The sequence below is a fragment of the Sebastes umbrosus genome, chromosome 6 (genome assembly GCF_015220745.1).
Source record: "Sebastes umbrosus isolate fSebUmb1 chromosome 6, fSebUmb1.pri, whole genome shotgun sequence".
Classification (NCBI taxonomy): domain Eukaryota; kingdom Metazoa; phylum Chordata; class Actinopteri; order Perciformes; family Sebastidae; genus Sebastes; species Sebastes umbrosus.
In genome coordinates, this window is record NC_051274.1 from 34,858,244 (window position 1) to 35,002,422 (window position 144,179).

General features: G+C 40.2%; 6 protein-coding genes and 2 non-coding genes across 31 annotated transcripts in view; 2 read left to right on the forward strand and 6 right to left on the reverse strand.

The window, feature by feature from the left end:
• Nucleotides 1–11,185: 11,185 nt before the first annotated feature.
• Nucleotides 11,186–17,184, reverse strand: ppdpfb (pancreatic progenitor cell differentiation and proliferation factor b). The gene is made up of 5 exons (XM_037773300.1): nt 16,981–17,184; nt 15,603–15,698; nt 15,143–15,220; nt 13,003–13,096; nt 11,186–11,688 (listed from the first exon to the last, which is right to left on the reverse strand). Exons 2-5 carry the CDS (start codon nt 15,655–15,657, stop codon nt 11,574–11,576), a joined length of 342 nt encoding a protein of 113 aa, XP_037629228.1. The 5' UTR covers nt 15,658–15,698; nt 16,981–17,184; the 3' UTR covers nt 11,186–11,573.
• Nucleotides 17,185–19,344: 2,160 nt separating this feature from the next.
• Nucleotides 19,345–19,426, reverse strand: trnas-aga. The gene has a single exon. It is a non-coding gene; the product is annotated as a tRNA-Ser (tRNA).
• A 2,785-nt stretch (nt 19,427–22,211) lies between these two features.
• On the forward strand, nt 22,212–22,283 carry trnae-cuc. The gene has a single exon. It is a non-coding gene; the product is annotated as a tRNA-Glu (tRNA).
• Nucleotides 22,284–23,147: 864 nt separating this feature from the next.
• Nucleotides 23,148–54,114, reverse strand: tpd52l2b (tpd52 like 2b). Of its 19 annotated transcripts, none has more exons than XM_037773257.1 (10): nt 53,896–54,114; nt 48,990–49,162; nt 47,257–47,405; nt 43,704–43,763; nt 35,503–35,550; nt 33,083–33,184; nt 30,790–30,816; nt 29,316–29,357; nt 28,751–28,814; nt 23,148–27,347 (listed from the first exon to the last, which is right to left on the reverse strand). In XM_037773257.1, the coding sequence occupies exons 1-10, from the start codon at nt 53,912–53,914 to the stop codon at nt 27,261–27,263; spliced, it is 771 nt and encodes a 256-aa protein (XP_037629185.1). In that variant the 5' UTR covers nt 53,915–54,114; the 3' UTR covers nt 23,148–27,260. The 19 variants fall into 19 exon arrangements, with proteins under 19 accessions (XP_037629185.1, XP_037629186.1, XP_037629184.1 ...); XM_037773258.1 differs by having other exon boundaries at nt 28,766–28,814; nt 29,316–29,360; XM_037773256.1 differs by having other exon boundaries at nt 29,316–29,360.
• A 1,042-nt stretch (nt 54,115–55,156) lies between these two features.
• LOC119490034 (tripartite motif-containing protein 54-like) lies at nt 55,157–74,926 on the reverse strand. 3 transcript variants are annotated; one of them, XM_037773200.1, is made up of 13 exons: nt 74,023–74,926; nt 72,262–72,471; nt 68,232–68,407; nt 67,964–68,141; nt 66,834–66,929; nt 65,771–65,848; nt 64,809–64,964; nt 63,378–63,400; nt 63,043–63,167; nt 61,936–62,522; nt 60,112–60,996; nt 58,244–58,373; nt 55,157–56,754 (listed from the first exon to the last, which is right to left on the reverse strand). In XM_037773200.1, the coding sequence occupies exons 1-12, from the start codon at nt 74,032–74,034 to the stop codon at nt 58,287–58,289; spliced, it is 2,613 nt and encodes an 870-aa protein (XP_037629128.1). In that variant the 5' UTR covers nt 74,035–74,926; the 3' UTR covers nt 55,157–56,754; nt 58,244–58,286. The 3 variants fall into 3 exon arrangements, with proteins under 3 accessions (XP_037629128.1, XP_037629129.1, XP_037629130.1); XM_037773201.1 differs by lacking the exon at nt 60,112–60,996 and having other exon boundaries at nt 61,906–62,522; nt 74,023–74,924; XM_037773202.1 differs by lacking the exon at nt 60,112–60,996 and having other exon boundaries at nt 74,023–74,923.
• Nucleotides 74,927–86,845: 11,919 nt separating this feature from the next.
• Nucleotides 86,846–109,716, reverse strand: LOC119490071 (dnaJ homolog subfamily C member 5-like). Its single transcript, XM_037773286.1, has 5 exons — nt 109,472–109,716; nt 90,379–90,564; nt 89,191–89,404; nt 88,845–89,016; nt 86,846–87,173 (listed from the first exon to the last, which is right to left on the reverse strand). The coding sequence occupies exons 2-5, from the start codon at nt 90,483–90,485 to the stop codon at nt 87,076–87,078; spliced, it is 591 nt and encodes a 196-aa protein (XP_037629214.1). The 5' UTR covers nt 90,486–90,564; nt 109,472–109,716; the 3' UTR covers nt 86,846–87,075.
• A 1,138-nt stretch (nt 109,717–110,854) lies between these two features.
• Nucleotides 110,855–119,268, forward strand: adrm1 (adhesion regulating molecule 1). 2 transcript variants are annotated; one of them, XM_037773230.1, is made up of 10 exons: nt 110,855–111,023; nt 113,275–113,515; nt 114,539–114,655; nt 115,118–115,328; nt 115,851–115,932; nt 116,010–116,146; nt 116,250–116,393; nt 117,569–117,726; nt 118,066–118,168; nt 119,013–119,268. In XM_037773230.1, the coding sequence occupies exons 2-10, from the start codon at nt 113,306–113,308 to the stop codon at nt 119,099–119,101; spliced, it is 1,251 nt and encodes a 416-aa protein (XP_037629158.1). In that variant the 5' UTR covers nt 110,855–111,023; nt 113,275–113,305; the 3' UTR covers nt 119,102–119,268. The 2 variants fall into 2 exon arrangements, with proteins under 2 accessions (XP_037629158.1, XP_037629159.1); XM_037773231.1 differs by having other exon boundaries at nt 115,854–115,932.
• A 99-nt stretch (nt 119,269–119,367) lies between these two features.
• lama5 (laminin, alpha 5) overlaps nt 119,368–144,179 on the reverse strand; it is a 115,362-nt gene continuing 90,550 nt past the window's right edge. For all 3 annotated transcript variants that reach the window (XM_037773185.1, XM_037773184.1, XM_037773183.1), the window contains exons 47-80: nt 143,865–144,048; nt 142,469–142,609; nt 140,765–140,916; nt 140,455–140,565; nt 139,282–139,393; nt 137,778–137,951; nt 137,160–137,356; nt 136,946–137,062; nt 135,602–135,756; nt 135,321–135,450; nt 135,120–135,222; nt 134,889–135,002; nt 133,148–133,330; nt 131,734–131,876; nt 131,451–131,630; nt 130,429–130,568; nt 129,928–130,087; nt 129,309–129,442; nt 128,975–129,140; nt 128,613–128,747; nt 128,330–128,481; nt 127,832–127,964; nt 126,778–126,921; nt 126,468–126,598; nt 126,145–126,315; nt 125,261–125,393; nt 124,820–124,974; nt 123,906–124,098; nt 123,671–123,808; nt 122,914–123,073; nt 122,694–122,824; nt 122,488–122,581; nt 121,683–121,802; nt 119,368–120,973 (exon numbers count right to left, since the gene is read on the reverse strand). In XM_037773185.1, the coding sequence (XP_037629113.1) occupies nt 120,825–120,973; nt 121,683–121,802; nt 122,488–122,581; nt 122,694–122,824; nt 122,914–123,073; nt 123,671–123,808; nt 123,906–124,098; nt 124,820–124,974; nt 125,261–125,393; nt 126,145–126,315; nt 126,468–126,598; nt 126,778–126,921; nt 127,832–127,964; nt 128,330–128,481; nt 128,613–128,747; nt 128,975–129,140; nt 129,309–129,442; nt 129,928–130,087; nt 130,429–130,568; nt 131,451–131,630; nt 131,734–131,876; nt 133,148–133,330; nt 134,889–135,002; nt 135,120–135,222; nt 135,321–135,450; nt 135,602–135,756; nt 136,946–137,062; nt 137,160–137,356; nt 137,778–137,951; nt 139,282–139,393; nt 140,455–140,565; nt 140,765–140,916; nt 142,469–142,609; nt 143,865–144,048 (4,935 nt within the window). In that variant the 3' untranslated portion in view covers nt 119,368–120,824. The remainder of the gene's footprint in view (nt 120,974–121,682; nt 121,803–122,487; nt 122,582–122,693; nt 122,825–122,913; nt 123,074–123,670; nt 123,809–123,905; nt 124,099–124,819; nt 124,975–125,260; nt 125,394–126,144; nt 126,316–126,467; nt 126,599–126,777; nt 126,922–127,831; nt 127,965–128,329; nt 128,482–128,612; nt 128,748–128,974; nt 129,141–129,308; nt 129,443–129,927; nt 130,088–130,428; nt 130,569–131,450; nt 131,631–131,733; nt 131,877–133,147; nt 133,331–134,888; nt 135,003–135,119; nt 135,223–135,320; nt 135,451–135,601; nt 135,757–136,945; nt 137,063–137,159; nt 137,357–137,777; nt 137,952–139,281; nt 139,394–140,454; nt 140,566–140,764; nt 140,917–142,468; nt 142,610–143,864; nt 144,049–144,179) is intronic.

Sequence of the window (144,179 nt, forward strand, 5' to 3'; positions counted from 1 at the left end):
CAAGGTGAGTATGGGGACCGTATGTAAGGCCCTGGTAGTGGTGTTATCTCTGCTGATTGTGGGGGGATTGTTCTTCGTTTTCGAGGGCTTACCACAGTTGCGTAGTACCCAGACAACTAATCATACAACTCCGACTTTGACACGTTCCACTCTAATATCACACCGAAGTAAAAGATGCACTGATGACGAATGTGACACAGGGTACGCCAACGGCCAAGGGCCTGACGTGGACGAAACAATCAACATTGTACTAAACTATACGTTAAACGCCAAAACAACGTTTCAATTTGATCTATGTGATGTCATAAAGTGCCCCCGACCCGAACCAAGTTGGCAGCATACATATAATTTGTACCTGTGTGGTCACGCTAGCGGATGTAGAAGTTGGGAGGATGTATTTTCATACTCTGGGTCATGGGTAAGAACTAGTGTATCAGGATATTATGACTCAGAGGCAGAAAAAATGAGTGTTGTTCAGGGATCAGTATCAAACTCCTATACACATGGGAAACAAACCCTTCTGCGGTATAATCCACTGTTGGTAACATTAAACGGGCTACGGTATAATCCGTTTCAATGGGGACAGGGAGAGAAACCAGAGAGAGGATATGTCACATTAGGAGTCGACATGCCTGGATTAGACCAATATGGTACTATAAAGATCTTATTTCAGAAACAAACAATCACTAAGAAACCCACCCCCGCTCCACGACTCCTTGACGACAAAGTACGGTCCTTAGATTTCACTGACTTATCCACTAATGATATCATACGCATAGCAACGAGGTATGGAGATAGAAATATGTGGTTAGATTGGATGACCTTTACAACTAAACAATATGATGCTGATAATTGTTTTGCCTGTTCCACTGCCAGACCGCAATTAATGATGGTACCAGGTCCTGTACACATGGACGATCCAGAAGGGCTTAGTTGTATGTTACAACTTATTACTGCAGGAGAGAGAATCACACAGAATTGTACCCATCTCGATTCATTTTATCCTATACTGAAAAAAGAAATACAGCCACCAACATTTACCATACGCAGAGGGGATTATTTGTGTTTTAAACGAACTGGGCAAATACAGGTGACCAGGGGAGCAGTCACGTGGTGTAACACCTCATATGACGTGACGCATAATACTACTTCAGGCAAATGGACCCAAGGGCGAGGTGACTTGTTTTGGTACTGTGGGGATCAGACTTTACGGGTGACTCTGCCAGCCAATTGGTCAGGTGTGTGTTCTCTTGTGCGGTTGGCAGTTCCGATGTCCATCATTGGGGTTGGCACAAAACAAGCGGGAAGAATGAAACGAAGCTTCGACGTCTCTTTAAATAATCCTACGTATATCGATGCTATTGGAGTACCTCGGGGGGTGCCCAATGAGTACAAATTAGCTGATCAAATAGCGGCTGGGTTCGAGAACCTGCCACTTGTCTCTGCCGTGTTTCCCATCACCCCCAGCAAAAACGTCGATCGTATTAATTACATCCACTATAATGTTCTCCGCCTCACTAATCTCACTCGGGATGCCATAGCTGGTTTAGCTGAACAACTAGCTCCTACATCCCTTATGGTGATCCAGAACCGAATGGCTCTGGACATGCTATTAGCTGAGAAGGGAGGGGTTTGTACCATGTTTCAGGATGCATGTTGTATTTTTATTCCCAATAATACTGCGCCAGATGGGACAGTGACTAAAGCCTTAGAAGGACTTAGGACTCTCTCAGACAAAATGCATGCAGATTCTGGTATAAACAACCCGCTTAATGATTGGTTAGACAGAACATTTGGTAAATGGAAGTCCATGATTGTGTCTCTGTTTTCATCCATTTTGGTGGTAATTGCATGCTTGGTCCTATGTGGCTGTTGTTGCATTCCATGTTTTCGCAGCCTGACGGAAAGACTAATCGTTACTGCAATAGAAAAACAACGTCCCAACAATCCCCCTCCGTATCAAATGAGCATGTGTAGCACCAGCATTGAACAGGGAACGTGGGGAGGGCCAGGGTTCCTCAACATGGAGTTTCTGTATCAAGAAACCGAGGGTTCCGCAGAAGGGATGGTGTGATTTCATTTTAATTATGTTACAGGAACAGATAATACAAGGATTGTACCGTTCTTTGATATTTCAGTGTGCCAAGGGTGAACTTTAATAAGTTCAAAAGAGGAAATGTTGGAAATATCTCAGGATGTATTTTAAGATATGTCTCTGCGTAAGTAGAAAATCTAGTGTTACGTATGAAGTAACTGGGTCTAATCTCACTAGCAGACTGGTAGACGCCTAGCTATCAGAAAACCGGTTGAAATTGGATAATGACTTGCAAGGAATGTATGTATTTATGAAACAAAGATAGTCTATCTTTCTCTTTGTTTGAGTCTATACACTAATACAATCAAGTAGAAGTAGAGGTAAATAACATAAGGGTGTAAGAACATAGAATTATAATTGATCATACTAATAAAGGGATAATGTATGTAGAATATCTGTTTTATATGTAATAGTAATTCAATTGTAGGACTGGGTAATAGCATGTATGGTATGTGTGTACAAGTGTCATCTTTATATCTTATCGAGCCTGGGACAGAGGGAGGAAGGGGGTAGGGAACAGGGTGTTCTTGCAGAATGGATAACGTAGAATGGAGTCAGAAGTAGCAGAAGTGAGAGGTCATCTAGGTCACAAGAAAAGTAACATAACAAAGCTATGGAAAAGTACTGGGTCTTGCCCATTAAGAACGCCCTGTCCCTCCTTCAGACCCTAAAGGTGCATAAATATCAAGTGTAAAGAACGACTATTCATTCATTCTCTGCGAACTGACCTCCGTGCTGCGTGACGTCAGAGACACATTGATGAATCCAGATCTGTTGTAATAACTCTGTGCAACTATTGATGAGTATATCTTCGGAATAAATTGTTTGACTTTAACTAACATAATATCTTGTGTATGATTTATCTTTGAGCTTGTAGCTGCTTAGAAGACAAACCAACACGCAGAAGGTGAGACATCCCTGAGGGGATTTCCCTTCAATGGTCAGCTCCATCGGGGCCGTTTCAATGCAGAGAACACAAATGTCAGTATCTGGGTGCTCTACAGTTGTAGCGTCGGCCCATTTGACCACGGAGACGAGAGCGACGGCCGGCTCCACCGCCACGTTACCGCCATACCATAACGTTTCCTGTCGGTGACAGAGTTAGCATGCAGCTTTAGCTCTGCTCTGTCTAGCTCTGCTTTTCCTGTCAATGTGTGAAACCCAAAGTGTTTCCATCCTTTACTGGATGTGTAGTGTTTACCACGCTGGATTTAACATGGGGGGGTGCAGGTCGTATCCACGCTGACCCTCCTACGGTTTAGACTCTCTGAGGTTTGTTTTGGTTGACGGATACGGAACGAATATGACGTCACGTTACTCAGACTACCACAATAAAAGCAGTAACTTCCTTCTACCTCCACAGAGACTCAGATGAGTAAATATATCAATTCTGGCATTAAAACATCTATTTATACATCGCGATACATAGATAAATCCATTTTTTTCCCACCTCTAGCTGGTACTGCACCTTAATCAATATTCTTAATACTACCATGATATTGATTTCAACCATCGCCCAGCACAACAACCACAGAGCTAAAGGAACAACAGATGTTGAGAAACAGATTGAGGAAGAGTCTGATGACTGAGAGAAGAGAGGAAACCTCCTTCGCTCCCACTCGATGACCCTCCGAGCACCCGCTGACCTGGAAAAACTGCAGCGTGGGAGGACGAGCGGCCGCAGAACAAACCCTCTTTTCAACCTTTCAACACGGCCGTGCAGAGCGGCCACTTTGCACCATTGTTTGTCTTTCCTCTGTTTCATAGAGACACACAGAGACCGAGGGGGCGGGGGGGTGAATAGAGGACGGCGCTGCTTACACAAACCCACTTTACAGTCAAATGGGAAAAAATCCGTGCGTCAGGATTTGTGCTGCGCTACAGTCAGCAGGCAGATGTTTCTCCACATGTCAGGAGAACTTGTATTAATCAGAAGATAAAGGGAGATGGTGGAATTGGACTTTTGTGTCGATGTTTGCTTCGTGCATCGTCGTCACCTCAACTGTGTGCACGGAGCAGGTGGGCCTTGATGTGACGGCCACCACTAGGAGGATCTGGATATACATTTGATCAGAAACTGTTTTCAGAATCAGAATCAGAAATACTTTATTAATTCTCAGGGAGAAATTAGCGTGTTACAGTTACTCTTTTGTAAACATAAATAAATGTAAGAAAATAGAAATAAAGAGTAAGGAACATGTAAATTATGTAAATAATGCTACAATATAAGTTAAGAGATGTAAGTACTAAAATTAAAAAATTAAAAAATAAGAATATGAGAATATAAGAAATATGTACAAATTTTTGCATTAAGACATCCAACAAAACAAATAACCATAGTGCAAATAAGTAAATACTAAATGCTGAGAAGTGGGATCTATAAAGTGTATTAGATATAAATGCCAGACTGGTATAAATAAGAAATGAATAAGAATATTTCTTGAATGTACAGTATTAATAAATAAAGTATTAATGACGGTTTACTTTTTTATTTATTGCCGTTAACTTAGCCGATGATCTTAAATAGAAGCATTGAGAGTTTATCGGTTGTTTTAATTCAATTGAACTCAGCTTTATTTACACCTGTAAATAAAATGACCATTGTAAAGGCAGCAGTTCACCATCCAGGTAAACACATACAGAAAAAAAAATGTTAATCACAAAGCTAATAAAAACAATAATCAAAGACTATACTCTTAAAAACTGCATGTGGAAATAATAAATAAATATTTTTTATTTACAGCAATGCAGCCAGAGTAGCTGCATCATAAAGAGTTATTAATACGATATAATAAAATACTATCACAATACGATATTAACAGTCTGCCACGATACGATTTTGTTTAGATTCAATTCAGGGCTCAACACTAACTTTTAAAAGTGGTTGCCAGGCTGCCAACCAGGCGTCAGCTTTTGGTTGCCCAAACTAAAAAATATGGTTGCCAGTAAAATATAACTAACGCAATAAATATTAAAAATGTATTTATGTCGGGGTGCATGTTTTGCTGTTTACTGTCCCTATTTTCTGTGTTAAAAAGTGGTTGCCACTGATGGCAACCAAAGGCCAAGAATTGGTTGCCAATTTCTCCCTGTAATTCAGGGCCCTGCGATCGATATGAGACGATATCATTCGCCCGTTTAATCACCTGATGATAAGAGTCGTTGTGTTTTCGTTAGCTTAAATAAGCCGTTTATATCTACATAGGGAGCCGGTCCTCTTCACGGAGTCCGCCATGTTGCACCATCATGTTTCTACAGTAGCCTAGAACGGACAAACCAAACTCTGTTAACTTTTCCTGCTTGTGACAGAGTCGATAACGTTACTCGTTCCCAACGCCGCCGCTCTCTCTCTCTCTCTTCACCACTCACTTCCCACGTACACACTGGCTCTGCTCCAGATGGCTCTAGAGAGGGACATTCGCATTTTTGCGTCGGCCACCGTAGCTCTCCAACACGCTCGGCACACGGGAGACGCTTCAGTTGGTTGCAATCTCCTCACCCTCACCGCTAGACCCTACACACTGGACCTTTAAATATAAACTCACAAAAAGAAAGTAAAATGTGATTTGACATTGTATTACTGGGCTCTGTAGGAAGGAGGTGCGTTTGGACGGAAATGGTGAAACAGACGAGATGTGCAATGGAAATTTCAAAATAAAGGCGTATCTTAAATATGATGATATGTATCGATGATTCACTGAACCGCTATCGTTACACCCCAATGAAATACAAGATTAGACCGAAGAGGACGGACTCTGAATCAGAACCAGCTCTGCCACCAAGGTGAGTCATGTTGAATGTGGTTTAGCAGCCTAGTCAGCTTTAAAAAGTGCAGCCATGAGCTCTTTGATATGTGACATTTCAGATTAGCGTGAGAAGACTGACCTCAACGAAGCAAGAAGTCATGCGTCTAAACTTTGTCACCTCCATGAAAGCACACAGCAAAGAAACACAATAACCTTCCCCCAAAAACTGAATTAGTGCATTTCAATTAGACGTGTTTGGTTGGTGTTTGTCAGTTGTTTGCATCTCCAGACATTACAGAGAGTTTACCATCAAGTGAAGTGAGATAAATGTAAACCCGGCAACACACAGCTGATGTATGTAGCAGGTAAGACATGTCAGCTAGGCAGCAGATCATCATTTATGCATATTTTACAAACAAATCAAAGCATCTAAAATGTTATGCAGCAGTTGACAATAAGTACAAGAATATGAGTTTAATGTTGGCAAAGCAGCAGCATAGAACAAAGGTTTACAGGATTGATGTCTCAAAGAATAGAGATGCAGCTGAAATACTTTTCTTGGGCTTGGAGTGATGAAGTATGTGGAGAAAATGTCAAGGTGATTTTACCTCGGATGTAACAAAAGTGTACTGAGTTTCCCACAAAGCCGATATGACAGAAAACTTGTTGAAAAACAACAACAACACCAAATGCAAATACTGCAGACAGATAAGAGGCAGCAGCATTTCAGCATCATGCACACAAAAACACACATGAAGCACCAGCAGGCAGACAGACAGGCAGACAGACAGCAGAGAGACAGACAGACAGACAGACAGACAGACAGACAGACAGACAGCAGAGAGACAGACAGACAGACAGACAGACAGCAGAGAGACAGACAGACAGCAGAGAGACAGCAGAGAGACAGACAGACAGCAGAGAGACAGACAGACAGACAGACAGCAGCAGACAGCAGCAGAGAGACAGACAGACAGACAGACAGCAGAGAGACAGACAGACAGACAGACAGCAGAGAGACAGACAGCAGACAGACAGACAGACAGACAGACAGCAGAGAGACAGACAGACAGACAGACAGACAGAGAGACAGACAGACAGACAGACAGCAGAGAGACAGACAGCAGACAGACAGACAGACAGCAGAGAGACAGACAGACAGACAGACAGACAGACAGACAGACAGCAGAGAGACAGACAGACAGACAGACAGACAGCAGAGACAGACAGACAGACAGACAGACAGACAGAGAGACAGACAGACAGACAGACAGACAGACAGAGAGACAGACAGACAGACAGACAGCAGAGAGACAGACAGACAGACAGACAGACAGACAGACAGAGAGACAGACAGACAGACAGACAGACAGAGAGACAGACAGACAGACAGACAGACAGACAGACAGAGAGACAGACAGACAGACAGACAGACAGACAGCAGAGAGACAGCAGAGAGACAGACAGACAGACAGACAGACAGACAGACAGAGAGACAGACAGACAGACAGACAGACAGAGAGACAGACAGACAGACAGACAGACAGACAGACAGAGAGACAGACAGACAGACAGACAGACAGAGAGACAGACAGACAGACAGAGAGACAGACAGACAGACAGACAGCAGAGAGACAGACAGACAGACAGCAGCAGACAGACAGACAGCAGCAGAGAGACAGACAGACAGACAGACAGACAGACAGACAGAGAGACAGACAGACAGACAGACAGAGAGACAGACAGACAGACAGACAGACAGACAGACAGACAGACAGACAGAGAGACAGACAGACAGACAGACAGACAGAGAGACAGACAGACAGACAGACAGACAGAGAGACAGACAGACAGACAGACAGACAGAGAGACAGACAGACAGACAGACAGAGAGACAGACAGACAGACAGACAGACAGAGAGACAGACAGACAGCAGACAGACAGACAGACAGAGCAGACAGACAGACAGAGAGACAGACAGACAGACAGACAGACAGAGAGACAGACAGACAGACAGACAGACAGAGAGACAGACAGCAGACAGACAGACAGACAGACAGACAGCAGAGAGACAGACAGACAGACAGACAGCAGAGAGACAGACAGACAGACAGACAGCAGAGAGACAGACAGACAGACAGCAGACAGACAGACAGACAGACAGCAGAGAGACAGACAGACAGACAGACAGCAGAGAGACAGACAGCAGACAGACAGACAGACAGCAGAGAGACAGACAGACAGACAGACAGCAGTGAAGGGAAATCCCCTCAGGGATGTCTCACCTTCTGCGTGTTGGTTTGTCTTCTAAGCAGCTACAAGCTCAAAGATAAATCATACACAAGATATTATGTTAGTTAAAGTCAAACAATTTATTCCGAAGATATACTCATCAATAGTTGCACAGAGTTATTACAACAGATCTGGATTCATCAATGTGTCTCTGACGTCACGCAGCACGGAGGTCAGTTCGCAGAGAATGAATGAATAGTCGTTCTTTACACTTGATATTTATGCACCTTTAGGGTCTGAAGGAGGGACAGGGCGTTCTTAATGGGCAAGACCCAGTACTTTTCCATAGCTTTGTTATGTTACTTTTCTTGTGACCTAGATGACCTCTCACTTCTGCTACTTCTGACTCCATTCTACGTTATCCATTCTGCAAGAACACCCTGTTCCCTACCCCCTTCCTCCCTCTGTCCCAGGCTCGATAAGATATAAAGATGACACTTGTACACACATACCATACATGCTATTACCCAGTCCTACAATTGAATTACTATTACATATAAAACAGATATTCTACATACATTATCCCTTTATTAGTATGATCAATTATAATTCTATGTTCTTACACCCTTATGTTATTTACCTCTACTTCTACTTGATTGTATTAGTGTATAGACTCAAACAAAGAGAAAGATAGACTATCTTTGTTTCATAAATACATACATTCTTTGCAAGTCATTATCCAATTTCAACCGGTTTTCTGATAGCTAGGCGTCTACCAGTCTGCTAGTGAGATTAGACCCAGTTACTTCATACGTAACACTAGATTTTCTACTTACGCAGAGACATATCTTAAAATACATCCTGAGATATTTCCAACAGCAGAGAGACAGACAGAGACAGACAGACAGCAGCAGACAGACAGACAGCAGCAGAGAGACAGACAGCAGACAGACAGACAGAGAGACAGCAGCAGACAGACAGACAGACAGCAGCAGACAGACAGCAGACAGACAGACAGACAGACAGACAGCAGACAGACAGACAGCAGACAGACAGACAGACAGACAGAGAGACAGACAGACAGACAGCAGACAGACAGACAGACAGACAGACAGCAGACAGACAGACAGACAGACAGACAGACAGCAGCAGACAGACAGCAGACAGACAGACAGACAGCAGACAGACAGACAGACAGACAGACAGCAGCAGACAGACAGCAGACAGACAGAGAGACAGACAGACAGACAGACAGACAGACAGCAGCAGAGCTTCTTGATTTAACTGAACCCAGAACAACATCACTAACATTACCTCCAGCAGCTCCTACCTGAGTCAGGTGAAGCTTCTCCAGGACATCTGGAACATCAGATTCATGGTGTCTCCAAGGCCTCCAACAGCAGCAAAGGAAACGACCACTTCCGGTGAAGGGATTAGCTCGTTAGCTAACTCTCAGTAGCCTAGCAACAGGCTGCTAGCTAACTCTCAGTAGCCTAGCAACAGGCTGCTAGCTCTCAGTAGCCTAGCAACAGGCTGCTAGCTCTCAGTAGCCTAGCAACAGGCTGCTAGCTCTCAGTAGCAGCAGCTAACAGCGACACTAACATGAATCCTTCATGAAGCTCCGTGTTGTTGTTGTTGTTGTTGTTGTTGTTGTTGTTGTTGTTGTTGTTGTTGTCGGTTAACTGGATGAGTATTTCAATGTTTCTGCTACTTTATAGAAACCTGATCTATCTTAATATATATAAAACAAACCAGACATTAAGACTCTTTCTCATCATGTACCTCTCAAAACTCTGTTTTTATACATTCTGTTACATTCATTAATTTGCTTAATTTCTTCATCTAAACAATTCCATAAACTCACCACACACAGAGATAGACATGCTCTTCCTAGTGGTACAAACACAATGGTTTTAATAATAATAGGCTAATAGTGCAAAATATAAATCAACAAATACAATGTGATCTATTATAAAATATTAATAATTATATAAAAATGTATAATTATAAGGGATGAAATAAGATAAGAAATTCACAATCTAGCATCATATAAAGTAGTTTATAAAGAGCTCCACCAGCTGCAGCATTAAAGTGATGATATGGAGATCATTCCTGAGGGCTATCAGACTTTACAACTCTTCTCTTTGCACATCAAGAACATTAAATAACACCTGAATCATTATTCTTCATATTGACCAACTTAATATTTAACTTCTATTTGTATTTTAATCTGTGTTTGTTTTATTGTATTTTAATGTGTCTGGCTGCTATGGCCATTTAATTTCTCCCCGGGGATTAATAAAGTCAACTAACTAACTATTTATCTATCCATCTATTTCTTACACCGCTACTGAGTAAAACGAGCAATACTTCCTATACTTTTACTTAATTAAAAGGTACTTTTACTTCTTCCACGACTGGAAAAATATTATGTCAAATATTATTAAACTCTTTCAACAAAAGGCCGACATCATTTGAGCTGTTTCTGCTTTTTAGACAGCGCACTCTGGAGAGAAGAGCTAATGAGCCAGAGTAATTCTTACAATATCAACATTCATTTATGTATTTTTCTAACCACAGAAAAAGTCCTCTAATTATGGAATTATTTTGAAAGTGCATCTAGTGTCAACGTTAACTCTTAAGTGTGAGTTTAGAAAAACAAAAACACATCTGAAGATGTAGGCATTTCAAATTGGATTGAAACTTCAGGAGGAAGAGAACAGAAGTTGGAACCCTCTGTAGGGGAAAGTTCAACCCAGCGTGTGCAGGAATGTTTTTTTAATCCATATAGACTGCTGGGCTCCAGATGTTTCCAGATGTGGTGGGTGTTTAGACACGGAGCCAACGGTTGCTCAACCCCAGACTCCGGGTTCACAGCAGCAGTGTGAGGACATGAAGTGCTGCTCTCAGTGTTTACTCTGTTCCTCTAATAGCCCAGTACAAAACCAGTGAACCACTCCCTGGCAAACAGTAACTCCTTCACCTCCGGGTCCTTATAGGGACACTTCAACCAACAGCTATGACCACACCGCTTATTTTCATAAAGCATAAACAGAGTTAAATCATGTTGTGTGTAAGAAGAGAACAGAGACGTGAACCCGACACAGAGCGTTAGGCTGCGAGAGTCTAACTTTATTGCATTTGCAATCACAGGGTGACAAAAGTGAAAAATGTTTAACAAAGGCATGTGGATGTGTGTGCACCACAGTATTACAAACACCGTACAAATGTTAGAAAACAAACACAAAAGGAGTTTCTCAGTTGCATCATCATCTTGTTGTTTTTTTTTAAATTTATTTATTTTTTTTTCTTGGTCAATAAAAAAAGGTTACAGGAACAAAAACAGGTAAGGCAGCCTATAACTACAATGAATAATATTATATAAAAAAACTACAAGGTGGTTAACGGGACATCGTCCCGTCACCTAGCGTTGGTCATTGGTTGTTGGTTTGATTCCCCCCCCTCGAGGTGCGGCGTGGATCAGAGTGAGACAGCGGGATCAGGAGGAGGTGGGACTTCCTGCGTCGCTGCTCTCACTCACCTGGCGCTTCATCACCATCTCCCTGGCAACGCAGGTGATCTGACCATTCGTCACTGCACCTTGAACCCCCGCCCTGAGACAGACAAAGAGACAGAGTGAGAATCCAGTCTTCATACTGTATAATAGAAAGGGTGAGTCAGGTGTGATGAATCTACACAGAGACAGGTCAGAGCCTGTCGCCACATCAGCTTTCACACAAAACCTTCCCACAGACTAGAAACGTGTTTTTAATCACATGACATGTCAGACACAAACATAATACCATGTTGTCATACTCCTAATTACTAATGCAATACAAATTGGATTTAGTGCTGTGACGCCGTCGGCACAGCTTGCTGATGAAGGTTAGTTTTTAATTTTCGAATGTGAAAACGTGTCATAAGGCGTTTTCAGACAAGAGGAACTTTGTCATAGTTCTAAGAACCCACAGCTAAACGAACCAACGCAGTAGCACCAAGGCTAACACGGTAGCACAAAGGCTAGGCCGGTCTCACAAAGGCTAACCCGGTAGCACAAAATCTAATCCGGTAGCACAAAGTCTAACCCAGTAGAAGAAACGCTAACCCAGTAGAAGAAAGGCTAACCCGGTAGCACAAAGTCTAATCCGGTAGCACAAAGTCTAACCCAGTAGAAGAAAGGCTAACCCGGTAGCACAAAGTCTAATCCGGTAGCACAAAGTCTAACCCAGTAGAAGAAACGCTAACCCAGTAGAAGAAACGCTAACCCGGTAGCACAAAGCCCACCCACCGAGCCAAAGAACGATTCAAACTGAAATCACAAACAGTACCTTGGTGACAGCTATTTTGCTTGAGTTTATATGATTGTGGCATGTTTATTATTATATTACTAAAATGGCTAAAAGAGCTCTCGGACCGTAGGAAGCTCATCAATCTCCCAGCTGGAGTTGTGTGCGAGCGGCGCCGGACGGTTTACGTCACTTCAGCGTTCCTATTGGCGATGCGAAAGCAAAGAGAGCCACCAGCCCCTGAAGGTGTTTAGTTCTCGGGGGAGTTCCCCAGCAGGCGGTTCCTCTCGGAACGGTTTCATCTAAAAACAACTAGATTGACAAATGCTGGTTCAGCTGGTTTGCATAAAGTCAAACTGGTTTAAGCTCGTAAACCGAACCGGACCAGACAAACCAAGAATGGACCCAGCTCTAGCCTATGTGCTAGGCGAGTCTTTGAGTCCGGTACCCAGTTCCTATAATAGATCTATGGTCTTTAACGAAATACACAAAGCTGGTCTGGATTCATCTGTAAGTAAAGACCAGAGGAGGAAGATGCAGCTCCAAACTGAATCATCGAGCAGCAACTAACCAGGACTAAAATAAGACTAAGGAGAAGCAGTGGCGGTATCGAGGGATGAGTCAGTGAGTGCTGATACTTACTTCTGCTGTGCCTCCTCAGTCAGCGGGGTCATCCCAGGCTGCTTCCCAAAGAAGAAACTGGACCACCAATGACCAGAGTCCTGCTTGGGGAGTCCTGTGGAGGCAGATCATGAAGGCATACGTTTATACAGGTAATAGGGGAGGGAAAAGAAATAGATTCATCAATGTAACGCGTTTTTTTGTTTTTTTTTAAGAAATTGAAATTAAATTTTTAAACACCAGAATCAATATATTTGCTTCATTTGAATCTATGTGGAGGTAGAAGGGAGTTACCGCTTTTAGACGCTGCATGTGAACGGCCCCTAACACTGCAGGACAGAGTGGATGATTAACATTCCCCACTGGAGCGAGACGGCAGACTGAACACTACAGTGACCAAATGTTAAGAGTGTGTGTGTTACAGTTGAGTGTGTGTTTCATCAGCTACACTCATGACTCAGGTTTCCCTCCCAGGACTCGACCTCGTGTTTGGCTCCTTAAGAAAATTAAATGAGGTTAAGAAGTATAAATCAATCAATCATTGCTTACTTGGTTGTAACACCAAGCAAACAATGTAAACCCTCTAATCAAGTAGTACGATGTAATACTATACAATACTAATACAGCTCTTTTCTCTGTGGATGTTCTGTTGTTTGTGGCTGTAAATAATGTCATCATTTTACCATTATAGTTTTCAATCAAACTGAATTTAGTAGAACGGACTAAATGAACAGTAGCGTAGGGTGTGTAGATTAGGCCGGTGAGTGAAGCAAATCTAGCAGCCACTTGCATCTTTTACCAGCATTTGGCTGGTTGCTGGTGCCAATTTCCAACCCTGGGCGTGTGCACTCCACTGTCTTATGTGCACACACACAAACCCCTATATCCCCTTTCACCTACTTTCATTTCCATCACTGTGTGTGTGTTCGTGCATGCGTGTGCGAAATATCAGCGCCCTGACACCATTAAAACGCTGACCCAGCGGTTGACGCGGGCCTGTAGACACCGACCCTGAGCCGGCAGTTATCTGTTGGCCCAGATGGTTTTCACATAGAGCTGCACGGAGACGCTGATCCAGGATTACTGGTGGAGTCAGCAGATATTAACTGGTGCTGAGGGTTATATCTGTGTACCGTTTTTTCTGTTAATACTGGCACCTGAATCCTAACCGGATCCAGAAGTGGAAGACAAAAACTTAATTTCAGTCCTGTGAGTCACGTGAGTGTTAGTCAGTGAAGTTGACGTCAACCACGACCGTTTCCTAACACTAGTGGTTGTGTTGCCTAAACCTAACTTCCTGATAACAGAAGTTTATTTTGAAAGGACACTATGCATGTAAAGACGCCGTCTGTCCAAAAGTAACGCTAAAGGGGAACCCCGTGCGTCTGTCTTCACATTGGCTTCACTTCTCAGACCCAGAGGTTTTCGCCTGGATTAGAAAGAGCGAGATCAGACCTGAGCTCGCTGTGTTTCAGGATGACTCAACCATAGAAGCTCTGACGAAACAGCTGACTCAACCACAGCAATCCTCAAGGTCACCGAAACTGAAGCTCTGCCTACAATATTACCAGATCCGTGAGCAGCGGTAGGATGTGGATTGAGCAACGCCACCTTCATATTTTGAAATAATTGCCAGAACAGGATGTGGACGGTTGTTTTTGACTCCTGTCATCTCTTGAGCAGAACACAATGTTCTATCCAAAACCAGTCAATTAAATGACTCACTTGTTTTCTTAAGGAATTCACGCGAGTCGTCTTGTATAATTTCCTGACCTGATTACTGCAAACTCAGAAATCCTCTGAGCAGCAGCTTTGAGTCAGTTAATGTGGAGTGTCAAAGTTTAACCTATAATAGTTTTATGTACGGTAGGACAGATGCATCCATTTTTAATCATTTTATGAATATTGTTCTATGAAAATATAAATAGTGTGTTTGTCAGCCCACCTGCCTTTTAGACTTCCATTAAAACGGGTTTAAAGGATGTAACTTCCTATGAGGGACTATATTCTGGTTTCCACACCGACGCAAATTTCATTGTGCAGGAAAACTGAATATTTTGAGTAAAAGTTGACGCGATAACAGAGTTTTCCTTTGAATAAAGACGTTCAATCTCGACAGATGTTTCTGTTTTTTTTCTGTTTCATGGATGCAAACACACACCTGGATGGTGAGGGATGACCTCTCCGCTGTACTCCGAACTGCCACAGGAGCTGCTACTGGATGTAGAGCCGATGCGCCCTGCAGGAGGAGAGAACGAGCAGAAAGAGAGCGGTCGGTTTAATCAGTCAACCAAAATGATTTAGTATTCCTGAGATTGAAGAGTATCATTTTTAAAAGTATGTACAGACAATGAATAGGTTACTTAATGCTTTAAGTATTAAGCAAATGACCCAAATTCTTTCACCCTGAGCAAAGTCTAAACATACTAGTCACCTTTTATTCAGAGAAACCCAGTGACTCATTACGTCTAAATTATAAGCACTTCAGTGATGCCTCATCTGATGAGAGTAAAGAGTAAATCAAACAGCAGAGTAACAGTAAGTCACCGACAGGAGGAAGGAGTCAGTCTGACCATGTCTGTACTGGTGTGATGAGGGAATAAAGAAGGAGAGAGACTCACTTCGGTAGTAGTCAGTGGTCGCCACGAGAGAACCGCCTGCTGGAATAGCTGCCATTCTACTGTAGTTGGTCGCTGAACGCTGTGCGTGATGGAAACCTGGAGAGCAAAACCAGTGTGATCAAAACCAGACTGGGAGAAATGACTCAACAAAGGACTGGAGACACTTATTTATACTCATCTCCAGACAAATACCCCCCCCCCCTCCTACACCCCCCACACAGAGAGCTGCAAGACAGAAATTATAATGATTTCATTACAGAGGCGTCAACTACTTATTATTATCTGTCATTATCTTGTCTAATGATATATAATTAACCAGTTATCGAAATTACACAACTCACTATTGTTTCACTATTGATATTGGTAAAACAAAATCTTCAAAATTAACAGGAATTACAATTCAAGTATATAATGTATATGAACATAGAGTTGAATTGAACAGATTGGCCCCGATATCCGATCCAGCTATTTGAAGATTATTACTATTAGATTAGCGTGAAGGAGCAACAACATTTCATTGTGCAACCCTTTGTTGCAAAATGGCAAATAAATTAACCTTATAATCACATACAGGACTACCACCAATGATGCCACTTTTTTCCTAAATCCATAAATGATGTACTCTATAACTTGTCAGAAAACACCAACAACAGGCTATATGTTTGGCTGTTTTGCTTGATAAATGTCCTCAACAGCTGCTTTAATCAACTAATCCTTTCAGCACTGAGTATATACAAGAAAGTGTGACAAAGAAACCAGAGAAAACCCATCCTGTAACGTTCCTACAGCTGATGCAGTAAAACAAACAAACCCAGAGGAAACCACCTGGTAGCACTTTCACATCCTCTAAATGATGACGTCAGCCCCCGTGTTGCAGGTCTTGTTTACATTGTGCTCACTGCACCAAACCCACATTATGACGTCATTCTGCTACAGGACAAATAAGAGAATAAAAGCTGAATCTTAGGAGACGGTGGACGCTAAATAAAGACTGTGTTGAAGGAGGTAAACGGACAACTCGTAAAGCAGGACCATGTCTCTTGTAACGGGGACATTTTGTCTACAACAAAGACAAAGACTAAATCTCAACAGTCTGTTGATATTAAACTTACCAGTTGATATTTATATGACACCGCCAATAATATGACCGTGTGAATAAAAAAAACAAAACATCGAGAAAAGACTACAAACATACAAACACAGCGTTTATTCTTCTGAGTTAATATAGAAAAACAAAACAAAGACTCTGCATCAGCTGCTGCCATTAGCACAACACAGCTAGCCTAGCACCGTTAGCTTGTTAGCTTGTTAGCTCACCCCCCTAAACCACTAAAACAACCATCTTGACCTCCATGTTGTTACCCGGAGTAACTCTCACCTCTATCGGGACCAGACGGGCTGGATGTCCGGAGCACCAGAGTGAACTCAGTGGGTGAGGCTGGGGGAGTGAGCGCTAGGCGACGGGGCCCATCTGAAGATCAGTTCTGGGTGAATAGAACCCTCCACGGTCCAGATGGACGGAGAACGGAGGACGGTGACGGAGACGCTGCTGCTGCTGCTAATGATGGACACAACGGTCAGCCAGCTTTTATACACAGAGAAGGGTGGTGACGTAGGCAGGGGGCGGGGCGTAAACAGAGAACGTCATCAATGTCAGCTTCTTCATAAGGTTTCATTACTGTCATTATACAGTACAGGATTCAGGATTCAGGATTCAGGACTCCAGATTCAAGAGTTTTATTTTCCATTTGCATCTATATATAAGTACTTTGTAATTCTGAGCAGTTTACAACGAGTCAGCTTTAAGAAAAGAAAAAAGGTAGAAAAGGCACAAGGTAATTACAGTACAGAATAAGTAGCACATTCAACTCAACACAATAAATAAATCAATTATTAAAATATAAAACGCCCTCAGTGTAGTCAATAAATAAACTAAACTACCCTCTGCATAGGAACGATGCCCCCACAATACAAATGTACAGTATATATGCTCCATGACCATGTTAAAAGAACTTGTAGCTCTCAAAAATATTTTAAAAAATAAATAATTAAAATATTTCAGAGAATTACACAGTGGAAGGCAGCATATTATGGAGGACCACAAGAGGTAATATTAATATATCCATATTAATATCTCTATTAATGTGGACATCTAATATAAATATACTACATAATATAATAAAGCAGTATAACATAATATAGTATGAGATATACAGTAGATATAGTAATAGTAGTAAGATATGGTAAAGTAAAATCTAATTAAAGGGAAGTTCATGAGAAGTTGTATAAATGAGGTTTAACTTTCAGGAACTTGTGCTTGCGAAGGTTGACTTTTTTTCCACCCGACAAAAATAATAGAAATCCAGTTTGTATTTCATGATGAATATTTGGGGAATAAATCAAATTTTAAAAAAAATATGACAAATATGAGATCTCAGAATTTGGAAGAACATGCTAACAAAATATCTCTATTTTTTTTTAGCATTTTGCAATTTAAAAGATTTGAGATTCCTTTATTGTTACATCTCAATATAAGAGAGTAAAATTCTTTGGTTTTGGCTCCTCGACATAGCAGCATAATAGCAATACAAATTAACAGTAAGACACATTAAAATGAAACAATACAGTAAAATAAAATACAATATAATAAAGTATTAATATAAATGTGCATATAGTGTGCAAAACACTCATATTGCATTGATATTACACATGTTGACTATGTCTTTTTTGTCTGTACACGTAACTGTACATATTAAATGTAAATATAATTTTGTTTTCCTTTTTATTTCTGTCTTTAGTGCTACTTGTATATAGTTTGTTGTATTGCCTATTTGATTGTATTGTAAGATACAATTTGTATTTTTTAATAAAATACATATTGTATTTTTTTTATATATTTTATTTAAATTTTTTATAATAAACATTTCTCAAAATGTATCTGGTTCAAACTTCTGTTATAGTTACTATATTTTCCCAGAAATTCAACACATTTCAGTGACTTTCATAGTGTCATGCTTTAAGACTCACTGACTCTATTACTGTACAGTTGACTGATAAACACAGAGACATGAACACTAACAGCACCGTACAGTGAGCTCACTCTGGTGGTGAAACATATGAATTGCATCTAACTTAAAATTCTTTAGATAATAGCTATAAAATAATCTTTTGCCATTATCAGTTAAGGTTTCAAGTTATTTGTTGTCATAATACACACAGAGAGGCAGTCGTTGGAAATGAAAATCTTGGATTTCAGGCTCCATCCAGCAATGCTCATACAAATAGGCTACAGATAAAAAGAAAATCAAGTAAAAATGAGGATATAAGTCATAAAATAGTGCAGAAGTTAAAATACCCGGCCTATATTTGTGGTTGACAGGTGTAAAGTAAAGCAAAATGAATAAACTGTAGCCGAAAAAGGAATGTAGGGACATAATGAGATGTAATACATATACAGAGATGCAAACAGGTAGTAAAACAGTGAGTAGAAAACATAAATATGACGATTATTTGACAGATGAGTATGATTGAATTTGCTCTATTAATATCCTGTATGAATCCTCAGCAGGAGCCTTTTTGCAGTTTTCAGTTAATTGTTCAGGTTCACCGTAACGTTTAATATGAAAACCACCTATCTGTTCCTACCTGTGTTTGTGTGTTATAGATATGAGTTTCAGTCTTTACAACAATCTTTAATTTGACTTTTATAGTAACAGTTGTGATAAAGATAAAAACATCGTCTCGTTGTCGGCAGGATTCGAACCTGCGCGGGGAGACCCCAATGGATTTCTAGTCCATCGCCTTAACCACTCGGCCACGACAACTCACAAACACGAAACTCACGTTCTGCGAAGACATCTCGCGATAGTGAGTGACAGGCATTAGTGTTGAGCCAAAGATGGTATATTAAGTGATATTAAGGTGAGCATCTCTTTGGTCTGATGTTCTGTGTTCTTTGTTTTTTTTAGATCAGTCGTAATTTGTTTGAAAACCACATCACTGGAGATAGTGACTTGTCTTCCATATTTTTGTTACAATTTTACATTTTATCATCCAATATAATTCTTGCTGCAATTTAGGCAGATTTTCTAGAAAAAAACAAACATACATCACTGCATTATAGTTCACATATATAATACATAATATATATATAATATATATATATACTGTATATACACATATACATACATATAGGATATATACATACATATATACATACATATGTATGTATATATGTATACATACATATATATATGTATGTGTACATATATATATGTATGTACGTATATATATACATACATGTATGTATATACTGTATATATATGCATATATATGTACATACATATACATACATATGTATGTACATATATATATACATATATATATGTACATACATATATGTATGTACATATATATATGTACATACATATGTATATATACGTATGTATATATCCTATATATATTCTCTTTGGTTGAGCTGCGTTTAACTTTCTCTTTGAATCCATTCTCTTTATGTATCCATGTTTATATACATACAGATTTTTATATACAGACTATGTTTGTAACAGACAATCGCGGTATGGAAAGTTAACGTTAACTTACATCTCAGAGCAGCTGTCAATCACAGCTGTCAATCATGACGTCACAACTCCTTTTTATAATAAGTAATTAAAACAAAATTTATCAGAAAAATTAAGACTTGAACAAACATCAACAACAACCTCAACACGTCAGAAACCATCTTTGGGATTAATGTAATTGATGTATGGTGTGTTTTATGCCATGTCCCTTCCACTAACATGGGTTTATGACCTGTATACTGCAGCCTATATATACTATATACAGACGTAGGCAAAGTTGTTGGTACCCTTCCGTTAAAGAGAGAAAAACCCACAATGGTCACTGAAATAACTTGAAACTGACAAAAGTAATAATAAATAAAAATTTACTGAAAATGAACTAATGAAAATCAGACATTGTTTTTGAATTGTGGTTCAACAGAATCATTTTAAAAAACTAACTAATGAAACTGACCTGGACAAAAAATGATGGTAGCCCTAGAAAAGATGTAAAATAATGTGACCATAGGGACATGTTAAACTAAGGTGTGTCCTGTAAATAGCATCACAGGTATCTTCAAACTTGTAATCAGTCAGTCTGCCTATTTAAAGGGTGAAAAGTAGTCACTGTGCTGTTTGGTGTCATGGTGTGTACCACACTGAACATGGACCACAGAAAGCTAAGGAGAGAGTTGTCTCAGGAGATCAGAAAGAACATTATAGACCTTCATGTTAAAGGTAAAGGCTATAAGACCATCTCCAAGCAGCTTGATGTTCCTGTGACTACAGCTGCACATATTATTCAGAAGTTTAAGGTCCATGGGACTGTAGCCAACCTCCCTGGACGTGGACGCAAGAGGAACATTGATGACATATTGAAGAGACGGATAATACGAATGGTAACCAAAGAGCCCAGAACAACTTCCAAAGAGATTAGAGGTGAACTCCAAGGTCACGGTACATCAGTGTCAGATCGCACCATCCGTCACTGTTTGAGCCAAAGTGGACTTAATGGAAGACAACCGAGGAGGACACCAAATCATAAAAAAGTGAGACTGGAATTTGCCAAAATGCATATTGACAAGCCACAAAGCTTCTGGGAGAATGTCCTTTGGACAGATGAGACAAAACTGGAGCTTTTTGGCAAGTCTCATCAGCTCTATGTTCACAGACGAAGAGATGAAGCATCCAAAGAAAAGAGCACTGTACCTAATGTGAAACATGGAGGAGGCTCGGTTATGTTATGGGGCTGCTTTGTTGCATCTGGCACAGGGTGTCTTGAATCTGTGCAGGGTGCAATGAAATCTCAAGACTATCAAGGCATTCTGGAGCGAAATGTGCTGCCCAGTGTCAGAAAGCTTGGTCTCAGTTGCAGGTCATGGGTCCTCAAACAGGATAATGACCCAAAACACAGCTAAAAACACCCAAGAATGGCTAAGAACAAAACATTGGACTATTCTGAAGTGGCCTTCTATGAGCCCTGATCTAAATCCTATTGAACATCTGTGGAAGGAGCTGAAACATGCAGTCTGGAGAAGGCACCCTTCAAACCTGAGACAGCTGGAGCAGTTTGCTCACGAGGAGTGGGCCAACATACCTGTCGACAGGTGCAGAAGTCTCATTGAGAGTTACAGAAGTCACTTGATTGCAGTGATTGCCTCAAAAGGTTGTGCAACAAAATATTAAGTTAAGGGTACCATCATTTTTGTCTAGGCCAGTTTCATTAGTTTGTTTTTTTAAATGATTCTGCTGAACCATAATTCAAAAACAATATCTGATTTTCATTAGTTAATTTTCAGTGAATTTTTATTTATTATTACTTTTGTCAGTTTCAAGTTATTTCAGTGACCATTGTTGGTTTTTCTTTCTTTAATGGAAGGGTACCAACGATTTTGCCTACGTCTGTATACCCTATATACTGTATACTGCAGCCAGCCACCAGGGGGCGATCCACATGTTTTGGCTTCTATGTGTTAAAACCTGAAAAATAACTCACGACATCACCGAGTTTTAAATATTTTAAAAAACACGGACACTTCGCCATTTGTCTTCCCTGGTGGTCTAGTGGTTAGGATTCGGCGCTCTCACCGCCGCGGCCCGGGTTCGATTCCCGGTCAGGGAACTACTGTTTTCATGGAGCTAACACTAATCACACTGTGTAGCTGTAACGGGTGAAGCGCAGTGTAACGTAACGTTACATGTGTACTTAATGACCGCCTAAATGTACATAACTCACATTTAACCGATCAGTTTGTCTTATAGTGTTACTCATTAAGCCCACATACAGTCTGTTAGATTATAGCACAGACCGAATGCAGACATTGTAATGAACAATCATTTTAGTATTATAAAAACTTACCACAGATAGTTACACACATTCAACATGTTTTAAGGAACTAAAAACATAATGGTGCTTTCTGTAATCATAACAGATGAAAACTAAACTTCATGGCTGGACATAAGTTATAGTTTATAGCAACTCAAGACGGCTGTTTGTCTTTAAAAAGTCCCCTAATTATTAAATGTTAAGCCTTCTTCATGCTAGTCATCAGATTAGTAGGAAAAGGAGTTTATAATTGGTCTCTTTCTGTGAAACAGAGCCCATCAACTTAAGATCATCCACCTAAAACTTTAACTTTCTTAAACAAAATATGAACTGATAAGAAACTAGTACATGTTTTCTGGTTGAGTTTTGGTTTTAGTGCCAAAAAAGGACACAATGAAGTGAGGAATATTTTATGGACCATCACATCCAGTTTCACATTCTAGCATCAGTCAAATTAATAAACTGACTAAATTCTAATTAATTTTAATTTAATTCTGTGTTTCCTTTAGCAGATCTCAGGACGGACAAATTTAACATACCGACCAAAACGTTTTGTTAACAAATCCAAATGTTTTGTAGTTGAACCCAAAGGTTTTATTGGCGATCCAAACATTGTTAACAAATCCAAAATCCAGATTTAACATACGGACCAAACACTCGTTCATTTAAAGGAATGCTTTATTGATATCCAAACATATACAACAAAACCAAATAATGTTTTTTTTATTATTCATTCACCATAATCTTCCAAATCGGATCCCTTTAGATATTGTACATCAGCGAGGCCCAGGACCTAAATAAAGCTAGAAGTACTCTACTGTCCTCCAGCCTCCGATCATCTGCTGCACTTCCCATCGGCACCCGAAACAAAAAGCACATCATCTTTTTCTATCATCAATCTCCCAAAAACCGACTGCAGCTTTAAAACAGGCGAAGGACGCACGGCGAGAAGAAGAGTCCATCTTAACAAGTCAGTTCATTCAGAGTAGTTTTCTTGTACAGAGTGAGATCGTTGTCCTACGAGAAGCATCAAGTAGGAGAGAACTTCTCCACTTTGTGTAAGAAAAATATGATTTCAGGAGTCTGAAGTAAACGACTTGAGATTTCTTGTAGTGTTCATCTGCGTTTTTCATCTTGGCAAAGCAGAAAGTCAGACGCCGCGAGGCAGAAAGAGAGATTTCTGTAACATATTTAAATATTGGCAACTTGTTTTTAAACTGATGGCAAATTATTTGTACAAATAAATCTCCACCTCTCCCTAACAGAAGGAAAACCAAAAGAAAACAGAACAATCCACCTAACAGGAATATATTAACTACCAAAAAATGATCAACACAAACAAGAAAACACACTTATGATACACTGGCAGCCGGTTCAGAAGCCGGGACGTTTCAGTTTATGAGCGTTGTGTATTCTCATTTAATGTTTGTTCACTGGAGCCTGAAGTGCTGCGGAGCTCCTGTTGTGTTTTTATTACGCAAACAAACAGAAAATGTTTGAGAGCAAACCTGTCGACATGCAAACAAATAATGTTTTGTTGCAAGTAAAATAAATTTGTGATGAAAAATGTATTAATGCAAATCCAAAAGTTTTGTTTTGCTGCTGAGCTGAGTTCATTTCACAACAATAACCGGCTCGTTGTACATCATCTCTTACTTGTTGATTTGCAGACGAAGCTTTTGGATTTTAATCACAATTGTATTTTACTAGCAATAAAACATTTTTGATTGCAGTGCAGTGTTCTGTCTGATTGGATAATAAAGACAACAGTAACTCCCTACAGGTCTGTCACAGAGAGAGATTTATGTTATCTTTATGTTTTTAATTATCTGGTCTACAAGCAAGTTTAATCCTTCCTGGGAAGTTTTGGCTTAAATCATTTAATGATTTAAAAACATATTTAAGGTATAGAACAACTCATATTTACCCTTTCCTACTGCCTCATTGACACGGGTCCACCCACATTGACATCTTGAGTTGAGTCAGGATACAAGAGCAACATTTCCTAAAGGCCTTCAGAGCTTTGAGGAAATCCACCGGGATCAACTCAAGATTGACGGAGACTATTTAGGCAATTTTTCCAAGAGTATTTTTTTTGTAAATTCTATGCAACATGTTGTCAAACCACCAGAGGCAATGTTGCTCTCGTATCAGCAACTTTAGCACAAAAAAAAGTATACAACCTTTTCATGTTCAGGGTCAAAGTGCCGGTGCTGCACATCTCTCGGGTTTACTGTCACCGTTTCTGTAGTTTGTAAGAGCTTCTGTGTTTTATCAATACAGGTGCACAACGATGAGAGCAACAGTGATTTGGTACAAAAAGGTGTGAGTTAGTTTGGCGTCATGCAGCGTTTAGAAGCATTTAGTGTGTGTTCACAGGAGTGCATTTGTTGTGTGTGCATTAAGGGGGTCGTTGGCAAAGTTTCTTCTTATGGCAGCGAGATGTTTTCATGACACATTTTGTGGCCCGTCGGACTCTAAATATCTGAATGCTAACTCCCCTTCCTTCAATCGAACCAGTCTGTACTAAAAAACAAACAAAAAAAAGGAACATAAAAAGGAAAATCGACTATTTCTTTTCTACCAGCTAAATTATAATAATAACAAGTGAACCATTTAAAGTGAGTAAGGCCGACAGAGAAGCGCTGACATTCACCGGGTAGTGTACAAAGCAAAGCATCGTCTCACATTGAGTTCTGTGTCTTAAAGGGATAGTTCAGGTGTTTCTCAGTGTGGTTGGATGAGGTTCGTCTCTAGAGTCAGTGTAGTGGAGTTTAGAGAAACAGACAGGAGTAGCAGCACGGGAGCAAAGCTATGTACTGCTGTGGATGGATTTTAGACACCTAAAAAGTGTTTGCTATATTTAGAATATTTTCACCGGTTTACTTCGCCGTCAGAAGTACTCTATGCTCTCTTCAAAAGCAACCAGACTCCATTCATAAAAAGTCATTTTACCTCTCAGATCATGGGAGTTGCTGGTCTACCGCTGCCTCCATCAGTTTGCTTGTGTTATTGTGTGACTTTGGTGTTTTAATGGGTTTTAATTCACCAAAGTCACACAATAACACAAACCAACCGATGGAGGCAGCTGTGGACCAGCGACTCCTGTGTTTTGCAAGGTAAAATAAAATGACTGTTTTTGTGAATGGAGTCTGGTGGCTTTAGAATACAGCGTAGATAACAGAAAGGTCCGTCTGACGGCGACGTAAAACGGTGAAAATATTCTAAATATAGCGAACACTTAAACTGATTTTTTAGGTGTCTAAAATGCGTTTGGCTGCTGCCCCCTGTCCACAGCAGTACATTGCTTTGCCCCTGTGCTGATACTGTGATCTACTGTCGGTAATACACCGACTATGGATTAGTACCTCATACAACCACACTGAGAAACACCCGAACTGTCCCTTTAACAACAGGAAGGGAACAGCGGTCAAACCGGGGTGAAAAGAAACACCGTCAACGAGGTTTCAAAACGTTTTCAACCATCGAGAGGTTTTAGTTTGACCTGAGATGAAACCATCCAGGTCCAGTTTGTCACATGAAACCAGTTTAACTACGTTCCCGTTCGTCCGGTTGGTCTTGCCCCCAGACGGGTTCATTAATGAGTCAGTTTCACAAACATTTCTTAGACCAATAAATGTACTTTAAACAGAAAACCCCTCCTGACAGACGATAAGTCACGTCTGTGAAACTGACCCACAGCGTTTATTTTATAGTTTGTTTAGCCCCCCCCCCCTGCTTTGTCTTAACCTCCCAACCTGACTACTACCGTACGGCAGCATCAGTGACAATATATTTATTCATATATATTTATACATATTGATAAAAGTTATGTAAAAACATTATGCAAAGCAGTGTAAAATAGTTTGTAATACAAAATGGTTTAAGGTTGTTTTTTTTCCTGTTTTTTTTTACATCTTGGGGTGTTTTTAAGGTGTTATAGGAGACCTCGAGGTCTTCTCCGCGTGGTTGGTAATGGTACAACTGAGATGAGATATGCACATGCACGTAGCAGTAGGAGGTCTACCCCCCCAGTCAAACCACTAACCTCTAACCAGCGTTCACACCGCGGGCATCCAGCAGAGCTGTGGAGATAACTCTGTACAAGTTAGAGAGAGAGAGACGGTGGGGTTACCATGGCGACGCTAGCAGGTGCTCACAGTGTGAATGCGTGATGATAGTAGTCAGAAACAAGAAGACAGAAATAGTAGAAGTAGAAACCACCATCTTTGCATATGCCCGTTAAATGCTCCTCCACCCTCGGTGCAGATCTCCTGGTTCCTAAACGAGTCACCTGTTGATGCATCGCTGCAGCGTTATCTTAACCAACCGACGAGAGCCTGACATCCTAATAATGCCTTTTCTTTAGACTAAGAGTGTCTGAAGAGTGCAGGAGACGACAGCGTGGACTTAACGAAGCGGTCTAACTGGGGAGGAAGTAGCGGCGGAGTGGGGGGGGGGGCGATGTAACAAAGCAAGGTCTGTAAATGATTCAGGTTTAGACATCAACAAAACATTTTCCTTTTCCTCAGCAGCAGCGAGGCAGAAGAGTGGAGGCCGTGGGGACCAGCAGCGACGGGACAAAGCTCATCCCACCTCAAACCCCACGAGGCCTTCACCTCCGCCCGTCTGCGTTTACAGACCCGGGGGGGGCGAAGTGTGAGCGGTGGAGGGTCAAAGGTCAGGTCTGCGATGTGAGGTGATTAACAGTACAGTCTCAGGTCGTGAAGGTGGCAGCGAGGAGGAGGAGGAAGAGGAGGAGGAGGGATGCGTTCAGAAAGTCGGGTTCTCCTGAGTGGGGGTGGTGTCGGTGGGAGAGCCGACGGCATCGCCGTTCCCTCTGGGGCCGACCACCTTATACTGAGAGAGGAAGCAGAGCGGAGAGAGCATTAATGAACTGACTCATCACAGCTTCTGTTTCCTGTCGGGACGAAGCCTCTATGACTGAATTTAAAATCCATCAGCCTGCACAAAATCCATCAAATATAATAAAATGTAGGTTTTAGGAAAGAACAAACACACAGAATGCACACTTTATAAACACTGTCGACTTCTGAGTGTGTTTTTGATGGATACTATTCTCCCACAATGCAATGCACAAAGGAAATGGAAACAGCATTTACGGTTTCTCCGGTTCCGTTTGGTGTACGAGCTCAAACTGGTTTGATTTGATGGAAACCAGCTGAAGACATTTGTGGTTATGAAAACATTCTGACAAAGTAAAAGTAGCTGACATCAGCAAACTGTGGCGACGGCGTCACGGCGGTAAATCCAGCTCGTATCGAGTTAGTAACAAACAACATGACAACGTGATTAACAGAATAATTAATTTCTTTAACGCATTAAAAACGTGTTTTTTCTAGGTTGTAGCGGCTCAGTTTTAAAGCTGGAGTGAAGATACTGGCATCATATGAAACCAGTAAACCTAAGAACAATATCTGTCATTGTTTTGTGTTAATTGATTTCGAATAATAAATATAAACATACATTTACATAAAGCAGCATATTTATCCACTCCCATGTTGATAGAGGATTAAATAATTGACTAATCTCCCTTTAAGTTACATTTAGAACAGATAAAAATCAATTAACTAATCACGATTAAATATCTTAATCGATTGACAGCCCTGGTTTGTTTGTGTTTTTTGGGGTGACGAGACGTCACAGAGTTACCATCGAAGAAAACTAAAACTATGGCAACATTTACGATTTGAAGCCGACGAAAAACAGACTCCTTATTTGGTGTTTATTGGTGGTTGGCAAACTTAGAGGTGTATTAAGCTCCACTCTCAGTCATGGACTCTCAGTCTCATCATGTTCCACTCAGCAGCAGCTGCTGCTGAGTCCAGTGCGACACCTAGTGGTAAAGTTTGGTACACTGGTCCGATCCAGTGTTTGTCTTCAACTCCCAGTTAAACAAAGACGGCCTATAGAATTAAGGCTGTCCTCAACAAAAGACATTTGTGTCGACTAATCGATAGTTGATTTAATGGACAGATCTGGTGTTTACCAAGTTTCTGAGAAATACAGTAAATCATTCAGCAAGAAAATAAAGCATAAAAAACAACAAGAGATCTGAGTCTGAGACCAAAAGGAGCGATTAGTCGACTCAGAGGGAGCAGCCCGTTACGTCACATCACGGATCACTGGGCTGCTGTTTGGTTCGTTCATCAAACCCAACAACCTTCACATTTATTACAACGCTTTATAAGATCTTTTAGTTTAATGTGATGTGACATGAGGTTATTATGAGTGTATCCTACCGTCTCACCGCTCACCTTCAGGTTCCCCACCTTATCCTCGAATGACTTGAAGGTTGCAGAGTTCCTGCAGAGCAGACACCAGGTTACATTCACAACAAACACACGTTAACATTAACATGTAATGCAACGATAGAATTAGAAGAGTGGGTGAACTGTAAACTCCAGCTGGGGTTGGCAAAAACAATAGATAGTTAATAAAACCATACAATATAATTAAAAAATAATAATTAAAGAAAACATTTAAATAAAAAAAAAATTACATTTATATTTCATTATCTTGTGTCAGGCTATATTTGTGTCTCTGCTTATAAAAACAGATTTGAACTGATTATGTAATGCTTTATGCTCCACTGCAGCCACACTGATCAACTGTAATAATGACAGCATGGTATTTAGAGAGTAGAATAGGATTTCATTAGAAAAATCATGTTAATGTCTCGTCAACCGAGGAACACACAGAAGCACTGAAAGAAAACATTTCTAAATGATAAAATCACACAGAAGACGACATGAAAGTTAATTCAACATGTTCACAGCAGTTCAACACAATAACGTGTTACTTTACCTCATGGCGGGCATACTTATCGAGTGGCGAATGGAATAGTTGCTACTTTGTGAGCGTTAAAGAGAGGAGACAGAAGTGCACGTGTTATAAAGCAAGCAAGCAGTCTCTCACACACACACACACACACACACACACACACACACACACACACACACACACACACACACACACACACACACACACACACACACACACACACACACACACACACACACACAAACACACACACACACACACACGCACACGCACACACTCATTATAATGCAGTTCATATGACAGTTAAAGGTTAAAGCTGTTGGAGGTTATCATAGACTGCATATAAAGATGGACGACATGTCCAAGTCCTCCAGAAAGAGCGCCCAAAGACTTTCCCCCGTAGACTTAGGCTGCGGTTGAAAAGTAAAAAAAATGACGTCCTAACGTCTTCTCCTAACATCTTCTCCTAACGACTTCTTCTAACGACTTCTCCTAACCACTTCTCCTAACCACTTCTCCTAACCACTTCTCCTAACGTCTTCTCCTAACGTCTTCTCCTAACGTCTTCTCCTAACCACTTCTCCTAACGTCTTCTCCTAACCACTTCTCCTAACCACTTCTCCTAACCACTTTTCCTAACCACTTCTCCTAACGTCTTCTCCTTGACCTCGATGGAAAACGTCATGAGGTCAAGGAAAGGTGAGAAGGAGGATTCAGAAGGACTCAGGAAAAGACAAGTGGCGTTGGGAGAATCCGACTGCTCTTTCTCTAGACTCTGTAATTATGATGCGACGGCAGCGGATGTTAGTGCCGTGGTGAAACTACAACCATCTGAAGATGGACTACAAATAGGGATGCTAATTTTGAAAAATGTTCTTAACCGATGACCGACCCTCGTTAACCGATTATTAACCGTTAACCGACAAGATTCGTGCCTCGCGTTAACTTAGCAGCTACGATGCTGCGTTCACTGTCTCCAGTTCATGATATATTGCCTAGTACAGCCCGTCTGTGTAATAGAACATGCTAGAATATAGGATATTTTGGCTTCACTTCTGTGCAGCGGGAGGAAGTGGAGACGCGTCGTCCATCTCTATATACAGTCTATGGTGTTATTAGTTCGCCCTTGACAGCGGCCTCTTCCTGTTTTGAGGCGCAATGTGAAACCCAGCAGGATTCACTCAAACTTAAAATGTAAGTGTTAATAATTAATGACATAACAATGGTATTAAAATGTCGTGTATAATGACAGGAAATTCCTTCAAAGATCTACAGTTTTGTTTAATAGCAGCAAAGGGCGACATGCTACAGTTAACATCTCTGAGCTGGAGACAAAAAGGAAACCTATAAAATAACAATAAGAATAAAATAATAGAGCCGTTTGGAAAAAGCAATAGTCAAAGTATCAATAGCAAAACTGGCAGAGCTTAACCTCTATGATGAGTTCATTTAGTGTGATTAAACTCTTGGTTGTTCTAACTAGATGTGTTATTCTTACCTAAAGGAATTAGAGAAAGGTAGAGCTCTGCAGGTCAAACCAAGGCAGCGATTCAAAACAAGGAGGAGAGAGAGCATGAGCCAAAAGCAGCAGCAGCATCATCAGGACACAAACACAAACCAGCAGCGTTATCAGCAGGGAAATCAGGAAGAAGAGGGGAAACAGAGCGGAGATGTGTTGGCTTTGTTACCATGGACACCAGTACAAATGATGACAAGTTAAGCGACTCTGCGTCATGTCTTCTTATCTTCATACTAAAGTGATATTTACTGAGACCCTGATGGATATGGAGGAAGGAACCCGCCAAAATCAAGAACAAATGAATAAATGCCTCCATAAATTAATAAATATGCCATTAATCAATAAATAAAATTGATATATTTCTATTACAATATTTATTTATCTTTTTTTTTTTATTCCCTTATTTATTTACTCTTCTGTTTAACTTTTTCTTTTATTAAGTTATATATATTTTTATTATTAATTTTTAAAATTATTAATTTATTTTTGCATTTTTTAGTTATTTATTGCACTTAATTTAATTATTTTTGCATTTTTTTAATCATGTATTTTATATTTATTTTTAAATGTATATATTTATTTATGTATTTATTTCTGCATGATTTTCCCTTTGCATTTCACTCCTTAAATTTATTTATGCATTTTTTATTTAATTTATTTTTTAATTTATTTATTTAATTTATTTTTTTATTCATTATTTATTTTTAAATGTATGTATTTATTTATGTATTCATGCATTTATTTATTTCTGCACAATTTTCCCTTTTCATTTCACCCCTTATTTATTTCCCCAAACTTATTTATTTCTGTATTCTTTTCTTTTTACATTTCATTTGCATTTCTGCCTCTTATTTTAAATCAGGGACTCACTGTCTCACTTTTATCAATTAATTAATGGCTAAAATTATTTTTAATATTATTTTTGCTACATTTAATGACATACTCGTATTTAATTATTTATCGAGTCATTTATTTATTTATTTTTTATTTTGGCAGGTTCCGTCCTCCATACATCTTATCCTTAATATTTCAGTACAGTTAGAGCTGAATGAATGTGCACTTCTAGTACTGTGTGTAAGTGTATTAATGTTTTAGCAACATGTTTCAGCAACACATCCTGGAACAAAACAGGGACATTAAAAACACAATGCATTAAATATGAGTAGAACTTTGCAGCTACAGAGGAAACACGGGATGAACGAATGAATGGAAAACGTGCAACATGCAGGGACCGACACATAAACAGCAAACTAGATAAAAACTGCAGAAATATGATGATGGTGGGACACGCCGTATGAGAAGCCAATAAATACATCAGTCAGCCGTCACGTCATCACACACACTCTCGCATGAAGAGCAAACATGAATGTGGATGGTGAAACGTTAATATAATTACAGACAAGTCAACAAGACGCCATCGGAGATGTGAGACGTGAAGGAGTCGGCGGTTACTGAGTCTAAATGTTTCCTCTCTCTCACCCGTCAATCACACTCGATCAAGTGTTGCTCTGTCGCTTAACTTCACCACGACAACAATCAGACCGACCCGACCTGACCTCGGGGATTCGGAGCAGTTTGAAGCCAAATAAAAACACTACAAAGTGTGATTTCAGGGTGAAAAAGTTAGTCTACATTCAAGGGATGGTCCAACGGTTTTAAAACAAACCAACAAAGATTAGTTTTATATTTAGGTGACTCAAATCTAAATTTAGCATCTGGGATTTTATTTCCAAGACAAACCAGTGGACCTTCACTTTACTGAAACAGTTCACGCGTTTACTTTGATCAGATATAAAACACGTTGAACCACCCCGTGAGTTAGTAGAATGATGTTTCAGGCTATAAAGCTGTTAGATAAAATTAAATAAATATAATGTTTACAGACACTAGGGGTCTCTGAGGTTAGAGACCAGAATAAGAAGCTGATCGCTGGTCAGCACGATGACACAAATTCAGTGCTACAAGAACAAAGAGAGCCGTGGACGGTGATCAGAGATCTGGATACGGTGTTTACATGCCACCGTATCTTTCTTTCTAGTGGAGGAACCCAGCTGGCAGATTATTAAAGCCGTGTTTGTTGAGGTTTCTGAAGTGAGGATATTGTGTTTACGTGCACTTATATTCCATCTCTATCAAAGCTCTACTCATCAGAATGAATGTGGATGTGTTGTCTAATATGCAGGGGTTTGGTATCTTTCTGTTTGTCCACTTTGCTTGTTTGTTCTTGCAGCCTTGCCAGAGTGTCGGCCACCACGGCTCTGCGGCATCGTACCTCATGTCGCCCAGTCTCTTGCTGATGACCGTGCCCACTGTGGTGAGAGCTGCACTGGTCTTCTGTCCCGCCACGGAAAGAGTCTCCTGAGTCTTCTTGTATCTGTACAAGAGAGGAAAGGGAAAGAGGGAGGGAAGGATGGATGGATGGTGGGAACAGAAGAATGGAACGAGAACAATGGAGAAAAGAAAGGAGGAATGAAGAGAGGAGGACAGACGGTTGGAGTGGAATGAAAAGAAGATGTGGGACGGTGAAAAAAGGAGGGAGAAGAGAAAGAAAAAGGACAGGAGAGGAGGGTAGAAAGAGGAAGGGAGGAGGATGGATAGAGGAAAGAAAAGACGACAGACAGCGAGCAGAAACAAAAAACAAAGCCGATGGACGAGAGAGGAGAGGAGAGGAGAGGAGAGGAGAGGAGGAGAGGAGAGGAGAGGAGAGGAGAGGAGGGGAGGGGAGAGGGGAGGGGAGGGGAGTGGAGAGGAGAGGAGAAGAGAGGAGAGGAGAGGAGAGGAGAGGAGAGGAGAGGAGAGGAGAGGAGAGGAGAGGAGAGGAGAGGAGAGGAGAGGAGTGGAGAGGAGAGGAGAGGAGAGGAGAGGAGAGGAGAGGAGAGGAGAGGAGAGGAGAGGAGAGAAGAGGAGAGGAGAGGAGAGGAGAGGAGAGGGACGGGAGGGTGAAAGAGACGGAGGTAAATTAGAACAAACCAATTGACGACAGAGAACAGGAACACTGAAACAGATTTAAGTTACTGCTTCATCCCACAAAGGAAGAAGTGAAACGTTTAGTACTCAGAAATACAGTCACAGGAATGTAGTTTACAGTTTACCCGTTCTGTTGGCTTTCTAAATGCTTTTAAAAATCTACCAACCTTAATGTGACTCTGACATATTTTAAAACCTTTGTTCATCATCTCCTGTATATGAGGAGAGTTGGTTAATGTCAGATGTTTTCTCCAGAAACACAGAACCCAGGTACAGAAGCACAGAGAGAAAGCCAGCAGTGTTAATGGCAGGTATGAGTCAGCAGGTTGGGATGGAGAGCGTCGGTTTATTTCAGTGCAATGGATGAGAGCGCATGATGGCAAAACCAAAACACTCATCTCTTTAGGGTGTGGTTAAATATCAAGCATCACACAACACACATCTTTCAGATGAAATGCGACTGTCATAATGCGTTGAACTATGTAAAGTAAGTAGAATTATCTATTATAACATAAGCTTTTATCTGAAACCTCCTTTAGACTCACTATGGCTCTCACTGCAAGTAAACAAGAAGAACTGCAGAGCAGCAGAGAGAGGAAGGTACTGTTGTAGGATAGAGTCTCCAGGAGAGTAACGTAGCGTTCAGGGTTTAGTGTGCTTTTAACAAAGTAGGTCTACAGGAGAAGGAGGTTTAAGACGCTGTGCGACGATCCCACAAGCAACTCGTTCTAAGCAAACCAACGCTTTTATTAGACTCACTTATGTCCTACACCTTAAAGGCGGGTGTGGCCACGTGCACATGTATGCATGAAGGTATGTGGAGGCTACATTATGAGATGTTGGGTGTCACTTTTCACCAAAAAGTATTGAGTTCATTTTGACTTGAGTCTTAATAAATGTGTTTTAATCCATGTGAAAAATGGCTGATTTTATAGAGTTCAAAGAAATAGTTCAAAACAATTCTTTGTTTTTTTCTAAGAGTAAGGTGATTGAAAGTTCAAAAACACTCCTTTAGGGGAGTGGCTAGCTGGGAAATTGGCCTGTTTGAGGAATCCAAGCTGGACAGGTCAAAGTAAACCTGAGACACACACAAACACCCCCATACAGACAAATAGGAAATAGTACCCACTCAAATACATCCAAACTACCAACAGGCTGAAATAAACACTCCCTCACTGGCTGTTTGCACACACAATACACACACACACACGTTGGGTGAAAGCCAACGTCGTGATCAGCTGATCCACCCAAACACACATCGAGTCTCACAGCATATGGTTCACAGACGCTGAGCAAATACAGTTTAGAAGATAAGCTGCTGTCTGTGGCTGAATACCAACGCACACAACTGTGTCCATCAACATGGCTGACCTTCCACACTAAAGGGACACTTACTCAACTATTTTATCTTTTTAGCATCATTAAAATATAATCCTGCACGAGCCCCTAAAAAATCTGTAAAACCTGGAGGATCCAGTACTTATGAAACTTGTCTTTAAAAGCAGATAAATGTTCCTGAATTCAACATCCACTAACACAACTAACTAACACCCCCAGCATCACAACAGCAAAAGGAAAACAGAAGGGAAAAGGATGGATGGATGGTAAACAAACAAACAAAAGGAAAAACTCCCCCAAAAACCAACCAAACTTAAAGAAACCTTAACGAAACCTTAACTCGTCTACGAAAAAACAAGAACACAAAAGAGAAAGGGGTCAACTCACGCTTCAGAGTGGGCAATGTCATCCAAAGTGGCTGAGGCAGACAGATATCTGAAGACACAACGGCAGGATAATGACACAGGGGAAGAGACACACACTCACATTACAGTACAGTAGAGCACAATAGAGTTCAGTAGAATCACAGAGGCAACACCGACTCCTCACATCCGGACTTTACCGGCTGGATTTGAAGGTTTCTGGTGGATCAGCAGTTGGATTTTAAAGGCTTTTAACTTTCAAACAAACAACACAACACAATGTAAAATCATAGGAGGTGCACAACCAAACATTTCTCTGTCTTTAGTCATCATTAGACATCTGATATTTTGCTACAGAATTGGAAGAACTAGATGAATTTAAACTTTAAGAGGAGAGTTAAACAATACGAATATGACATTTGATTTTGTGCTGCACGATACTGAAGATGACCAACACGAAACTAAATCAATGGGATGAGAAACTGTTCACACTCCACCAGAATAAAAGAGCATTTGTTAATCTAAACCGTAGAAGAATACTGATGGTTTATGTGTGTAATCACCCATCCATATGCCTTCACTATCTGGGGAACTGCTATGATGGAAGGAGACTTGGTACTAATAATTAGAGGTGCAGTGTTTGTTAAAAGGTGAAATGTGTGTCAAACTACCATTTTAAATTAAATATCGTCATGCTGCAGAGATGTCCTGGCCTACACATCATATTCTACAGACGTCGTCTTTGTTTGGTACAGATCGATGCAAAAATCATGCCATGTAATACAGTAATATAAATAAAGATAAAGTAAAAGAGTAGAGTCATTTTACCTGTATGAACGGAGGTTATTTCTGAAAAGGCGTTTTATCTGGACGGAGATGGTTTTTGTTTTAAAGCGTTGTGTTAGTGTGGACGTAGCCTTAGTGTGGAAAACAGTCCCAGAGTAACTATCAAACACCAACACCACATAGCACGACGTATTCATGATTAGTGACAAAGCAAACTTAATCACACACATGCACAGAGTCCTGCCTGTTCGGTATCTAGAGAAAGACAGGATGTGTGTTTGTGCCGACGGCTCCGTAACACAATAGCAGACGAGGAAACGCGGCCAGCCTATGAAAGACAGGAGATCTAACTTTACATCCATCTGGTGGAGGCTTTGAACGCTGGCGGTCATAAGACTCCTGATCCAAACACACTGGGAAAGTCTCTCTCAACACCGCCAGCAGAGTATACAGCTTAAATATTGTTTGTATATTCAAGTGACTGCACACACAGCTATATATATATATATAAATATAAAAAGATATCCTACTGAAGGAGAGTGGTTCAACCACATTCCAGAGATGGGAAAAGGCTTTTCAGCTCGCATACAGGCAGTTAGATAATGCAGGAGGCTTATTTTGACATAATGTGGACAACATGTTATCGGAATATAAGTTGTGAGTGCTAATATAAAAACAAAGAAGGATATGATTCACTCATTTGGATTCGCATCAGTATCAAAATTCCCCTTTAAACAGTTTAACACTTTAAACAGTGAACTCTGACCCGAGAGTCTCCTACAGTTCCAGCAGCAGCAACAGGTTGGTTTAGGATTTATGCCGCGATCAGACTACAGGATATTTGTGTCTTTGGCGATGGTCACCATGTCAGGTCTAACGATCACAGCGCCATAAACTCTTGCAGCGTCTCGGTCGGGTGACTGGCAAGACTACACGTATGACCACGACCAATCACGGCACATCGTATTCCACGATCATGCGCGAGTTCAGACGTCATCGGGGAGGCGGTTGAAGCAACCGTCGATCATGGCGACAGAAGTTTTGTGTGTGATGCTGGCGGTCTGGTGGATGTTCTCCTGGATGGCACAGAGAGGACGGGACGGGCTGTCCATACTTCACTCAGTTTGGTCGTCCCATCTGACAGCTCAAACTCACCATCCCTCCTCCTTTTCTCCATGTTTCTTTATTACCAAGTGACCTGACTGCAACTGTGCGCTGGAGAGAGTACCTGATTGGTCAACGCAAAGGAACACGTGGTTGGAGATGTCACACTAGGCGTGTCGAGACGAAACATTCTGACAGGCTAGACTTTTCCTCGGGGTGTCGTGGGGCGTCCCAGACGTGGCGTCGGTTGTCGTGTACTATGACACAGTACACCAGATAAGAGGATTGATTTTTGCACACGACACTCATTTATCGTTCCCGATCCCCTACGACGGCCGTGTCGGGCTATAATCGATCCCCTACGACAGCCGTATCGGGCTATAATCGATCCCCTACGACGGCCGTGTCGGGCTATAATCGATCCCCTACGACAGCCGTGTCGGGCTATAATCGATCCCCTACGACAGCCGTGTCGGGCTATAATCGATCCCCTACGACAGCCGTGTCGGGCTATAATCGATCCCCTACGACGGCCGTGTCGGGCTATAATCGATCCCCTACGACAGCCGTATCGGGCTATAATCGATCCCCTACGACGGCCGTGTTGGGCTATAATCGATCCCCTACGACAGCCGTGTCGGGCTATTATTCGATCCCCTACGACGGCCGTGTCAGGCTATAATCGATCCCCTACGACAGCCGTGTCGGGCTATAATCGATCCCCTACGACGGCCGTGTCGGGCTATAATCGATCCCCTACGACAGCCGTGTCGGGCTATAATCGATCCCCTACGACGGCCGTGTCGGGCTATAATCGATCCCCTACGACGGCCGTGTCGGGCTATAATCGATCCCCTACGACGGCCGTGTCGGGCTATAATCGATCCCCTACGACGGCCGTGTCGGGCTATTATTCGATCCCCTACGACGGCCGTGTCGGGCTATAATCGATCCCCTACGACAGCCGTGTCGGGCTATAATCGATCCCCTACGACGGCCGTGTCGGGCTATAATCGATCCCCTACGACGGCCGTGTCGGGCTATAATCGATCCCCTACGACGGCCGTGTCGGGCTATAATCGATCCCCTACGACGGCCGTGTCGGGCTATTATTCGATCCCCTACGACGGCCGTGTCGGGCTATAATCGGGCTGATATCGTGAAGTCTGAACCGGGCATAACAGAAAAAGAACTGGGCAGAAAAAAGAGACACTGACAGAAACTCAAACTTCACCAAAGGAAAAGACAAAAAACAAAGACACCACACTACCAATAACTGCTCAGCCTTTAACATGTCAAATACATACTACAATACTATTATTACATTAAGAGGAGACGGCTCCGCTCCAAACAAGACCAGTCTCTATATCCGGACTTACATCAGCACAATGCTGCTTACTGTACAGAGCAGTGACTTCATACACGCTGACCAGCGTCCGTCCGTCCATCCAGACAACACTTCACCCGTTAACTGCTGGATTTGTTTCACAGCAGAGAACAACACTCTGAATAAAAACAGGGTTTTTGTCTCTTTACAGTTGGATGTTTCTTTGTCAACAAGCTGATGCACTAACAAGAGCCCAACCATGTAGAAGGAGAAGTCAGAGTTAGAGATGTCATTTTGCATTATTTCTTTTTCCAGTTAGTTACCAGTTCATGGGTTCATCGGGCTATCAAAAGCAAAAATAACCAAAAATGACATCCCTTGTCAGAGTGCAATATTAGTGGGAGGGAACGACACCGTACGGCTGACCTGAATACCACATTTAGGCTCCAGAGCTTCAAAAGCAGAACTGGCTGACCACCGTTACCAGAGAGATCCCCGCTAGCGTCAGCCTCATGTGGACGGTGGACAGGCTCACTGCGGTGGTCGGTGTTACAGGTGTTACAGGTGTTACAGGTGTTACACGGTGTTACACGGTGTTACACGGTGGTGTACACGGTGGTGTACACGGTGGTGTACACGGGCAATTAATTGATCTTTAAGGGTACTATTATTCCACAGTAGGCATTGTTTGTATTATTAGGCCTATTTCTTCTTGCATAAAAAACATTTTCCAAAAGGTTTTTGTTTGCTTTAAGCATGTTTGTAAACCCACGGTGTTAAAACGCTACACAACGAGCGAATAGTCAGATATTGGGGTCCAGCGATGATGAGATTTACTTTCTCTTTCCTGTTTCAATCTGTGGCTTAAAATGCTGTCTCATTTTTACTGTCGTGCTAATAAAGCACAATTAACTGACTTGAAAATCGAGTACAACAGCTGACTCTCTCCACCCACTCCAGTTTTCATGGCAACCCACTCAGAGTCTTTGTGCCTCCAAAGTATTCATAATTCATAACCCATTTATTTCTTTGTTTAGCTCAGTACAGCGCTGTGAGCACCTCACAGCCCATCTCTCTCTTTCTCTCTCTCTCTCTCTGGACATCACATATCATGTGACGAAGCAAAACACCATCTCTTTCTCTTCCCTTTCCTCCCTCCCTCACATTCCTTTCCTCTCCGCCCACTTGTTCCTGCAGCAGCAAGTCTGAGCCGCCCGTCTGGTCGCCAGGCACGAGCAGGGCGCACACATGCACAGACTTCCCCTGTACTGTGCTGTTCTTGATGTGAAGGCCTGAACCCAGAATAATAGTGTGTTTCTGCTGTTCCACAGTTATTCTGGCGGCGTGAGCGAACACAGGACTGAAGATCCAACACAAGGAGAAATGTGTGAGCAGACATGATATTTCCGTGTGCAGATGTAGAACAAACACTACGAACCCAGACTAGTGCACCTGCTGCTGTTTGTGAAGGTGTGTTAGGTCTGTGTAAAAGTCAAGAACAGTGTCAGTCAGGTTAGTCTAACTAGCTGAGTGAGCTTGCCAATCCAGTTCATATCGGAAGCAGCCACATGGAAAATTCCATTAGCTTCAGACCTCACAGCAGCAGCAGCAGAAAACTCACTCATTTAAAGGGACTGTTTGTAACTTCTTCCAGGTATAAATCATTGCTGGTCGGTGTCTCATGGTCTCTCGTGTGTCTCCGCTGTTCAGACTCAGACTCCAACACAAACTCCAGTGAAGCACCAAAACCTCTTGGTTGTATCTAGTGAGGCCCGTCTGTTAAACAGTGTTGGCCGCGGTCGGAGGACGCGGGGGAGACCGTAGCTTTGGTCTCCAGGACCGGAGTCTCTGCTCCTCTGCTCCTCTGCTGCCTTCACTCACACACCACGCTCCTTCTCTCTCTCTCTCTCCACCTCTCACGTGCATGCTGCTCACTCCACACTGCAGAAGAGTTAGTTTAGCTCTGAGAATATCTAGTGAATGTTCAGTGGACGTTTGTGCAGAAATAACTGCTGCAGCTCCTCCAGACCAACAGAGGTTTCCCGTGTCTGGTGAAGTGACGGGGCTCCGCAGAGAGAAACGTTATCGTCTCCCACCAAAACTCCGGCGTCTCCCCCGTTCCCTCCGGCCGCGGTCGGGAGGCTGAGGCAGGAAAAGCCAACACTAGGATCAGCATTGATTCATGGAGAGACCTTGGTCTGGTCAGCTAACATTACTGCCAAGCAGCTGAAATATAGAGTGATATTGTGCTTTTAGCTGACGCGTGTCTCCTCACTGTGTTGAGCGATGCTCCTTCATGTCTATGTAGAGCGAGCACAAGTGCTGGGCAAAATGAATCCTCCTTCAGCTTCAGTCCGTCTCCGGTTATGAAGCTAATTTTCTTTGTTTACTTGGTGCAAACTGGTTCACTTGTAACCTGTAAAACTGCACCTATTACTAATGAGGAGGAGGTGTGAATGTTTCACAGTATTTTCTATATATATATATATCGTTTGGTTACATTAACATTAGGACCGGAACGATTCACCCATCTCCTGATTCGATACTATCATGATACTTGGGTGACGATTTGATATGTATTGCAATTCGATATTTACAATTATTGCGACTTCTTTAACACTAGACCATGAAGGGAAATCTCTAAATGAATCCAGTAAAATGTTTGATTTTCAGCATGTATGTAGTCAGAGATGTCCTGAAGTCATTTATAGATCACATGTCTGTACCCGGGAGCCCATAGTCTCATAATCCACCCAATCCAGCCAATTACTAATGGGCACCATCTGAACACTGGCTATTATATCATTACATCATTGCTGCCTTTCCATTGTGTGCCAATGGATTTTATTGTATTTAGCCAATCAGCCCTCCGGCTCGGATCATTATGTAACAGGCAACCATTACCGGAGCGGGGCTTAGTAACAGCCTGATTCTCTACACACACATACACGGTCAATTTGTGCCATCTAGGTAAACAAACACAACGGAATAAGGCTGCCAGACAAGCTAAATAACCATCAAGTGGCCTGATTACACGACAGCAAAGCCTCGACCTTTATCTCTAAACCTTCCTCTGCACAAAACTCCTCCTGACGGCTCCTACCGTCAACTAAGACAACATCCCTGTGAAGCAAACTCAAATGCAGAGTCAGACACAACAGTGTCAGTTTTCAGCCTGGTAATAAAAGTCAGGAGAGGAAGCGTCGGAGAAAACTTTAACTATGGAAGAGCGTGGATTTGGAAGGGAAATAGAGAGGAGGACGTGTGTCATCACTTCTGGATGGAGGAAGAGAGGACACCTGACCTCCGGGAGAGGAAGTAAAGACAGACGGGAGATACTGATAGGAGGGAGGCAGAGACAGAAAACTGAAGAGAAAGAAAGAATACAGATAATGATATATAAGTATATGATAACAGAAGGGATGATATGTATCGTGATCTGATATTACGTTTATCGTGATTTATGTTAACTTGTTTACCTCTAGACCATGAAGGGAACAAGCTGAATCAGACACTTCTAGGGACTTTTACTTTGGAAAATATCTAAATGAATCCAGTAGAAATGTTTGATTTTCAGCATGTATGTAGTCAGAGACGTCCTGAAGTCAAATATATCAGGATCATTGACAGGAATTATTGATTACATTTATTATCCAGCAACCCAGAAATCAAAGAATAAAGACATTTCCCTCACAGATTAGTGGGATTTTCTTTTTAATTTATAAGGGACATGTAATGTTTTATACTTCTGGTGAATATAATCCATCAGTCTGATTTCCATAGATGTATTTAGTATATACAGTTCCCTTTGTTAACATCTTATTTTGAAAAGCGGACGTAGTCCCACGTGTCTACTTCCTGTAACTTCTCCAAGGTGGTCTCTAGCTCTCCCGTCAGCTCCGTTCTCTTTATCCATCCATGGTCAGCTCCATCGGGGCCGTTTCAATGCAGAGAACACAAATGTCAGTATCTGGGTGCTCTACAGTCGTAGCGTCGGCCTATTTGACCACGGAGACGAGAGCGACGGCCGGCTCCACCGCCACGTTACCGCCATACCATAACGTTACCACCATACCATAACGTTTCCTGTCCGTGACAGAGTTAGCATGCAGCTTTAGCTCTGCTCTGTCTAGCTCTGCTTTTCCTGTCAATGTGTGAAACCCAAAGTGTTTCCATCCTTTACTGGATGTGTAGTGTTTACCACGCTGGATTTAACATGGGAGGGTGCAGGTCGTATCCACGACGACCCTCCAACGTTTTACACTCTCTGAGGTTTGTTTTGGTTGACGGATACGGAACGGATATGACGTCACGTTACTCAGACTACCACAATAAAAGCTGTAACTTCCTTCTTCCTCCACAGAGACTCAGATGAAGCAGATATATCCATTCTGGCATTAAAACATCTATTTAAAAACGCAACTCATCGGTGAATGGAGTTTTTCCCCCCATACTGACTTCCATTAAAGAAATCCTGCCACGTCTCGGCCTACAGCTCCACCTTAAAAATAAATCTGATTATCAAACACTGAAAGGTGAGTCACAGGCCGCAGTGGACAAACACAGATTCAGGGGAATCAGTTATGTAACTCAGCGGTTAAAACAGAGAGACACCAAATCCCACTTCAGTGCTACAAGTCGAGCCATACATGCAACATGCTGACCCCGGATCTAACAAAGTAGCTTCCTTAGACCCAGAAAAGACACTTGCTATTAAATCATCAATCCATTACCTGTCAAAAAGAAAACTATTCTCCAATAAAGTTCAGCAGATAAATGCACACTCATATGGAAGCATTCCTTTACATTCAACAAGAGCAAAGACAAGAATACATCCTCACAGACACAGAGTTAAACACCGACTGTTGAAATGTTAGTGTTCTCAAACATGGTTAGAAGGTGTGAACAGAGAAGGACGGGCGAGTGAGTAGAAGTCAGAGCGTGAGAGAGCAAACAGAAGCCCAGACACCACCGGCGGTGAGCGAGCAGCAAACAGTGCACGGACTCACAGTTCCAAGCTGGCAACTCTCTCATTCCACTCGCCCAGTTTCTCAGAGGTTCTCGCATAGCTAGAAACAGAGACATGAGGGGGGGGTTACGCTGCTGAGGTGAACCTCAACGACTCAAAGCAAAGCCGGCTCTAATGCTGCGTTCACACCAAACACCAAAGCACGATGACAGAAAAGTTAACGTCAAGACGTGACACAAATCCACGAAAATTAGCAAAATGGGTCTATTTGCACAAGTTCAAATATTTCTAATAGAGCAAAGAATTCATTTAGTCAGGTTTCTTATTTTGAATTTGATTACATCAGACGATTGATATGAGCTAAATAATGTAGGTGACAAAAAAACAGTTTAAATCTCCTCAAATGATTATCCTTAATGGATCTAAGAAGTCCAGTCATTTATATAATATACTGTATATCCTTCAGATGATATGAGAGGAGCTAATTCTGCCTGAGAAAATCACTATTCAAGAGTAGGGATGCTCATTTTGAAAAATGTTCTTAACCGATGATCGCATGCAGCGGTGCTGCGTTCACTGTCTCCAGTTCACCGCCCGGGAGCGTTAACCTAGCAGCTACGATGCTGCGTTCACTGTCTCCAGTTCACCGTCCGGGAGCGTTAACTTAGCAGCTACGATGCTGCGTTCACTGTCTCCAGTTCACCGCCCGGGAGCGTCAACTTAGCAGCTACGATGCTGCGTTCACTGTCTCCAGTTCACCGCCCGGGAGCGTTAACCTAGCAGCTACGATGCTGCGTTCACTGTCTCCAGTTCACCGCCCGGGAGCGTTAACTTAGCAGCTACGATGCTGCGTTCACTGTCTCCAGTTCACCGTCCGGGAGCGTTAACTTAGCAGCTACGATGCTGCGTTCACTGTCTCCAGTTCACCATCCGGGAGCGTTAACTTAGCAGCTACGATGCTGCGTTCACTGTCTCCAGTTCACCGTCCGGGAGCGTTAACTTAGCAGCTACGATGCTGCGTTCACTGTCTCCAGTTCACCTTCCGGGAGCGTTAACTTAGCAGCTACGATGCTGCGTTCACTGTCTCCAGTTCACCGTCCGGGAGCGTTGACTTAGCAGCTACGATGCTGCGTTCACTGTCTCCAGTTCACCGTCCGGGAGCGTTAACTTAGCAGCTCCGATGCTGCGTGTAGTGTCGCGGACATGCAGCCACTTTCCCAGTAAAAGTCTCCACTGCACATTTAGTTTAGTTTAGCGGGTTGTCAGCTGTGTGTCTGCCCGGAGGAACTTTAGCGAGTGTCCAACAGACAGTGTGTGTATTTGTGCTACGTTAGCAGCTCTAGCGTTGCCGGAGGCTTCGTGCTCATTTTATTAACATTTCTTTTAACCGTTTTAACCGATAGCGTTAATCGGTTAAAATGCTTGATGTGGGTTAACGGTTAAACGGTTAATTATTAACATCCCTATTCAAGAGAAACCTGGCTTTAATAAAATACAAGTAAAGTCTATCCAACTCTGAATACCCACCGAATAGTTTGCGTAACCACCAAATGAAATCTACAACATGCTGAATTATGTACTTGTTTCCTAACTGAAGATAAAATGAAGGGTTAAGAGACACTTTACTAATCCCTGTGAACAGGTTTCATCTTCATAATGAGTTAATCAGCAGCATCATTTAACAGAGAAGTTTGTTGTGAGCTCGTTAAGATGAACATCTCCTGCTGGGGTTAATTACCACGGCTGCTCAATTAATCCTGTGTAATCATCATATCGCACCATTTCAGAGACTAAATTAACGGGCAAAGTCTGACGATGTTAAAACATTAATTTAATGTCAAACTGAGCAGCTGCTGTGTATAAAACTCAATATTTGTTCTCCAGCTGTGACTAGCTTGATCAACACAGTATCAGTCATTTGTTAAAAAGGTTTACCGTCATCCTGTATAGTGTAAAACTCTACTAAAGTAATGTAAAGACCTCAGAAGCGCGGCTGCGTCTCCACAGGGTGAGTCATTTAGTGACCGGCTCTCCCTGATTATGATCAGAGAAAGTATGCAGGGAGTGCTGATTCATCTCGCCGGATGCTGCTCAGGCATTTCAGCTCAAATTTGTATTCTACTTTGTTTTCCATCTTGCTAAAATATATTTCTTCAATGCATGCATACGGTTTGATTCTCTTTAAATGTGACCCTTTTCAAAGGTAACCTCATTTTTCCCATAAATGTTTGTTTCCATTTGTCTTTCTAAAGATCCAAAACAATCATCTTTTCACCAAAATAAAACATCAAGTTGGTTTTTAACATTTAAAAACTAACAGCTCTAAGAAGGTTTTCATCGCACTGCTGTGGCTGAAGGCTGTTCACACCGACATTCAGACCAAAGACAACTCAAGGCCACAGAGGGATCCAGCAAAAAAAAAGATAGTATTATATATTTCCTTTTTTTTTTATCGTGATTATTATTATTTTAATAAAATTCAATTTATTTACCTTCCATTATTATTATTATTATTTTGTCTGTTTCTCCTTGATTTTATTTCATTAATATTTTTTATAATTATTTTTTTATTTATTATTATTTTTTTTTTCTCTCTTTTTTTCTTTTCCCCTCAAATAAAAATACTGCTTTTGGATTTACATATGATGTTATGCATGTTCTTTGTCTTATTAAATCTTTCTCTGAAAGACTCTGGAGGACCATTTTTGTGTCAAATTATTGATTTCTTCTGTAAGTAGCTGTGTAATAAGCGGGATAATGTTCAGCTAGCGCTGTCGGGGTTTATTTCACAACAACAAACAATTACATATCGTATGATGAAATGAGTTTGTATCTTAGAGAACAAAGTACATGAATGGATTAATTGAGTCAATAAATAAGTTAAAAACATTTAAAAAGATGAAGGGCTGTTGAACCGATGCTACGTCATCTGGCAACCCACAGTTTTGACCAATCAAATACGTGCAACGGCCCGTTACCGATGACAACGGGGTGTTTCTACTGTTCGCTTGAATGATGATACCTTTCCAGAGTCGTAAAATCCTTTTCCCCCAGTATTATAAACCACAGTGCAACGTTTGGGCGTCTGCTCCGCCTTCAAACTCATGAATGTATTACTGCAACATCTTCTGGTACCTGAAGCTACATGTCCAGACTAACGCCAGATACGGACTTACAGAAGCTAAAGAAATAATCATTTTATCTTGGTTAAAGTCGCAGGATGCTCACGACAGCAGCTTTTACAAAGAGTGTGCTGCTGCTACATCACCAGATGTACAAAATGCTTGTTTAGTATACAAGTAAATACCAATTTGATTATGTTTCAGATTTACAGAGAGAAAAGTTAGTGGAGCCGAAGCTAAGCCACAATCTGCACAGGTCAAAGGTCACCGACCCCATGTGACTGAACTATAGGAGCTGTGATTTAGGATAGGTTTGCTGTGTATAGATATATATAGTGTATATATTTTTATACTGAAGGACTGAGTGGGAACATAATATCTGAGGGACAACTTCAGGTGAAGTTCTGTCTCATCTGTTGTGTTTGAATGATCCGGTCTGATAAATACATATTAATACATATTAATACATACGCGTTGGAGGTCTGTACGTCTTGCCAGCTCTTGGTGATGTTCTGCCTGAATTCGGTGAGCGGGCTGAGGCCAAGTTTCCTCTTCAGCTCTGTGGCGTGTCTCTCTTTGGCTGACAGAACCTGACGCAGGGTGTTGATCTCCTCCTCCACCTAAAATCACAACAGAGCCACCAGAAAGAGTTACATCTGGAGTTTTCTTCTTCAATCATGCTGCTAGATTTATATTTGTATTCCACTGAGAAACACAAAAGGTACTTCCTATCATCCACTCCACCATCAAATTCAAATCATCCTCTCAACTCTGAGTTTGCAAACATCTCGTCTCCCAGGAAAAGCACAGGTTAAGTTAAAACCTTTAAGGATTGCTTTGTTCCATTAAGTATTCCAGTGCGAGCATGCACAACACCTGGAGGCTGTTATACACATATCTAACTGGAACGCAGCCATCGTTATAGTTAGTAATTACAGCTGTTGCTTTATCTATTAAGACATGCCAGAATGTTTGTGATGACATGGGCACGTTATGTACCTCCTACCTCGTCCATGAAATGTAAAATATGTGACATTTATCCACCACAAGAAGTCAAGTTAAAATACAATTATATAATTAAAACAAAAACAAATGGGTAAATATCTGTAACAAATAAAAACTATTGTATTGCTTTATAATTAAGGGGACTCAAAAACTCAATTGTGTAAAGGTTGGTCATAGGACGGGATTTAAAAGTTGCCTGCTGAGTCTATCGGGCCGCCCCACATATTGATTTCATAATGATTCAATAGGAGAAAATCTGTCAGAAAATCATGAACTAAATGCAGCACTGGGATTAAAACGATCACGCATGAAAGAAATCAAGTTGTGAGATTTGTGAAGTTCTAACTAGTAAATGTTCAGCACTTTTTTAAGGGCGTTTTCACGAGCCAGAGTCCGTTTGCTTCGTCCGAATCAGAGTGAAATTGATGCTTTCAGTTTGTTTTTATTTAGTCTGGTTCAGTTTCACATTGCACGGACCAAAAAAAAAAAAAAAAGTTGTTGAGGGGCGCGTACGGAGAGAATTTATCTTTTTCATCTTAAGAGCTGCCACTTCTACGCAGAGAATCACAGACTTTGATATATTGCTGTTGACTCGGCACTGATCAACGCACGGATCCCTTCTCCTCTAGTTTATTACGTTATAAACGTCACTATTTTGTGGACTTTATTTAGCCTATTCTTTGTGTTCTCTTCGGCCCAGATGTCAAGCAAACATCAGTCGGTCCGCTCCCACTCATGTTAACCTGTCCTTTTTCCTGTGTCCTTCTCAACAAATGCCCGCACAGGCGATCTTAGTTCGCTTGGAAACGGTCCGAGACCACCTCTCTCGCGCGAGCGGTCTCGGTTGGGTTGTTTTGGTCCGCACCAGAGCACGATTACTGCATACACAACCGCCCAAACAAACAGCACCAGAGTTTGATTAAAGCGGATTAAATGTTGGCTGGTGAAAGCGCCCTAAGTCACTCGTTATGAGTCAGGTAGTTACATGTTACACACATCAGAGCATCCTTAAGCTTTTATTGAACCCAACATACGTCTTCCTCAGCCCGGAGAAAACCCGTGTTGGGTCACTAATAAAAGCTCGAGGCCTTTTCCTGTGTGTGGGTATTTTCCCACAACATCCACAAAACACACAACTCTTCTGGCCTATAGTTAGTTACCTGTCAACACCTGGTGATTATGGAATATCTGGGCCCTACCTTGGTGAGCTCTGTGCGGAGCTCCTCGGCCTCTTCCTCCGTCAGGCCGGGAGGAAGAGGGTTGACTGCGTTCCCCGCCGCCGCCCCCTCCACCGCTCCCTCCACCGGCACGTCGGACAGGCTGTCGGAGTTATCCACAACAAGGCCCTTGTTAGGAGAGTTCAGGTTGATATCTGGAACCAGAGAGGGAGGGAGGGATAAAGGGAGGAAGAAGACAAGGTGAAGAATAGAAGACGTTAATGTAAGAGTGAAACGGAGAGGCAGCAGAGGGGTAAACAAATATACACTTAGATGAGCTGAAGTGCTAAAAGCCTAGAGTGGTTTACTAAGATGCTCCGTCTCTCAGTATCTATTTCACACAGAGAAACCGAGGCCAGGCGTGGCCAGCCAGGAGATATCCGACAGGAAGAGAAAGTGGCAATTAGTGGAGTCAGGAGTTGAACTGCACTCTGGGAGAGAAACTTAAAAGACCATAAAACCTTTTTGCTTTCTGCAAACAGGAACGGCGACGAAACCATTCCCAAAAACAACAAAACACTGCCATAACCTATTCTTGTGTGAAGTTATCCAGAGATACTAGACAGCACAAAACTGCCACTTTGAGCAGTGAAATCTGCCACTGTCAGCATTTCTATGACAATGAGTACATCTTTTGTCATTCATCTGAGGACGCCATCATAATTTTGGCAACTACAGGAGCTGGGCACAGTCAGGGCCGGCGTGGAGGACACAACAACGGGGAAGAAACAAACTAACTGGAGTCCCTGCCTGAAACACTGGGTAAAAATAGACTTTATGCAGTTATAGTCCAACATATAATTGGCTAAATAAGTCGTCAGCACTCACAAATACAAAGCGTGCAACACTTTTAATGATGCATTGGGAGTGCTGACGAATTAATTTGCCAATTTTGTGATTTTTGGGTCGGAACCCATCCGACTCCACGGACGACTGCGTTGAGAACACCACTCCAGCATTTAAACTAAAGGTGCTCCGATCGATCGGCCAACGATATTCATTTTAAATAGTTTGATCGATGGTTTCTTTAAAAGGCCGATCAGATGATGCCGTGCACACAAGATCATTTCTCTACGCACCGCTTAAATGGAGCGAAAATTCACTGGAGTTGTGTGCTGATTAAAGCTGCAGCGATTAATCGATTAGTTGTCATCTATTAAATCAATCGCCAATTATTCTCATAATCGATTAATCGGTTTGAGTAATTTTCTAAGAAAAAAAAGTATTGGAGCTTCTTAAATGTGAATATTTTCTGGTTTCTTTGCTCCTCTATGACAGTAAACTGAATATCTTTGACTTGTGGACAAAACAAAACATCTGAGGATGTCATCTTGGACTTCAGGAAAAAACTGATCAACATTTTTCACCAGTTTATAAACCAAAACAACTAATCGATTAATCGAAAAAATAATCGACAATGAAAGTAACTGTTAGCTGCAGACCTACTGCCAATGAATAAACCGTTGTAAATTAATTATACTTTCTCATAACTTCATTGTAATACTTAATATACAATGTTGTTAAGAATAGTTAAATAAAATAAATAAAATAAATAAAATAAATAAAATAAATAAAATAAATAAAATAAATAAATAAAGCTACACGATAAATAGAAGGCTTCAAAAAGGCCCCAAAAATACCAATCAGAGGACCCTTGGTGTATTTTTTCACTGGGTGCACCTCAAAGACACTCGGCTGCCGGGCCGAACAACTTCTGAGTCGGAAACCCTGATATCTGAACCGTTTTAAGCATGAAAGAGTTTGCTCTTATTCCTTGATTTTCGGTGCAGAATCCATGTCTACACGACTGATTGCACAACAAATCAGACAACACGAGACACGCAGCAGACAAAAACATAAAAGAGCAAGATTAGCTTTATCTGCAGGTAGCGCTGGTGACGCTGTGTAATCCAACAACATCCGCATACAAGCTGGAGAGAGAAACGACTGCTCCACCCTCAAGGTGTATTGATTCAGCCAGGAATGATTCAGACCGGCCCACAGAAACAACAGCAGCGAGGTTAAAGAGAGACAACAACACGGCTCATATGAGAAAAGGAAAGAGGATGACGACAACATTTCTTCCTGGTATTTAGAGTTCAATCTCAGATATCCTTTTGTGTTGTGGATATGCCTACAGATAGTGATGTCCTACACGTCCCAGAATGCCTTCTGACAACACCCAGAGTCAGGTTCTGTTGCATATGGAGGTCACAGTTTGCTTCATATCACTTTTCTTTACAAGCGGTCCAACTGGTCTGTAAACACCGAGTATGTGACCACACCCCTCACTTAGAAAACCTCGCTGCTGCATTGCATCCTGGTCTATTTCCTGCTGATATGGATGTAGAAAATTAGTCCCTGTGGTACTTTTATCACGGATCTCTCTTCGATTTAGACGGACACCAAATCTGACATCTATTGTTGGTGTTTTTGGATCGGAGGAAACTTTTTCTCTCTAAAATAGACTCCAAAAAAGCAAGTTAATGTTACTCTTTAAGGATGGGATTTAAAAAAAAAAAACGCTGACGGCAGCGTCATGTGAGAAGGCATCAGTCGGGAAAAGGCTCAACCAAAAAACTCCTATTCTCAGGTTTCCCAGCATCATTTAGGGAACAGTAGGAGCAGGACTGTATTCAGACAGACATGCCCTAATTCACTCCAGTTCGTCATACTTCAAGACAGACACATGTAGGAAACCTTAATCACTTCCTAAAAGCGCTCATCCTGAGGCACAGCAGGCCTGATACAACATGACATGTCACTATTACAAACCAACAGGATACAGGAAGGCTCATTTATCTACCTTTATTTTTACCAGGAAGTCCCACTGAGATCAAAATCTATTTGTGCAAGCGAGGCCTGGCCGAGGTAGCATCCGTACAAAATCACAACACATTCAAATACAACAACATGATTCACAATAAATCACATAAAACAGAAGAACAGCAGTTTAACTCAGTGGCCTCTCCGGAAAACAACCATGGCTACGTTCCAAATCGCATACTTTTTCTTTTTACTTCTAGTACGTACTGCAGCTGCCTTTACAAAGTACGTACTGTTTCATGCAGTACGCATATTACTTCCTCATAACATTGCACCTTGAACTTTGACCCTCTTGCTCATGTATCCCCTGCACAGAGGATTGTGGGTCAGAATAGCCAGAAAAGCATGCTGGCTTGCATACTGCAAAATGTGACCGGTGTAGTAGGACATCCTGGTATTTTTTGGCATACTGTATTTGACATACTAAATCTTTTTCTGGCATACTAAATAGTAGGGTGTTATGGGAATTGGAACGCACAGTACGTACTAAAGGCACAATGTTATGCATACTGCATGCAACACTACACAGCTGCAGTATGTACTAAAAGTAAAAAGAAAAAGTATGCGATTTGGAGCGCACCCCATATGTCTCTATCAACGCAGTCTTTGTGATGCCCTTGAATTCGTCATTGGATATAAATATTCTAATTCAAAAGTATTTTTGTGAATTATTCCATGCCCAAGGTGCGTAGTAGGAAAATGCAGTTTTCCCCAGATCTGTCAAAATCCAGGATACATTAAACAGCAACAACCTGGAAACTAGGACATCCCCAAGTCGCCATGACGACCTGGAGATACCGAATTACATTATATTTCCTCAATTTAAGGTTATTGTAATATCGTCATATAGATTCAAAGCTGTAATTATTTTTGGAAAATTCACTGGAGAGTTAAAACAAGTCTCTGATTGGAGTTTCTTAAATGTGAATATTTTCTGGTTTCTTTCCTCCTCTATGAAAACAAACTGAATATCTTTGAGCTGTGGACAAAACGAGACATTTGAGTTGTGTCATCTGACATTTTATAGACCAAAACAACTAATCGATTACTGGAGAGAATAATCTACAGATTAACATTGAATGGTGGGGTTATATGGGTTGTGTGATGATAAAGCAGATGATGATCTATCAGAAGGAGCTTTCTGGTCAGCTGAAAGATGGAAGTCAAGATCTGTCAATACAGTCAATGATGAAGCAGCAGCTGGCAGGCTAGCAGCAACAACAAGGCTCAGTTAGTCAGCACATCTGGATGTTGAGTCAGCACATCTGGCTGCTGTTGCCAAAGAATGATGTGATTATGATAAACCAAACTGAGCAACATGTACTGAGGTAAAGACGAGGTAAAGGGAAGAGAGAGTTGCTCTTTGGGAAGAAACCAAAACTAAACTGATGACCTGTTTTTAGCCAACATTCGTCCTTTTGTTTACAAAGATTGAAGCACACGATACTCCACTCCTCTCCTCTCTGTCTCCTCTCCTCTCCTCTCTGTCTCCTCTCCTGTCTCCTCTCTCCTCCTCTCCTCTCCTCTCCTCTCCTCTCCTCCTCTCCTCTCCTCTCCTCTCCTGTCTCCTCTCCTGTCTCCTCTCCTCACCTCCTCTCTCCTGTCTCCTCTCTGTCTCCTCTCCTCCTGTCTCCTCTCTCCTGTCTCCTCTCCTCTCCTCTCCTGTCCTCTCTCCTGTCTCTGTCATGTCCACCAGCGGGCCTGTCTCTGTCTCCTCTCCTCCTGTCTCCTCTCTCCTCTCTCCTGTCTCTGTCTCCTCTCCTGTCCTCTCTCCTGTCTCTGTCATGTCCACCAGCGGGCCTGTCCTGTCTCTGTCCTCCTCTCGGCTCCTCCTCTCCTTGTTATTAATTATCTTTAAACTTTCACCTGAACAAACCAGCAGAAACACAAAGTGACTATCTGACCATCAGAGGATTCATTTATTACATCCTGTCTGTCTTCTGTCTTCTGTCTTCTGTCTTCTGGACAAACACTTCACTGTGTTACTGAAGCTAAGCTACATGCTAACAGCTAACTAGCCCGCTAAGCTAACAGCTAAGCTAGCAGCTAGCTGTCTGGTTACCTTGGCTGGTTGGGTCCATGTCTTCTGTCTTCTGTCTTCTGTCTTCTCGGAGCTGTCCTCCTGGTTGTTAGAGGTTGACCTGTCAGGTGTGAATGATGACAGCAGACTGCTTCAGTGTGTAGAGGTCTTCCTGGTTCTAGGAGCTGCTAACACTCACAGATCAGAGATCAGAGAGAGAAAGTCGTCGACAGGAAGTGAGAGCAGCTCAGCTTAACGGCCACGTGTGAAGCTAACGGCTAGCACCGAGCTACATCCGGTGGGGGGATTTCAAAATAAGATCAGACTTTATTGATTTATACAGCATCTTTCATACAAACATGCAGTCCAAAGTGCTTCACAGAAAGAAAAACAAAACAATCAAATGTTAAAAAATCAACAAATACAAGTCAGTAATATAAAATAAAATAAACACCAGGTATACCAAAAATAATGTAAGAAGCAATAATGTAAAGCTCAAAAACTGAGGCCAAGACATTATTCCAAATTAAAAGCCAGATTATATTTATTTATTTTACACACATAAAAAAGACATTAAAATATAATTCACATGAAAGAAATATAAAGTATGTGTGATGATACCGAGAAACCTAAAATTGGTTTATATATAAACCACACCCAAAAGACATTCAACAGGAAAAATATTACCATTCAAAAATCACCAGTTCATTTTAAATATTAGTGTTAAATTAAATTAAATTAAATTTTAAATTAAATTTCACATATAAAAATAAGTGTAAGAGTGGTGTTCAAAAAGATAGGTGTTTAATTTCCTTTTAAAATATTCCGATTTATTAAAAAATAGTTTTTGCTACCTTGCATTTCTTTAAATAACCACATAATTAAATTATTTTTAATTATTATTATTATTTTATATTATATAATATTAATAATTGTTATTATTAATATTTAATAATTATAATAATATTATAATTATTGTTCTTATTATTACTATTATTATTAGTGGAAAGAGTGTTTTCAAAATACCTGAAATACAGTATTTTATATGTCTCATATGGAGTGACTATATAAACTGGATTTTGTTTTCATGCTTTTATTTTAAAGGCGTGTCCTCCAAACAGGAAGTCGTGTTCCTCACTAATGTTACAGATGTTGAATTCCTTTTCCAGTGTGGTCAAATGACGTCACAGAGACAGCTGTTGTCAACATATTTTGGTTTGAGACTTTTTCTTTTTCTGATGGACTTTTAAATAATGTGGTTTCTGTGTTAATGTGTGAGTGTTTAAATAAAACAAACCACATATCCCAGCAGCCACCTCGACATGTATATTTATTATATATATACATGTATCAAACAAAACCAACATCTCATCTGAACCACTCTGTCCTGCATTATGCACAGACACCAGCTTATAAAACACTCATAAAAAGTGCTCAGACACACAAATACACGTAAGAAAACACAGACTTTCAAAAATAATCATAAAATGTTTTCTAATACCAAAACAAAACACACAGAAACACGCGTGACATCCAAAAATCACCAGTTCAAAGTGGCTCAAAACGGATTAAGAACTCATGTTTTTCCACATTTATCACATCAAGCTACAACTATCAGCACACATCACCAGACAAACGCTGTTAAAAACTCTAATTTACTCTGACAAAAATACTTTAAGTGACATTACCTAACAGCAGGCTCGTATGTCTACATTAGTTATTTATTATTAAATGTTTAAGAGTTAACATGTAGTCAGAATTATTAGATTCTGTTCAAGTAAAACAGTAAAATGCAGTAAAAAGTATTGCACATAGTATCACTACTAGTACTACTACTAGTAGTAGTAGTTCTGCTGTAACTACTAAAACTTGTACTTCTACGTCCTCTACTGCTAGTGCTAAGTAGTAGTTCAAGTAGAAATACCATAGTCTAAAAACACAAGTAAAAGTCCTGCATTCAAAATGTTACTTAAGTAAAAGTATCTAAGTATTATCAGCAAAATGTACTCAAAGTATAAATTTAAAAGTACCCATTGTGCAGAATGGCTCCTTTCATAGTTTTATGTTATTATTGAATATTATATTATTCAGTTCAGTCAATGTGGAGCCAATCTTACTACTTTGTGTACCACTGGGTAGATTAGTAATATACTATTGCATCATGTAAGGAGTAAAAAGTACAATATTTCCCTCTGACTTGTCTTGGAGTAGAAGTATAAAGTAACGGGAAATTGAAATACTCAAGTAAAGTAAAGTATGTCAAACTTGTACTTGAGTAAATGTACTTAGTTAAATTCCACCACTAGTAGACTACTAGTTGTACCACAACTACAGCTACTACAATAATGACTACTACTATTATTCCAAATACTACTTCCTCTACTCTACAGCTGTACTACTCCTCTGCTAACATAAACTTTAACGTTGTGAAAATCTTCCTAAAGTTTAAAAAAGAAAAAAAACCTTCTCAATTCATTCTCAATAAGATTTCAAAATAAGAGCTTTTCTCTTCAGACACACAGATCCAGAGCAGATCTCATCCTGTTTTGTCGACATATTGTTACACAGAAGTGCTAATATGTTTTAAACTGGATGATTCTTTAGAACAAAACAGAGACTGTTGATAAAACAACTTTAACTCTGAAGTGTTATCCACCTACATGTACATGAACATGTACGTACACGTGAGTTTTCAGTCTCGAGTCAGAGAATCTGACTCTGGAGTCCATCTTCCTTTCTTTACGCTCCTCTCTCTCTCCTCTACTTCCTCTTGTGGACGGACTTCAGCCAGGAGAAGCAGAAACTGGGTCGACGAGGAGCCTCGCTGAGGGGGAGAGAGGAGGAAGACGATGAAGAGGAGGAAGAGGAGAGAGGAGAAGGACTCCTCGTCTCAGTCTCCATCTGGAGACAAGAGGGACAGCAGATATGAACGTCCAACACCCAAGAATCCTTGTTGTGTAGTATTCATTGCAGAAAAATGACCCCTATGAGTGTATATAGAATATCTAATGATGTATTATTATATAGTTTAGCACTAGATTTTTTTTTTTCCGAGGCAAAGGTCATCTTATCAAATGTAGAACAGAACTCAGTGTCCGTGACATGAAATAAAAACTAAAAAAGGACCACCCTAAAATAAATAAATAAATAAATGAATGAATGAATGAATAAATAAATAAATAAATAAATAAATAGAAAATAAAATTAAAAAAATAAAAGAGAGAAACAAATTCTATGAAATCAAATAATAGATTTAGCTTTAAAAAAAAGGAAATAAAGGGGGTTGTATGCTTTAATGTTTAAGTAGAATTATATTCCTGTAGTTGGCTGGTCGAGCAAATGTTTAACTATTTTGTACAATGATTATTTTCATTATGGATTAATCTGCTTATTATTTTCCTGATCAGTTTATTTATTGTTTGATTTGTAAAACGTAGGAAAATAGTGAGAAAATATGTCATCAATTAATGTCACCTTCAAATGTCTTTACTGTCGTTTAAGACGAAGAGAAACTGAAAATATTCACATTTGAGAGGCTGAAACCTTAAAACGTTTCAGGCATGTTTACGTAAAAATCATTTAAACTCAATTTTTATATTTTACAATGATTCATATTTTCAAAGTTCTCTGTTTGTTTTGTACATAAGATCTTAATTTGTAAAGTAACTAAAGCTGTCAGATAAATATAGTGGAGTAGAAGTTTAAAACAGCATGAATTGGTAATACTCAAGTAAAGTACAGATACTTCAAAATTGTATTTAAGTACAATACTTTGAGTATTGAGAATTAACTTTATGAGAAGGTTTTGCTCCAAACTTTGGAAAAAAAAACAAACAGCAAGAATAAATATATATTATAAATAAAATACGATATTAATTATTAATAGATTAAAGTCATAGAGTTAATCTGTTATTATGATTTTTAGTTGATTATATTTTTTAATTTAATTTATTTGATTGAAATAAACTTTCTTTACTGACTAACTGTAGTTACACGGTTCTACCACAAGGTGTCAGCAGAGGCAAGAGATAGATAGATAGATAGATAGATAGATAGATAGATAGATAGATAGATAGATAGATAGATAGATAGATAGATAGATAGATAGATAGATAGATCTGCAGCTGTAACCATCAACTCTCCTGCTTTCCAAAATAAAAGCTTTCCTGTTGGAGGCAACAGGTGAGTGTGTTCCTGAGCTGAGCAGCAGATGAGAGTGTACCTGAGCTGTGCAGCAGGTGAGTGTGTACCTGAGCTGTGCAGCAGGTGAGTGTGTACCTGAGCTAAGCCGCAGGTGAGTGTGTACCTGAGCTGTGCAGCAGGTGAGTGTGTACCTGAGCTGAGCAGCAAGTGAGTGTGTACCTGAGCTGAGCAGCAGGTGAGTGTGTACCTGAGCTGAGCAGCAGTGAGGGTGGACGTGTCTCCTGCTGCTGTTATGTGCAAATGAAGCAGCCGATGTAAGCCCAAACCCTCTGCAGGATGACCAGGAAGGCCAGCAGGTAGAAGAGCAGCGTGACAGCCTGCAGGAAGATGGAGGGATGGAGGGATGGAGAGAGACAGAGAGAGAGAGAGAGAAAGAGGTGGATGAAGGAGGAGGAAATGATGAGATACATACGAGACACGTGGTCAAAGTGAGGAGACGAGAAGATCTGAGGTGGAGGAGAGAGAGGATGGAGAGATGATGCTGCAACAAAAAGACTGTAACGTGGAGAAGGAAGGAGGAAGGAGGAAGGAAAGAAGACTCAGAACTGTATCCGGTGGTCGTATGTAACTTTACTTAAGTACAAATTTGAGGTACTTCTTCTTTACTTGAGTATTTTCTTCTAATACCACTTTATACTTTTACTCCACTATAATTCAGAGGGAGATATTCTACTTTTTACTGCACTACAAATATTTTGCAAGGTTAGTTACTTTACAAATTGGGATTTTTGCACAGAAAATATATTAAAATATACAAGTGCAGCTGATTAATTGATTTACATGGCAACTATTTTGATAACATTTTCAATGCAAAAACCTTTCATAGCTCAAGCTTCACAAATGTGAAGAGTTGCTGCTTTTCCTTTGAATTATTAATACTCTTAAAGTTAGTTTATCTAAAACAAATTAAAATCTTCACCACAGAGTGAACTGATTTTATTATCATTATTAATATTATTATCTTTTTTTTATATATAATAATTTTATATTTATTATGAATTTATAATATAAATATAAATTTATTATTATTTTTTATTACATAATTTTTCTTCAGTGCGTTTTATTTTCCGTCTTATGTTATGCATTGTATGTATTCTATTTCATCTTATTTTGCATCTTATTTAATCTTTTATATGTTTCTTTTGCACATTGTCTCGATGCTTTTAATGTTTTATGTAAAGTGCTTTGAATTTCCTTGTTGCTGAAATGTGCTTTATAAATAAACCTGCCTTCCTTAATAATTTTAATTAATTCAATTTTTTTTTTTTTTGGGCCGTTAGTTAGACAAAAAAAACATTGTGAAGGTGAGTTTAAAAAAAACAACAACAAAAAAACGAAATTAATCATGAATATAATTAGCAGATTAATCCATAATCTAATCCATAATAATCATTAGTGGCAGTTTTATGCAAAATAATTAAAAATTAATTAGCTCCACCTCAACAAACTACAACAATAAAATCCTGTTATTACATTAATGCTTGAGTAATAATGTCATAATAATAATAAAATAAAAATAATGTAATGATTATGATGGTGATTATTATTAATATGATTATTTATCATTATTATTATTATTATTATTATTATTATTGGGGGCAGTTTTCTGCAGAAAAATATATTTTTACATTGTTGTTTTGGTACTTTTACTTCAGTAAACAATCTGAATACTTCTTCTACACCGTCTCTGAATGCTAACAACATTATTTGGAGACTCCTTTAAGTACAAAAAAAGTTAGTTTGCTCTTCATTGAAATTAATTATTTAATGATTTAATATGAAATAGTTTCCCCTCCGTCCTCCCTCCTTCCTCCTTCCTCCTTTCTTCCTCCTTCCTTCCTTCCTCCTCTCTCTCCATTCTCCAGCACGACAACAACACAGAGACCAAAGTGGTAAAGCAGCTTCAGCCAAACGTGAAACAACCCAACAGAAGAAGAGAGAAGAAGAAGACGATGTGAAGGAGGTGTAGACACATCAGCAGGTGGGTGAAGAGTGCAAACAGCCCGGTCGATGATGACGATGATGAAGAAGAAGGTAAAACCAGACAACACTGACCTGCAGAGACACAGAGGAGCTTATTCTCTCTTCTTCACTTTCAGTCTTCTCTCCATCCTCCTCTTTCTTTGAACTATCAGCCTCAAACTCTCCCAACCTATCTGTGCTCTTCACACCACCATCACCATCATCATCATCATCATCATCATCATCATCATCGTCATCCTCCCTCACAGAGACAGCGTCCGTCTCTTCTTTCCTTTCATCACACCTTCCTTCTTCCAGCTCTCCATTCACCGTCTCACCCTCTCCTAACCCCCCTTCTTTCAGCTCTGAGGCACATTTTACATCTAAATGATCCTCGTCACGTTTCTCTTCTGGTTCCTCCGTCGCACGACCTTCATCCACGTCTGACCTCTGAACCCCAGCTAGAGGTGTTAGTGCAGATGATGGACTCTCGTTATCATCAGACAAACTGTCTCCAAGATCAAAACTGCCCTCTACCAGACTGAAGCTTCTATCCACAGCTCCAGGTAGACACACCCAGCCCTGCAAGTCTTCCTCCTCCTCCTCCTCCTCCTCATCTTCCTCCTCTGTGATAGCAGCGTGAAGAGGTGGAGGTTGGGTTTCTGACTCTTGGAGACGAGGGAGAGGAAGGTGTGTCTGGGTGTGGAGCTCAGTGGAAGGTGGTCCAGGTGGAGGTGGTTCTGGGTAAGACGGGCTCTGTTCCTGGGTCAGATCCTCGACTCGGCCTTCACCTCCAGTCTGGTGTGAACGCATCGTCTGCTCCGCATCACAAACCTTCTTTTTGGGTTTGTACCAGCCGGGGTAAAACGTAGCGTCTGTTTCCTCCTTCATCACCTGCTTTTCTTCTTCTTCATCTTCTTCTTCCTGAGCATCGTGTTTGTCCTCCGTCTCACTCTCTGCTTCACCTACTGCCTCACACTCATATGTGAAGGAAGACAGTTAAAAAGTCAAACAGAAGATTTTACATTCACTTTTGAGCCTTTTTACCAACGAAGGACCATTTTCCAAATCTTACAAAATGTCTTCAGATCAATTTCCATCCTTTTAGGCTGAATTGAAAGCTGCTGTTCCACGTGAGAATAAAGTTATTTTAACGCAGGGGTCAGCAACCTTTACTATCTAAAGAGACATTTTAGGCAAAATAAAATCTGTCTGGAGCCGCAACACATGTGATCATTGTGATGAAGGTAACACAGTTTATAGTCTAAGTATACAGTATATCAGTCTAATGCAGTGAGGGCCAAAGAGACAATGTACTACGGAGTATTAGGGCCACATTGAGGGAAAAAACATCTGAGATTTACACAATAAAGTCAGAATATTACGAGAAAAAAAGAAAATAACACGTAAAATTACTACTTTATATATATATATATATACTAATATTATGACTTTATTCTCTAAATCTCAGATTAATTTTTTTCCTCGATGTGGCCCTAATACTCCGTCATACCGTCGTACCATAGACCTACAACAATGATAAATAAAAATGAAAATAAAGAAAAGAACAGTTATTCATTTCCATTTTTATAAATCCACAGGGAGCCACTAGAGAGGAGCTGAAGAGCCGCAGGTTGCTGACCTCTGACCTCTGACCCCTGGTCTAACTAAATAAATATATATATAGTCAACAAACTACTTTGTCTCAGATCAGCAAATTAATAGTTTCTGTGATTTTCAAAGTTTACAGTTTGAGACCAGAGGCTGCCTGGTTTCATTTTACAGCAGAAACTAATTTCCAATATCAAAATATGAATTATGTAATTATCACTAACAAGCTAACAGCAGATAATCAGCTGCTGGTCTAAAGAACTCTGGATGGTTTACCCATAAAGAGAAGCAGGTGTGATCCGGTACCTGCTGAGTGCTCATTCCCTCCTGGTCCTCACAGACGGTTCCCTCTTTGACTGGATCAGGAGCTGCACATCTCTCCTCCTCCTCCTCCTCTTCTACCTCCTCTTCCTCTTCCTCCTCATCCTCCTCTTCCTTGGTCTTCATCAGACCAGATCCTCCATCAATGAAGTCTTCTGGGTCTTCAGTCTCTGCCCCTGTTGGCTCCACAGAGTCCCTCATCAGACCTGGACCTGGACCTGGACCTGGAGCTGGAGCTGGAGCTGGAGCTGGAGCTGGAGCTGGAGCTGGAGCTGGAGCTGGAGCTGGAGCTTGACCTGGACCTGGACCTGGACCTGGACCTGGACCTGGACCTGGACCTGGACCTGGACTTGGACCTGGAGCTGGAGCTGGTGTTGGTGTTGGTGTTGGTGTTGGTGCAGCTGGTTCCACTGGTGTTGGGATCAGCTCCTCTTTAACTGGTTCTACAACAGAGTCCAGGTTCTGGGCGGAGGTTTCCTGATGGTGTTTTGGTTCTACGTTCTGGACCGGAGGCTCTTTGGGTTCTTCTGGCTCGGGTTCCACCGCCGGTTCTTCAGGAACGTCTTCCACAACTGCAGAGAGACGACACAACCTGCTGAGACTGAACAGGACTTCTACTAGTAGTGGAGTATTTTCACAGTACTTGTACTAGTAGTGGAGTCTTTTCACAGTACTTGTACTGCAGTAAAGGATCTGAATACTTCCTCCACCGCTGACACACTCAGAGTCATACTGATCATTTTGGTTATTTCATTCATTGGAGAGTGAATCTTCTCACTCATCTCTTTACTGACTGCAGCTACCAACTATTTTTGGATCAGACTCAAAGACCTGAAATAAAAAAGGAAACTCATGCAGATGAAGTTACTGAGTCGATATCACATGCAGTCTGGCAGCGTCACGGTTCAGCCTTCACAACAAGCACACTGAGGATTTAGTTTGTTTATGAATGTTTCCTTGTTATTGTCTTTGTAGAACATTTTTCCAGAGTGCATATAAATTCCTCTGGTTAGTTGCAGGTGAAATGTCTCCCATTCAAAATAAACAGAGTCTTATGAAGTCAAGCTTTTAAAGAGGTTTCCCTCTTGTTACCTTTGAGGAAGTCGATGCTCCTCAGAGCGTTCTCCTGTCTGCTGAAGTTAAATCTGTAGTGACTCAAACTCTCATAACCTGGTTTCAGAGTCTCAGACGGACCGGAGCCCGTCGCTGTGATCACCCTGAGGACGGGAGGAGATGGGAGGAGACGGGAGGAGACAGGAGGAGACGGGAGGAGACGGGAGGAGACAGGAGGAGACAGGAGGAAAGAGTGTATGGATGAAAAAGGAAACAATAAAGGATTGCGGTCTCTAAATTTAAACAAATGATTCAGTTTAGAAAATAAAATATCAAACTACATCATAGGTAAGAAACAACATTTTAATACTCACATTGTGATCAGCTCTCTTGAATTCTGAAGGGAGGAAGTGAGAAAAAAAGATAATAAGATTATTTTCGAGACAACTCAGCACAAGATGTAGAAACAAACCCAACGAACACGATGCTGAACAAGTCTCCAACCTGCTGCGACATCCAGGCCTCATTCATAGCACTTCAAATCTCAACTTAACCAGAGTAATATCAGTAGAAGTTGTTTACTGTGTACATGGACAACAACAACCATTTCTCAGAAAGAAGAGAACATCTGACGTTCAACATTAAATTCCAAACAAAGAACTTCCCCTTCCTAAAACACAACTCTAGTTTTTTAATAATTATCCAACCAGAAGTGATCATCAGAAAAGCTAAAACGTGCAGCTCTTAAATGATCATGATGAGCAGTGGTAACTACATTTACTCAAATACTGCACTTAAGTATAATTTAAAGGTACTTACACTTTACTTAAGCATTTCAATTTAATTAATTTATTTAATTTATTTAATTTATTTAATTTATTTAATTTATTTTATTTATTTTATTTATTTTATACATTTGAATCATTGTATTAATTGTATTTATTTATTTATTAAGTATTTTGATTGATTGCTTGATTGATTTATGTATTTATTTATTCATACTTCTACTCCACTATATTTCAGAGGGAAATATTGTACTTTTTACTCCACTACATTTATTTATGTATTTATTTTAATTACTTTGCAGATTGAGATTATTAAAACAAAATATAAATCATTTATGATGTATTATTAAAGATTAAACTACCCAGCAGTATATAAAGTCATTAAAATGAGCTCCACCTTTACCAGCTGCAACATTAAAGTGATGAACACATTAATGCATCAATAATTATAATACAATAATATATATAATATACATTATTCAGAAATAAAAAGCTATTCTGCATAGTGAGTACTTTTACTTTTGGTACTTTAAGGAAAATGTAGATGCTAATGTTAATGCAGCTATGGTTCCTTAAATAAATAAATAAATAATGATAATAAATAGATAAATAAATAAATAAATAAATAAATAAATAAATAAATAAATAAATAAATAAATAAATAAATAAATATATAAATAAATAAATAAATAAATAAATAAATAAATAAATATATAAATAAATACATAAATACATAAATAAATAAATAAATAAATAAATACATAAATAAATAAATACATAAATACATAAATACATAAATAATAAAAAGATAATAATGTTTGTAATGTCCGGTTTGTCCCGTCTCCTTTAAACAGCCCAATAGGACTGAAAGAAGGTCATTGATCAGAAATCCAGATTACAACCACAACGTGATCAATTCTTCATCGTCCAAAAGTCGATCAAAACAATTTAAAGGAAATCAGGTTTAAAATATTATATATATATATATATATATATATAAATGTTAAATGAATAATAAACCTGAACGAAGGCAGCCATGTCTGGCTCCTCCATGCTGCTGGCTGCTCTCTCCATCAGCTTGCTGTTGGCCTCCACGCTGTCGCCATAGCAACGCACCAGCGCCTGGGCGTGGCCCGTCTTCTCTTCCTGCTCGGTGCTGATTCGCTGCGTCATCACCTGCAACGAGACGATGAAGACAATAATAATGATTTAACTACAACTATGAGTTCTGTTACTGCTGCTTTTACTACCATTACATATATATATACTACTACAACGTACAGACATGCACTTTATATAGTTATTATTTAATGCATATCAGCATGTAAGAAAAAATATTATAATGTAAAATATACGAGGAGTCAATCTACATCCTGAAATGTAGTTTTTATGTAACATTAATTTATATTTCATGATTGTTTATTCAGATGCTACTATTGCCAGTACTATTACTATTATTGACAATATTACTGCTATTACTACTACACATGTATATTTAATTAGTACTTTATCAGCAGTAGTGGAAGAAGTACTCAGATCTTTTACTTTAGTAAAACTAGAAATAACTCCATTAAAGGTAAAAATTAAAAATATAATTATTATCAGCAAAATGTACTCATTATGCAGAACGGCTCCTTTCAAAGTGTTATATTATTATCATATATTATTATAGAATATTATATTATTCTGTTTTTATCACTGACAAATACATGTAAGAGCATTTTAAGGTGGAGCCAATTTGAGATACTATATATATATATATATATATATATATATTATAGGGTCGATTAGTATTATAGTTAATCTTTTATTATCCTCTGAGTAGTGAAGTAGAAGTATACAGTAGCAGAAAATGGAAATACTTAATCAAATTATATTAAAATGACAGAACGTGAGTAATAGTAATAGTTACATTCCATCACCGTTAATCAAAACCATATCAAAGACATTCAATAATAAATGTGTTTAACGTGAAGTCCGACCTTCCGTCTCTCCTCCAGGACAGAAAACACTTGACTGAACTTCTCACAAACATTTTGTTTCTGAGTTTTACAGTTTTCCTGAAAGAGATAAAAATGAAGATTAGTGAACAAAACTAAATGTTTTCACACTTTATATCAACTAAAAACTGAATATATGTGACAGTAAAATAAGTTAGTATATGAGAAATAAACAGAGTTATTACTACATACAGGCTAGCCTTTACACACACAGATACCTCCAGGTTTACAAGTCTCAGAGACATTTATATGGAATTTAATAAAGGATAAATTAAATGATAAGGCCGGCATATTCTTTATTCTAATTCCATACCTGACTGTGGCTGTCAGCCCAAACCCCATGCAGAAATAAATAAATACATAAATAAATACATGCAACTTACATATATTGATTAAATAAAATTAAAAAATAAATCTAAAACAAATTAAAAACAATAATCCAAAAAAATATATAAATTTAAGAGTTGATAAATAAATAATTAAATAAAATGGGAAATAAAAGGGGGAGTTTAATAGAACAGTAGAATATATAATTTTATTATTTTTAGTGAATTTGATGGCATATATATTCATTTATCGAGTTATTTATTTATTTATTTTTGATTTTAGCAGGTTCCGTCCTCCATATATGAACTACAAACTGTGACTGTAAAACAAGTTACAATATAAAAAAAAAACTTAAAAGTTATTACTACATACAGGCTAGCCTTTAGACAGAGAGAGAGATACCTCCAGGTTTACAGGTTTTATATAGATACATATATATATATACGGTATATATATGTATTTATATATATAATATAATAGTCTGAGTAGTTCCCTAAACAGCTGCTCACTCTAGTGCGCAGTCTAGTCTACTCCTAAGTACTGAGTGTGAACTGGTCGCTGGAGAGATGCCAGTTTGCCTCTTGGCAAGGCACCAAACCCCCAACTGCTCGGGGTGCCTGTCAGGGGCAGCTGTATATAACAGAGTGAAAAAATGTAATTTCCCCTCGGTGATTAATAACACACACACACACACACACACACACACACACACACACACCTCTATGTTTCTGCAGGTCTCCTCCAGCTGGTCGATCAAACCTTGGACTTTGTCGTTGACCGCCACCAGAGAACGAACTCCTCCACTCAGCTCATCCTGACAAACAAGGAGAAGTAAACTTGTTATTAAGACTCATGATTATAAGTCCAGTCAACGTTGCCTGGTTTTATTTATATATTATATATTATAGGTTTTATAGGTAACATTTAAACCCTAATAGATCATTAACGTGATATAACCAATAAGGAACAGTTTTGGAATCAGGCTGTGAATCTGAAAGTGCAGATTGATTTAATGTCTGAAAAAAAATAAAGTCTGAAAAAAAAGATCTAAAAAAAATTCCGAAAAAAAAGTCTGAAAAAATGTCAGAAAAAAAAGATCTGAAAAATGTCGGACAAAAAAAGTCTGAAATAATGTCCGAAAAAAAGATTAAAAAAAATGTCCGAAAAAAAAAATCTGGAAAAAAAAGTCCGAAAAATGTCCGAAAAAAAAATCGGAAAAAAAGATCTGAAAAATGTCTTTTTTTTTTACAATGTTACGCTTGTTTCGTAACTTTACTTGTAACGAACATTTTCTAAGGGCGTTGTTATTTATATATGCTAGTTACGTTTTTACGTTATTATTTGAGCACACACCATGATCTTCTTTCTAACCATAACCAAGTAGTTTTGTTTCCTAAACCTGAACAATTGTTTCACAACTTTAACCACGTGGCACTGTGCGTTTCTGTGAGCGTGACATGAGGCTGATATTAAACATATTTATGAAACGTATTTATGAAATGTATTGTGGGTTCAGAAACGTCGACATCATCCCGGGGTTTGCAGAAACGTACAATGCCGACATTTTTTCTGCCGACTGGTTTGTTTAAAAAGCTTGCATTTCATTACCACATAGAAATAAAATCTAAAATATCTGACACAATAAAAGAACAGTGGAGGCTGCTACGTATAGTATCTCTGCAGGTTGGTGTTCATAGAAGGATTGAAGGAATCTAAAGAAAACAACAGCTTTGAACATTCAGAAGTAAAATAGACGTAGTTAAAGCTATGAAAACATGAAAAACACTGTTATAATCCTCACGCACACCACAGCATCATAGTATTATTATAGTATTATTAGAGTACTACCTTCTGCTGCTGGTAGACGTCAGTCAGAGGAGCCACCTGACAGGACTGATGAGCCCCGAACACTTTACAGAGAGAGCAGGTGGGAAGCTGACAGGTGAGACAGTAGATGTTCACCTTCTCACCTTCATGGTCTGAACATGTGAGCTGAGCAGCAGCAGGTGGAGGAGGAGGGAGGGAGCTGGAGAGAGAGACACCACGTCTTTAAACACCTGGATGGATGTATGGAAGCATGTTTTACATCATAAATGTCCTCTGATCGTCTCCTCACCTCGTGGCGTTGCTGCTGACTTCCTGTTTGTAGACGTCGATGATGTTCTCCACCAGCAGGTTTCGTTGCAGACCGTAGACGCCGTGGCGATCCAGCACCACTTCGTGTCTGCAGGACGGACAGCGGAAACGGCCGCTGCTCACCTGCATGGTGGTCCGAGCCTGGAACAGGGAGGGCTGCACAGACGGAAGGGACATCCAGACGTATGAGAATGACCTTTAACCCTCCACCACCGCCTGGCAACACACAACAGCTGGAGTTTGTTGTCTCACAACACAGCTGCATGCTGGGATTTCAATAATTAGCAACAGTTTAGTATCAGTCTCAGTGGGTGAAGTCAGAGCTGGTTCAGGACGGGTTACTGGGGAAAAACAGGACCAAGAAATCCCCCGTTCACCATCCAGCCTGTAAACACTATGAGCCTCTCAGAGACACTCAGAGACACTCAGGGACTCTCAGAGAGGACCTCGTGTTTACTCTGCTGGTCTCTGGATGAAGTCAAAATAACAGTTGGTGTTATACATCAAAGTGAGGAACTCTAATAAGGAGGAGGCAAATATGATCTAGATGCTATGGAGGACCGAAACTGCCAAAATAAATATAAATAAATAAATAAATAAATATGCCATTTAAAGTAGAAAAAATAATAAAAATAAATGTCGTCATTAATTAATTGATAAAATGTGACATAAATTGATATTTCTGTTTTAATTAGCTTTTTTATTTATTTACTTTTGATATTAATTCCTTTATTTATTTATTTATTTTTTATTCATGTTTTTATTTTTGTACTTATTTATTTTTTATTTTATGTTTATTTTTAAATGTATGTATTTATTTATTATGGGGGCCGGAACCTACCAAAATCAAAAATAGATGAATAATTAAATAAATGACTCAATAAATAAATAAATAAATATGTCATTAAACATAGCAAAATAATATTAAATAAATGTAGCCATTAGTTAATTGATAACATTTGAAATAAATTGATATTTCTGTTTAAATTTGCTTTTGTATTTATTTACTTTTGATAATAATTCGCTTATTTATTTACTTTTCTGTTAAATTACACTTTTATTTATTTCTGTATTTATTTTTAGGAATTTTTAAATGTATGTATTTATTTTTTATTCATGCTTTTATTTTAGTACTTATTTATTTTTTATTTTATATTTATTTTTAAATGTAAGTATTCATTTATTATGGGGGACAAAACCTACCAAAAATAAATGAATAAATAAATGTCATTAAATGTAGAAAAAATAATATTCAAAATAAATGTAGGCATTAATTAATTGATAAAATGTGACATAAATTGATATTTCTGTTTTAATTTGCTTCATTATTTATTTATCTTTGTATTAATTCCTTTATTTATTTACGCTTCGGTTTAATTTTATTTATGCATTTATTTTTATTTTATTTTTTTAAATATATTATTTATTTTTAAATTTATTTTTATTTACTTATGCATTTTTTATACATTTCATATTTATTTTTAAATGTATTTATTTATTTATTTATGCTCAATTTTCCCTTTGTATTTCCTCCCTTATTTTATTTCCCCAAATTTATTTTAGTTGACAGCTGTTCACTTTAGACTAAAAGACAGAAATATGGACGGATAGTTCAACAGTTAAAGATGGAAACATAAAACCAGAGATCACGAGAAAACTGAGCCGAAGTGGAACCCAATTAGAGAATAGAGAGTTTAGGGGGGGGGGGACAGATGATGATGAGCAGAGAGACGAGGGACGGTTGGAGATGTAACGCGTCCTGAAATAGTGTCCTTTAATAAGCTTCAGCTGCTGCTGGGACGGACTGACGGATCAGCTGGTAGACAAACAAACACAACACAGAGACGTGGTGTACAAATATGCCAAAAAATATTTAGTCTGCTCTAGCAGGGTTCAATTTTAATACCACATAGAACATAATTTAATACCCGTTTCACAATCATACCGGCCGTGACAGTATGAGACATTTGGAAGCAAAAATTATTAAAAATGATCTGTTTTTTTTCAGTACTTTGCAGCAGTATATAACGACAATGATACAGATATTAAAAGTTGAGGCCTTTAGGAAGATTAGCTGTTAGAAGAGGCTGCTGATAGCAGACTGTATACGTTGGATAAGCATGCATACAAACAGATTGACCTTTTTGATGTCAAAGGTCACGAACACGAGCACGACAGCGGGGGAGGAGTCTATTAAGTTTCCATCTCACATGCAAAAAAACCCACACGTGAACATGCAAGTAAACATGTATAGTGTTGTTTGGTTGTGCATGTGAGTCCTGCTGGGTGGTGAAATGTTACTGGGAAAATACGTGAGAGCATCTCAGATTAGGAAACAGTAAAACTAGAGACGTCAGCGGTGAGGAAGAGCGCAGGACAACAAGATCTATATTCTAAGAAAGTGTTCTGGTAAAACAGGAAGTGAAGTCATGTCAACATGTTATTATTATCATATCATTATTATTATAGTGGCTCTCTTGTATTCAGATAATATGATGTATGAACCAAACTTGTTAACACACTTTATTTTTCTTTCGACATAGAATTGAGTATGTGGCCTTGAGTATGTCAACAATATGTGGATTTTGTGTTCGTGAGAAATGACAGGATGTACACTCAATTAGCAGGAATTCCTGAGTATGAGGCGTGATCTTACTGGACATACTCAGACTGTCCAGCGGCGGACCGCGAGGCAGTGGGGTTGAATAATTAAACTATTAAAATAATTACAAATGATTGCAAGTGACGTTAAAGAGACTGTTAGTAAGAATCAGAAATGTCTTGTTAACAGCTTCACCTGTGTCCGTTAAGTCAACTAAAGTCAGCGTCCTGTTGCTGGCACTTGTGCTCGCTCTACATAGACATGAAGGAGCATCGCTCAACACAGTGAGGAGACACACGTCAGCTAAAAGCACCATATCACTCTATATTTCAGCTGCTTGGCAGTAATGTTAGCTGACCAGACCAAGGTCTCTCCATGAATCAATGCTGATCCTAGTGTTGGCTTTTCCCGCCTCAGCCTCCCGACCGCGGCCGGAGGGAACGGGGGAGACGCCGGAGTTTTGGTGGGAGACGATAACGTTTCTCTCTGCGGAGCCCCGTCACTTCACAAGACACGGGAAACCTCTGTTGGTCTGGAGGAGCTGCAGCAGTTATTTCTGCACAAACGTCCACTGAACATTCACTAGATATTCTCAGAGCTAAACTAACTCTTCTGCAGTGTGGAGTGAGCAGCATGCACGTGAGAGGTGGAGAGAGAGAGAGAGAAGGAGCGTGGTGTGTGAGTGAAGGCAGGCAGAGGAGCAGAGGAGCAGAGTACCGCAGAGACTCCGGTCCTGGAGACCAAAGCTACGGTCTCCCCCGCGTCCAACACTGTTTAACAGACGGGCTTCACTAGATACAACCAAGAGGTTTTGGTGCTTCATATTAATCTGCCTTAAAATAATACTGGAAAATATAAAATTGAGTGGAAGAGGTAATGTTGATTTACATTTGTGATAATAAACAGTTTTCATTCATCGGTAGCTCCGTCCGGTAACGTCGTGATCGACCACCAATATGAGACGGATTGCTATGAAATGTTCTACAGATGTTCATGATCCTCAGAGGATAAACACATCGGATTTTGCACTTTTGAGTTCTTGTGCAAATAAACTTCGTTCTTAGTTTACACGCCACGCTCTGAACAATAGCAGTAAACAGAGGTCACAGGAGGCAGTTTTGATGCACATGAGCAAACCAGTTAAACATCCACACGTCCAATTTTAGACACTGATAATCCACTGCACACACACACACACGCACACACACACACACATCTGATGTGGGCTTTGTTATAAGTATGTGTGTGTTGAACAATGCAGGACTGTCATGGTATAAAGAGTGTGTGCTGAAAGATGAGTGTGTGTTCCAGCACATCCAGTACTACACACATGTACAGAGCTGTGAGTATAGAAGCGTGTATAAATAGACGTTATCGGCGTCCTCCGTGTGTTTCCTGTCTCACCGACCTGGTAGAGCTCGTTGGCACACTTCCTGCAGAGGTTGTGCTGGCAGGGCAGGATGACCACGGGCTTGTTGAAGAGCTCCAGACAAATGGGACAGATGAGCTGTTTCTCCAGCGTGGCCAGCGCCACCTGGCCCTCCGCTCCCCCGCCGCCCTGCAGGCAGCTCAGGTCCGTCGGCAGCGACATGGCCGCTCCGCCGAACTTCACCTCCTCCTGGTGACACCACAACGGACTGAATGAACTCCTCTGTCTGTTTCAGAGGGACTGAACATTTTAGACCAATACAACCGTAAAACTAAACTGTACATACTAAAGTCACTGCAGACATACTTTAGGTTTTTAGTTTCCATCCAGGCCGCCACTGGCTTTAATTCAGCTCTATGAAAACTCTGAGAAGTGAAGCCGATGCTGAAGAGCCGTAAACCTGCATTCTCTCTAGCAGCCAGCAGGGGGCGACTCCTCTGGTTGCATAGAAGTCTGATAGAAAATGAGCTTCTACTTCTCTCTTGATTTATGACCTCAGTAAACATTGTAAACATGAGTTTATGGTCTCAATCTCTAGTTTCAAGTGTTCTTCAATACAGCATGATGTTCATTTAGTAAATGATGGTCCCATTTAGAGTCAGATAGACCATAAAGCAGGGGACGCTTCAGGGCGGGGCTACTTGGTGATTGACAGGTCGCTACCACGGCGTTGTCCAGTCTGGGAGTTGTCTGTGTTTTCGTCTTAGAACGTTAACCCTTTCACAGTGTGTTTTCACTTCACGAAAGTCGCCTAAAAATGTCTTATTCAGTGTTCGGTTGTACTTAGCTCCGCCCACTCGTGCCACTTCTGGTTGTAAAAAAACAAGATGGTGACGGCGAAAAACCATGGATGTATAGAGAGAACTGGATCCAGCGTTGTAGGCGGGGACTCGTTCATTCCTATGAGAGTGTCTCAGTGGAGCATGAAGCCTAAATGGCTCCACTTCCGTCTGGAAAAGTACCCGGATCTTGGCACAGCAGCGCCCGCTCAGTCCTAACGTCACGCCGTCGTCACGCCTTGGCGCTCCAGCCTCGGTCTGGGTCACATTCACATGAACGGAGGAAGGGAAATAACTCTGGATTCAGCTTTTAGTGCGTTTTATAACTTTTAGGACCTGATGATTTAAATAAGGACTATTAGAGTGTTCATACTGGGAAGTTGATTCACCTCAAAATAAATGATCCTCTGAGTTACAGATGTCTCTTTATCAATGGAAGTCTATGGGAAAAAGTATTTTTGGGCCCGATGGCATCACGTGATGGACACAGTCGTTGTAGTACCGCCGTTTGACCACTATGAAAGTCGGGATCGACGACCGGCGCTCTTCCTGGATGCTTGCTAAAACCAAGATGACAGCGGCTAAAATGTCGAACTTGAGAATACAAAAGAGCCGTCCACAAACCAGCGGGGTGACGTCACGGTGACGTCACGGTGACGTCACGGTGACTATGTCCACCTCTTATATGCAGTCTATGATTCTGTATCAGTTTGTTGCAGCCGTTAATAAAAGCCATGAAGTTTAAAAAAAATGTGCTGAAACAGACAACACAAGGAAACTCCAGCTAGACAACGAAGGAAAACTAAAACTAAACAAGCTGTTGACGAGGGCTGAGTCACGCTACTCAGACTACCACAATAAAAGCAGTAACTTCCTTCTACCTCCACATAGACTCAGATGAAGCAAATATATCGATTCTGGTATTAAAAAAACATTGCAATACATACGACTGTTTCCTCACCTTCCTCTCCATCTGCTGACGGTCGCTGGCTGTTCGGTCTGTTGGCGGTTAGTTTCTCTCTGGAGGCAGCTGGTGCTCCTCCTCCTGTTTCTGTTCTTTCTGATCGTCTCCACATGCAATCAAATAATCCTTTTGTTGAGATGTGTTTGTGTCTCAATGAGCAAAATCCAGTTCTCTGCACCACCGACGACCGAAGAGTCCTGCAGGAAGAGCGGAGCCGGACTGAACCGGGTCTTCAGGGCAAGAATGTTCCGGTTTTAGTTAAAAATAGTCAGTTAATTATTATAGTTTCTCAATATGTTTCACATGCATTTGTGCAGGTGTTACATGCACAGAGCAGCCAGGATACTCTAGCTTCATTTCCAGGATTTAATGGACTTTAAGTCTCAGTTGAGTTTTGCATGAAACTGCTGACTGTTCAGACCGCGGAGGGCAACGCCGTCTGTCTCAGGTTCTGGAAATACCCAACTCACTCACTCACTCACTCATGGTTAGAGTTCAGTCAGGGTTTCGTTGCCTCGGAGAAACTTTTCACGTCCAGTTATGTGGTGAGAAAAATCACAGATTCGACACATCGGAAAGTCGAAGGTCAAGAAGTCGAATCAAAGGTCAATCAGTTCAAGAAGAATCCGCATCATATCCTAGGAGCAGCAAGAAGGAGGAGTCGGGTTGTGATCGCTCCTCTTCAGCTCCTGTGACACCAAATCTGCTCTTTTCACCTTCCAGTTCCTCTTCCTCCTCCTCTTCCTCACACGCCCTCCCTCTAGTCGCTCATCAAACACTCACTCCATTCCTCTTTTTCCACACAAGTAGCGCCGGCTGTTCGCCTGTTTGTTCGCAGCTTCCTCGCCATCCACAGCGACGTGTGTGTGTGTGTGTCTGAGTGTGAGGACTGGTTAGAGTTGGGGGGGGGGGTTCAGGTTTCAGCCTCTGAAATGATCCCAACACACACACACACACACAAAACCATATGAGGCAGTGGCTGGTATGTGGACGCATTAAGCCCGAGCCGGGCTGTGCTCTTTCTACTGTTACACTCACTCTCCGTCCTCTTACAGGTGCTAACTGGAGCCGTTTAATATCCACTAATTAATAGTAATTAAACCTGGAGACACTTTTATTACTGGAACTAACGAGACCACGGCAGAAGAAGTCAGTTAACCTGTTGACATGAACAGTTTAACCCTGATAACTGACTACTGACCATGTTAAAAGTTCAGTTATTCAAGTGTTGGTTTTTGCTCTTTGGGCAACATTTTAACACCAATAATTAACATTTATAAACACTATATGCTAGAACTCGGACGATTCACCTCCTGATTCCATACGATCACGATACTTGGGTGCTGATTCGATATTCTGATTTATTGTGATTTATGTTAACTTGTTTACCACTAGACCATGAAGGGAAAAAGTTGAATCATACACTTCTATAGGGACTTTTACTTTGTAAAATATCTAAATGAATCCAGTATAAATGTTTGATTTTCAGCATGTATGTAGTCAGAGATGTCCTGAAGTCAAATATATCAGGATCATTGACAGGAATTATTTATTACATTTATTATCCAGCAAACCAGAAATCAAAGCATAAAGACATTTCCCTCACAGATTAGTGGTGTTTTATTTTTAATTTATAAGGGACATGTAATGTTTTATACTTCTGGTGAATATAATCCATCAATCTGATTTACATAGATGTATTTTGTATATAAAGTTCCCTTTGTTAACACCTTATTTTGAAAAGCGGACGTAGTCCCACGTGTCTACTTCCTGTAACTTCTCCAAGGTGGTCTCTAGCTCTCCCGTCAGCTCCGTTCTCTTTATCCATCCATGGTCAGCTCCATCGGGGCCGTTTCAATGCAGAGAACACAAATGTCAGTATCTGGGTGCTCTACAGTCGTAGCGTCAGCCCATTTGACCACGTAGATGAGAGCGACGGCCGGCTCGACCACCACGTTACCGCCATACGATAACGTTTCCTGTCCGTGACAGAGTTACGATGCAGCTTTAGCTCTGCTCTGTCTAGCTCTGCTTTTCCTGTCAATGTGTGAAACCCAAAGTGTTTCCATCCTTTACTGGATGTGTAGTGTTTACCACACTGGATTTAACATGGGAGGGTGCAGGTCGTATCCACGCTGACCCTCCAACGTTTTAGACCCTCTGAGGTTTGTTTTGGTTGACAGATACGGAACGGATATGACGTCACGTTACTCAGACTACAACAATAAAAGTGGTAACTTCCTTCTACCTCCACATAGACTCAGATGAAGCAGATATATCCATTCTGGCATTAAAAAATCTATTTCTACATTGTAATAACAAAAAAACACGATACAGTTAATGGATAGTTTTTCAGACATTTTCCAGATCTTATTTTTCAGACATTTTTCAGATCTTATTTTTCATATCTTTTTTTTCAGACTTTTTTTTCAGACTTTTTTCAGATATTCTTCAGATCTTTTTTTTTAGAATTATTTTTCAGAACTGTTTTTCATACTTTTTTCAGACTTTTTCTTCAGACTTTTTTTCAGACTTTTTTCAGATCTTTTTTTTCAGACTTTTTTCAGATCTTTTTTTGTCCGACATTTTTCCGATTTTTTTTTTCAGACTTTTTTCAGATCTTATTTTTCAGATTCTTTTTTCAGAAATTTTTCAGATCTTTTTTTCAGACATTTTTCATATATTTTTTTTCAGACTTTTTTTGTCCGACATTTTTCAGATCTTTTTATTCAGACTTTTTTTTCAGACTTTTTTCAGACATTTTTCAGATCTTATTTTCAGATCTTTTTTTTCAGATTCTTTTTTCAGACTTTTTTCAGATCTTTTTTTCAGACATTTTTCATATCTTTTTTTTCAGACTTTTTTTCAGACTTTTTTCAGATCTTTTTTTCAGACTTTTTTTTCAGACTATTTTTTAGATCTTTTTTTTTCAGACTTTTTTTTCAGACTTTTTTCATATATTTTTTTTCAGAAATTTTTTTCAGACTTTTTTCAGATCTTTTTCTCAGACTTTTTTTTCAGACTTTTTTTACAGACATTTTTCAGATCTTATTTTTCAGATCTTATTTTTTGAAAAATGTCTGAAAAAAAGTCTGAAAAAAAAGTCTGAAAAGAAATTCTGAAAAAAAAGATCTGAAGAATGTCTGAAAAAAAAGTCTGGAAAAAAAGATCTGAAAAATGTCTGAAAAAATTGTCTGAAAAAAAAGTCTGAAAAAAAGATCTGAAAAAAGTCTGAAAAAAAGTCTGAAAAAAAAGTCTGAAAAGAAATTCTGAAAAAAAAGATCTGAAGAATGTCTGAAAAAAAAGTCTTTTTTATTGACATTTTTCAGATCTTTTTTTTCAGATCTTTTTTTCAGACATTTTTTCATATATTTTTTTTCAGAATTTTTTTTCAGACTTTTTTCAGATCTTTTTTTCAGACTTTTTTTTCAGACAATTTTTTCAGACATTTTTCAGATCTTTTTTTCCAGACTTTTTTTTCAGACATTCTTCAGATCTTTTTTTTCAGAATTTCTTTTCAGACTTTTTTTTCAGACTTTTTTTCAGACTTTTTTCAGATCTTTTTTTCAGACTTTTTTTTCAGACAATTTTTTCAGACATTTTTCAGATCTTTTTTTCCAGACTTTTTTTTCAGACATTCTTCAGATCTTTTTTTTCAGAATTTCTTTTCAGACTTTTTTTTCAGACTTTTTTTCAGACATTTTTCAGATCTTTTTTTTCAGACTTTTTTTTCAGACTTTTTTCAGATCTTTTTTTCAGACTTTTTTTCAGACATTTTTCAGATCTTTTTTCATAATTGTTTTTCAGACTTTTTTTTCAGACTATTTTTTAGATCTTTTTTTTTAGAAATTTTTTTCAGACTTTTTTCAGATCTTTTTTCAGACTTTTTTTTCAGACTTTTTTTACAGACATTTTTCAGATCTTATTTTTCAGATCTTATTTTTTGAAAAATGTCTGAAAAAAAGTCTGAAAAAAAGTCTGAAAAGAAATTCTGAAAAAAAAGATCTGAAGAATGTCTGAAAAAAAAGTCTGGAAAAAAATATCTGAAAAATGTCTGAAAAAATTGTCTGAAAAAAAAGTCTGAAAAAAAGATCTGAAAAAAGTCTGAAAAAAAGTCTGAAAAAAAAGTCTGAAAAGAAATTCTGAAAAAAAAGATCTGAAGAATGTCTGAAAAAAAAGTATTTTTTGTTGACATTTTTCAGATCTTTTTTTTCAGAATTTTTTTTCAGACTTTTTTCATATATTTTTTTTCAGAATTTTTTTTCAGACTTTTTTCAGATCTTTTTTTCAGACTTTTTTTTCAGACAATTTTTTCAGACATTTTTCAGATCTTTTTTTCCAGACTTTTTTTTCAGACATTCTTCAGATCTTTTTTTTCAGAATTTCTTTTCAGACTTTTTTTTCAGACTTTTTTTCAGACATTTTTCAGATCTTTTTTTTCAGACTTTTTTTTCAGACATTCTTCAGATCTTTTTTTTCAGATCTTTTTTTCAGACTTTTTTTTCAGACTTTTTTTCAGACATTTTTCAGATCTTTTTTCATAATTGTTTTTCAGACTTTTTTTTCAGACTATTTTTTAGATCTTTTTTTTTAGAAATTTTTTTCAGACTTTTTTCAGATCTTTTTTTCAGACTTTTTTTTCAGACTTTTTTTACAGACATTTTTCAGATCTTATTTTTCAGATCTTATTTTTTGAAAAATGTCTGAAAAAAAGTCTGAAAAAAAAGTCTGAAAAGAAATTCTGAAAAAAAAGATCTGAAGAATGTCTGAAAAAAAAGTCTGGAAAAAAATATCTGAAAAATGTCTGAAAAAATTGTCTGAAAAAAAGTCTGGAAAAAAAGATCTGAAAAAAGTCTGAAAAAAAGTCTGAAAAAAAAGTCTGAAAAGAAATTCTGAAAAAAAAGATCTGAAGAATGTCTGAAAAAAAAGTATTTTTTGTTGACATTTTTCAGATCTTTTTTTTCAGATCTTTTTTTCAGACATTTTTCATATATTTTTTTTCAGAATTTTTTTTCAGACTTTTTTCAGATCTTTTTTTCAGACTTTTTTTTCAGACAATTTTTTCAGACATTTTTCAGATCTTTTTTTCCAGACTTTTTTTTCAGACATTCTTCAGATCTTTTTTTTCAGAATTTCTTTTCAGACTTTTTTTTCAGACTTTTTTTCAGACTTTTTTCAGATCTTTTTTTCAGACTTTTTTTTCAGACAATTTTTTCAGACATTTTTCAGATCTTTTTTTCCAGACTTTTTTTTCAGACATTCTTCAGATCTTTTTTTTCAGAATTTCTTTTCAGACTTTTTTTTCAGACTTTTTTTCAGACATTTTTCAGATCTTTTTTTTCAGACTTTTTTTTCAGACATTCTTCAGATCTTTTTTTTCAGATCTTTTTTTTCAGACTTTTTTTTCAGACTTTTTTTCAGACATTTTTCAGATCTTTTTTCAGAATTTTTTTTCAGACTTTTTTCAGATCTTTTTTTCAGACTTTTTTTCAGACTTTTTTCAGATCTTTTTTTCAGACTTTTTTTCAGACATTTTTCAGATCTTTTTTTTCAGAATTTTTTTTCAGACTTTTTTGTCAGACTTTTTTCAGATCTTTTTTTTCAGACTTTTTTTCAGACATTTTTTCAGACTTTTTCCAGATCTTTTTTTTCAGACATTTTTCAGATCTTTTTTTCAGACATTTTTCAGATCTTTTTTTTCAGATTTTTTTGTCCGACATTTTTCAGATCTTTTTTTCGACTTTTTTCAGATCTTTTTTTTCAGACTTTTTTTGTCCGACATTTTTCAGATCTTTTTTTTCAGATCTTTTTTTTCAGAATTTTTTTTCAGACTTTTTTTTCAGACTTTTTTTCAGACATTTTTCAGATCTTTTTTTCAGACTTTTTTTCAGACTTTTTTTTCAGACTTTTTTTCAGATCTTTTTTTAGACTTTTTTCAGATCTTTTTTTGTCCGACATTTTTCAGATCTTTTTTTTCTGTCTTTTTTTTCAGACTTTTTTCAGACATTTTTCAGATCTTATTTTTCAGACATTTTTCAGATCTTATTTTTCAGATCTTTTTTTTCAGACTTTTTTCAGATCTTTTTTTCAGACTTTTTTTCAGATATTCTTCAGATCTTTTTTTTTAGAATTTTTTTTCAGAATTGTTTTTCAGACTTTTTTCAGATCTTTTTTTTCAGACTTTTTTTTCAGACTTTTTTCAGATCTTTTTTTTCAGACTTTTTTCAGATCTTTTTTTGTCCGACAATTTTCCGATTTTTTTTTTCAGACTTTTTTCAGATCTTATTTTTCAGATTCTTTTTCAGAAATTTTTCAGATCTTTTTTTCAGACATTTTTCATATATTTTTTTGATCTTATTTTTCAGATCATTTTTTTCAGACTTTTTTTTCAGACTTTTTTCAGACTTTTTTTCAGATATTCTTCAGATCTTTTTTTTCATAATTTTTTTTCAGACTTTTTTTCAGATCTTTTTTTCAGACTTTTTTTCAGACATTTTTCAGATCTTTTTTTTCAGACTTTTTTTTCAGACTTTTTTCAGATCTTTTTTTTCAGATATTCTTCAGATCTTTTTTTCAGAATTTTTTCAGATCTTTTTTTCAGACTTTTTTTCAGAATTTCTTTTCAAACTTTTTTTCAGATCTTTTTTTTCAGACTTTTTTTTCAGACTTTTTTTCAGATCTTTTTTCAGATCTTTTTTTTCAGACTTTTTTTTCAGACTTTTTTTCAGATCTTTTTTCAGATCTTATTTTTCAGATATTTTTTTTCAGACATTTTTCAGATATTTTTTTTCAGATTTTATTCTCAGATTTTTTTCAGATATTTTTTTTCAGACATTTTTCAGATATTTTATTTCAGAATTTTTTTTCAGACTTTCTTTTCAGACATTTTTCAGATCTTTTTTTCAAGACATTTTTCAGATACTTTTTTTCAGACATTTTTCAGATATTTTTTTTCAGACTTTTTTTTCAGACATTCTTCAGATATTTTTTTTCAGACTTTTTTTAGATCTTTTTTTTTGGACATTTTTTTCAGATCTTATTTTTCAGATATTTTTTTTCGGACATTTTTTTCAGTTCTTTTTTTTCAGAATTCTTTTTCAGACTTTTTTTCCAGACATTAGTCTGAAAAATGTCTGAAAAAAAAGAACTGAAAAAAGATCTGAAAAAAGTCTGAAAAAAAAGATCTGAAAGATGTCTGAAAAAAATCGCGATACAGTGAATAGATTATTTTTTCCACTGGTACTAAACATGCAGCTTTACATTCAGCAGAAAAGGTTGAATCATGAGTGTTTGGTTTGGTTTCCTGCTGAATTCTTCTGAATGGGGCTGTGGTTGGGATTTGTCTGATATCAAAGTTAACCGTTATATACTGTAACCATTTAAAAGGCGGGTCCATCTGTGTTCTTTACGTTTTTCTTCCAAATGAAACGTTCACTCAGCCGTTAGCAGAAAGCAGTGACGTAGGTTACCAAAGTAAGATAATCAATAAGGTTATGAATAATGTTTATGCTGGCGCTAGCTGAGTCACCGTTAGCTGTGCAAAGTTTGGAAATAACTGAAAGAGTTAGTTCAGGTATTGTGAAGTGGGGTTGTATGAATAGTCCTGTGTTCTTTATAATGCATACTTTTACTTTTGATACCTCCAAGTACATTTTACTGATAATACCTAGGTACTTTTACTGAGACTTTTTAAGTCAACATTATCTGTGCGCTTGTTTTCTCTGAATATTAACAACTCAGACTTCACAAATTTGTGAAGTTATGACATTTAAAACAATTCTTTGTTTGCTGTGATGCAGCTTTAGATTCAATTTAAGTCTCAATAAAGTAAAACTACTTCCACGTGAGTAACTGTGACAACTTTATGCATCATGGAGTTTTTTCAGACCGTGGTATTTCTACTTTTACTTCCGCCACTGCTTGACTACTAGTCAGAAGACAGAAGTCTGGTATTGTGGACTCAGCAGACGTCTGCAGTCGCTCCTCATCTCTGATTTAATCTAAAGAAAGTCACAGCGACTACAGAGTCTCTGAAGCAACAGAAACATTTATTTTACAACAGTACATCAGATACTTCATTTAGCCAGACGTCTGCCTGACAGACGCGCACATCATCAGTCCATGCTAGAAACAGAAACCCTCTACGTCTCTATGTACTGAGCCACTGCGTGTTTATATACAGCAGGTCGGCCGTTTTGACTCTTCACCGTCAAAATGGTTCACATCTAAACATATCTACACATCCCCCACACGCCGGGCCGCTAATCAATCATTACAAACAGAAGAACAATAAATAAAATAATGCTTCGATATTCTTTATCGTCTGGTCGCTATATTCACACTTATTATTATTTATGTCGTTGTTTTGGATGTTAACAGTGGAAGTTTGTTGACTCCAGGTTTCTGGATCTCAGGCTGCATTCACTCACACACCGTTTGGTCGATAGAGGAAGAAGGAAAAGAGGGATTTTAACGATTTCAGCGGACGCACGACATGAAGCACAAAACTAATCCGGTAAAGAGAGATTTGATGAGAAAAGGAGCATCTGCAGGTTTCATAAAAAACCTTTAAAAGGACCCTAAAAACATCTGGTTAGTCCTCAGCTGGAGTCTGGAGGGCTGGCTGTCCTGAATACAAATATTCGAAGGTATTCGAAGGTATTCGAAGCTTCGCTTCACGGCGGTGTTCTTCAGTCTGTCTCCATCTCCCCGTTTCAGCGCACGCACAACAAACAGCGATATCTGTCTGAGAATAACGAATAATTATTAATGTTGAATAAGAATAATGCTGTGGGATTATTCCTTATTTCATGGGCTGTTTTGGGATTTATACATTATTATTATTATTCGGATATATACATACTTATTAGGGATGCTAATTTTGAACTGACCCTCGTTAACCAATTTGAAACGTTAACTGACAAGATTTGTGCCTCGCATGCGGCTGCAGTGTATGAGGACAGAGGACAAAAGACAACGAGTCCCCAGTTCACCGTATGGGAGCCTATGCTGCGTTCACTGTCTCCAGTTCACCATACGGGAGCCTATGCTGCGTTCACTGTCTCCAGTTCACCATACGGGAGCCTATGCTGCGTTCACTGTCTCCAGTTCACCGTACGGGAGCCTATGCTGCGTTCACTGTCTCCAGTTCACCGTACGGGAGCCTATGCTGCGTTCACTGTCTCCAGTTCACCGTACGGGAGCCTATGCTGCGTTCACTGTCTCCAGTTCACCGTACGGGAGCGTATGCTGCGTTCACTGTCTCCAGTTCACCATACGGGAGCGTATGCTGCGTTCACTGTCTCCAGTTCACCGTATGGGAGCCTATGCTGCGTTCACTGTCTCCAGTTCACCGTACGGGAGCCTATGCTGCGTTCACTGTCTCCAGTTCACCATACGGGAGCGTATGCTGCGTTCACTGTCTCCAGTTCACCGTACGGGAGCCTATGCTGCGTTCACTGTCTCCAGTTCACCGTACGGGAGCGTATGCTGCGTTCACTGTCTCCAGTTCACCGTACGGGAGCCTATGCTGCGTTCACTGTCTCCAGTTCACCATACGGGAGCCTATGCTGCGTTCACTGTCTCCAGTTCACCGTACGGGAGCGTATGCTGCGTTCACTGTCTCCAGTTCACCGTACGGGAGCCTATGCTGCGTTCACTGTCTCCAGTTCACCGTACGGGAGCCTATGCTGCGTTCACTGTCTCCAGTTCACCGTACGGGAGCGTATGCTGCGTTCACTGTCTCCAGTTCACCGTACGGGAGCGTATGCTGCGTTCACTGTCTCCAGTTCACCGTACGGGAGCCTATGCTGCGTTCACTGTCTCCAGTTCACCGTACGGGAGCGTATGCTGCGTTCACTGTCTCCAGTTCACCGTACGGGAGCCTATGCTGCGTTCACTGTCTCCAGTTCACCGTACGGGAGCGTATGCTGCGTTCACTGTCTCCAGTTCACCGTACGGGAGCGTATGCTGCGTTCACTGTCTCCAGTTCACCATACGGGAGTGTATGCTGCGTTCACTATCTCCAGTTCACCGTACGGGAGCCTATGCTGCGTTCACTGTCTCCAGTTCACCGTACGGGAGCGTATGCTGCGTTCACTGTCTCCAGTTCACCGTACGGGAGCCTATGCTGCGTTCACTGTCTCCAGTTCACCGTACGGGAGCGTATGCTGCGTTCACTGTCTCCAGTTCACCGTACGGGAGCGTATGCTGCGTTCACTGTCTCCAGTTCACCATTTAGTTTAGTTTAGGTTGTCAGCTGTGTGTCTGCCGGGATTAACTTTAGCGATTGGCCAACAAACAGTGTGTGTGTTTGTGCTGCGTTAGCAGCTGCTAGCGTTGCCGGTGGCTCCGTGCTCGCTGTATTCACACACATCCGCTCTAGCTGGGCGTAACTTCAGCGAGTTTCCGACTGACTGTGTTGTTGTGTTCTAGCTGTGAGCGTAGGTGTAGCAGTGTACAGTGTGTGTACAGTTTATTTGTCGGTGAATAAATGCTACGAGGCTACAACTCCTCTGTTCAAGCAAGCTCTAGACGATAGCCAACTTCCTGTATCTGTAACGCCGGCTTCGCCTCTTAAGGTGGATTATTAAGGTGGACCAGCTTTTCTCTTTCAAGTGACGAGTTTTTCTCAGCTTTTTAATTAATTATCAACATTTCTTTTAACCGCTTTAACCGATAGCGTTGATCAGTTAAAATGCTTAATGTCGGTTAAACGGTTAATTATTAACATCCCTAATACTTAACTTAAACGAAGCATTCGAATACCGATTTGGAGGTTGATTACCGTGACAACCGTCAAAGCTTCGAAGCATTCAGGTCAGCCCTACCGGAGTCCAAATTAAAAACTGGAATACAAACTAAAACAAGGAATAACAATCTGACTGTTCTGAACTGTTGAGCCGACACGATGCATTTTGTGTTAACTCTGCTTTGTGAAGATGTAAGAGAGATAAAAAACAGCATTAACTTGATTTCGCTCCGTTCTTGTGGCCTCAATCTGAGCTAATTTAGATTATTTATGAACCTGCAGATTCACTGCAACCGATTGAAAGTTTGGAAGTGGAGGACAGCCACAGACGCCTCATGATGATATGTATAAATACATAATGAACAACGTGTTTGATTGAGGAATCAAATATTAAAAAATCAAACTGTTGACACAAACAATGTTCCTGTATTTTCTACGATAGCAGAGCGGGAGTGCTACTCGTGTGCGACAAATAAAGAAGAACTACAACAACAACAAAAAAGAGTTATTCTGGAAGATGAAACTAATCTGATTGTTGTTAACTGCTCTTCAGTTGCTATGAGGAGTTTAAAATCTACTGCCACACGTACAAATAAGACTTTGGATATGGATATATCCTCCCTTCATTAACGACAAAAATAAGAAAAAAAGCAATTCTACAGAGACAAATAGAAGAAGGAAAAAAAAAATAGTGTTCAGATTTCTGACCGACTGGAAAGAAAAACAGTAAAATCTAAACATACACAACTTTACACGACATGTACAGCATCTTTACTTTCTCACAAAACCAACTGGAAACTAAAAACAACAAAAAAAAGGGTCTCAATCAGTGTTTCTATGTCTGTTTGATCCAGATAAAGGTCACTAATGTGGTGGTGTAACGTCTCTACTGATAACACTGGACTCACAGCTCCGTCCTTCACATGTGGAAGAGAAAAGTGGTTGGAAGTTAAAACATAAAAAGGAGGAAGAAGTGAAGGAGGAGAGGAAGAGGAGGCAAATCTACAGTGGAGTAGCGTTAATAACAAGTGAGTAATTATTACGGCTACGACTGAGAAGCTGAAGCAACGTGACGACTGTTTCAAGACAATAAGAGGAAATGATTACTAGATGACGGAGTAGAGAAACACACCAGTCACAGTTAACGAGATAATAACGCTAATTAGTTTTAACGCATTAACACAACTTGTGATTTTTAAGTTGTTATTTTTAAAGCTAGAGTGAAGATACTGGCATCATATGAAACTAGAAAACCTGATGAATCCATCGGTACCAACCATGTCAGACTAGCTTATCGCGAAGGAGGTAAAAAAACGCTCCAAACTTACGCTACATTTTGGCGAGGAAAAACCGTCATGTCCATTTTCAAAGGGGTCCCTTGACCTCTGACCTCCAGATCAGTGAATGTAAATGGGTTCTATGGGTACCCACGAGTCTCCCCTTTACAGACATGCCCACTTTATGATCATCACATGCAGTTTGGGGCAAGTCATAGTCAAGTCAGCACACTGACACACTGACAGCTGTTGTTGTCTGTTGGGCTGCAGTTTGCCATGTTTGATTTGAGCATATTGTTTTATGCTAAATGCAGTACCTGTGAGGGTTTCTGGATCAATATCTGTCATTGATTTGTGTTTCATTGATTTACAATAATAAATATATACATAGATTTTGCATAAAGCAGCAGATTTGCCCACTCCCATGTTGATAAGAGGATTCAATACTTTTTGAACAGATAAAAAATATGTGATTAATTTGTGATTAATCTCAATTAACTATTTTAATCGATTGACAGCTTCAGTGTCTCTTTCTGGGTTCATCTTGTGAATTACCTAAAATGTAGTTGACATCTTGGCTGCTCCACAAACTCCAGACTAGAGTTTATATAATTTAAAAGGTTTTCTTTTTGTGCTCAAGGTTTTCTCTTTCAGGTGAAACCATCTGGTAAATGTGTCCGTCTGTGTGAATCTGACATGACTGATATTGTCGTTGGTGGTCTCCTAACATCAGCGTAAAGATGAAGATGAATGTTACTCTGGCTGATAAATGAACAAACACATTCTGTCTAACCGGAGTTTAAAGATCAGTTTTTATATTTTTTTTTGTTCTTTATTTTTCCTCCTGAATGTTTCCTTCCTCCTTCTCCCCTCACGTCACTTTAATTAGAAATTAAGGTGAATTAAAAGTTAAAGTTTGGGCTGAGCTGAGTGGTGCTGTGTAGTATTTGCTGGTGTGTGTGTGTGATTGGTTGATACTGTAAGTTGTGTTAACTGTAAGGTGTGTGTGCAGTGTGTGTGTGTTTAGTATGTGTCGGTCCGGTAGCTTTGGTGGGCATCAGAGGTGAGCGTGGTGGTTTCTGTGGCGGAGGCGGGCTGCATCACGATGGGCTCGCCGCCGTCTGGGAGGACACAGAGAAGAGACAAAAAAACAAAACAGAAATTGTAATTCAACCGTAACTGTATCCTAAACCTCATACTGTACTAGTAGTACTACCTCATACTGTACTAGTAGTACTACCTCATACTGTACAAGTAGTACAACCTCATACTGTACTAATAGTACTACCTCATACTATACTAGTAGAACAACCTCATACTGTACTAGTAGTACTACCTCATACTGTACTAGTAGTACTACCTCATACTGTACTAGTAGAACAACCTCATACTGTACTAGTAGAACAACCTCATACTGTACTAGTAGTACTACCTCATACTGTACTAGTAGTACTACCTCATACTATACTAGTAGAACAACCTCATACTGTACTAGTAGTACTACCTCATACTGTACTAGTAGTACTACCTCATACTGTACTAGTAGTACAACCTCATACTGTACTAGTAGAACAACCTCATACTATACTAGTAGAACAACCTCATACTGTACTAGTAGAACAACCTCATACTATACTAGTAGTACAACCTCATACTGTACTAGTAGTACAACCTCATACTGTACTAGTAGAACAACCTCATACTATACTAGTAGTACAACCTCATACTGTTCTAGTAGAACAACCTCATACTGTACTAGTAGTACAACCTCATACTATACTAGTAGTACAACCTCATACTATACTAGTAGTACAACCTCATACTATACTAGTAGTACAACCTCATACTATATTAGTAGTACAACCTCATACTATACTAGTAGTACAACCTCATACTATACTAGTAGAACCTCATACTATACTAGAACAACCTCATACTATACTAGTAGTACAACCTCATACTGTACTAGTAGAACAACCTCATACTGTACTAGTAGTACAACCTCATACTATACTAGTAGTACAACCTCATACTATACTAGTAGTACAACCTCATACTATACTAGTAGTACAACCTCATACTATATTAGTAGTACAACCTCATACTATACTAGTAGTACAACCTCATACTATATTAGTAGTACAACCTCATACTATACTAGTAGTACAACCTCATACTATACTAGTAGTACAACCTCATACTATATTAGTAGTACAACCTCATACTATACTAGTAGAACAACCTCATACTATACTAGTAGTATATACTGATTTGGTCAAAATGCAGCATGAGAACAAAAGCAAAATCTCCAGTCTGCATCGGACCAGTCTACCTCGCCCACAATTTATCCCACAATGCAAAGCGCTGGACCGCTACAGGCTACGGTTACAACAACAACAACAGCAGCTAAAAACGGCTCGTTTTTTAAAAAATGTTCGTAGCTATTTCATCACTAAATTCACTTCTGAACATGTTTCCACAAACTGCCGCGACTGACAGCTAGCTATAGCGCCTGCCGGGATCGCTACCTCTCCAGCCGGGCGCTCACAGACCGCTACGAGCTGCTGGAGCTCTCTAGAGACCGGTCTGTAGACGAGAGGCTTTTATTTCCTTGTTGACGTAAATCTACACATATGAGAGATTTACACATCGTCATCATCAGAGCATTAATATCCATGTCGTTGAGTAAATATACAACATGGTTTTAAAAGAGTTGAACAGGAGACCTGCTGCCAGAAAACCTTCAACAAAGACATGATGGTTGAGTGTTTTTCCCGTCCCCTTCCCTTCACCTCTTTCGTCAGCGGTCATCTGGGCCTCCAGGTCCTCGGGGGAGACGTAGAACTCGGGCTCCTGGTCCATGGGCGGCCGAGGTTTACATTTACCGCAGCAACAGTTACAGCAGCAACACAGACAACAGCAGCAATAGCAGCCTGTGGAGAGGCAGCAGAAGACGAACAAGGCCTGCAGGACGAAGAGGAGAGAGAGAGTTAAAACTAGTATAAAACATTACAATACCAGGACCAATACCATGAAAGTCTGTATGGGTTCTAGTGGTTCTAGCTGCTGTGGTAGTGAGCCAATCGCATGTTCAAAAACATAAAAAAACATATATACAGGCGTTAGCCTCCATCCTACCTTGGCCCACCAGCTGGACAGAACAAAGTAGGTGTTGACGTTCTCCTCTCCGAACTGCTCGGCGACGTAGAGTCCCAGCGAGCCGTATTTGTCGTAGATGTTCTTCTTGGTGTTGTCGCTCAGGATGGAGTGGGCATTGTTGATTTCCTTAAACTTTTCGGCCGCATCCGGGTTGTCCGGGTTCTTGTCTGGGTGAAACTTCAAAGCCAGTTTCCTGTAAAAAAAAAAAAAAAAAAAGAGAGAGAAGTTAAGGTTGGTTTTTCTGCTATTCTGGACTTTTACATTCATAAAAAAAACACAACATTTTGTAGTTTCCTCCACCTCAGTTTAGTGTGTTTAACTTCACCATGGTGTTTATGTGTGTGGTGAACGGGTGAAATCAACTCAGTGATTTACACAAAATCCCCCCGTCAGAATAAACACAACACACCGACTGTCTCTCTCACTCGCTCTCTTCTTTACCGTCTCCTCCTGCTGGAGATACATTAACAAAAAGCAGCCAATACCGGAGGTTTGTGGGCCTTCAACAGGTCCGAACGACGAGGAGCACAACTTTCAGCCCGAAAGAAAACCAGAGAAAAGTCCGGTTAGAGAAATAAATGAATCTCAGAGCAGCCCGGTGGGTTTCGGACGTCTATCCGTCGGACGTCTATCCGTCCTCCGGTGCGCTGACGGCAGCGTGCAGCGGCAGCCAGACGGCCGCCTCACCAGGAGGAGACGGTGAAAAAGAGAGAGTGAGTGAGAGAGTTGGTGTGTTGAGATAATTCTGGTCTCATTTGTGGTCTGATGAACAGTAAATTCATCTAAACTAGGCTGAAAAATGATGCAGTCTGGTTGCCATGGTGATGAGTGACGTCTCTATTCTCTGTTTGAAAAATAACGTTAATCAAAAAACAGGAAGTAAAACTGGCTGGAGGTGGGGGGGTCTAACTGTTTAAGACCTATTTAAAATTCACCATTTAAATATGGTAAATGCTATATTAAAGAGCTTAATGAATCGATATGAGAGCGAGGAAACTGCAAATAATTAAATTAACTTTTGTTTCATCATTTCAGGATCCCTTTGACTCATTAAAAGAGTTGGTCAGAAGCCTGACTCCCTCTAGTGGTTAACAACATTAAACACATCAATATGAAAGATGGAGTAGGAGGCTGTTGTAGTTCTTTACTGTGTGTATTAACTGATACCTGTAACATTTCTTGATGTCCTCTGTCGTGGCGCTCTTGTCGACTCCCAGCACGGCGTACAGCGTTTCTCCTGACGTGGAGAGAGATCTCTGTCTCTGCTGCTCCATGGCCTCTCTCTCTCTTCTCTCTCTCTCTCTCTCTCTTGTTCCTTCTCTCACTCGCTCCCTCGCTCGCTCAGCCTCTCACCTGTCAGGTAGGAAAACAAGAGAAGAGGACAAAGACGCTGATGAGCTGAAGGTTCAAATCAAAACAAGCTGCCGTTGTTTTTTCCTCTCTTATTTCCCCATTTCAAATCCAGCATATACTGTATATATATATATATATATATATATATATATATATGCTGGATATATACACACACATCTTGCATGATACATTTTAAACTACTAAATGACAAAACAATTTCAATTAATCTACAGAAATGTCGAGGGACCTTTTTACTGTGTGACTTGCAGATCCAGTCTCCAAATATCAGTTCTAACTGGTCACCTCTCAGGTCCAGGATGCCCATTTGGTCCATTAAGCCTCCCTGCTGCTGATCGAATTACACGAAAGAGTGTCTTTCCTGGTTTTTACAGAGGCCTGGATGGTAATAAAACCAGGCCTGAGTGTTTTTCAACAGGGACATTTTGGAGAGAGGAACAGAAACAGCTTCAGTCAGTGTCGGACGTCTATCCGTCGGACGTCTATCCGTCCTCCGGTGCGCTGACGGCAGCGTGCAGCGGCAGCCAGACGGCCGCCTCGCCAGGAGGAGACGGTGAAAAAGAGAGAGTGAGTGAGAGAGTTGGTGTGTTGAGATAATTCTGGTCTCATTTGTGGTCTGATGAACAGTAAATTCATCTAAACTAGGCTGAAAAATGATGCAGTCTGGTTGCTATGGTGATGAGTGACGTCTCTATTCTCTGTTTGAAAAATAACGTTAATCAAAAAACAGGAAGTAAAACTGGCTGGAGGTGGGGGGGTCTAACTGTTTAAGACCTATTTAAAATTCACCATTTAAATATGGTAAATGCTATATTAAAGAGCTTAATGAATCGATATGACAGCGAGGAAACTGCAAATAATTAAATTAACTTTTGTTTCATCATTTCAGGATCCCTTTGACTCATTAAAAGAGTTGGTCAGAAGCCTGACTCCCTCTAGTGGTTAACAACATTAAACACATCAAACAGGATATCCCGTTTCATCAGCTCTTTTGTGAATGAAGAAACTTTGATATCAGACAAATCACAACCAGAGCCCCACTCAGAAGAATTCAGCAGGAAACCAAACAAAACACTCAAAATTCAACATTTTATGCTGAATGTGAAGCTGCATGTTTGGTAGGGGTGGAAAAAATAATCTATTCACTGTATTGCGATTTTTTTGTTATTACAATGTTGAAATAGATGTTTTAATGCCAGAATCGATATATTGGCTTCATCTGAGTCTATGTGGAGGTAGAAGGAAGTTACCACTTTTATTGTTGTAGTCTGAGTAACGTAACGTCATATCCATCAACCAAAACAAACCGCAGCGAGCCGAAACGAGAAAGTAGAAAACGTTGGAGGGTCGTCGTGGATACGACCTGCACCCTCCCATGTTAAATCCAGCGTGGTAAACACTACACATCCAGTAAAGGATGGAAACACTTTGGGTTTCACACATTGACAGGAAAAGCAGAGCTAGACAGAGCAGAGCTAAAGCTGCATGCTAACTCTGTCACGGACAGGAAACGTTATGGTATGGCGGTAACGTGGTGGTCGAGCCAGCTGTCGCTCTCGTCTCCGTGGTCAAATGGGCCAACGTTAAATCGGGGTTAAATTACTGTTTTATTAATGTAGTCTGGTGGCTTTGAAAACAGCAATATAACAGCTTCAGTTACCTTCGGAACCGGCTGTCTGATGATGAGGTTAAAGGTGTATGTTTATGGCCAGCTTCTTTATGGTAATGAGGGACTTAAGGGGGTGATGTGTAGGGGAAGAGAAAGGAATACATGAGATAAACCAAGGTAAACTAAGTTCATGTCACGCAGCCAGGCGGGCAGAGAGAGATTTATAATCTGTGTCCTGAATGAACCGCTTGTATCCTGTAAGTCAACCAGGAGCTGCTGCAGTAAACAAGAGGTGGTGGCTCTGACAGAAATACTGTAGTAAAGAAGAAGGTAGTAGGTTAAAGAGAGAAGCTAAAGGCATGTTAACTGACAAGTAGCAGCTACTCTAACTGTGTGGTTCACCTGCCAAGTACTTAGGAAACTAAAAGATAATTAGCAGTTTGTACTGAAATATTTACTTTAGAGCTAACATGAACATGCATGTTAACCATGAAACAAAGCTAACATGAACATGCATGTTAACCCTGAAACAAAGCTCACATGAACATGCATGTTAACCATGAAACAAAGCTAACATGAACATGCATGTTAACCATGAAACAAAGCTCACATGAACATGCATGTTAACCCTGAAACAAATCTCACATGAACATGCATGTTAACCCTGAAACAAAGCAGACATGAACATGCATGTTAACCCTGAAACAAAGCTAACATGAACATGCACGTTAACCCTGAAACAAAGCTCACATGAACATGCATGTTAACCCTGAAAACAAAGCTAACATGAACATGCACGTTAACCCTGAAACAAAGCAGACATGAACATGCATGTTAACCCTGAAACAAAGCTCACATGAACATGCATGTTAACCCTGAAACAAATCTCACATGAACATGCATGTTAACCCTGAAACAAAGCAGACATGAACATGCATGTTAACCCTGAAACAAAGCTAACATGAACATGCATGTTAACCCTGAAACAAAGCTCACATGAACATGCATGTTAACCCTGAAAACAAAGCTAACATGAACATGCACGTTAACCCTGAAACAAAGCAGACATGAACATGCATGTTAACCCTGAAACAAAGCTAACATGAACATGCATGTTAACCCTGAAACAAAGCTCACATGAACATGCATGTTAACCCTGAAACAAAGCTGACATTAACATACATGTTAACCCTGAAACAAAGCTAACTTGAACATGCATGTGAACCACAAACTCCCCGTCTTTTTCCTCAGGAGTGCGTAGTGATATGTTGGTTGGTTGGTCCGCGACAAAATTATCAATATAAAAAAAGTCTGCAGTGCAAAAACAGGTAAAGAAATCCTGAAGTAAGTGATGAAATTATCTGACTTTATCTACAGTATTGAATAAGGAAGTGGTTTGACTATCACACCGTGACAATCTAATTTTACACCACACGGCAGTTGCTTACTTGAAAAATGACACGTACAACACAGAGACGTTTATGCTCTGCAACATTTTTTCAGTCAAAAATAAAAAAAATTCAAGAGACAACTCAGAAACTAAACACAGATACAACTTAAACTGTGATGTTGGCATTTTAAAAAAGGGTGAATTTCACTGTCCACAAAACAAATGGACAGTAGAGTTAAGAAAACACACTCTGGTGATGTTGTTCAATGACTGATTGGATCAAAAATATACTTCATTGTGGAGTCACTACTTTAGCTATTCAAATTATGTTAGGCTAGTTAACCAGTGGTGGAGAAAAACTTGTATTCCTTTTGATTTAATCGGCTCAAAGTTCATGTAGCTGGTAACGTTTTACCTCAGTCATTTAGCGCCTGGATGGTGGCAGTTTTTGACTGTCAACAGGAAAACAATAGGACCGTACCGAACAGTTCGAGGCTTCATTCATAACGTTGACATTTTGTTAAAGCAATAGATTTTAAGTCCTGAAGGAAATCCACTTCCTGACCTTTGACCTCAGCAGCAGCAGAGCCCTGGCCCTGTGGTTGATGTAACCCTGTTCAGACAGCAGGTGTATGGGGGTTAGCAGGCTTAGAGACCACAGTAAGCCTGCAGACAACACTGTGACCAGACTGATAGACTTAAATTAACAACAGGAAAAAAAGCTGCAGGCCTGTCGTCACCACCAGACCTGCACCTTTCTGATGAGCAATTATCGATTCACTCGATTCATCGTAACGAGAACACGGTTCCCATCGGTTTGATTTACACGCTGTATGGGTGTGATATTTATTCTTGGGAGGCTGAATTAATGAAACCAATGTACTTTAACTGACTGAGCAACTACATCAAGCATTTTCTGGTTGTGTTCCTGCAAGATGCCACTAACTTACGTCATGAAAACATTAAAATGGCAATGTTGAAAATGACACTTTCATATCATTTCAAGCAGTAATGTGACAATGCAGTGCAGACAATTGCAGTCTGAGTAACGTGACGTCATATCTGTCCCGTATCCTTCAACCTAAACAAGCGGCAGTTGGCTGCCTTGAGCCAAAACGAGAAAGTAGAAAACGGGGGATGGCCGGTGTGGATACGACCTGCACCTGCACAAATCATACTATCGAATCGCAATACTTAAAAATCACAATACATATCGAATCGGCACCCAAGTATTGGGACAGAATAGAATTGGGAGATAGGTGAATCGCCCCAGGCCTACAAATTATCCATCTTCATTGCAAAATTCTTGGGCTTTTGTTTTGTATTATTTTACATCTTAAATATCAGAATGTATCTATCAAATTATTTTTCTTAATTGAAAAGTTTTAATGGCTTTTACTATTTTTTAAAACAATATTGCATCTTCTCTGTTTGTAAATCTTCTTGTAGTTTTGTTTTCCTTTTCTTTGTTTTGTAATTGACTCAATGTCATTATAAATGAGGGTCACTCCTCAATGATCTCTTGAGTATAAATAAAGGTTGAATGAATGAATGGATGAATGAATGGATGAATATTCTGAGTCCAGTTCACTGAAAAAGCACAGTAACAAGTGATAAACCCAAATAATTCCTGATATGGAGATGCATGTCAGATATACTTCTTTAACATAAAAACAATATAAACAAACATAAAGTACCCCTTAAATTTAATAATTGAGGATATGTGACCAACATATGCATTGATAGGGACATTTTTAGTCAGTGCTCTTTGATGGGCAAAGTGTAATTTATATGCCAATACTTATATAATTGTGATAAACTAAAATTGGCAAATAATATCAGCTATACTGATGTATTTCTGGGTCTCTATCACTCATACTACAAAGACGTTTTTTTAAGCGTGTGTGTTGAACTGAGGCTGACTTTATCAGATTGTTCCCTAAACATACAGGGATAATCTTAAACACACATACAAAGTATAAAAGAAACACGCCATAAACAAACACACTGGACATGAAAACCTGCAGTAGACGTGTCCTATTCAGCAGAATATAACGCTGTCAAAAAACTAGACTTTATGAAATCAAAATAAGGCTGACAAACACATTTTCATTGTTGAAACAGTTGTGTCAGCCGTTAGTCTCTGTAAAGCCCTACGAGGCACCAGATGGTCAACCCCACGATGCCTCGACAACGACACGCCTGACAAGACATCGATTTAACACCTCCCTAAATCCCGCCCGCCCGCCGCTGTGCCTCGGATTAACCAGTCACAGCACACTCACCGCCCACCTGACCGGGATTAACCAATGAGTGAGTTTCATCCATACTCCAGGGATTACCAACACACTGAGAGACTGTGTGTACAGTATATGTGTGTGTGGTGAATTATCACATCCAACCACAGTGAGCCTAAACCAAAGACTCCACCTATCTGAGCTGGCAGCCAATGAGATTGGGTCTTTTAAATCAAACTGGCCAATCACAGGAACAGACAGACTGATGGTGTAATGAGGGCGGCAGCATATGGCCTGTGTCTCTATAGATATGTATATATAGAGCGTGACAGTGTGTGAGTGGGAGGCTTCCACACCTGAGTCTCACTTTTTTTTTTTACTGATTTTAATCCATTGAAGGATTTTCACAGAGTATGTAATGCTTACACGCCTTTCATTTATTTAACGCATTAATGCATTTTGTGATTTTTTGATTGTAGTGGGCTCGGTTTTATAGCTAGAGTGGGATACTGGTATCATATGAAACGAGAAAACCTGATGAATCCATCGGTACCAACGATGTCATACTAGCTGGTCATGAAGGAGGTTAAATAACGCTCCAAACTTACGCTAAATTTTGTTGATGAAAAACTGTCATGTCCATTTTCAAAGGGGTCCCTTGAATTATTAGCATCATTTTTAGCATTTTTAGCTGTGGAAGCTATCTAAGCGACGAGGACTCCAGACCATCGGGTGTCGAGACGAGCTACAGACGTAGCTTCTGTCTGTAAAGGGGAGACTCGTGGGTACCCATAGAACCCATTTTCATTCAAATATCTTGAGGTCAGAGGTCGAGGAACCCCTTTGAAAATGACCATGCCAGTTTGGAGCGTTATTTAACCTCCTTCGCAACAAGCTAGTATGACATGGTTGGCACCAATAGATTGAACCTGCTAGAGCCTCTGAAAGACAGTAAAGTCGGTCGTGATCCCGCGGGTCTCAGAGGGTTAAAAGAGAAAACAAACATTATTGCACCCTCAAACAAAATCTGCCTGCATCCCCTCCACATTAATCTAAAAGTCCTCATAAATGAAAACCAGAGATATCTTCAGAGAGAGCTTCAATGGAATAAACGGCACGGCAAACGTTTCTCATATTGCCCAACAGCTCAGAAAAACAACAAGCTTTACTGCAGGATGTGAAGAAAGAAACAGCGCTGTGTGAGCATAAGTCCAGACTTCACACCGTTCTGCTCGGCTTACTGAATTCTGCAAGATGTTAACGTCGTCTCCAGAACAAACAAAACATAATCAAATGCCCCGTGAAGATCTGAATAGCTGCCAAAGACAGTGCTGTCCGTGTTCACACTGTGACTTGATGTCTGCTTGATTAATAACACCACAACATATGAGACAGTCTGTTGTTGTGTTTATAATTTCTGGCTTCGCAGCTGTATACTACATGAATCCTCTCACAACATCAGGAACTTGAAAGCAGAGGAAAGAACAAAACAAAAGCAAGTAAAATAGAAACGTGGCAAAAAGCACTGATGCAGCAGATCATGTGCTCCGTGAGCGTTGCTGTTTGTAGATTTTTAGAACAGACTGCAGCCAAAAAAAAAGGTTGTTTGACATCCTTTAGGAAACAAATTAAGGTTTGCATTGTTCTCCTGGGAAACAAAACTCATAGAGTTAAAAAAAAAACATGAGATGTGGTCATACTCAGATCACATTACAGACTCAACCAATATACCAGCTGGCCCGATATGTCTACCAATATTAGCTTATTGACGATATATTATCGGTGTTCATGTTGGCGTAACAAAGATATTAATTTAACACCATTACATATTTTGCCCACCAAAGAAAACTCTAAACTGTAAAATGTATTTTTACATATTAGGGGTGGGAAAACACGTGGGATCTGTAATATCGTATCCAGCATGAGGCCTGCTACTCTTATTAGGACAGAGCGACCCCCAAATAGGAAAATGACTTCTCTGTAATTCTTACACTTTGCAAAGTCCTCCAATGGGCCGGATTTGCCCGTTTGGCGGGTCGGTTCTAGCCCCTGGTCCCTATGTTTGAAACCCCTGGTTTAACCCATCCATCCACCACGACCTCCTCTCTACACAGACTTTGTCGCTCTTTATACTCCGTCACCTGACTTACCCCTCTGGTCCCGTCATAATTACTACGACCACTAACGGTTGCCACATATATATATATCAATAAATATGAGTCGTAATAGGATGCTTGCACAGACGACCTTTACTGCTGTTTTTGGGGGGGAAGACGGTCTGAATACTTTATAGAAAAAGGATGAGAAAAGCAAAAGACCTTTGTGCCAGTGATGGTTCCCTTTTATCTGAAAAAAGGGGTTCCTCTTGCATTTCCTGTCCTTGAAGTTTAGATAAGTCACTTTCTGTTTGTCACTATCTGAAGATCCTTTACAGATAATTTTACTTGACAGTGACTTGTGAAATCACGTATCCGTGTTGTTCATATATGTGTGAAGCAAACATCAAAACACTGTTGACTGAACTCAGAAATGTTTTAGTTGATTTTATAATTTTCTGTAAAGTACAAAGATGTGATTGAAATGAATTAAAAAAAATGTAACGACGTTGCTGTCATGCTGAAAATCATATAAATACTGTAGAATCAGTAACTACAGTTATCACAAACTTGGCTAAGTCATGACTGAAGTGAGCAGATACTGTATGAACACAATGACCACACTCAGCCTACCGTGTGTACAGTATAACCTCAAGTAAACCCGGCCACGTTAATCCCATCCCTGATGGGATAAGAGTGTGTGAGCGTCCTCACGTTCAGTCTGGTATTAAACTTCTGTTTATCCAGGGAAGGTTCACCAAAGCTCTCTCTCAACAGAAACACCCAGATACACTCACAGTGACGCCATCCAATACAACCGGTCTTTACCTTGGTCAGTATATATGTACAGTGCTGTCATAACGTCACCGTCTTCTGTTGTTTAAAACTGCCGTCACTGTGTGGGGGAACCTAAAGCTTTGCTTGTACTCCACAGGTGGCGTGTGAGCTACAAGCAAGCACAAAGGCGTTTATGCTCCACGTGGTGTTCATTGTAGGGGTGTAAGAAAATATTGATATACTTGAGTAACGTAATATTATGTTGTGCGATACTGTATCGATTCTCCAAAACGCTATAATTTTTAATTAACCTCTTAAAAATCTGACAGCTGCTGTCGGGCCCGGACGCTATTCTATCTTTCGGAGGTTGTAGCGGCTCAGTTTTAAAGCTAGAATGGAGATACTGGCATCATATGAAAATAGAAAACCTGATGAATCCATCGGTACCGACTATGTCATAGCTAGTCGAGAGGGAGGTTAAATAACGCTCCAAAATTACACTAAATTTTGGAGAGGAAAAACTGACGTGGCGATTTTCACAGGGGTCACTTGACCTCTGACCTCCAGATCAGTGAATGTAAATGGGTTCTATGGGTACCCACAAGTCTCCCCTTTACAGACATGCCCACTTTATGATAATCACATGCACTTTTTTGCATGCAGTATAAATGTGTTATTTTTTGCCAATTCTAAAATGTTTTATTTCTGGTGTGTTCTTTATACTAAGACAGTTTTCCTAAAATTAATATATCGCCTTGCTTACAGTATGGCAATATATCGCAATATATTGAATTGTTACCCAGTATCATGACACGTATCGTATCGCCCTATTCTGCCAGGTTGAAAGTTTTAATATCCTTTAAAACATATAATTCTTCTGGCAAAGTATTTACTCAATTGTAAATTTCTAAGATCTCCTCCTTTAAAGCATTTAAATTGGTCGTCTTTCTAATTCATTATTTTACTTCTTCATTTAAGTTATTTGTCTTTATCTTATTGTGGCAGTCATGTCTGAAAGGCGCCACGCCCGCCGCGGGCACAGAATTACAAAAATTCAGAGGTTCTCTTATTTCCCACCCTTTCCATCTCTCAATTCTGTCACCTTTTCCATTTCCTTTTTCCTCATTTCACCCTGTTGTTTATCCCTATTTTGATGGCATTAGTATTAAATGCTGATAATTAATTATTGAATTGCTGCATTTCCACACTTATTTCACAAAAAAATGCATTAAAGGTATTCTTCTAAAAGCCTTTATCAGGTAGAAGATAGACTGCTCATTCAAATGAAAGCGTGATGTTCAGTTTGCTGTATTATATTAGTGTTATTATTATCAGGGGAATGTTAACAGTATATGCAGCGTTTTACACTAACATCCTCTTCAGCTCCTCTCTGACTGCTCAGATATTAATCTCTAAGTGGTCTTCTGGGAATCTGACCACATCTCGTGTCTGCTGTTATCGATAAGGCTCTCATAACGGAGTAAAAACGCTCTGACAAACACCACACCAAGTCATTTATCTATATCCACACAGGCCTCATATCAGCTGCTTCATGAAAACACTTATGATCATTAAAGAGCTGCGAGAGAGAGAGAGATAATGGACAGACAAGCAGATAAATGATGAGCGAGAATGTGAATATCAAACATTTCTTGGTTTAAAATGTGATGATTTTCTTGCTTTTCATTGTTTCAAATCATTGTAAATGACATAAGCTACCTTTAGGGATTCCTGGCTCTTTGTTTGACATATCTGATGTGCATCTCTCTTTATTTTTGCTATCTTATAGATTAAACAATGAACTGCAATAAATAAAAGGAGAGAGTAAAGCAGCCCTACAGGTAGTAGAAAAACTCATAAACTGACTAATGTCGGGTCCACACTACACGAGAATCATCTGATTTTGGGTCTGATTCCTCCCTACAATCGTCAGCAAAGCCCTGATTGTTTGATGGATCTAAAGATGATCTTTCCAGATGTTCCTCTGGCTCTGAAGTCCATCCTGCATCGATTTCACATTGTAAATTTTAAACATGTCTTGTGGGAAACAACAATAGCCAATAGAGAACCAAGGCCTGCAAATATGAGGAAAATCTCTATATTGCGATGACGATACGACTTTCGATAAATAAACAAATATTGAAGTGTGCATATTAGCTATACATATATATACATATATTATATTATATAACTAAGCTAAATGTTGTTTCTAGAGCAGCAAACGTAACCTTTGCAACAGCAAAGTCACCATATAAACTCTTTAATATCTCACTGGAAACAATCTAAAATGTTAATAAAATAAATCTGACGTGAAAATGAAGTGAAGCTTAGAAAGACACAGATCAGTCTGTAGCATGACGTGTTTGAGTTAATATGCTGCCATTGCCACACGTCCTGTGTGAAAACAATATATTGTGCAGCCCTAAAAACAATCAAACGATGATGGTAAAAATAATGATTAGTTACAGCCCAGTTATAATAGTAAAATAAAAATGAGGCTTCACAGAAAAACGAAACACTGAGACAAACAGTGATTGTTGATTGTAAGAGTGTGCGGCTCATTCATTGAGATCAGGTTACAAATACACACACACACACACCATTCCTGCCTGAAAATCAATAGATGGTAATGAAACCTCAACAGACTCCATAAACACAGCTGCCACACACACACACACACGCAGGCCAAGAAACAAACCACTATTTACTCACTCAAACCTTTCGCCATTCACACATTAAAATGCTTCTCGTCTGGTTCCAGACATCCGAATCACCGCCCACTTCAAGAATAACTGAGCCAATCGAAGCTTTATATTAGATTAACAACAGGAACGTCTACTTCCTGTGCCGGGGCCAAGAAATGGTGTGTGTGGATGAGATAAAAGCATCTGTACAGGTTGTCATGTGTCAGTTTACAGGTGTGATTTAGGAGTAACAACATCCCACATGATGACAGGAAAAAAGCCCCAAATCACAGTGTTATGTGATTCGATACCATCGCGATACTGGAGTGCTGATTAGATATGTATTGTGATTTATGTTAACTTTTTTAACACTAGACCATGAAGGGAAAAAGTTGAGTGATCCACTTCTAGGGACTTTTACTTTGGAAAATCTCTAAATGAATCCAGTAAAAATGTTTGATTTTCAGCATGTATGTAGTCAGAGATGTCCTGAAGTCAAATATATCAGGATCATTGACAGGAATTATTTATTACATTTTTTATCCAGCAACCCAAAAATCAAAGAATAAAGACATTTCCCTCACAGATTAGTGGTGTTTTCTTTTTAATTTATAAGGGCTATGTAATGTTTTATACTTCTGGTGAATATAATCCATCACTCTGATTTCCATAGATGTATTTTGTATATACAGTTCCCTTTGTTAACACCTTATTTTGAAAAGCGGACGTAGTCCCACATGTCTACTTCCTCTAACTTCCCCAAGGTGGTCTCTAGCTTTCCCGTCAGCTCCGTTCTCTTTATCCATCCATGGTCAGCTCCATCGGGGCCGTTTCAATGCAGAGAACATAATGTCAGTATCTGGGTGCTCTACAGTTGCAGCGTCGGCCCATTTGACACAGAGACGAGAGCGACGGCCGGCTCGACCGCAACGTTACTGCGATACGATAACGTTTCCTGTCCGTGACAGAGTTAGCATGCAGCTCTAGCCATGATGTCTAGCTCTGCTTTTCCTGTCAATGTGTGAAACCCAAAGTGTTTCCATCCTTTACTGGATGTGTAGTGTTTACCACGCTGGATTTAACATGGGAGGGTGCAGGTCGTATCCACGCTGACCCTCCAACGTTTTATACTTTCTCGTTTCGGCTCGCTGCGGTTTGTTTTGGTTGACGGATACATATACACGGATATATATGACGTCACGTTACTCAGACTACCACAATAAAAGCGGTAACTTCCTTCTACCTCCACAGAGACTCAAATGAAGAAAATATATAGATTCTGGCATTAAAAAATCTATTTCAAAATCGTAAAAACAAAAATTGTGATACATAGGTGAATGTATTTTTTTTTTTTTCACTCTTAGTACTTGGATAGCTGAGCATAACAAAATAAAAGGGAGGGCCAACATTCCTCGGATACATTTACAAACACACCTCTCCACACACAGCCGGCTTTCCCATCAGGACAGGGACGCTGTCCAATCCAATTCATTAGCTAATGTCCAATCAGCTGTCTGTCAGCATTTGTGCTTGAGCTTTCTCAATGGACACACACACACACACACACACACACACACACACACACACACACACACACACACACACACACACACACACACACACACACACACACACACACACACACACACACACACACACACACACACACACACACACACACACACACACACACACACACACACACACACACACACACACACACACACACACACACACACACACACACACACACACACACTGCAGGAGAATTCATTACAGTAATGACCTGAACTCTGCTAACCTACACTGATGTAGTCTGTATATACTACAATAGAAAGAGTGCAGTCAACAGTCACTGACAGTATTCATTTTATATAGCGTTTACTTTTTTTTATATAACTAGATATTTGTGTTTATTATTTATATACATTTTATTCTATATACTTTTTTTTTTTGCATGTAAATTTTCTATTAATTTTTCAATCATTACTTTGAATGTATCTTATATTCTTATATTTTCATTTACTCATTATTATAATTATTATTATGTAGTTGAAGTATATTTGATACAAGGATAGATTCATTATCTATAATATATCCTTACCGGCTTTTCTTTCTATAATTATTAATTTCTTATGTTATTATATTTTATTTTTCTGGTTTCAATATTTGTTTTAAAAACAAAAAAAATATTTTTGAAACACGTTGGAATTGACTTATAAAATAAGCCTTTTTCTAATAAAAAGAAATCTTATGCGATGATGATCATTGACGGTTTTCTAATTTTCTACTTGAATAATCAACTAAAAAAAATTATTCATCGCGTCTATTCTTCACTTCAGCTGATCCGTGATGTCTGCAGTCCAAGTTATTTTAAATATTTATTCAAAATTCACAAATGAAAAACATATTTGGAAGTTGTCATTTCAACCAGATTGAATACCCAAAACAGCTGGGAGGACCTGAGCAGAGAAAATGAATGACAACACATCATCTCATATATCTATCATAAATAGCAACAGCTGAGATACCCTTCAGCAAGGCACTAAATGTCTAACGGAGGTTGTACCAGCAGCTCAGGTGTGACTGTGAAACCAGCTCTGCTAAAAATAAAGTTATATTCTAATCTAGACAGTCATGAGACAAACTGTGTCTGAAGATAATTAACAAGTTAGATGTGAAACTCTCACATCACAGCTTTGCTTGTCACACTATTCAGGAAGTTAAAAACCCCCATGATGCACCAGAACAAAGTGATGAAGATGGACCGACAAAGTCAGACAGAGGTGGAGACAGCTGGGTCAGGGAGACAGAGGTGGAGTAACAGACAGAAAGAAGGGATTGGTTCAGGGTGAAGTCGGAGAGAGGAGAAGAGAAAGTGAAGGTGAATATTTGACAGCCTCATGTGACTTGCGATCACAGGACTGTTACACCATCCTGTCTAGAGGTCGCGCTCATGACAAGACTCGTGACCTGAGGCCAACCGCAGGCCTCGCCGCTCATTCAGAAGTTTTCCTTCAGGGGATCTGTGAGTTTCTCTGATTAGGAAGGTGACAAACACTTTTTATATCTATGGATACACGTGGCGGTCGTCGCTCTCGTCTCCGTGGTCAAATGGGCCGACGCTACGACTGTAGAGCACCCAGATACTGACATTTGTGTTCTCTGCATATAAACGGCCCCGATGGAGCTGACCATGGATGGATAAAGAGAACGGAGCTGACGGGAGAGCTAGAGACCACCTTGGAGAAGTTAGAGGAAGTAGACACGTGGGACTACGTCCGCTTTTCAAAATAAGGTGTTAAAGGGAACTGTATATACAAAATACATCTATGGAAATAAGATTGATGGATTATATTCACCAGAAGTATAAAACATTACATGTCCCTTATAGATTAAAAAGAAAATACCGGTAATTTGTGAGGGAAATGTCTTTATTCTTTGATTTTTGGGTTGTTGGATAATAAATAATTCCTGACAATGATCCTGATCTATTTGACTTCAGGACATCTCTGACTACATACATGCTGAAAATCAAACATTTATACGGTATTAATTGAAATATTTTCCAAAGTAAATGTCCCGAGAAGTGTATGATTCAACTTTTTGAATCTCTGGTCTTTCTCTGAGAATGAGAATCAATCAACCATAATAATAATAATAATACATTTTATTTAGTGGCGCCTTTCTGGACACCCAAGGACACCTTACAAGAATCAAGTTAAACATAGACAGATAAAACAATATAAAAACAACAGGACATGACAGAGACATATATACAGACACATAGGATGAAGTAGTTCAGTGAAGCTCAGTTCCAGCAGCCGTTGGTCTACAACTCTTCTGAATCTAATGTCAGAGACTGAATATGAACCCTGTCAGCCGTCTATGTGGGGATACAAATATCACTAAAGTAGTACTCCCAGCTGGGGGATAATTTTAGGTTTTCAAGGGTCACAGCAGAGACACTGTGACAGGAAACTGTCACAGTGGACCACAGCCAATCTAAGCTACGCGAGTTAAGAAGAGGCACAATAAATGTGGTGAATCCTAATTAAACATAAAACAGAAACAAGTTTCTATTTTATAGGATTTGCCCATTATCGGTCAGAAAAAGGGTACACCATTGTTGGGGTCATTTTACAAGCAAAAACTTTAAACTTTCTTTGCTTGTCAAATGTGAGGATTTGAAGTTTTTCTCTGTTTTATGTCATTGCAAATTAAATATTGCACAAAACAAGACATTAGAAGACGTCACCATGGGCTCTGTGGAAGTGTGATGACATTTTATAGGCTAGTGAAAATAGTTGTTAGTTCCTATTATAAATGACTGTTTATTATGTTTATAATAATAAATGACCAATGTACTGAACCACATTTAGTTCCCAGTGTAGCTGCAGCGATAATCTCCCTCTCTGACCTACTACTGGTCTGTTATCTATGTGTAACCTGATTTGATGTGACCGGCTTTTATATGAGTCACTGATGACTGATCGTACCAGAGCTCGTACTGATGACGTCATCCACCGTCACCCGTTCCCATCAACACTTACACAGACCAGCTAATTCAGAATAATAATAATATGATTGGGTAAAATGTTTCCTGTGAAATACAACTGACTCAGATATTAAATGTTAAGAGATAACTTGCTGGAAAGGACCACTCCTAAAAATGTATGTAATTTAAGGCTGGGCAATATGACGGTATTATATATATATCGTCAAACCATATACAAATGTCTATCATATATATTTTTCTATATCGTCTCTATCGCGATATAGGCTAGGCCTATATTTATTTATTTTTTCTCTATAATTTCATTTAAAACTGTTATGTTTGGATAGATAGATCTATAGATAGATGTACTTTATTGATCCCAAATTGGGGAATTCTTGTGTTACAGCAGCAGGTTATCCAGGCAATGCACCGGAACAATAAATATACATATCAACCCTAGAGATAATATCTATAGTATACACAATATAAAGAATATACTATAAATGGTATAAACTACAACTAGCTGAAAAAATATAACATAAAAAAATATATATACAATAGGAAAGTGTTTAAGTTGCATTTTTTGTTACAAAATTAAATTAAATGAGGTAGGAAACCAATGTGCAAATTCCACATGTGCAAGATTATTACAGGACGACAACAGAAAGGAGTGTGGTTGAGTTTGGTAATTCACACAGGAGTATAGACATTATTTATTTATTGATTTATCAGAAAACATGCTATGTTGTGATATATATCGTTATCAAAGATATGAAATGACCTATATCGTGATAGAAGATTTTTGCCACATTGCCAAGTTCTACAATTTATGTATTATTTAAGCACTTAATGAATGAAAACATCATGCATTTAAACAGGTGATGACTAATCAGGCCTCTGAATTCAGAAGGCTGTTAATATACTTGAGGCTGGAAATGACCCTGATATGATGTCATTCTCTAAAAAGGCTTGTACAGTATCTGAACCGGACAACGATAACCATTATGAGACTGTGTACTCTGGCATTTGAGTACTACAGATACATACTTTCTCTGGTGAGGTCAACATCCAGTAATTTTGAAAGAGTCTTAATACAAATACAAGGACAAGTTATGTCATTGCATTCACCAGCATCATTTATCCAGGACAACCTCAAGTATCAGCACTTCAGTAAAGTATGCAGCTGCTGCTACGTGCTGATCAGAGCATTCATTAATTAGTTATACGTGTTATTTTCAGTCGTAGAAACTGTTTCATGAATGTGTGCAAATGATCTGAGAGAGTCTACAGAGAGGCATATAAGAAATTCATCCTCTCCGCTAACTATATAAAGACAGAGGAGAAAATGTTCTTCACAGAAGATTTTTTATTACTGCAGGTTTATCTTAACACGGTGCTGGTCATAAGATCTAAAAATAGACAAATTGCTTTTCAGCTTCTGAATGACTGCACTGTATCAGCTCTTATACAGATATCCACTCCATGCTAATGCTTGTGGTTTTTAATTCTTCTTTTATTCTCCTGCCTGTTTGACAGTTATATTAAGTGACACACTCCCAGGAGAAATAATCACAAAAAAATAAATAATCTACAGTCAATGCCATTATGGGTGTAAGAAAATATCACAAATATTGAATATTGCAATATAGAGTGCAACAGGAATGAGTCCTAAAACCCAGAAATGAGTTAGCATTTTATCACTTCCTGTTCCCTCGTCGGAAGTCAATGGGTTTTAGTCTGATGACTGAAATAAGGTCTGTGGTTAATACAAGATGAAGAGATTTTCAGAGCTGGACATCGTGGCTAAAGCTGCATGCTAACTCTGTCACGGACAGGAAACGTTATCGTATGGCGGTAACGTTGCGGTGGAGTCGGCCGTCGCTCTCGTCTCCGTGGTCAAATGGGCCGACGCTACAACTGTAGAGCACCCAGATACTGACATTTGTGTTCTCTGCATTGAAACGGCCCTGATGGAGCTGACCGTGGATGGATAAAGTTTTTACTGGATTCATTTAGATATTTTCCAAAGTAAAAGCCCTTAGAAGTGTTTGATTCAACTTTTTCCCATGGTCTAGTGTTAAAAACGTTAACAAAAATCACAAAAAAATCGCAATATAATAATCATTACAACAATACATATCGAGTCGGCATCCTAATATCGTGATAGTACCGAATCGGGAGATGGGTGAATCGTCCCAGCCCTACAACAAAGCAACTTAAAATTCAGAATGGGGACAAATGCATTATATTTTTATCATTTCTGACCATACATGGCTATGGCTGGAGCTTGTTATGGAAAAAGGCTTTAAATATCTGTGCTCAGAATCACATTTGGGAGAGAAAAGGTGAAATATTTGATGTATTTCCTACTCAGGGAAACATGTCCCCATGACCTATAGTACAGGACCGAGCTGCTGCCTGCAATCTGATTAAAAAGATTACAATTGCAGTTAATGATAAAACCAAAGTGGCTGTCCAGAGCCAAAACTCTACATAATAAAGTTTCCACGATTAAATCTTTATAACATCTTCTGCCATAAACATGCACTCACTGTGGCACACACCCACGCAGTGTGTGATCCCACCTGCCACTCCACATACACATCACATGAGGACAGAAAAAGACAGCAGCTCTGCTCCAGCTATGTCTGATCCACAACAACAATAGGAACTGCCCCGTTGAGAACCACACAATGGAAATGATTTAGACTACTTAGCTATAGATTCTTAAATAGCCTGGCTATGTCTGCTGACATGCTATTAAATCAACTAGTAGTGGAAGTCCCACCTGTCTCTCCAAAGACACATTCAGACTACAAATCCGGATTTATCCTGTGATGTCTTTCTCACTGTTTCAACGTGAATCTGTCACGTTAAAACCCAGAATAATGTGAATCCTGCCCTCACACAGTAACGGACAGCAGGTTTGTGACTGGCAGCCGAACTAGAATATACCGGCTCGGCTCTGCTCGGGAATCAACCCGCAGTTAAAGCGGATAATCTCTCCAGGAGATGCAGCAGCCCAGCTTCTCTCTCTCTTGGCCATACTGACACTGAACTAACAATACATCTGTGCAATATTAATACACTGAATGTGAAATACATTTGTCTGTACAATATATCCTTGATGCAATATACACCTCAAGTGCAACTACCTTTGTTTACATTTTATTTATTACATCTAGTCTACCTATTATTACATCTACTCTACCTCCTATTTTACAAGTGCAATTCCCTCTGTTTACATTACATCTATTTTATATTTTATACTTCTAGTATAACACTTCTGTTTATATTAATTCATTACATCTACTCTACCTGTTTTATTTGCTTTATAACTGTGTGTGTTTTAACCTGTTATATGTTTTATCTGCCTCGTTTAGTCTTCTGAAGTATTTATTTTAAAGCTCTGACCAGAAGCTGCAACTGTGACTCTCAATAAAGCTTTCTATTCTATTCCATCAGAGGAACACACACAGCATCCATGTTGGTTAGCCTAGCCTGTTAGCCTAGCCTGTTAGCATGTAGCTCGCTAACTAATCCACTGACTAGTGTTAGCTGTTAGCTCGGAGGCTAGTTAACTGTTAGCTTCTCTTACCGTGTTTCAGTGCAGCTTCTCTTCACTTTCAAATGAAGCGTAGCTCGTTTTTGTCTTTAGAATATTCGCATCCCAGTTCTGCTTTGCTTTCCGCCGCTAAACCATTCAACCAGACGGTGGTAGTAGACGGTAGAGGAGCCGGGGAGCTAACGGCTACACCGGGACGAAGCGAGCTGTCAGTCCGAACAGAGAGGAGCCGAGCTGAGCCGAACGGAGCCGAGCGGAGCCGAGTTGAGCCGAGCGGAAACCCTCCTGCCACTCACACAGGCGCGCTCACGATACAACAGGAAGTCACTGAAAAATATAGATAAAATGTTTAAACTTCTTTAAGTTTATAACATGAAAAATGTGAAGTTACAAGCTAAAAATTAAATAAAATGTTCAACTTTTTTAAGGTTAATTGACAAAAAAATGTAAAGTTCAAGTTTCAAGTTCAAGTTTAGTTTATTGATCACATACACATTGAGATGGCAGTGAGATTCTTTGTTCCTGTTTGTTACTCTCTCATCCTTGTATAAAAAATAAATAAAGTTACAAGCTAAAAATGAAATACAAAAATTAAATAAAATGTTCAACTTCTCTAAGTTTAGTTGATAACAAATTTAAAGTTACAAGCTAAAAGTTAAATACAAAAAGTAAATTAAATGTTCAACTTCTTCAAGTTTAGTTGATAAAAAATGTAAAGTTACAAGCTAAAAATTTAATAAAATGTTCAACTTCTTTAAGTTTAGTTAACAAGAAAAATGTAAAGTTACAAGCTAAAAATTAAATATAAAGAAATAAATTAAATGTTGAAGTTCTTTAAGTTTAGTTGACAAAAAAAAATAAAATTACAGTCTAAAAATGGAATACAGAAATTAAATAAATGTTCACTTCAACTCCTTTTAGTTTAGTTAACAACAAAAATGTAAAGTTACAAGCTAAAAATTAAATACAAAAATGTAATTAAATGTTCAACTTCTTTAAGTTTATAACAAGAAAAATGTAAAGTTATAATCTAAAAATGGAATACAGAAATTAAATAAATGTTCACTTCAACTCCTTTTAGTTTAGTTAACAACAAAAATGTAAAGTTACAAGCTAAAAATTAAATACAAAAATGAAATCAAATGTTCAACTTCTTCAAGTTTAGTTGACAAAAAAATGTACATTTACAAGCTAAAAATGAAATAAAAAATAAATTAAATGTTCAACTGTTTTAAGCTTAGTTAACAAATACATATAAAGTTACAAGCTAAAAATGGATGCAAAAATGACATTGAACGTTCAACTTTAAGTTTATAACACTAAAAATGTAAAGTTACTAGCTAAAAATGGATTAAAAAAATGCAATAAAATGCCTTTTTTGGGGGGAGAGTTGCTTCTTTGGGGCTTGTTTCTGTAGACCTGGTAGCTTGTTTCTCTCGCGAGATATGGCAACACTGTTATTCTCGTTGTCGCCTACAACAGGAAGTTCGTTACTCTGTGAGTTGCTAGTGATCAGTGATCAGTGATCAGTGATCGACGTTACGCAGAGAACAGTTGCTGTTAAACTCTTCCAACACAACTTCAGGTATTTAAACAAGACTCATTTTACACTTTTGCTTCTCATAAAGCTGCTCCTACTCAACGCTGTCTGTTATTTCTAACTTTTGAATGTTTTTCCAGCTGGATAAACTGACTTTGGCCTTAGTCACGGGCTAACGTTAGCATTGACAACTAGCATGACACAGCCAAGGCCTATAGAAGGAGGCTGGAACAGGCGTCATTAATACGTCATAGCTCGGGGGTACCACACATGCGTAGTAGAATCTGCTCTACACTCGCCGAGATTGAGCCAATCAAAATGCAGATTCAGTTCCAATGCGCATGCGTCATACCCATTCCCAGACCCGTGACCCAGCCTCCTTCCATAGGCCTTGACTAGCTGGCTGACGGCTACTTGTGTTAGCTTCGCTTTGTAAAGTATTAGTGAGACAAAGGAACAGCTCAGCCTCCTGAACCTGCTGATCAGACAGCAGATATAGATAGTTACCAGCACATATCACGTTTCAAGTGTTATATTACATGAAATAACAATACAAATAACTCTAACCTACTGTCAGTGGTGGAAGAAGTACTCTGTTAAAGTACCAATACTACCATGTAGAAGTACTACCATGTAGAACTACCACCATGTAGAAGTACTACCATGTAGAAGTACTACCATGTAGAAGTACTACCATGTAGAAGTACTACCATGTAGAAGTACTACCATGTAGAACTACCACCATGTAGAAGTACTACCATGTAGAAGTACCAATACTACCATGTAGAAGTACTACCATGTAGAAGTACCACCATGTAGAAGTACTACCATGTAGAAGTACCAATACTACCATGTAGAAGTACCACCATGTAGAACTACCACCATGTAGAAGTACTACCATGTAGAAGTACTACCATGTAGAAGTACCAATACTACCATGTAGAAGTACCACCATGTAGAACTACCACCATGTAGAAGTACTACCATGTAGAAGTACCACCATGTAGAAGTACTACCATGTAGAAGTACCACCATGTAGAAGTACTACCATGTAGAAGTACCACCATGTAGAAGTACCACCATGTAGAAGTACTACCATGTAGAAGTACCACCATGTAGAAGTACTACCATGTAGAAGTACCAATACTACCATGTAGAAGTACTACCATGTAGAAGTACCAAAACTACCATGTAGAAGTAGTAATACTACCATGTAGAAGTACCAATACTACCATGTAGAAGTACCAATACTACCATGTAGAAGTACTACATGTAAAAGTAGTAATACTACCATGTAGAAGTACCAATACTACCATGTAGAAGTACTACATGTAAAAGTAGTAATACTACCATGTAGAAGTACCAATACTACCATGTAGAAGTACTACATGTAAAAGTAGTAATACTACCATGTAGAAGTACCAATACTACCATGTAGAAGTACTACATGTAAAAGTAGTAATACTACCATGTAGAAGTACCAATACTACCATGTAGAAGTACTACATGTAAAAGTAGTAATACTACCATGTAGAAGTACCAATACTACCATGTACAAGTACCAATACTACCATGTAGAAGTACTCTGTTACAAGTAAAAAGTCGTGCATTCAAAATTTAAGTAAAAGTACAAAAGTATCACCAAAATGAAAAGTACTCATTATGCACAATGGACCATTTTTATACAGCGTTACTATATTAGTTATTGTATTGTAATTATTGATGCATTCATGTGTACATTACTTTAAAGGTGGAGCACATTGATAGATAAAGACACTGCTAGCTCGTGAATTCCCCCCAGAGATCAATATCTTAACCTATAATACATCATCATTTATTTCTTTATTATATTTTGCATTAAAATGAATCTGAAAAGTAACTAAAGTTATCAAATAAACGTAGTGGAGTAAAAAAAAGTACAACATTGTTCCTGAATTGTAATGGAAAGCATAAAGTAGCAGAAAGTACTCAAAGTACCTCAAAATTGTACTTCAGAACAGTACTTGAGTAAACATACTTAGTTATTTTTCCACCACTGCATAAAGTCCAGTACCTAACCTTATCTCATTGAGTTCAGATTGAAAAATTATTTAATGGTATTTCTTTAAGTAACTTATTTATCAAATATGTCCAGATATTCTGGTTCAATACAAAAGAAATAGAAATAGAAATAGAAATGGTCCCACAGCACTAAATACTCCAACTTCTGTCCCCACCTCTGTGTAGTGTTGTTACTTATATCAATAATAATCCACAGTATTTCTGTAATCCTGACCCCTTTTTTCTTTTCCTCCAGTATTCAGGCTTGTTTACAAAGAGATCCAAAGATGTCGTCAGGCGCTCTCTTTCCGAGCCTGGTGAGCGGCTCCAGGGGAAGCTCCAGCAAGTACCTGGTGGAGTTTCGTGCCGGGAAAATGAGCTTGAAGGGAAACGTAGTGACACCGGACAAACGCAAGGGCTCGGTGTACATCCAGCAGTCCGACGACTCCCTGATTCACTTCTGCTGGAAGGACAGGACCAGTGCGAATGTGGATGATGTGAGTAACTTCAATCACTTCTGTTTGGAAAGAGACATAACCGGTTGCTCCGCGTACTTAACCGTAAGGCGAAAAACATGTCGGGTACTCGTGGAAAACGGGGAAAAAATGATATTAAAAAGCGTTTATTATAGTGGCTAAATCATTATAAAAGCCGACATGTTTCAACCACTGTATTGTGTGAATTGTGACCACATTTTGTACTGAGTTTGTGCACTTTACAGTTAAAAAAATACATTTCTCAGTGTTCTCTGGTGGACAAACAATGTGATAGAAACACTGTTTCTAATATAACTCAACCTAATTTATTTATTTAGCAAATTCTTTTATCCATGCTCCAACTGAATATACTTTAAGTGATCAGTGATTCTAGTGGGAGTGAAATTTGTAAATCTAACCATGCTTGTGCTTTGTTGTTCATGTGATAATTTTAGGTCTGTGGCTTGGTAGAATTTAAGACTAACATGTCAACCCCTTTAACCAAAAAGATCCTTAACTAAGTCAATAAATCAGTCAACTAGAACTTGTACCTAATGGTGCAGTAATGCAGTAAACAACTGTCTTTCCTGAGGGTTCACATCAAAATCATCAGCAAAGACAGCTGGTGTGATCACACTGTTTGAAAAAGCGTGACAGAAGTTGTGACTATTTTCAGACACATTCCACAAATACCACAAAGAAAAGGAGGCCAGTGGAAAGACTGTCAAAGACTGTCGCCGCAGTTTGTCATTTTTTATTCATTCTGTATTTGTACATACAAGCGTTTGTCACACAAGCAACGCTGACACAAGGAATCCTAATTTAGCCGGGCGTCCACAGAGCAAGCAAGGTGACTTTATCTCAGAGCTGCAGGGATGTTGCTGCCTTCACTATGTATAATTAGTTGATGATGATTTAATGTGGCACAGCTCTCTCTCTCTCTCTCTCTCTCTCTCTCTCTCTCTCTCTCTCTCTCTCGCTCTCGCTCTCTCTCTCTCTCTCTCTCTCTCTCTGAATGTCTTATGTTGTGTCTTTCCTTTCCAGGACCTGATCATCTTCCCTGATGACTGTGAATTCAAGAAGGTGAGCCAGTGCACAACCGGACGCGTCTTTGTGCTGAAGTTCAAGGCCGGATCCAAGAGACTGTTCTTCTGGATGCAGGTGAGGAGAGGAAGATGCTCATCATCATCATGTTCTTTCTAAGAGGGAGGAGAAACGGAGACGGTCTTTGGTGAATGTCTGACATCTGTGTCCATTTGAGTGCAGGCAGATGGACGTTCAATAGAGGGAAACAGGAAGTGGGAGGCAATAAGAGTGATGAGAGAGATTATTCCGCTCATGATGACAGGGTGTGCATCGCTGTAATCAGTGGATTTGTAAGGCAGCAACACAATTTTTTGTGGACGATACACGTTATCTATCAGTTATCAGCAATGTGTTGTTTTTAGCATTACGAAACAGAGAGACAAAAGCACAATTACTTAAAAAAAAAAATTGGTTTGGTCAGATCTGCCTAGTGTCACCACAGAGGAACAACTCAGACAGAACCGAGCCGGTTAATTCGGTCAGTTGAGAACTTCTGCTCTGATTTCAAGGAATTCTTTCTTTCCTCATTTCCAACAGGAGCCAAAGTCCGACAAGGACGACGAGTACTGTCGTAAGGTGAACGAGTACCTGAACAACCCGCCCATTCCTGGAGCGGCAGGAAGCGGCGGCGGCAGCGGCCACGAACTCTCTGCGCTGGGAGGAGAGGGAGGCCTGCAGAACCTGCTGGGAAATATGAGCCACAACCAGCTGATGCAGCTGATTGGACCGACGGGGCTGGGAGGACTGGGTGAGCAGCACCGGAGACTTCTTACACATGTTTACATCTGAACACTCGCCACAGCAGAGACTCCTGAATCTGTAGAGAGAAGGAAAATAACCATAACAAATGTTTAAAAGAGAGAATGTAAAGACACGAGTACAGTTGGAGGCCTTCACTGGAACTCTTAACGAGACAAAATAAAAATATTATATATATATTTTTGGCTTCAAAGCTCCGGTGAGAAATATTCAAAGGTATTGAAGCATTCAGGTCAGCTCTAATATCAAATATGATTGTAATTATTACACCATTTATTTCTAATCCAAAATGTCCTCTAGTAATTGAACACTATGACAAAGTTTTAAAGAAGTAAAATGAGCTGTAGTTGAGTTGAAATCAGATTTTAATAGACGTTATTCCCTTTCTTAAATATCTTTCTTTTAATCAACATGAAGTGAATGTGAAGTGAAGTTTACAGCTGCTGTTTGTGTTTTAAATAACAATCCGACATCAATCTGGACCTTTTTTGATTTGCTGTGTTTGTCTAAGGAGGTCTGGGAGCTCTAGCAGGACCAGGACTCGCCAACTTGCTGGGCAGCGGAGGAGCAGCTACCAGCAGCTCCTCATCCAGGTAAGACAGAACACCATGTAGAACAAAGAATCTGATAAATTACCTCTGGATTTCTAATATCTCCTCTGTCTTCTCAGCTCTCGTAGCCAGTCGGCAGCCGCCACTCCTTCGTCAGGCGGCGCCACCAGACTGAGCTCCTCTCAGGCCCCCACCACCCCGGTGACTCCTGCTGCCTCAGCTGTCTCCCCGACGACTGTTGCTCCCTCCACACCAGGTACACTAAATCCATTACTGTCGTCATCTATCCGCCAATTAAGAATCACACATTTGAGGAAGAGAGTAGAAAACTGAGTGTTTCCTCTTCACCTCACCTGCAGCCTCAGCTCAGACCCCTCTGGCCCCGGCCTCTGTTGGAAGCCCCGCCTCCCACCAGCCCATCCAGCTCAGTGACCTTCAGAGCATCCTTGCCACCATGAACGTCCCAGCGGTGGCGGCGGCGGCGGCTGGTCAGGGAGCAGCAGGTGAGTGACGGATGATTTAGGACTGCAGAGTCACTTTAAGTCAGTCTGAATGGCAGCTTCGCCTGAATGAGACGGAGAGAAACATGATCAATGAAGAAAAGAATAAAGAGGAGAGAGAATAAATTAAATCCACGAGTATTTCATTAAATATTAATAATGCCTAGTTCCCACTAGGGATGTGACGGTGAGGACATTTTCCCACCGGTTAATAAACAACAGCGGTGTTACCGATTACACCGGACATTTTACAAGAAAGGTCAATATGTGTAGAGCGTTGACTCTGATCTTTACCATCGAGTGGCGGTGTGTCTGGTCTCTCCTGTCTAGCTTTCTCTACGGGGCTACAGGTTTCCACCCGACGCCGCTGCGCTGCGACTGCTCTGTCCTCCTCACGGCGATTATCTCATTAACGTTATGGTTCCCTTAAAGCATTGGGTTTAAATCTGAAATATTGCCAAATAGGCGCGTTTGCTTTTCGCTTTGACACCAAATCCTTCGCCATGTTCTCGTCTGTCAACTCTCTCTGGTCTCGTGTGTGAAATCTGACTCCTGTTGCTCTGAGCTGAGTCTCCGTACGGAGCAGAGACACTTTCACTTTGAGTTTGTAGCGTCCGTTGTCCGACTATCGATTGACAACACGGCGCTGATACGCCAAAATGAACTAAATAGGTTTTATTTCTGTAAAAAAAGCAAAACGACGGCGGTTACGTAATGTAACCGGTGTGTGCCCGACCACTGTGTTACACCGGAAACACCGACTACCGGGGCAAGCCTAATGTCTAGTTCACACTACACGACTTCAGCCTTGATTTTCTGCTCCCCGACTTGAGCGTCATGTGTGAACTGCTTAAAGACGCGAGCCGATGCCTCGCAGTCATATTCCAGATATCTGGCATGCTAAATACCTGGACCTGTGTGTCGCGATGGTATAAGGTCATTTACCGTGGATTTCTCGTGTGTTTTCGTTACTAAACGTAGCTTGTTGACCTCATCGGGGATTCCTCCAGGTGAAAGATCTGGTAGTGTGTGACTTCCTGTCTCCGGTCAGTAATGTAGCGTGAAAACCACGATGACGTCAAGACTCCTGATTACAGGACAGAAAGTTGTGTAGTGAGAACAGTACTGAGATCTAGTGTGAACTCAGCTTAATAAATTGCTCCTCTCCTGTTCGGTAGTGGACCTGGCGAGCGTTTGCACCCCGGAGATGATGGCGCCCATCCTGACCAACGCTGAGGTCCAGCAGAGGCTCCTCCCCTTCCTCCCCAGCGGAGAAAGTTTACCGCAGAGCGCCGAGGAGATCCAGAACACAATCAACTCGCCTCAGTTCCAACAGGTAACCGACAAACAGACACAGAGTACAACACACGGTAGACCAAAAATAAAACAAAGAGGAGGAACTAACGTCTGTTGATCCTCTGTGGAGAAGAAAGAAAGCTTTTACTCAACAGATTCATGGAAATGAGACGTTTTTATTGAGAATCACAGACATCTGATTAGCTAAAGAAAGTGTTCACAAGCTCCTGATTGACTTGATGCAGCTGATTTGAGCTAACTGTGTGTGGGGGGGGGGGGCATGAAGACGTTTATAAGACGAAGACGAAGTAGCTTGAAGTCAGATGGCGTTGACCTCTGACCCCTGACCCCTGTGACTGTGCTTCCTCCCTCCTTTCAGTCGATGAGCATGTTCAGCAGCGCCTTGGCCTCCGGGCAGCTCGGCCCTCTCATGAATCAGTTCGGTCTGCCGGCAGATGCCGTGGACGCCGCCAACCGAGGAGGTGAGACAGACTTGGAAAATGTATTTATTTAATGCCATCATGTGAATTATTATACTGCGTTCACACCAAACAGGGCCGATCATTTGGGTTTATTAGCGCCGGAGAGGAGGAGGGGTTTACCTCCATTTCTTTCCGTCATCAACAACGATCGAAATAACTACTGCTGCTGCTTTGTACCGTCGGAAAACTGAACGCCGTCGTGTCTGGGTTCATAACATCAACCGCAGCTCGGTGACTTTCACCGCCTTCACCAGGAACTGCGTCTACATGACTGACACTTCAGCGCTACTCGAGGCTAAACAAAATAAACGGATCAGAATCAGTTTTATTGACCAAGTACATACGTACTTTATGCATCTCTCTAAATGTATTTAGAAATAACAGCCAGGGACAAGGACAACAAAGCTGGATAGATAAAGGTGAGGAATAGGCAGGATTGTGATGTGTGTGTATATATATATGTATATATATATATATATATATATATATATGTATATATAAATATATAAAAAGTCTGATTTCATGCTCTGTCAGGTCTGTTACCATGACGACAAGCAAACAACTTTTAAATTGCTCGTTTTCTGAATGGAGTTTGGCTCGATCAGGGCTATGCTTAACTTTGTAGCTGCTCCATCAACACGCTGAGTGGTTTTCCTTCGCGACACATCACGCACATTTTTTGTAGAAAACTTGTATGTAGAGACTTCGGATATAATCGCGCTGCGCCTAAAATTCACTTCACACACACAATTATTCCCTTTTGTAACATTATTTTCTCTACTTATCCACCTATTTCTTCAGTTATTTATGAATAAATATATGTATGTGTTTGTCTCGCTGTCAGATGTGGAGGCGTTTGCCAAAGCCATGCAGGGCAGTAAAGGAGACCCCAAAGACAAGAAGGAGGACGACGAGGACATGAGTCTGGATTAGAGCTCAGCTGCCAAACCTCAGTCAAATCTGTGATTCCTTTCTCCTCCTCTTTTCTTTTCTTCACCTTCCTCTCTTGAGCCTTAAATGACATTTTGTTTTCCTTCTCTTGTTACACAGTTCACACTTTTTTGATTCACTCTTGATAATAAAAAAATCACAAACAAAAACAGCTTCCCTCGAGGTGTCTCTTTGTCAGAAGGGAAACAAACACAGAAGTTTGTATTTTAAAAAAAAATTTATTTAAAAATACATGTACAACACTGGGGGTGGGGGTGGGGGTGGGGTGGGGGGGGCAGCTTATTCTTTCTGTGACATCGTTTTAAAACAGTGGTTATATTACACACGTTTGGTACATGTTTACATTTATGACGGAATAGAGACGGGAGACACTTCCTGGACCTGGACACGAGGCGACGGACGGGACGGGTCATACGGGAATTCATCCCATATTTAGGGTTTCAATTACTGTGACAATATATTCATTACATTTGGATTTAATTGAATGACAAATGGCCAAAGTCGCAATTACAACCTGGATGTTGACATGAACATTATTCATGATTTCATTGGAAACTGGTAATTACAGTAACTCCAACATGACCTGAACGCAGCATTGTCACCAAGGTTGATGGAACAGGTTTTCAGAGAAATCTGAGACAAATTGGACTTAATTGATTGTTGCATTTTTACTCTTAAAAAGAGTCGTCCTGGACCATGTTCTTGTGTCCAAGTTGTCATGAAATTGGTCCGGTATTGAGCGACAACACTGTAGCTGTGAACCAGGCTGTGATGTAATCCTTCACCGTCCGTTTACGTCCACTAAAAGTGATCGTTTTTAACCACTGACAGGCTCAGATTGTTATTATATTGTTATAATAATCTGAACCCGTCTGTGGCAACAACAACAAGTTTTAGTGGATGTATATTGACGAAGAGGAGTTTCCCCGAGCGATTACATTAGTCTGTTTAGCGGCTGCAGCGTTCTCAGGTTGAAAGTTAACCGTTTAATGTAGAAGTTAAAAGAACATAAAGGCCACACAAGCAGCATGTTAACGGCTCTTATCTCTCTCCGTGTTTCCATGTCAACCTCATTCTGTGTTGGATGTTTAATTTATCTCCATCTTTGTGTCACTGAGACTTAATTAACTCTGATATTCCCAGAAGTCCCGTCCTCGTCCCAGTTACAGGTAGCGTTGCCCGTCAGCGCTGCCTGAGGACGTTGCTCATACATTACAGTGTTCACAGTGTACCGACTCAGTAGGTTTTCTTAACATTGTCTGCTAGAGATGCACCGTGCACGGCTGCAACGCATCAGTTACCTGAAGATAGAACGCACATTCAGGTTTCTGGATGATTGACGTAAAAAAATCAGCTTTTATTTACAAAATCCGTCACATTTTAGAGTTGTGATTTTAGGGTTGTGATTTTAGAGTTTAGAGTTGTGATTTTAGAGTTGTGATTTTAGAGTAGTTGCAGCAGTGACGTGTATCGGTGCATCTCTACGTGCAGCCTGTTGTTACAGCACCCTGTAGCACAAAAACAAACCAGTAATATTGCAACGACAAAACTGTAAAATATAAAATATACATTTTTCTGAAAATAGAAAATAAATATTAATATATATATTTTAAATTAGCTACAGTAACATGACGCCCACCACCAGTAATTTGTAGTTGGGGAATGTGAGGATAAGACTGTGTGTGTGTGTGTGTGTGTGTTGGGTTTACATGTGTGGGCAGCCCTGCGTCCCCACTGCTCCGTGCACAGCGAGCGGTTTGGACAACATGGCGGGTCGGCGGTTGATGGTCGCGAGGCGGATGCAGCCGTGGAAGACCGGCAGGCCGTCAGGTAGACCGGGAACCGTGACGCCATCTGGTGGACAGAGAGACGAACGGCGTGTTAGACAAGAAGAAAGTTCATGTTCAACCCCAACCAGCCATTCACAACACTCGCTGGTGTCAACAAACCTGGAACTACTGCATCAATACAAGACAACAACTTAGCAGACGTAGTGTTAGGGCCTCTGTTGGGGGGGAGGAAAGATTCTGAGGTTCAAAGTTGTAATATGTTTTAAATATAAGTCAGTATTAAAGGTGCAGTGTGGAGGATTTGGCGACATCTAGCGGTGAGGTAGCAGATTGCAAACCAACTGAAACTTCGCCCGTGTGCCAAGCGTGCTTGCAAGGTTGGATCAACCTCATCACACCAGACGCCATCGTTAAACACGTCATAATGAACATGAACGACCAACATGGCTTCTGTTTACATAGAGAGAACATGAAGGAAAGCGTGTGTATGTATCTTTCAGGACCTTCGCCTTACTTCGAGGCCATCCGTACCAGAAGAACACTTCTTCACTTCAGGAGTAATGAAGTTCAGACGGCAGCTGGCGTTTACACGTTTTCTTTTCTCATAAATTAGTGAGTTTTTTCTTGTAAATTTACGACTTTAATCAGGAATTCAGTTTTTTTCTTGGAGTATTACCCCCCCACCCCCAGCTCCGTATTGAATTAGTTTTTACTGACGCCGTTGTAAGAACATAGTTTTGGCGTTGTGTAAAGGTGTGTGTTTGAGTACTCACCAGGAACCCCTCCCAGGTAAACGGTCTCTTTGGCCCCGGCTGAGCGGCTCTGTTTGGGGCCGACGCTGTGCTCGCTGGCTGCATCAACATGGAGCTGCAGGACGTTGTTCTTCTTCACCACTAACAGAGACGACACAACATCATCATCATCATCATCATCATCATCATCATCATCATCATCATCATCATCTCAGCGTTACAGCGAGGCGACAACACATTGACTATGGCGAGCCGTTTTGGGTTTATAAAGTGTGTCTGGAGACAATAAATCTACAACACGCTCTAAATGTCTAGCACAACTCTCTAGTGAACAAAGCTCTCGTCGGCCACAGACTCCTGATGATGAGCTCTTTTTCTATTTCATGTCATTTTCTAACTATCTGATCCACAGCGGTCCCCGACTACTCGTCTCACAGACCAACGTTATGTGTCCAGCTCAGAGGACTAAAGGCTGGTTGTGATTAAAATGAGCTTGTAGCTCGTTGTCTATTAGGTATTGATCCAGGAAGTTTGAATCTGTGAATATCTTTCACACTTTACTGAACTATCCAAGTTAGCAAAAGGTTCTGCTGACACTTCAGATGGTGTGTTGGGCCAATATCCAATGGGAAGCCTTGATGAGCATCGTCATGACAACAACTCTGACTAGTCACAATGAGGTTATAGATATCTGGAATAAGAATTCTGACTAGTCATAATGTAGCTGTGGATATCTCTAATGTTAATTCGGGATAGTCAAGCTTAGATATTAAATGTTAAAACGTCTCGCCATACAGTGACACTTGACTTGTTGATGTAAACTGACCTGTGATGGTGTGCCAGCGTCCGTTACAGAGCGGTTCTTCAGGAGTGAAGGAGGTAGAGATTTCACCTTTGCCGCCGTTTAATAAAACGATCACCTGCACAACAAACACTGATTATTATTTTCTGTTTTCTGTTTCATGTATTTCTTTTACGGTTCAATAAAAACGTCTTCAGTTGTTGTTAAAACGCTGACTGGCGGCGTCTCACCTCTCCCTGGCTCAGGACCAAACTCAAGCGCTGGTCAGGTGACGTCCCAGCATGCAACAGCAGCCCGGAGTCCGAGACGGGCCGAACCTCCAGCTGGATCTCCAGATCCCGACCCAGAACTAAGGACTCATCTGCAGAGACAGAAAGCCTTCGGTCAGGACGACGCATCAAGACCGAAGTACATTACAAACCACAGAAGAAGAAGAGTGATGACAGCCACCTATAGCGATGTGTCCTCCCTGGCCAGAGAAGTAGGCTCCGGGCTGGAGAGGACTCTGGAAGCACGGCACCGTCCCCTGGCTGTGAGCCGGGCTTCCTGCCGGGGCTTCGTTCAGCGTCAGGTCTCTGACACAACCCACGAACCCAGCAGAGCCCGGAGCCTGAAGTTCAGAACAACACAACACAGACAGATGTTCATTATTATCATTATTATTATTATTACAACACATGAAGAAGAGAAGAGATGTGTGATTAACAGTATCTCACATTCAGATACTGACTTGTAATTTTGTCTTTAATTTGCTCTTGTATGGTTTCTAGTTTTAATTCTATTCTCATCCTGAACTATCTCTTTAACTCTCTTTAATAAAGTTATTTGATTCTGAAGGAAATGTCAGCTTTTTACAAACTGTGTCTTATTTTGATTTATTTATAATTATTATGATGTCATTAACATTTTGTTTGAAAAATGAGACGGTCCCGATGAAGAGTGGTGCAGTGTGGACGTTACTGACAGCTTATTGTTAGTCATATTTATTACAGAGTCATTGCAGATCTCTGCTCTGAAGCTGGAGAGTGAAATCAGAACTTAAAGGAATGAAGGAACTGAACACTGAACGACCACATCATTCAGAGTTCTAGTTTTTGGGCGACGGCTCTATAAATGACTGCAGAACTCAAGTAGAAGAAAGCCTGTTATCAGCTCTGTTATCACATCCAGCCATGTAGCGGACTCTGGGGTAGTCTGGATGTTTTACCGTCAGTGATGGCGGGACGCCTCCGACGTATAAAGAACCGGCGAGACGAGTCCGGTCTCCTCCGGGGATTCTCTTCGACTGAGCGCCGATGCCGTCCGCGATCAGACTGATCTTCTCTCCTTCACGCTTTATAAACACCTGAGGGGACATGAAGACGGCCGGTTAGATATTCATGTGAATCAGACTCCGTCAGGGCGCTAAATCCAGCGACGTGACAGCTGGCGTGCGACCTCACCGTGTGCCACTGGTCGTCGTTGTACTTCTTGCGGCTGCGCAGGCTGAGCTTCCTCTTTCCTCCGTCCAACAGAAGCAGCAGGTGGCCGTCGGACACGCTGAGAGACATCACGGCTGCGCCGCGCTGCTCGCCGGCCGCGTACAGCACCAAACCATCGGAGGAGTTGATCCTCATCGCCATGGAGATTTGAGGCCTGCACAGAGAGAGAGAGAGAGAGAGAGAGAGAGCGAGAGAGAGACAGAGAGAGAGAGAGAGACAGAGAGAGAGAGAGAGACAAAGAGAGAGAGAGAGAGAGACAGAGAGAGAGAGACAGAGAGAGAGAGAGAGAGAGAGAGAGAGAGACACAGAGACAGAGAGAGACAGAGAGAGAGAGAGAGAGAGACAGAGAGAGAGACAGAGAGAGAGAGAGAGAGACAGAGAGAGAGAGAGAGAGAGAGACAGAGAGAGACAGAGAGAGAGACCAAGAGAGAGAGAGACAGAGAGAGAGAGAGAGAGAGAGACAGAGAGAGAGAGACAGAGAGAGATAGACAGAGAGAGAGACAGAGAGAGAGAGACAGAGAGAGACAGAGACAGAGAGAGAGAGACAGAGAGAGAGACAGAGAGAGAGAGAGAGAGAGAGAGACAGAGAGAGAGAGAGACAGAGAGACAGAGAGAGAGAGAGAGACAGAGAGAGAGAGACAGAGAGAGAGAGACAGAGAGAGAGAGAGAGACAGAGAGAGAGAGAGACAGAGAGAGAGAGAGAGAGAGAGAGAGAGAGAGAGGGGTGTTCAATTTGAAGATCCAAAAACATTATTTTAATGTCTTCTTTCTTTTTTTGCTACAACTACAAAAAGAAAGCAAAATACACATAATCTATAACAAATAGTTTTCTGCTCGTTTCCCCGGCCGGGTGGAAACTTGACGTTCACACTCACATGGAGCTGAGTGATCTGGGCAGAGCGTCGTATCTCTGGTAGCTGTGTGTGGAGCCGCTGAAGTGCGTCCCTCCGGCCTCCTGATCCGACAGCTCGCCGTGACACGAGTCCCTGGTGTTACGGCTGCGAGACCCCGACGGCTTCTTGTGCTTTCCCTGAGGAAGAGAGAGAGAACATTTATTCTGTGTTTATTACTGAGCACAGAGGTTCAGTTGGTCTCTGATGTTTATGCCTCTCTGTGTCTTTTATTTGTCGGAGAAGCAGAATTTGTGTGTGTGTGTGTGTGTGTGTGTGTGTGTGTGTGTGTGTGTCTGTGTGTGTGTGTGTGTGTGTGTGTGTGTGTGTGTGTGTGTGTGTGTCTGTGTGTGTGTGTGTGTGTGTGTGTGTGTGTGTGTGTGTGTGTGTGTGTCTGTGTGTGTGTGTGTGTGTGTGTGTGTGTACCTTGGGTTTGTTGCTGTGTTTGGGCGCGGCGGCGACGATCTGCTGAGGTTTTTTGGCGGCGGGACAGTCCAGAGGAACGTTGACGTTTTCTTTCGCTTTCAGCAGGTTCAGAACCATCTGAGTATCCGTTTCCCTGACGACCGGAGACACACACACATTTTAGAGGACGCTGAATTACAACAAATATATTTATAGTAATCATATGAAGAAAATGGTTCACATATATCTTGTGTTTTATTTGTTAATAATTTGAAATGCATATCTTTAAAATGGTTTAAATGTAGGAATAAAGATTAAAAACTCTGCAGTTAAAAATATAAAAAATTACTTTTTATGATTGTTTTACTTCTGGCGGGGTGGGGGGGTATTTATTATTATTTTGTATTGGTTATTATTTTTTAAATATATTATTGTTTGTAATAATAATAATAATTATTCTAATTATTTTAAATTAATGTTTTGTTTTAAATTATGTATTTTTTTGTTAATAATTTTAAATGCATATCTTTAAAATCAATAAAATTTGATCACAAAAAATAGTTTGAATTTAGGAATGAAGTTAAAAACTCCAGTTAAAATTATTTTGAAAAATATTTTTTTTTATGATTGTTTGACTTTTTTTTGGGGTTATTATTTTTTTTATTATTTTATATATATTTAATTAATATATCATTTTAAATGAATGTTTGTTTTAAATTATGTAATTTAGTGTTAATAATTTCCAATGCATACCTTTAAAAACGATAAAATTTGATCACACAATTTTTTTTTCAAAATGTAGGAATGAAGATTAAAACTGACATTTAAACGATTTTTTGATGATTTCTCCCTTTTTGACGACATTAAATCTAAGTTTTTAGAGAGAGCTGTGTATCTCGTCTCACCTCCTGATGAAGACGTTGCTGATGCATCCAGTGAGGTTGGCGGCTCTCGGGTCGGGCATTCCTCCCAGGAAGGTGCTTCCCTGGGGGCCCGTCACACCTCCACTTCCCCTGCTGTCCAGCTGGATGACCTCCTTTGCTTTCTCCAGCACGTCGTCCATGTACAGACGCATCCTGGAGGACGGCGAGCAATCAGACAGTGTGAGAGGTGCATGCTGGTCCTTTACGTACAACTAGGTTTGTACCAAAGTTTGATGGTATCACGTTGACATTTGGAACAGAAAGACAGCCGAGAGCTTCATGAGGAGTTTTAACCGTCATCCTACCCGTTGATGTTGTTGTAGATAGCGATGTAGTGGCTGTTGTCATCGTTGTACGTCTTCTGTGTCTTAATCGCTCGGTTTCCAGCTTTCACCACGACGTGGCCGTCAAGCAAAGACACCTGACAAACTCCATCCTGCACACACACACACACACACAACAGCCACAGGTTAACATGCAAGATGACACTTTATAAGTCCAAGAGACCAAAGCAGGAGAAAGAACAAACCTCATGGAAGACTAAAACGTATTGAGCGAGAAAGATCAGAGAAAAGACAGAAGGAAACAGGAAGGGGGGGGAGGTGCTCGTCGGACCTGATCGTGGTGGTAGAACATGAGTCCCTCCTTCTGCGCGGTCCTGAAGCTGAAGCTGGCGTAGAAGTTGTTCCTGAGGCTGGGAATGTTGGTCAGGGCCAAGTCCAGGTAGCTCTGACCGGAGAAATGAGCCTCACGAGCCACCTGCACGAACACATACACAATACTGTATTATAGCATGTATGCAGCGGCGGATTAAGGTGGTCAGGGGCCCCTAAGCTACTCTTTGTACGGGCCCCCCACCCTTACTCATCATGCTTTAACGTTACCAGAAAAAAGTCATTTAGTGCCATGTATAAAAGCGTACTAGGAATATTACACGTTGCCAAACTTTTATTCTTTTGTTTTTATTTTTTTATTCTTTTTTCCCAAATTGTTTATGTAATTATTTACAGACCGAAACACATTTCAGTTTCATTAAATGATAATGTACCGCAAGAGAATCGCTGGTTGAATACAGGCTAAATAAAATCAAGTTATAGCTTGCGTGACGGCCCCTGCCTCACTACTGAGATGCCAGTGTGGATTTGACATTTATTGTTTCCCTGTCTCCTTGAAGGTATCACGGGAGAAGATGCCAGATGCAGAGCACCAGATGCAGAGCACCAGATGCTGGCGCCCTGAGCATAAAAGCCCCAATCAAGCGTTGCTCTGGTCTCTCTCTCCTTCACCTGGACTCATCCCTACCAGAACCTGCCCGGCCTGCCTTTGTTTGGCTTTTCTTTAGTTTTCACTCACAACACATCACACTTCATTAAGCTCACACCTCCACATTTACATTACTGATGTTACTGACTGACACACTCCACATTTATAACTATTTCTGTACTTCCTTAATTTATTTACAATAAATATCTTTAATTTACAATCATTCACTGCATCCTTTCCCGTATTTATCATGGCCTAGGAGCCGGGCTATGACAAATTGGGGGCTCGTCCGGGATATTTGAGAGTTGAGATTGTTTAAAACAGACACCGTAAATGTTAATGTCATGGAAAGAAGCTGCATTTACTCCTCTTAATACAAGCTGAAGGGTGGACTGTGTTTTCTCACCAGCAGGTCGCTGTCGCAGCCGAAACTGATTCCGGAGCTCGTCATCCTCTTCAGGTCGACGTGAGAGTTTTGGGCCTTCACATTCCTGAAACAGCCCTTCAGAGAGCCCTGCTTAGGAAACAGAGACTTCAACCTGAAAAGAGACGGAGACACAATGAAACAGCGAAACATGTTGAGATGATTCTGGTCTCATTTGTGTTCTGATGAACAGTACATTCATCTAAACTGAGTTGAAAAACGATGCAATCTGGGTGCGATGGTGATGAACTATGTCTGACTATTAACCACACCCCCATTCTCTGTTTGAGAAAGAATGTTAACCAATAAACAGGAAGTAAAACTGGCTGGAGGGGCGAGGGGGCTTAACCTCCAATTTCTTTGAAATCTAAAGCTGTATTTCTTGGTCCAATTAGGAGCAGAAGAACTCTTAACACAAGTTATTATAATTCATCCTGTAGGGAATATGAATATCATATAATAATGTGTGTGTTTACTGACTTCTCAGGCATCTTGTGCTCCGGTACTCCTCCCAGGTAGTAGTTTCCACTGAATGTGGGGATGCTCTCGGTGAACTGGTTGGTGTAGATGCCGACGCGGTTGTTCCTCACCACAACGCGGTACGGGGCTGTACGCAGAATGATGATCTCCAGCTACGTAGTTAAAAACAACACGTCATTCCTTCAATAGGGATATGATCCTGTACATATAGAAAGTACTAACAATGTATAATACACATGGAAAAGACAAAGACAGACAGGCAGAGAGATCATGGCAGACTTACAGCTTTGGAGTCGGCGTCGCTGATCTTCAGGAAATCAGACAAAGGATCTTTGGGCTCGAGCTCCATCAGCTCACCAGTGAAGTCATAGAACACCTTCAGTTTGCCCTGAAGCACGGCCAGACACAGGAACTGACTCTGATGGAGGAGACAGAGACACAGAGAAGTTTTAAGTTAGCTGGCAATGTTCTAACCATACAGTCAATACTCGACTTTTGAAGCCAATACTGATATTGATATTTCAGAGTTTTAAAAAAATCAATCAATCAATCAATGATCCCATAACATGTAATTACTTCTACTGTATACTTAGAATAACGAATAAATGAATGAATGAATGAATGAATGAATGAATGAGTCTTTACCCCCTTCTGCAGCAGCAGCAGTATTCCGTTGTGTGAGATCAGCTTCACTTCCTGTTCGAAGCGCTGCATGCGAGTCACTTCGTCAGTGAAGGTGACGTCGGCAAAGCCGGTACCGTCAAAATACGCCGCGTCATTCACCCAGGCCTGAGTCAGCACCGGCTTGGACCTGTTTGTACCAGTTTTAATCCGTCAGGAGTCACACAGGAGAAGACAAAAGGAAGATATGGGAGTGAGTTTAGTCAAAAGTAAAGTCGTTGTCTAATAAACACAGATTTATTTACCCACCTATGATTTTAGATAAATAAATAAAAAAAAATGTCAACTTGACACTGACCTGCCACACGGCTTCTCCTCGGTGGTGCTGAGCTGGAAGGTGTTTTCAAAGTTATACAGACTGAGCACTTCCTCGTTGAGCGTATCCAGCTCGATGCAGCCCTTAAAGTTGGGCAGAACGAGCGGGGCGGGGGGCTGAAAACACAAGAGAGAATAAAGATAAAGAACTTAAGAGCAGGATGTACCTCATGTATATGATTTAAATTTACATTTACAACCCTTCTCTGATATCAGTAACATCTGTTTTTAAAAGACAGAGCTTTTCCTGATTTGACTTGATTTTTTATTTCTGTCTTTATCTCTTTTTCTCCTTTTATCTTACACTACTGGAATTCTGTTTTATCATAAAATGTCATGATTTGTCTATTTTAATTTGCTTCCTTAAATAAACTATATAAATTAATCATTATTATTAATATTTAGAATAAATGTTAATTGCAGCCCCGGTGTGTTTTATTATTATGACTTTATTCTGAGTTACTCTATGAGAAAATATCCAGTCTGATTATTTCAGTGCAGACATTTGTACATGTGGACGCTCTCATAGGCCTCAACTACAATGTAATTTATATACTTCAATGAGGGCTTCCACAGAAGCATATGGCCCTCCGTGCTCTTACTTTGAAAGTACTTGGGTATCCTCCCACGTAGAAGACGGTGTCGTCGGTCAGGAGGTTGAGCAGCCCCTGATCTCCTACAGCCTCCACGTAGGCTTTAGTGACGTGTTGGTCTCCCTCGGTGGCTTCTGTAGACATCGACATCTGACCGTACTGGAGGATCCTGCATTCAGACAAACACACAAATACATAAATATACTGAATAAGAGTCAATATTTTAACTTGCATAACGAGTTAATATCATTAAATGTGTTTCCGAAAAAGCATTTAAAAGAAAATATCCCCTCAGCGTACAGCGATAAAACAGGATAGACATTAGAAAATCAGGATATTTACTATTCTACTGACACTTGCTTATAATATCCATGTATAAGATGTTACAGTTCTTTGTATATTTCAGTGATTATATTCTTTCAAGCTGGAAGAAAAATGTCATTTCATTACGTGAAATTCCTCCAATCATGTCATCATGTATAAATATACATATTTTATAGAGTTTGTTACCTCTCCAGCACGACGCTGTTGAAGTTTCCGTTAGACTGGACTTCTTCAGACATCAGCACCTCGGCGGTTTCTCCTCCGACGTTGAAGTACCAGCGCAGTCTCTTCCCCGCCAACGCCATGCCCAGGAACTCCTTACTGGACTACAAATACCAGATTAACAGTAATGAACTACAAAATCCCCACACTGACTCTCCTTACTGGACTACAACTCCTAGTCTCACTTATCACATGTAAAACGAGAATTAACCCAGAAACGCACAGACCAGGGGTCAGCAACCTCTACGATCAAAAGAGCCTTTTTAGGCAAAAAAAAGAGAAACAAATCTGTCTGGAGCCGCAAAGCATGTGATCATTGTGATGAAGGTAACAGTATATAGTATATCAGTCTAATGCAGTGAGGGCCAAAGAGACAATGTACTACGGAGTATTAGGACCACATTGAGGGAAAAAACATCTGAGATTTACAGAATAAAGTCATAACTTTACGAGAAAAATGTCGTAATATTACAAGCACCCACTTGAGGGTGAATCCAATCTTTAAGTCCACTCTCTTTTTCTTTGTTGAACTTTTTGACATATTTCGCCCAATTTAAGTGAACTCCATCAACCCCACACACAACAACGCTCTGAGTGGCGGCGGTGCAGAGGAGCGACTGCAACAGGACAGAGCGGTATAAAGGAGAGAGACAGGAGCCCAGATAAGCTTCTACACTTTAGAAACAAGCCCAAAGAAACGCAACCCGCGACTACCGATATATGTGAGCGGCTTCTCAGAAAAACCAGCCCAAAGTCGCTGATAATAAATGGACTTGGCAACTCTGATGCCAGATTGATACTGAGCCGATCAAATGAATGAAATGTAATGTTCAGAGTTAAACAAGAATAAAAACTAAATTTTAAATAATAAATTAAAAAAAGTTGATCATTAAATATTCCACAAAAAAAAGAAAAAAACTAATTCAATAAATAAACTAAAAATACAGACACAAAATGAACTTTTATGTTGCCGTGGCGATGCTTACATCCTTGTTGCCGAGGTAGAAGACGAACTGTTGGTTGCTGCTGTCCTGCCGCCTGGATCGCGTCGCCTCCGGCAGCGTGATGTAGAGCTTCAGGGAGGTGTAGGCGGCCATGTCGGCCAGGTTGTGCGGAGTACGGACCTGAACGCCGGACGACCCGTTGAACTTCACCGGCACGCTCACCTGGATGGAGGAGAGAGGAGGAGGACATTACAGGCTGCTGGAAGAAAAGGGTTTTAACTTCCAACTCCAGATGTTGTGTGTGTGTGTGTATGTGTGTGTGTACCTTGCTGGCAGCGTTGCGCGCCTGCTGTATGAGCTGTCGGATGCGGCTGATGTTCTCGGAGATGTTGGGCATCTGTGCCGAGTGATTCTGCAGTTTATCCAGCTTCTTCATGAGCAGAGGGATCGTCTCACCCAGAGCGTGCACTATAGAGAGAGAGAGAGAGAGAGAGAGACAGAGAGAGAGACAGAGAGAGAGAGAGAGAGAGAGACAGAGAGAGAGAGAGAGAGAGAGAGCTGCATTAAGAGACTTATAGTCTATTTTTATGTTAACTAGTAACTAATATTATATATATTAATATAATTATATTTAACGCATTAGTTAAAGGCAGAGTGAGGAGGATTTGTCTGTTGCGGTTCTCTTCCCCGGCTCACATTTGTATGAGTCTATATAATGTTTTTTTTTTTTTTTTTTAAGAAAATCCTACTCATTGTTTCTTTTATGTAAAATTAAAAATAGAAATCAGAAAACGTTGAAAACTGACTCAAACTATTAATTGATAATCAAAACAGTTGCCGATCAACTAATCGATTACTCGACCGATTGCTTCAGTTCTATTTTTCATACTTTATGATTTTTATTATTTATTTAATTTAACAGAAAAACTGTACAATGTTTTGATTTACATATTACTTAAGATAATTGAAACTTAAAGGTCCCGTATTGTAAAAAGTGAGATTTTCATGTCTTTTATATTATAAAACAGGTTTAAGTGCTTTATAAATACTGTTAAACTATCAAAACGCTCAATATACGGAGAAATACACACATCCCGTACTCAGAAATTGTGCGTTTGGAACAAGCCGTTAGGATTTCTGTCCATTTGTGATGTCACAAAAATACAATATATATAGATAATTACACGGTTTTAAACATAAACATTCTAAATGTGTCCCAGTTTATTTCCTCTTGCAGTGTATGTAAATAACATCAGCTGACAGGAAGTAAACATGGACCCAAGCTGTTGCCTAGCAACGCAATTCCATTGCAATTCCATTGCAATTCCGTTGAAATGCACTAAAACGGAGCGTTTCAGACATAGGGTGAATACAGGTATATTCAGGCAGACAGTATGAGGGAAATAAAGTTTTTTTGAACATTACAGCATGTAAACATGTTTTAGTAGAAACATGAAATACAAGAATGATCCTGGAAATGAGCACGATATAGGACCTTTAAGGATGTGTGTATCAAACGATGCACATAAAACATCTGTTTTGTATCTTTGAAGCCATCTGAAAGGAAATGTTGAGGGGGAAATCGGGCTCAGAAGGCTAATTTAGTAAGCATATAGCTGACAGTAAACATCCTAGTTTAAAGATTTATAAGAGTAGAAATCACACGATGAGAAAGAACAGACACTGAAGGAAACCAGTTACTGAAATAAATATTTTTTAGGACGTCCACAAGCTCCTACCAGTCTTGTTGGCCTCCATCAGCGCCTTGTTGATGTCATCGTTGGTGGCGTTGGCGTCTCCGTAGGTCTGCTGCCATTGGTCCAGCTGCTCTTTAATGGGACGCAGGGCATCGTTGACTTGCGTGGCCGTGATGTTCGCCAGATCCGCCGCTCGCTTTGCTTCGTCGATCTCTTGACTCACATCTGTTCATCACAAACAAAGAAGAATGGAAATGTAAAATAGAAATATATATATTCCTAGAAACGGGTCAGAATCGATAAGATGACTCATGTAGGATTTCTGTGCATGGATGATTTATATCACCACTTCCACATGTTTAAAGCGTCCTGAGGCTCATCGTTGTCAGATCGATAGCCGATGAGCTCCAAGATTGTCGCCACAATACTCGCGTTATGTGGAACACCCGATAAAAGGTAACTGATATTTTCATCGTAGCTCTCTGAACGCGCTTTTAGCTGTTTATCTGGGTGGGTTGCCCTTTAAGTTCTGATGATATCGAGTGCTTGCTCCTCTTGAGTTTGAAGGCACTTGTTTTAAGATACTTTAAAAATACTACGAGGAACTTTAATCTTGTGATGATTTTGGCGGCCTCTGTGGACAAAAGCTGTAGTGTTTCCGAGAACCAGAGTCCCTTTAGAAAACACCTCATTTTACTGCAGCAGGGTCTGACAGTCTGCCCCGCTCAGTCCTGGTTCTGGTTCTCCTGTACCTCCCTTCCCTCCAGCGGGCCCAGTAATACGGCCTGGGCCTCCAGCAGCATGGGGTCGGCGCCGGCTAGCAATGGGGACCGGCGAGGAGCAGCGAGGCGACGGAGGCCCCGCTGGAGTCTGAGCTGAAGGAGTTTCTGGTGAACCGGTGTGCTGTAAACTGTTTTATCTGATTTCACAAGGAATTGGAGCCGATGACAAGCATTAATAATAATAACTATATAGAAATAATCCAGGGCTCAGCAACCTTTACTATCAAAAGAGACATTTTAGGCAAAAACTAAAACAAAAACACCTGTATGGAGCCCCAAAACATGTGATCATTGTGATGAAGGTAACACAGTTTATAGTCTAAGTATATAGTATATAAGTCTAATGCAGTGAGGGCCAAAGAGACAATGTACCACGGAGTATTAGGGCCACATTGAGGGAAAACACATCTGAGATTTACAGAATAAAGTCAGAATATTACGAGAAAAAAAGTCAGAATATTATGAGAAAAAAGTCATAACTTAACGAGAAAAAAAGAAAATAACACTTAAAATTACTACTTTATAATATTATGACTTTATTCTGTAAATCTCAGATTTATTTTTCCTCGATGTGGCCCTAATACTCCGTCGTACCGTCGTACCGTCGTACCGTCGTACCGTCGTACCGTCGTACCATAGACCTACAACAATGATTAATAAAAATGAAAATGTAAACAAAGAACAGTTATTCATTTCCGTTTTTATAAATCCACAGGGAGCCGCTGGAGAGGAGCTGAAGAGACGCAGGTTGCTGACCGCTGACCCCTGACCTCTGACCTCTGGTCTAATCTTTGTGATTGCTGATGGTCTTGTTTATTTCTGTCGGTCATATCAAGGCATCAGGATTAAACTGAGTCTGTTTCATAACCAGTTAAAAGTTCCTCACAGTAACTTTAATAAAAGCTTCTGCTAATTCACTGGAATGTAATGTATCTGTGTGTGTGTGTGTGTGTGTGTGTGTGTGTGTGTGTGTGTGTGTGTGTGTGTTTGTGTGTGCGTACTCGTGGTGAAGTTGAGGTTGTTCTGAACCGTCTGCAGGTTCTTCATCACATCAGCCTGTTTGGTTTTGGCGTCGTCCAGTCGCCTCCGAGCGTCTTCCAGCTGCGGCTTCAGGTCTGAGCAGCAGAAGAAATAAAAACACTCTTCAACTACTAAACATCCAACTGAAGACCTTTACTTGATCTCATGACATCCCTCATGATGAATACATGGATGTAAAGACGTGTGTCTACCGTTGTTGAGTTCTTCGTTTAGCTTCAGGACCTCGTCCTTCAGCTCCACGCTGTGGTTCCTCAGAAGGTCGGCGCTCCGACCCAGATCCTGGTCCTTTATGGTCTAAACACATGCATCCATATTACAGAACAGACACCAACCAATAACTCACTTAAAGACTGTTTTAATAACAGGCGGAGGAATAACTGTGTGTCCCGTACCTCCATAGTGTCGTTAGCGGCCTTGTCGGCCATCTTGGCGGCCTCCTCTGCCTCCTTGATGCTGTTGATAATCTTATTGTAGGATTGTGTTACATCCACAAATCCATCCTTCTTGGTTTCTGCAACCAAACTGCAGACAAACAACATTATTATCATCTTCTCTGAATGATGCTGTTGTCCTGGTGAGCTCGGCTGTGAGGCTCGTTTGTCTTCTACCAGATTAACACTCTTATTAATGAATTCATATACGGTTGCAGCTCAGCAGCTAACTGCTCTCCTACCTGGACAGGTTCATGGCTAAAGCGTTGAGCAGCTCCGCGTGTCTCTCTGCTTCCTCCACCAGAGGGATTTTGGAGTCGACCCAAGCAAAGTTCTGCACTTTCTTTGCCAGCGGTGTTCTGGCGCCGTCCAGCTGGGCCGCCAAGCGTTCATACTCCTGAGGAAGGTGTTTGAAGTGTTAAAGAGACGCAAAACGTTCAACCACAACAACTCCAGTTTGACTCCGGTACACGATGCAGACTGAACCGGGCTGGTTTGATTTTAGAAAACATAACCTTGCACTAACTTTAAAACAAATGTTAATTAAACTTAAGCCCCAAAAACAGAAGTGACATCTCAAAACTCAAATAGGTGGCAAAGCAACTTTATCCTTATTTGACAAACACACAGTTAAAGTTAAACTAGCCGTTGGTTTTTGTTTAGTTATTATAAATCTATTATATTTCTCAGGATAGCATCATTAATTATGACGGATATTCATGAACTTGTTCATGTGAAGATCAGAATTTCAAACAATATCTTTTGTCACAATATATTTATAAAATCAAATCAACAATAATATTCTATTATTAATTCATACTGCCCCACAATGCATTTTTAGAGCATTCAGAAGCTCCAACAATAACTGAAGTGGTCTAGACGGGGCAGTAATGTTATAAAAAGCTTTCAGAGTATAATGGGTGAATAGATTACATTACGCCCTTTAGCAATAATGAGGCGTGTTTCACTATTTCAGCCTTCTTTCAGCTGCGTCCTCGTCTCCGGCGGTGTGAAACGGACTTGAGAACAAGTAAAACAATAAATATAAAAATATAATTCAAAGCGGTAAACACCCACAGCATAAATCCAGCTGTGCTTCCTGCATCTGTCAGTTTAAACTGTGTTGTTTTTAGTCTGATTATGACTCTAACTTCTTCATATGTGTGTAATATTATCATACGATCTGCTCACTGAGCTCTGATTGGTCAGTAGGTGGTGCTTTTATATGAGTTGATCTCTTATCTAGAACATAACCTGCTCCTTCAGCATCAGTTACCATGGTGATCTGGATCAGGTCAGCCTATCAGCATCAGTTACCATGGTGATCTGGAGCAGGTCAGCTGTTCAGCATCGGTTACCATGGTGATCTGGAGTCAGCTGTTCAGCATCAGTTACCATGGTGATCTGGAGCAGGTCAGCTGTTCAGCATCAGTTACCATGGCGATCTACCCCGGTAAGAAGTGATCCACCATCGTAGGACTGTAAACCCTGAAGTTACCTCGCTAACCCCAAATCCTGCTTCGTAGTCCAGACCTCAGGTGTGGTGCAGGTAGGACCCAGAGAGAGTGTGTTTGTGTTGCTCTAACCTCTTTGGAGTCGTGCAGCATGGACAGCACGTCGTTGACCTGCGCTACGTCATTTTCAGCCATGTGCAGCTGGTCGTTGACCTCCTTCTGCTTCGACAGCAGGTCTTCTATCCTCCTCTGAGAGAGACAGAGAGAGAGAGAGAGAGTCAGTATCACTCTTCATCACCGTCCTCTCCTCCTTCCTTACCGTACTGCTGCTCATGTCTCAGCTCACCTGGTTGTCCTCCAGGGTTTTCTCATTGACGTTGTTGATCTCCGTGGCTCTGGCCGTGTTGTTCACAGCTTGGTTTAGGGCGTCTCGGAGATCCATCATCTGGGAGTGGAAGCGGGTCAGGCGGTCTCTGATAGCTTTGGCCAGGTCGCTGTTTTCTCCGTGACGACCCGCCAACTCCGTGTTGACGCGATCCAACACTAGCAGAGGACACAGAGACCGAGTCTGAGGACGTGATCGTGATGTTTTGGGGGTCTGAACTGTTGTTGAGACGTCGACTTTGAGTCTTTTTTGCATTTGATTAGAGAAGTTTAACATGAGGACCGTGGTTTTATTCTTTTAGCACCGACAGTCTCTCCTGTGGAGAACTGGATCTACAGGTACGTAGAACATTCACAGACTGGAAGTATGAACATGTCATAAATGTAAATGATGTAAACAAAGGACTCGTTGCGTACCGACTCCTCTGTGACTCTGAGAACATCGTCTGTAAGTATTAACATAGAATATTAAGCATAGTATTATCTCTGGTTTTAAAGCACTATGTCACATATCTACGATGGAGTAGCGTTTATAAAACCAGTAAAGGTACAGGAAGTGTTTATTTATCTGTAAACTTACATTTCTGTGCCTCGCTCTTCTCTTTGTCAGCCATCTTCTTCTGGCCCACGCAGCTCCGGTACCTCATCTCCCTCATCATGGCCTGCACCTTCCTCATCTTCGTCTCCCTCTCCCCGTCGTCCTGCGCCGCCTCGGTGTCATTCAGCCAGGACCGGTTCGCCATCGTCATGACGTCTACAGAGAAAGAAAGCATCACAAAAACATCAGTCAGTCCAGTGGTCTGTAGTTTTTATGATAGTCCTCTTTCAATAAATGGAAGTTATGAAAAATGAGTGTTGAAGGTTTAGATGTCAGCTCCGTCCTCTGAAACAACACGCCACTCATCTGGGATCTGGAACCTTCTTCTTTCTTTGATAAACTAAAGTTTCTCTACCGGCTGCTAAAGTCTCTTTCATATTTTGCAGGCTGCTTTATGTTATTTTTATTAGAAATGTAGAAACAAAACTTTCTTTCAACCTTTAAATGTTTATTTTTTTGTTGTGTGAATATGATTTATCTCATAGTCACAAACAGAAATAATATTTTAAGATTTCAATGCATAAGACCTTCCTGTCCCAGCAGCTCATCATATTGGCGATGCAGCAACTGATGGTTGATCATTAATATATGAGGATATATACTGTATATATACACCGATCAGCCGTATAAGTATGACCAGCTGCCTGATATTGAGTAGGTCCCTCCTGACCCGTGGAGGCCTGGACTCCACTAGACCTCTGAAGGTCTGCTGTGGTATCTGGCACCGAGCCGTCAGTAGCAGATCCTTTAAGTCCTGTATAAGTTGTGAGGTGGGGCCTCCGTGTATCGGACTTGTTTGTCCAGAACATCCCACAGATGCTCCATCGGATTGAGATCTGGAGAATTTGGAGGCCGAGTCAACACCTCCAACTCATTGCCATCCACATGATGTAAAAGATGATTCATCAGACCGGGCCATGGACACGGGTCAGCACCGGCACCCTGACCGGTCCCCGTACACAACAAACGGCTCCTCACTGTGTGTTCTGACACCTTTCTATCTGAACCAGTATTAACTGTTTCATCAGTTTGAGCTCCAGTAGCTCTTCTATTGGATCAGACAACACGGGCCAGCCTTCGCTCCCCACGTGCATCAATGAGCTTCAGGTCTGACTCTGTCGCCGGTTCACCGGTTCTCCTTCCTTGGACCACTTTTGGTAGGTCCTGACCACTGCAGACCGGGAACATCCCACAAGAGCTGCAGTTCTGGAGATGCTCTGACCCGGTCGTCTAGCCAGCACTATCTGGCCCTTGTCATAGTCACTCACATCCTCACGCTGGCCCATTTTTACTGCTTCCAATACAAAGTTCAGAATATTCACTTCCTGTCTGATATATCCCCCCCCACTGCCAGGCGCCATGGTAACCAGATAATCCATGTTATTCACTTCCCTTCTCAGTGGTCTGAATGTTACGGCTGATCGGTGTATATATATATATATATATATATATATATACACATGTTATTTGATGTCCTCCGTCCTACCGTTTAAATCCATGGTCATGTTGTTGATGAAGGACAGCAGGTCTTGCGCCCTCTGGTGTGTGTTGTTGGTGCTGTTCTTCAGGTCGTCAGCTCTGTCCGTCATCACGGTCGCCTGAAAACAACAACAACATAACAACACTCAGTTCTACATGACAGCAGACACATCTACAGTATGTTCATTTCATGCTGTTGAGGGAGGAACTGGTTCATGTTGATGAAAGGTGGATTGAAAACTGGAAAATGTTTCTCATGCAAGGAGGACATTTGTTTTTTACTAGATTTTAGTTGAATGAAGGAAAAGTTGGAATATAATACTTTTTTCTTCTTCTTAAACTTTTTATGTAGCAAGAAAGTATTGGTGAGCACCATGGACAAAATAAATACCCAAAACGATAACTCTCAAAGCGTTATCTCAGCAGTGATGTGGGAGAATTAAGTGTTTAAAATATGTGGAAAAAAAGGTTATAATGTGTTATATTATATTATTTATATTTATAATGTGTTATAATGTGTTATATTATATTATTTATATTTATAATGTGTTATAATGTGTTATATTATATTATCTATATTTGTAATGTGTTATAATGTGTTATATTATATTATTTATAGTTATAATTTATTATAATGTGTTATATTATATTATCTATATTTATAATGTGTTATAATGTGTTATATTATATTATTTATATTTATAACGTGTTATAATGTGTTATATTATATTATCTATATTTATAATGTGTTATATTATATTATTTATATTTATAATGTGTTATAATGTGTTATATTATATTATCTATATTTATAATGTGTTATAATGTGTTATATTATATTATTTATATTTATAATGTGTTATAATGTGTTATATTATATTATCTATATTTATAATGTGTTATATTATATTATTTATATTTATAATGTGTTATAATGTGTTATATTATATTATCTATATTTATAATGTGTTATAATGTGTTATATTATATTATTTATATTTATATTGTATTTTCTAAAATCCTAAAATGAAAACACAACATATTATAAAGTATTTATGATCTCATACTGAGACGGATATTTGTGAACTTTTAGTATTAGTGAAAGATTTTTAGTGCATATAAGTGAGTGTGTGTGTGTGTGTGTGTGTGTGTGTGTAAGTGTGTGTGTGTGATACCACACCTTGCCCTGCAGTTCATCAATGTCATCATTGATGTTCATGATCTCAGCTTCCAGCATGTCGGCCCGACTCCTGCTGTCATCCAGCGTACTGTTGTAGTTCTCTATGGCCCGCTGGAATCATGGGAAAATTAGTTTATATGCAAAACGACACCAACAGCCACGTCGTGTGTGTTTGTGTGTGTGTGTGTGTGTGTGTGTGTGTGTGTGTGTGTTTTTGTGTGTGTGTATGTGTGTGTGTGTGTGTGTGTGTGTGTTTTTATGTGTGTGTATGTGTGTGTGTGTGTGTGTGTGTGTGTGTGTGTCCACTCACAGCCATGTCGTCCACAGACTTGTTGAGGTTCTGCAGCTGAGCCCACGCCATGGAGCTGGCGTTGAGGCTGCTCAGCTGACCGGTTACCGTGTGGAAGTCGTCGTTCATCTTGTCCAGATCCTCCAACAGGACGACGACGCAGCTGTCACACGCTGACACAAAAAACAAACACACACATAAAACACACTTCATTTCACTAAAGGGATCGAACACTTTATAAGAAATGTCTTTTTTTCTCTCTTTTAAGGCAAAAACATAATTTTTTTGTTATGCACCGGTCAATTTTGAGATTTCTTTGCTTCCATAACGTTTCGTCTTTGAGACTAGTGGAGAGAAAATATCCAATATACACATTTAAAGGTATAATATGTAACAATTTACGTGTTTTAATCACTTTATATTGCCAATGTGTGAACGGATTGTAACGTAACTTAAAAACCTTCCTCGACTTTCTCGGTTGCCTAGCAACAGCCTGTGGACTAATTTATACATAAAAGACTTGGGGCGGTTTTGCCGGGAAAATCCAAAGACTATGACGTTTATGCCTCGCTTCAGCTCCCCTAAAGCGCCAACAGTGTGCTGCTAATATAACAACAATACTGTCTTGAGTGTTTAAAAGGTAATTTGCTGGCTGCAAGCTATAGTTAGTATCATGGTGCCAGTGGTCCAAATACAATACAGGAACATTACAGAACATGATGTAATGGATAATGCCCAACGAGGCGTCCATTATCAGGAATTAAAGGACGACGCGGAGAGACATCAGGATGCTGACTGCAGTTCACTTTAACGGCCGCAGGAGTTATTAATAACAAGGATCTTATGAAAGCTACGTACGGCACCTTTAAAGGGACTATTTGTAACTTTCAGAAATGCTTCTTAACAGCGACACCTGTGGCCGTTAAGTCAACTAAAGTCAGCGTCGGGCTCGTGCTTGTGCTCGCTCTTAATAGACATGAACGTGCATCGCTCAACACAGTGAGGCGACACACGTCAGCTAAAAGCACAATATCACTCTATATTTCAGCTGCTTGGCAGTAATGTTAGCTGACCAGACCAAGGTCTCTCCATGAATCAATGCTGATCCTAGTGTTGGCTTTTCCCGCCTCAGCGCAGGCTGATGCAGCGGGGCTCTGCAGTGTGTCTCCCTGCTCTCTCCGCAGCCAGAGAGAGCAGGGAGACACCGGCACCCGGTCGGTAACGAGAAGACAATGTAACTCTCTGCAGAGCTCCGTCACTTCACAAGACACGGGAAACCTCTGTTGGTCTGGAGGAGCTGCAGCAGTTATTTCTGCACAAACGTCCACTGAACATTCACTAGATATTCTCAGAGCTAAACTAACTCTTCTGCAGTGTGGAGTGAGCACGCGTTCACGTCTAGACGTGGAGCGAGCTGAGCGAGAACGCGCGCGCTGTCTGAGTGAAGGCAGGCAGAGGAGGAGAGGCAGCGGCTACACGCGAACGCGCATATGCGAACGCACGTGTCCCGACCTGGTACATTTATACGCTTAAAAAGTTACAAACAGTCCCTTTAAACATAAAATGTCACAATGATATAAAAACTAAGTGTCTTAATGTCAGTAATCAGCCGGTGAAGTTTCATGGTGATATCTATTAGGTAACGTTTTTACTCTATTCTCCACAGATTTTAAATGATTGACATAAATAAATTCAACATATATCAGTAGTGTGTGTTTTACTCACGTTCACAGTGCATGCCGTGTTGGTGCTCTACAGGAACGTTGTATTTCTGTGAGCAGGTGTCGCACTGCTTCCCCGTCATCCCGTCAGGACAGCGGCACTCTCCCGACCGGGGGTCACAGCGACCTCCTTTACAGCCGCACTCTGACGGGACGGAGAGACGGAGAGACGGAGAGACGGCTGGGTTAAACACAACAGGTGGGAGGGATTTTATTACAACCATTTTCAGTTCTGGTGTTAACATGCATCCTCTGGGTGATCGGATCACAGGTGGACAGCTTTAACTACAGGTGTGAACGCACTCAAGACACACTGAGGACTCATTGAGATCCGATCTTTCAGACCACATTCAGAGGTGGTCTGGGCCACATTAAGGACCACCTACTCACCTGACGTGTGTGTGTGTTACTCCAGAGAGGTGATCCACAACAGCTTGTGTAGCTAAGGTTTACGTTGCTCCTATTAGAGGTCGGAAAATTATCTATTCACCGATGTATCGCAATTTAGTTTTTTACGATTTTGAAATAGATGTTTTAACACCAGAATGGATATATCTGCTTCATCTGAGTCTATGAGGAGGTAGAAGGAAGTTACCGCTTTTATTGTGGTAGTCTGAGTAACGTGACGTCATATCCATTCCGTATCCGTCAACCAAAACAAACCTCAGAGAGTGTAAAACGTTGGAGGGTCAGCGTGGATACGACCTGCACCCTCCCATGTTAAATCCAGCGTGGTAAACACTACACATCCAGTAAAGGATGGAAACACTTTGGGTTTCACACATTGACAGGAAAAGCAGAGCTACACAGAGCAGAGCTAAAGCTGCATGCTAACTCTGTCACGCACAGGTAACGTTATGGTATGGCGGTAACGTGGCGGTGGAGCCGGCCGTCGCTCTCGTCTCCGTGGTCAAACTGGCCGACGCAACGACTGTAGAGCACCCATATACTGACATGTCTGTTCTCTGCATTGAAACGGCCCCGATGGAGCTGACCATGGATGGATAAAGAGAACGGAGCTGACGGGAGAGCTAGAGACCACCTTGGAGAAGTTACAGGAAGTAGACACGTGGGACTACGTCCGCTTTTCAAAATAAGGTGTTAACAAAGGGAACTGAAGTGATGTCCACTTGTGATGGGATCATCCAAGACGCATGTTAATGCCAGGTCTGGCAAGTATTCATACTGTCCTGATTCCAGTGATTGTAGTGATGTGGACCATGTGGGCTCTTGTTTTAGCTGCAAAGACACTGTGCAAAATCTGTCGTCTGATCATCTTTACAAAACAGTTTATAAAATGCTTTAACAAACTAACTGAAGAGATAACCGTTAAATAAAGATCAGTATAACCTCAGCGTTGCATCTTAAAACAGATGATTAGGACAGTGACGTGCACTCACTCCTGCATCCGTTGGGTCCGTAGTCCCAGTGTCCGGGAGCGCACTGTCTGCAGCTCGGCCCGTTGACGCCGGGCTGACAGGCGCACTGACCGCTCTGAGGGTCACACGGCTGGACGAGAGCCGCAGAGGCGTCGCAGTCGCACTGATGACAGCCGGAGCATGAGTCGAAGCCGAACGAGCCGTCCTGACAGGAGGAACAGATGAAGGTTATCGTTGTGAGATTTGATGCAGTATTGCTAAATATTATCGTCAGTCTTTTGTTTTGACTGGAAGCTTCCAATTTTATTTTTAATGAATGAGTGTAAATTATATTTT

Coding starts and splice junctions, on each gene's coding strand:
- LOC119490071 (XM_037773286.1), bottom strand. CDS start 90,485: ATGGAGCAGCAGAGACAGAGATCTCTCTCCACGTCAGGAGAAACGCTG. Junction 89,405..90,378: donor GACATCAAGAAATGTTACAG/GTATCAGTTAAT, acceptor TTTTTTTTACAG/GAAACTGGCTTTGAAGTTTC. Junction 89,017..89,190: donor TGTCCAGCTGGTGGGCCAAG/GTAGGATGGAGG, acceptor TTCGTCCTGCAG/GCCTTGTTCGTCTTCTGCTG.
- ppdpfb (XM_037773300.1), bottom strand. CDS start 15,657: ATGGCAGCTATTCCAGCAGGCGGTTCTCTCGTGGCGACCACTGACTAC. Junction 15,221..15,602: donor GACCACTGACTACTACCGAA/GTGAGTCTCTCT, acceptor CTCCTCCTGCAG/GGCGCATCGGCTCTACATCC. Junction 13,097..15,142: donor GGTCATCCCTCACCATCCAG/GTGTGTGTTTGC, acceptor CTGCCTCCACAG/GACTCCCCAAGCAGGACTCT.
- tpd52l2b (XM_037773256.1), bottom strand. Junction 47,406..48,989: donor TCCGCACAGAGCTCACCAAG/GTAGGGCCCAGA, acceptor TTGTGATTTTAG/GTGGAGGAGGAGATCAACAC. Junction 29,361..30,789: donor CCTTTCTCTAATTCCTTTAG/GTAAGAATAACA, acceptor ACGCTCACAAAG/TAGCAACTATTCCATTCGCC.
- adrm1 (XM_037773230.1), top strand. CDS start 113,306: ATGTCGTCAGGCGCTCTCTTTCCGAGCCTGGTGAGCGGCTCCAGGGGA. Junction 113,516..114,538: donor CCAGTGCGAATGTGGATGAT/GTGAGTAACTTC, acceptor TTTCCTTTCCAG/GACCTGATCATCTTCCCTGA. Junction 114,656..115,117: donor GACTGTTCTTCTGGATGCAG/GTGAGGAGAGGA, acceptor CATTTCCAACAG/GAGCCAAAGTCCGACAAGGA.
- LOC119490034 (XM_037773200.1), bottom strand. Junction 66,930..67,963: donor ACGTCTACCAGCAGCAGAAG/GTAGTACTCTAA, acceptor CTTGTTTGTCAG/GATGAGCTGAGTGGAGGAGT. Junction 58,374..60,111: donor GCTCCTCTGTGTCTCTGCAG/GTCAGTGTTGTC, acceptor ATCTTCCTGCAG/GCTGTCACGCTGCTCTTCTA.